Genomic DNA, 143,316 nt, shown 5'->3' with positions numbered 1-143,316 from the left:
CCTAATGTGGTAGGACTTAAGAGAACATAAGAACACAAGAGAAGCTATGTTGGATCAGGCCAATGGGCGATCCAGTCCAACACTCTGTGTCACACGGCCAAAAAAACCAAAGTGCCATCAGGAGATCCAGCAGTGGGGCCAGGACTCTAGAAGCCCTCCCACTGTGCCCCCCCAAGCACCCAGAATACCGATCATCACTTCCCCCAGACAGAGAGTTCCAACAATACACTGTGGCTAAAAATGATAAGCTGTGTCTTAAAGATGCCTCTGGACTCAACCTTAGTTCCCACATCTGTTTGCTAATCTTTTATATGTATGCTGATTTGCTGTTATTAACAAGTCTTACCAACTGCTTTAATCTAATCTCAGCTATACTTATTGCTCAGTTATTTATGCATCTTGAATCTCACTAGCCCAGGCGTGTCAAATGTGCAGTCTGAGGGCCGGATCAGGCTCCTGGATAGCTCCTTTCTGGCCCGCGAGCAACTCACTGTCATCTGCTTCCTTCTCTCTCTCTCTCGCTTCCTTCTGCATCACAGTTTGCTTTGCCAGGCTTGCTCAATCACACAGGCGCTACAGAGCAAACCTCTGTTCTCCATTGGCTGTGGCTCCTCCCTTGGGGAGGAAGGGGGGGGGATGCAGAGCTCGCTTTGCCAGGCTCTCTCAATCGCACAGCAGAATTACTGAGCCAAGGCTCTCTTCCTTCTATTTGCTGAGGCTTGTCCCCCTCCTGGGGAAGGAAAGAAAGTGCCAGAGCTATAGAGCGAACCCTCCTATTTTCTCCATTGGCTGACCAGCACATGAAGCAACTTATGTACAAACGCTCACAATGCCCATCTAAACTAGCAGCTTTCCCTTTGTCTCAGCAGGCACCGGCTTTTCTAAATGAATTATGAATTGTGCAAAGGAAAATACTTCCTACGTGTGTTTGTATCCTTGACTCACTGGTAATAAATTTAATTAGATGATGACCCCTCTCCCCCGCCCACCAGCTTGAATTGCCAGAGAAAGAAAAAAGTGTTCCATACATGCCTTGGCTTTATTTGCTAGAAAAGAAAGAAAACAGAACAGTAAGACATTATAAGCCTCTTTGAATCCCAGCTGAGAACACACGAAGCTGCCTTATACTGAATCAATCCGCTGTTCCATCAATGTCAGAACTGTCTATTCAGACTGGTAATGGCTCTCCGAGATCTCAGGAAAAATATAAGAACCTAAGAAGTTCCCTGCTGGATCAGACCAGTGGTCCATCTAGTCCAGCATCCTGTCTCACACAGTGGCCAGCCAGTTCCTCTGGAGGGCAAACAACATTGCATAGAGGCTGATCCTTCCCCTGATAAGAACATAAGAAGAGCCCTGCTGGATCAGACCAGTGTTCCCTCTAGTCCAGCATCCTGTCTTCCACAGTGGCCAACCAGTTCCTTTGGAGGGCCAACAACAGGGCATGGAGGCCGAGGCCTTCCTAAGAACATCAGAAGAGCCCTGCTGGATCAGACCAGTGGTCCATCTAGTCCAGCCTCCTGTCTCACACAGTGGCCAGCCAGTTCCTCTGGAGGGCCAACAACAGGGCAGAGAGGCCGAGGCCTTCCCCTGAGGAGAACATCAGAAGAGCTCTGCTGGATCAGACCCGTGAGGGTCCATCTACTCCAGCATCCTGTCTCACACAGTGGCCAACCAGTTCCTTTGGAGGGCCAACAACAGGGCATGGAGGCCGAGGCCTTCCTAAGAACATCAGAAGAGCCCTGCTGGATCAGACCAGTGGTCCATCTAGTCCAGCATCCTGTCTCACACAGTGGCCAACCAGTTCCTTTGGAGGGCCAACAACAGGGCATGGAGGCCGAGGCCTTCCTAAGAACATCAGAAGAGCCCTGCTGGATCAGACCAGTGGTCCATCTAGTCCAGCATCCTGTCTCATGCAGTGGCCAACAGGTTCATCTGGCAGGCCAACAACAGGGACATAGAGGCAGGGGCTTTCCCCTAACATTGCCTCCCGGCTCTGGGATTCAAAGGTTTATAAGAATCTAAGAAGAGCCCTGCTGGATCAGACCAGTGGCCCACTTAGTCCAGCATCCTGCCTCACACAGTGGCCAACCAGTTCCTCTGGAGAGCCAACAACGGCATAGAGGCCAAGACTTTCCTCTAACATTGCCTCTTGGCTCTGGGATTCAAAGGTTTATAGGAACCTAAGAAGAGCCCTGCTGGATGAGACCAGTGGTCCATCTAGTTCAGCCTCCTATCTCACACAGTGGCCAACCAGTTCCTCTGGAGGTCCAGCAACAGGGGCGTAGAGGCTGAGGCCTTTTCTCGATGTTGCCTCTCGGTGCAGGGATTCAGTGGTTGACTGCCTCTCAATGTGGAGCATTCAAGTCTTTCCCATAACTTCCCCTTCCCCACTTCCCAAATTGCAACTGACTTAAGGTAACCCTGTACGGTGTTCAAGATACGAGAAGTTCAGAGGTTTACCAAACTAGCTAAGCGGCGGTTGGATTTGTCTTGTACAAACTAGCATCCTCTCGCACCCGGGCTGCATATAATTCCTTTTGCGGCACACGTAGTTCTTTCACGGTGACCTTCTTGTGTCTCAGCTGACTCCTGTAGATCTTGATTCCTGCTTTCTAGAATAGCAGCCATTGTTTCATAGGTTGTATTTCGTGCAAGGCTTTTGAAGGATTTCTTTAATGTGGAATACCGCACTCTTTGGAACATCGTTAATGAACCAGCTCAACTTGGGGGGGTGGGGGGAAGAGTCCAACTCCCCCCCCCCTCCGTTTTACATCCAAACTGGGACAAAGAGGCAATTAGCAAAAATTAAGACGGGGATGAGGCACGCTGGAGATGCCGATTTGCAATGGTTTGCTCTCGAGGCCGCCACATGGCATGAAGTTAGTTCCGTGTAGATCAGATCAAATATTTCGCTGATGAGAGCAGCGAAGATATAACGCAGTTTTTGTGAAGGAGCAGTTCAGAAGGGTTTGTTCAGACTTTGTCTATTATATTTCCATCTTTGTATGCTATTTGTCCTTAAAATCTGTTTATCTGGACTGAATTTCTGTGGGGAAAAGGTGTGTGGGTGGGGGAACCTTGTGGACAATGAAATTGCTGAGCAGTCGGGTTAGAACGGATAAAAGGAAGTACTTCTTCACCCAAAAGGAGATTAACACATGGAATTCACTGCCAAAGGAGGTGGTGGCAGCTACAAGCATGGCCAGCTTCAAGAGGGGATTGGATAAACATCTGGAGCAGAGGTTCACCAGTGGCTATTAGCCACAGCATATTGTTGGAACTCCCTGTCTGGAGCAGTAATGCTCTGTATTCCTGGTGCTTGGGGGGGGGGGGTGGCACAGTGGGAAGTCTTCTGGTGCCCTGGCCTTACTGACGGACTTCCTGATGGCACTTGGGGTTTTTTTGGCCACTGTGAGACACAGAGTGGACGGGCCTCTGGCCTAATCCGACATGGCTTCTCTTATGTTCTTATGTCTGAGGCAGTGATGCTCTGTCTTATAGGTGCTTGGGGGGCAACAGTGGGAGGGCTTCTGGAGTTCTGGCCCCTCTAGTGGACCTTCTGATGGCATCAATGATTGCACATTTTTTTTTCTCACCTCCTCAGTGAGATGTAGGAGTTTCTGTAAATGTGAGGGCTGCCAGGTCTCCCACTATGTTGCCCCAGGAGCATCAAGCAAAAATTTCTGAAAAACCCATTTGGCGGTTTACCACAGAGTTTCCAGTGATTCCTAGAGTCACCCCACATCACTTCTGTGTTTCCTCCGGAAGTGATGTAGCTGCAGAGAGGATGTCACACACCCTCCCCGTGTCCCCGCCCACAGCCCTCTTGTCAGTTGCCAGGCAACCCTAGTAAATGCCCAGGAGGGAAATCTCATATCTGGTTAAAACCTTTGGAGTAGACAGTACTGAGTCAATGGACAAAGTTTTCCTGGCTTTTAAGCCTTCAGTTTGTTTTACAGGTAATAATAATAATAATAATAATAATAATAATAATAATAATAATAATAATAATAATAATAATAATAATAATTTTATTTTTATATCCCGCCCTCCCCTGCCAAAGGCAGGCTTTAAAATATATATATACACATACATATATAAAATATATATATACACATACATATATCCTGGATCCTAGGTCTCCAAAGACATTTTAGGCACTCAAGCAGAAAAGAAATTACGTAGCTGGTCCATGCCAAAGCAAGACTCATCTTCTCAGAGTAACGCTAAAGGTAAAGGTAGTCCCCTGTACAAGCACCAGTTATTTCCAACTCTGGGGTGATGTCAGACTTTTTATGGGGTGGTTTGCGATTGCCTTCCCCACAGAGTAACGCTAGGGTGGGGCAAAAAGGTTGCCTATTCTACTCCATTCGCTATAGTGACAACTTGACAATTAGTGCCTGTTTGAGAGTGACTAACGGATCATATGCCTTTAGAGTTGCTGATCCCCAGATAAGGGCAGGGGATCCCCTGGTTTGGAGGCCCTTCCCCCACTTCAGGGTAATCAGAAAGTGTGGAGGCGGAGGAAAATGACTGCTGGACACTCCATTATTCCCTATGGAGACCGATTCCCATAGGGTATAATGGTGAATTGATCTACGAGTATCTGGGGCCCGGGGGGGCTGTTTTTTGAGGTAGAGGCACCAAATTTTTAACATAGCATCTAGTGCCTCTCTTAAAAACACCCCCTAAGTTAAAAAAGATTGGACCGAGAAGTCCAGTTCTATGAGCCCCAAAAGCAGGTGCCCCCATCCTTCATGATTTCCAATGAAGGGAAGGCATTTAAAAGGTGTGCCGTCCCTTTAAATGTGATGGCCAGAACTCCCTTTGGAGTTCAGTCATGCTTGTCACAGCCTTGTTCCTGGCTCCACCTCCAAAGTCTCCTGGCTCCACCCCCAAAGTCCCCAGATATTTCTTGAATTGGACTTGGCAACCCTAGATGCCTTCTCTGTTAGTGAGGCTGTGAATACAGTACTCTGCAATTTTTTAAAAAAACATATTTTTTCCACCAAAATTCTGAGAATACATTATCAGGGATCTCCAGTGTTGTGCTTGTAGTTGCTATGTCGCCTGCCAAAATCTTTCCTGCTCCTTGCCTTGTGTGGTTTAGGGTTGCCAAGTCCAATTCAAGAAATATCGGGGGACTTTGGGGGTGGAGCCAGGAGACTTTGGGGGTGGAGCCAGGAGACATTAGGGGTGGAGCCAATATCAAGGCTTTGACAAGCATAATTGAACTTCAAGGGAGTTCTGGCCATCACATTTAAAGGGACGGCACACCTTTTCAATTCCTTCCTTCCATAGGAAATAATGAAGGATAGGGGCACCTTCTTTTGGGGCTCTTAGAATTGGACCCCCTGGTCCAATCTTTTTGAAACTTGGGGGGTATTTTGGGGAGAGGCACTAGATGCTATACTGAAAATGTGGTGCCTCTAACCCAAAAAACAGCCCCCCCCCAGAGCCCCAGATAACCACGGATCAATTCTCCATGATTTTCTATGGGAATAAATCCCCATAGGGAATAACAGAGTTCCCAGCAGACATTTCCCTCCCCTCCCCCCGCTTTCTGACTACCCTGAAGCGGGGGGAGGGCCTCCAAACCGGGAGATCCCCTGCCCCCACCTGGGGATTGGCAACCCTAGTGTGGTTAGAAAGTGGGTGGGACCATGTGGAACGTTTGCCCAACAAGGTTTCTGAATGTCTGTTGAAGATTTGATTGGCTGTTGAGATTTTTAAAAATGTTGCTCTGGCCAGCCGTTACCACCAGCAGTGTTCCCTCTAAGCTGAGTTAGTGTGAGCTAGCTCACAGTTTTTTAGCCTCTGGCTAAAAACTCTTAACTCAGGAAGGATGGTCCCAGAGCACACTAATTTATGCAGCAGCCCAATCGCTCGCTCACAGCTTTAATGCCAGTAGCTCACAAAGTAGAATTTTTGCCCGCAAGGTTCCACAGCTTAGAGGGAACACTCACTGCAAGGAACTTCTACGTAACACAAGCACAAGGAACTTACATGTAACTGAAGGTAAGCTGTGGCAGCCATTTTGTGGCCGGCCCCTCCTGCTATGGCAGCCATTTTGTGGTGGTGGCCAAAACATTGTATCAGAATTCCAAAGATGCCCACAAGCTCAAAAAGAGCTTTAGATCTAACCGTGTTGTTTTATTCCAGTTACCCTCTCTAGAGGAAGAAAAGAATCAAACCCAGATGAGAACTGGAAATGAAGGAGCGGCCCTTTCCTGCCCACTTGCGGGCATTCGCTGGAATGTGAGCTCTGCCCCAAGATCCAGAACTGCTTTTTCAAACATTTGAGGGTGATATAGGGTGGTGGGTGCAACCAGGGCTATTTCTGTAGCGGGAACTCCTTTGCATATTAGGCCACACCCTTCTTATGTAGCCAATCATTCAAGAGCTTACAGGGCTCTTGGTACAGGGGCTGCTTTAAGCTCCAGGAGGATTGGCTACATCAGGGGGGGTGGCCTTATATGCAAAGGAGTTTCTGCGACAAAAAAAGCCCTGGGTGCAATCACAAAATGGCTGCTGCAGAAAGCGGGGCCAACTATAAAATGGCCGCCACAGGACGTGGAGTCAACCACACAATGTTACAGAGGGAGCTTATGTGTAACTCTAGTAATAACTCTTCAACAGATCTCCAGTGTCCAATCAGAAGCCCTGCTGGGCAGAAACCCCCTCTGGCAACGCCCACTTTCTAAAATACTTGACGAGCAACAGGAAAAGTGTGAGTGTGCACCAAGACATCCACAGTCACCATGTTGGGGACCCCTGATCTAAAGAGCAATTAACTAATTAATATTTTTATCGCTGAAGTCTTCAGTTTCATGCTCGGGCTCTTTTCAACCAGTGGGAATTATTAGGAAGCGAATTGAAAACAAATCAGCCAGTATCATAATGCCCTTGTATAAATCGATGGCGCGGCCTCATTTGCTGCGTACAGTTCTGGTCACTGGACCTCAAAAAAGATATTATAGGATTGGAGAAAGTGCAGAAAAGGGTAAGTAGAATGATTAAAGGGTTGAAACACTTTCCCCATGAAGAAAGGTTAAAACGCTTGGGGCTCTTTAGCTTGGAGGAACGTCGACTGAGGGGTGACACGACAGAGGTTTGCAAGATTATGCACAGTATACAGAAGGTAGAGAAAGAAGTACTTTTTTCCCCTTTCTCACAATACGAGAACTTGTGTGCGCTCAATGAAATTGCTGCGCAGTCGGGTTCGGACTGATAAAAGGAAGGGTGATTAACACGTGGAATTCACTGCCACAGGAAGTGGTGGCGGCTGCCAGCACAGAAAGCTTCAAGAGGGGACTGGATAAACATACGGAGCAGAGGTCCATCAGTGGCTATTAGCCACAGCGTATTGATGGGACTCTGTCTGGGGCAGTGATGCTCTGTCTTGGTGCTTGGGAGGAGGGGCAACAGTGGGGGGGGGGCTTCTAGTGTCCTGGCCCCCTTGATGGACCTTCTGATAGCACCTGGGTTTTTTGGCCACTGTGTGATAGAGTGTTTGACTGGATGAGCCGTTGGCCCGGTCCAACATGGCTTCTCTTATGTTCTTACGTTCAGTTGGCCTGTCCAGCACACTGCTTGCCTGCTTGTTTTAGGGCCATCTGCTATGGAAATGGCAGTGGGTTCGAGGTCCACCCGCATCTTCGTCCTTTCTCCAGCTGTCTGTTAGGTTGCCAAGACCAGTCCAATCCTCGTCAGCCTCTCCCTGACTTTCAAAGGTCAGCTTAAAGAGGAGGCGGATCCACCCCCCGATTCCTGGCTCTCCGCTGAGTTCTGGTGAGCTAATCAGTTGGTGGTTCCAGCTTCATACTTCCCTGTTTTGATGTCTTTTCAGCCCGTACGAACATGAAGCTCCCTTCTGCTGAATGAGGCCATCGGTTTATCAAGGTCAATATTGTTTACCAGAGACTAGCACTTCCTATTCGATCCTTTTAACCAAGGCTTTTTTTGTAGCAGGGATTCCTTTGCATATTAGGCCACACCCTCCTGATGTAGCCAATCCTCCAAGAGCTTACAGGACTCCTCTTACAGGACCTACTGTAAACTCTTGGAGGATTGGCTACGTCAGGGATGTGTGGCCTATTATGCAAAGGAGTACCTGCTACAAAAAAAAGCTCTGCTTTTAACTGGAGATGCCAGGGATTGAACCTGGGACCTTCTGCATGCAAAGCAGACGCTCTTCTATTGAGCTGTAGTCCTTTCTCTGTTTTGGTGTAAAACAATTTTATTATACTGTAATATATTGCAATAGCACTTATCATTTGTTATTAAAAATTAATACATATGCATTGCATTTTCTCCCCCCTCCCCTCCTTTTGTTGACCCCCGGCAGTGTATTTTAATTAAATTGCTAAAAAAAAAAAAGGTAATCAATTTTATCTATTAAAGAATCTTCACAAAAAAGAAAACATCATAAAGCAAAAAGAGAAAAGGAAAGAAAAAACCATCTGTTATAACTGTAATCCATCTTCATAGTAGTCCTTTAGTCATTATCAAAAGAATGAAAAATATATTCCAATAGTCTCAATTTTTTACTATAATCCATTTAACGTTCATTTAGAATTTAATCATTGTCAAAGATCGCCAAATATCCTTTAACATTCCATTGTCTTTCAACATATTTTTGAAATTTCCCCCACTCGTTTTTGAACTTCTCTAAATCATGTTCTTTTAAGATTCTTGTAAGCTTGTCCATTTCACTCCAACGCATAACTTTTAAAGTCCATTCCCACTTCTCTGGTATTTTGTCTTGCTTCCACATCTGCGCATATAATGTCCGAGCAGATGAAAGCATATATCAAATTGTCGTTCTATCTTGTTTTGGAAATATCTCCATTTGTAATCCCAACAGAAAAACGTCTGCTACCTGTCCCTTCTCTGTCTTGACCTGTTTTAATCCCATAAATGGCCAAAATTGCCCTCTAGATCAGGGGTGTCAAACATGCAGTTCAGGGGCCAAATTAGGCCCCTGGAGGGCTCCTATCAGGCCCCCGAGCAACTGGCTGTCATCTACTTCCTTCTCCCTCTCTCTTAGAATCATAGAATCATAGCGTTGCAAGGGACCTCCAGGGTCATCTAGTCCAACCCCCTGGGGGCACAATCCAGGAAACCCACAAATACCTACCCCAAATTCACAGGATCTTCATCGCTATCAGATGGCCATCTAGCCTCTGTTTAAAAACCTCCAAAGAAGGAGAGCCCACCACCTCCCAAGGAAGCCTGTTCCACTGAGGAATCTCTCTAATGGTCAGGAAGTTAGAGCGATTCCTCAGTAGAACAGGCTTCCTTGCTTCCTTCTGCATTACAGCTTGCTTTGCAAGGCTTGCTCAATTGTACGGGAGCTACAAAGCAAAACCTCTATTTTCTCCATTGGCTGAGGCTCCTCCCTTTGGGAGGAAAGAGGAGGAATAGCTGAGTTTGCCAGGCTCTCTCAATTGCACAGCAGAGCTACTGAGCCAAGCCTCTTCCTTCTATTGGCTGAGGCTCCTCCCCCTCCTGGTCTCCTGGGAAAGGAAGGAAAGAGCCAGCGCTTCCTTTGCCCAGTTCCCTGGATCCCATGGGAGAAATGAAAAGAAAGCATCTTTAAAACCAATGATTGCTTATGTTTTAAGTTTTTTTTAAATATATATTTTGTGTTTGTCTGTGTCCTTTATCAGTTTATATCTCTGCTACCTAATCTTAAATAGGTACACATATGGCCCGGCATAGCTTGGCCCAACCCAACATGGCCCAGCCCAACAAGGTCTCATTAATCAATCAATCAATCAATCAATCACCTTTTATTTATATCCCGCCCTCCCCGCCGAAGCAGGCTCAGGACGGCTAACAACAAAATTCAATATACATTGTACAAACAACATTTTAAACTAAAATTAATTAAAATCTATTAAAATTCTATTAAAATTCTAAAACAATAAAACAATAAAATTAACATTTGTGCTATTACCTAGATGGCGAACTTACTTAGCACTTCTAGTCAGTGAAGGCCATTCGAAACAAGGTGGTCTTGCAGGCCCTGCGGAATTGTTCAAAGTCCCGCAGGGCCCGCATTTCTTCTGGAAGTTGGTTCCATAACTGTGGGGCCATAACAGAGAAAGCCCGGGTACGGGTACTTTGAAGTTTTACCTCTTTTGGCCCGGGGATAGTCAGCAGGTTCTTCCCTGCTGACCTCAGTGCTCTCTGGGGTTCATGTGGGGAGAGACGGTCCTTAAGGTAGGCAGGTCAGATCCGGCCCTCATAACAAATGAATTCGACACCCCTGATCTAAATGCTGGCCCATGTCTCTATTAGTGGCCACTTGCTGAGTGGCTGGTGGGGTTTCTGCCAACTAGGGGACCCCCCACCTGACCCCCCAGCAATTCAGCTCTGCCCCTGGCTGAATTCCACACAAAAATCGATCAGTCCATCGACATTGTGACCCAGTCAGTACCGAAAAAGAAAGGAGGAAACTTTTGAAATTGCCAAGACAAAAGGACAAGAAGGGATATAACGTGTAGGTGGGAAGACATCCAAGGGACAGTAGTATTTTGAGAAGCCGAAAAAACAGAGAACATGTTTCCCAGCGGACTACATCAAACAAGCAATCACTATGACGGATCTCATTTTCAATACCCCAACTGTTGAAGCTGTGATAATTGCTACTAACTAGGAATGCTCCTAACCATCCAATCCCAATAGTGGACATTTTTATCAGGTTTTTTTTTTAAGAACCCAGAAGAGGACACACACTCACACAACAAAGGACATTTGGTAATCCCAGCATTCATACACGGACTGCAACCTTAAATTATGGTCAGGGCAAAAGAAAACTAGTGATTTTTGAAAGCTCCCTTCTTTAACGGTGGCATTTTGTAAGAAAATGCCATCATTATCTGAAGAAGATTACTCAAAATGGAATCTGCTAGCAAACCATAATTCTTTCTGGGCTTTTGCCCTTTTTGGACTCCAGACAGATTTGTATAGGATTTATTCCTTAGATCAAGCATACAGTTAATTCTTTGTTTGCTTTTCTCATGTGTTTACGTTGGATGTAGCAATTCAGTGCCCAGTCATACTCGTTGTGATTTGCGGTATTGTTACCAGTATGTATGGCTGGAATACATTTGTTGTGTTTAATCAGAGGGCTCATGGTGGATTCGCTGTGGAACAGTGAGAACCAAAGGTGGTTTCAGAGGGTAGCTGTGTTGGTCTTGAGTAGAGTGACCAGATTAGAGTCCAATAGAGGAGGAGGAGGAGATGATGATATTGGATTCAAGCCCACCCTATACTCTGAATCTCAGAGTCTCAGGGGGGTCACAATCTCCTTTATCTCCCCACCCCACAACAGACACCCTATGAGGGTAGGTGGGGTTGAGAGAGCTCTCCCAGAAGCTGCCCTTTCAAGGACATTTCCTGCAAAAGCTATGGCTGACCCAAGGCCATTCCAGCAGGTGCAAGCGGAGGAGTGGTTAATCAAACCCGGTTCTCCCAGATAAGAGAGTTGCGGCTGACCCAAGGTCATTCCAGCAGCTGCAAGTGGAGGAGTGGGGAATCAAACCCGGTTCTCTGAGATAAGAGAGCTATGGCTGACCCAAGGCCATTCCAGCAGCTGCAAGTGGAGGAGTGGGGAATCAAATCCGGTTCTCCCAGATAAGAGAGCTCTGGCTGACCCAAGGCCATTCCAGCAGCTGCAAGTGGAGGAGTGGGGAATCAAATCCGGTTCTCCCAGATAAGAGAGCTCTGGCTGACCCAGGGCCATTCCAGCAGCTGCAAGTGGAGGAGTGGGGAATCAAATCCGGTTCTCCCAGATAAGAGAGCTCTGGCTGACCCAAGGCCATTCCAGCAGCTGCAAGTGGAGGAATGGGGAATCCAACCCGGTTCTCCCAGATAAGAGTCTGCGGACTTAACCATTACACCAAACTGGCTCTCTCCTTGTGAGAGTCAGCGAAAGATCTGTTGAGGGAGGGGCCATGCTTCAGTAGGAGAACATCTGCTTGACATGCAGAAGGTACCAAGTCCAATCCCAGCCATCTCCATTGAAAGGATTAGGTAATAGGTGATGTATGTGGAATGGTATAGTACAGGGGTGGCCAACGGTAGCTCTCCAGATGTTTTTGCCTACAACTCCCATCAGCCCCAGTCAGCATGGCTGATGGCTGGGGCTTATGGGAGTTGTAGGCAAAAAACACCTGGAGAGATACTGTTGGCCACCCCTGGTATAGTAGACCTCTCTCTCATCAGAAGCTAAGCAGGGTCGGTACTTGAATGGGAGACCACTAAGGAAGACCAACCACCTCTGTTTCATCACTTGCCTTGTGGGGTCACTATGGGTGATAACAGACGGGCAGTTTGGGGCGGTTGGGAGACGTCCTGAATTGGGGCAGCTCAAAAAGAGCCATCCCGAAGCCGCCACATGCTCCCAAGCGAAGCGCCTGCATTCCGTCTGCCAGGCAGCCGGGCACCTCCAGACGCGGAGGCGCCTCAGAAGCCGCACAGCACTTTCCTCCCCCAAGGAGTTAAGCGCTCAAGCGCTCCCAACAGTTTTTAAGGTGGGGGAGGGAAGGCAGAAGTGGTTTGGGGAAGAAGACGACTGCAGATTTATACCCCGCCCTTCTCTCTGAATCAGAGACTCAGAACGGCTTACAATCTACTATATCTTCTCCCCCCACCACAGACACCCTGTGAGGTGGGTGGGGCTGAGAGGGCTCTCACAGCAGCTGCCCTTTCAAGGACAGAGTCTCAGAGTGGCCTACAATCTCCTTTCCTTTCCTCTCCCCACAACAGACACCCTGTGAGGTGGGTGGGGCTGAGAGGGCTCTCACAGCAGCTACCTTTTCAAGGACAGAGTCTCAGAGCGGCCTACAATCTCCTTTACCTTCCTCCCCCCACCAACAGACACCCTGTGAGGTGGGTGGGGCTGAGGGGGCTCTCACAGCAGCTGCCCTTTTAAGGACAGAGTCTCAGCGCGGCTCACAATCTCCTTTACCTTCCTCCCCACAACAGACACCCTGTGAGGTGGGTGGGGCTAGAGGACTCTCACAGCAGCTGCCCTTTGGAAGTGGTAGCTTTTTGAGCCAGCCTGCAGAGGCTGGAGGACAGGGTGGACGTAGGATGGGGACAGGAGGCAGATATATCTGTGTGGAAGGATTTTTGGGGTCGATTTCAGAGCCGTAATCACCCTATAAGTTGGCTTCGACTAGACCTCACTTTACACCCCAACAACAGATGATGTGAAAGACCCCTGCCTGAGACCATGGAGAGCTACTGCCAGTCTGAGGAGATAACTCTGACCTCGACGCCTGCTTCAGTATATCCAGGGGTTGTTTTGTATAAAAATACGTGGCGGAGTTCATTAGCATAACTCAGCATATGGTGCCCCCCCCCAGCCAAAAGCAACCTGATGCAAGAAAGGAGAGCCCCAGGCGAGCGAGGCCTGCTTGGGCTGGCTAGAAATCCAGCTAGCCCAGCAGCCCTCGCTCGTTTGGGGCTCTCCTGGGTCGTTCTCCTCCCCCCAGTCAAAAGGCCAGCAAGCCACCCGCTGCCCAAAATCACATAAGAAGTGGAGAAAGGGTGCGTTGGCTTCTCCGAGGGTTAATGAGGGCTGCTGGGGGCGTGGCAAAGCTCCTGAGAGCCAATTTGGTGTAGTGGTTAAGTGAGCAGACTCTTATCTGGGAGAACCGGGTTTGATTCCCCACTCCTCCACTTGCACCTGCTAGCATGGCCTTGGGTTAGCCATAGCTCTGGCAGAGGTTGTCCTTGAAAGGGCAGCTGCTGTGAGAGTCCTCTCAGACACCCACCTCACAGGGTGTCTGTTGTGGGGGAGGAAGATAAAGGAGATTGTGAGCCGCTCTGAGACTCTTGAGATTCGGCGTGGAGGGCAGGATATAAATCCAATATCTTCTTCTTTCTGGGGGCTGGCCAGCTGCCTGCTCTCCTAATCCAGGGATTGTTCTGCAGCTGCACCTCCTATTAAGCGGACAAGGTAGGTGGGGAGGAAGAGGGGGAGCCATCAGAAAGGTTCAGGAGCTGTGCTCCTGTGAGCTCCTGCTGAATCTGAGGCCTGCGTATAAGGCATATCATTTCAGCAGGCCCGTGTAATGTGCTATCACATACTTGGGACCGGCACACTGTGAGTTGTTGGCGTGCAGACCGGACTGGACAACGTCTTTGTACATTCTGTGCCTCTTCATTCTCCCAGTAGACGGAACACAAAGTTCTTTTACGTGGGCTGCATGTGGTCCCATCGTAGGGGTAAAAATTAAGCAGCTGGAACAAGAACTGTCACTGATGTCTGATGGAGCATTGGTCTGAAGCGCTGTGAAGCCTGAGGGAGCTTAAAGATAGCCTCTGACCTTCAGAAATGGCACATCTTGACAGCACACGTATTCTTCATGCCCACCCCAGAGCAGGTGTCCTGCCCACTGTGGGAATTTGCTAGCAATTGTCTGGACAGTCCAAGAACCCATAACTGTTTTGATATAAGTGATCTATACAGGCCTCATTTTGGGTAGGAGCTCACAGAAACGGAGCTCCAAAACCTCTACATTTTATTGTTCTTTCTTTCTTTCTTTCTTTCTTTCTTTCTTTCTTTCTTTCTTTCTTTCTTTCTTTCTTTCTTTCTTTCTTTCTTTCTTTCTTTCTTTCTTTCTTTCTTTCTTTCTTTCTTTCTTTTTCTTTCTTTCTCTCTCTCTCTCTCTTTCCTTCCTTCCTTCCTTCCTTCCTTCCTTCCTCCCCCACCCCCATACTTGCTTCTGGGCTCCGTTGTTCAAACCCTCTGTGAGAATTTGACTGAACTCTTAAGATTTCTAATATTTCCCCCACAAAAAATGGGGAAATAACCAAAAGATATAAAGCAGACAGATGGAAATCTTCATCATGCCACTGTGGCCACATAGCAGAAAGTAATTTAAAAAGTATGATGGGAGTTAGGTTTTATTATGACAGTTATAATTAAGGAAGCATTTTAAGGTAGATGCTGAGCTGATATAATTTAGTGCACCTTCTGGTGACGTCAGGGGTGTGTGGGGTATGCAAATGTGTTAATGAGCTCCGGTGCCTCTTTTCTACAAAATGACCCCTGGATCTACATATCTATTTTTCAGGTCTGGTCCTCATCTGTGGATATCGAAATTTGTGGATCTGGGCCACACTGTCAGATTTAGTAATGTTTAACTAAGTATTGATTGTTTTTAAAATGTTAATTTTAATGTTTTATTTATTGTATTGTTTATTTATGGATACTGTTAGCCGGCCTGAGCCTGCTTCGGGGGGGGAGGGCGGGAAACAAATAAAATTTTACTTACTTACTACTTACTTACACTGAGTCGAAACATGTTTCTGCAAACTTCAGGGACCCCCAGGTTTCCAGGAAACATCCTTAAAAATATTTTTTGGGGTTATATGGCCTCCGAAAATAAAAAGCTTTGTCCGGGGGGTGGGAAAGAAGAAAGAGGAAGAAGATTGTTAGAGAAGAGGAAAGAGAGAAGGAAGAAGAAGACTGTAGATTTATATCCCGCCCTCCTCTCTGAATCAGAGTCTCAGAGCGGCTTGCAATCTCCTTTATCTTCCTCCCCCACAGCAGACACCCTGTGAGGTGGGTGAGGTTGAGAGAGCTCTCCCAGCAGTTGCCCTTTCAAGGACAACTCCTGCAAGAGCTCTGGCTGACCCAAGGCCATTCCAGCAGCTGCAAGTGGAGGAGTGGGGAATCAAACCCGGTTCTCCCAGATAAGAGTCCGCACACTTCACCACTACACCAAGCTCTCCCAGGAAACAAAGGGGGGAAGTCCCCATGCATGTTCCTAAGGCTGTCAGCAGTAGGTTGGGAAATTTGTGGAGATTTTGGGGTGGAGCCTGGGGAGGGCAACCCTCGCTTGATGGTGGTGGGCAATAGGCAAGCATAGGAGAAGCTGGAACCAAACAGCAGTTGGTCCAAAGAATGCCTCATATATGGACATATGAAGCTGCTTTCTACTGAACTGGTCCATCAAAGTCAGTCTTGTTTGCTCAGGCTGGCAGCAGCTCTTCCGGGTTTCAGGCAAAGGTCTTTCCGATCACCTCCTGCCTGGTCCTTTTAACGGAGATGCCAGGGATTGAACCTGGGACCTTCTGCATGACAAGCAGATGCTGCACTTATACTGAAAACAGGCCATTGGTCCCTCAAGGCCAATGTTGTCTGCTCATACTGGCAGCAGCTCTCCCGGGTCTCAGGCAGAGGTCTTTCCTATCGCCTCCTGCCTACTCCTTTTAACTGGAGAGGCCGGGGATTGAACCTGTGACCCTCTGCATGCCAAACATATGCTCTACCACTGAGCCACAGCCCCTTGCTCTGAAGAAACTGAGAACATTTACTCATCCCTAAAATAGATACCTGCATAAAGCTCACGTGCCAAAAAAACACCAGTTTCCAGGAGGGTTTTAGTATTGTTCAGCCATGCATTGTCTGATCAAGTGGGGGAAGAGAAACCTCCACCTGCCACGAACTTGAAAACTCGTCTGTTTTGCTTCCTGGATGTTCCTCTACATGCCAAGCTGTTCTCTGTTGCCATAACTCTTGTGGATGGGAGCCAACAAATCCACCTGTTCGGTAAAGTATAACAGTGGATTTAAACGGTGCTCTAGCTGTGCAAACAGGTGTTGGCAAAAGGTAAGCTAGCTTACGTTGCGACGGGAGCCTCCATGGAGACGGGCTGGAGACGCAGTCTTAGTTGCTGCTGGTTGCTTGCAAGGCTTATGAAGACTTGGGGGTCTTTTGGTGTTGTGGTTAAGAGCAGTGGACTCTGATCTTGGAGAACCGAGTTCGATCCCCCATGCCGCTCACATGCAGCCAGCTGGGTGTCCTTGGGTCAATCATAGTTCTCTCAGACCTCTCTTAGCCCCACCTACCTCACATGCAATGTTCCCTCTAAGCTGTGGAGTCTTGTGAGCAAAAATTCTGCTTGGTGAGCTACTGGCATGAAAGTTGTCATCTCCTGCATCAATTATTTTGCTCTGGGGCCTTCCTTCCTTAAGCTGAGGCAAAAATATGTGAGCCAGAGGCTAAAAAAACTGAGCTAGCTCACACTAACTCAGCTTGGAGGGAACACGGCTTACAGGGTGTCTGTTGTGGGGAGTGGAAGGAAAAGGAAATTGTAAGCCACTCTGAGACTCCCCTGGGGTTGTAAAATGCAGGGTTTAAAAACCAACTCTCCTCCTTCCTCTTCCTCTACCTCCCTTGAAAACCCTACAGAGTTGCCACAAAAAAAGCTGCAACAACAGGAAAATTATACAAAAAACAAACAAACCCTAAAATGGTTCCAGAAACCATCTTTATGGAGAATCAAACTCAGGGAATCAGTTTGGTGTAGTGGTTAAGTGTGTGGATTCTTATCTGAGAGAACCAGGTTTGATTCCCCACTCCTCCACTTGCACCTGCTGGAATGGCCTTGGGTCAGCCATAGCTCTCTTATCTGGGAGAACCGGGTTTGATTCCCCACTCTCCACTTGCACCTGCTGGAATGGCCTTGGGTCAGCCATAGCTCTCTTATCTGGGAGAACCAGGTTTGATTCCCCACTCCTCCACTTGCACCTGCTGGAATGGCCTTGGGTCAGCCAGAGCTCTCTTATCTGGGAGAACCGGGTTTGATTCCCCACTCTCCACTTGCACCTGCTGGAATGGCCTTGGGTCAGCCATAGCTCTCTTATCTGGGAGAACCGGGTTTGATTCCCCACTCTTCCACTTGCAGCTGCTGGAATGGCCTTGGGTCAGCCAGAGCTCTGGCAGAGGTTGTCCTTGAAAGGACAGCTGCTGTGAGAGTCCTCTCCAGCCCCACCCACCTCACAGGGTGTCTGTTGTGGGGGAGGGAGATAAAAGAGATTGTGAGCTGCTCTGAGACGCTTGAGTGGAGGGCGGAATATAATCCAATGTCATCTTCTTCTTTTTCTATTTTCTACTGCCAGCTGCTTAGATCCAAATCTATTCCCCCCCCCCCCCGCAGGCTTTTTTTGTAGCAGGAACTTCTTTGCATATTAGGCCACACAGCCCTGATGTAGTCAATCCTCCTGGAGCTTACAGTAGGCCCTGTAATAAGAGCCCTGTAAGCTCTTGGAAGATGGGCTACATCAGGGAGGTGTGGCCTAATATTCAAAGGAGTTCCTGCTACAAAAAAAGCCCTGCCCCCCCCTTCATTTTCCTCATCGTCACCTAGAATGTCCCCTGCCAGCGTGGTGTGGTGATTGGAGTGTCAGACTGGGCTCTGGGAACCCAGGTTTGAATCCCCAGTCTGCCATGGAAGCTTGTCAAATGACCTTGGGCCAGTCACACTCTCTCAACCTCATGGTTGTTGTGAAAGAAAATAGGGAGGGGTCACATAATGATGATGTATTTTAAGTTTCTAGTGTTCTGGCCCCACTGGTGGACCTCCTGATGGCGCCTGAGCTTTTTGGTCACTGTGTGACAGAGAGTGTTGGACTGGATGGGCCATTGGCCTGATCCAACATGGCTTCTCTTATGTTCTTATGTGACACAGAGTGTTGGACTGGATGGGCCATTGGACTGATCCAACATGGCTTCTCTTATGTTCTTATGTGACACAGAGTGTTGGGCTGGATGGGCTATTGGTCTGATCCAACATGGCTTCTCTTATGTTCTTATGGGACACAGAGTGTTGGACTGGATGGGCCATTGGCCTGATCCCACATGTTCTTATGTTCTTAAGCTGTTCTAGGTCCCATGGGGGAGAGAAATGGGGTGTAAGTACCTCATTAAGTAAATAAGTGGTCCAATTCTTGGTAGTGATGACCCCAGGAATAAACGTGGGAGTGGGATTAGATAGATCCATGGAGGATGTCTATCAGTGGCTGCTAGAAATTGTGACTGAGGAGAATCCCCACGTTGAGAGGCGGTCAACCTCTGGACCCCAGAGCCAGGAGGCAATATCAGGGGAAGGCCTCGGCCTCTATGCCTTATTGTTCGCCCTCCAGAGGAACTGGTTGAGGTTCTCTGTGCTCTTTTGTTGACCCTTCAGAGGAACTGGTTGAGGGGAACCTAAGCCTCAGAATTCCAGAGTCAGGAGGCAATATTAGGGGAAGACCTTGGCCTCTATCCCCTATTGTTGGTCCTCCAGAGGAACTGGTTGAGGTTCTCTGTGCTCTTTTGTTGACGCTCCAGAGGAAATGGTTGAGGGGAACCTAAGGCTCAGAATCCCAGAGCCAGGAGGCAACATCAGGGGAAGGCCTTGGCCTCTATCCCCTATTGTTGGTCCTCCAGAGGAACTGGTTGAGGTTCTCTGTGCTCTTTTGTTGACGCTCCAGAGGAACTGGTTGAGGGGAACCTAAGCCTCAGAATTCCAGAGTCAGGAGGCAATATTAGGGGAAGGCCTTGGCCTCTATCCCCTATTGTTGGTCCTCCAGAGGAACTGGTTGAGGTTCTCTGTGCTCTTTTGTTGACGCTCCAGAGGAAATGGTTGAGGGGAACCTAAGGCTCAGAATCCCAGAGCCAGGACGCAATATCAGGGGAAGGCCTTGGCCTCTATCCCCTATTGTTGGTCCTCCAGAGGAACTGGTTGAGGTTCTCTGTGCTCTTTTGTTGACCCTCCAGAGGAAATGGTTGAGGGGAACCTAAGCCTCAGAATCCCAGAGCCAGGGCAATATCAGGGGAAGGCCTTGGCATCTATCCCCTATTGTTGGTCCTCCAGAGGAACTGGTTGAGGTTCTCTGTGCTCTTTTGTTGACGCTCCAGAGGAACTGGTTGAGGGGAACCTAAGCCTCAGAATTCCAGAGTCAGGAGGCAATATTAGGGGAAGGCCTTGGCCTCTATCCCCTATTGTTGGTCCTCCAGAGGAACTGGTTGAGGTTCTCTGTGCTCTTTTGTTGACGGTCCAGAGGAAATGGTTGAGGGGAACCTAAGGCTCAGAATCCCAGAGCCAGGACGCAATATCAGGGGAAGGCCTTGGCCTCTATCCCCTATTGTTGGTCCTCCAGAGGAACTGGTTGAGGTTCTCTGTGCTCTTTTGTTGACCCTCCAGAGGAAATGGTTGAGGGGAACCTAAGCCTCAGAATCCCAGAGCCAGGGCAATATCAGGGGAAGGCCTTGGCATCTATCCCCTATTGTTGGTCCTCCAGAGGAACTGGTTGAGGTTCTCTGTGCTCTTTTGTTGACTCTCCAGAGGAAATGGTTGAGGGGAACCTAAGCCTCAGAATCCTAGAGCCAGAAGGCAATGTCAGAGGAAGGCCTCGGCTTCTGTGCCCTATCGTTGGCTCTCCAGAGGGACTGGTTGGCCACTGTGTGAGACAAGATGCTGGACTAGATGGACCACTGGTCTGATCGGCTCTTCTTATGTTCTCTGTAACAAAAGGAATAGCAGATTTGAACCTGGGTTTGATCGGCTTGATCCTCACATCGCTTGCTACTGTGTGCTGTTGTGCTGCCGCAATCGTTCCCCTCTTGCGTATCTCGTGTGCGCAGGAGAATCCAAGAAGCGGCAGATTACAATAGCGCAATACTCAACAGAGTGCAGATCCAGCCTCAGAGATTTGTGCTTAGCACAGGGTACAAATTAGACTGCAGCTGAAGAAACCGGTGGAGGGAGGAGGTGCATTTCTGCTAAGAGCAGTCTCCGAAGCCGGTTCCTGACTGAAAACCACATTTCTTCCCGAGAGTCGCCAGACCCTTCCGCAAAAGCCGCAGGCTTGACGTCCCTCCGACCCCCTGGCTCCGCCACCTCCTCTCCTCTCCTCACCTGCCAGCTTTTCTCCCATCTCCCTCATTAAAATGTCAAGGCGTTTTTCAAGCTTCGATTGCCCTCTCTGCCAATCTGATGGATGCCCCAGGCCAGGAGTGGAACGTGTTTAATGGGCCAGGCTCTTAATGGGGCGCATTTCGTCCTTTACGCCAGGGTGGCTGTCAGGAAAGGAGGCTCCGCTCCAGGAGGAGGGCAAAGGATGCCCCCGCCTTCCCTGGACCGATGCCAAAGGTGTCACTGATGGTTCTTTCCTTGCACAGGCGATTAAATCATAGGCCTTTTGTTAAATGGCACATTGCGATGGGGTTTGCATTGTCCCTCCTTCTTAAAGGTGGATTCTTGGTGTACTTGAACTCCAGATCAAGGTAGCTAGCATCTAGATTCCTAACCGAATGAATTTATTTACTCTCGTTTATTATGAACCTATGAAACTGCTTTATACTGAATCAGACCCTCGGTCCATCAAAGTCAGTCTTGTCTGCTCAGACTGGCAGTGGCTCTCCAGGTTCTCAAGCTGAGGTTTTTCACACCTATTTGCCTGGAACCTTTTTAGTTGGAGATGCCAGGGATTGAACCTTCTGCTTACCAAGCAGATGCTCTACCACTGAGCTACAGCCCCACTGTATGTCTCTCCAGCGTCTCAGGCTGAGGTCTTTGCCATCGCCTACTGCCTGGTCCTTTTAACTAGAAATGCCGGGGATTGAACCTGGGACCTTCTGCTTACCAAGCAGTTGCTCTACCACTGAGCCACAGCCCCATTCATGGCTCTCCGGAGTCTCAAGCTGAGGTTCTTCACGCCTACTTGCCTGGACCTTTTTTAGTTAGAGATGCCGAGGACTGAACCTGGGATCTTCTGCTTAACAAGCAGATGCTCTACCATTGAGCCACAGCCCCTCCCTGTGTCTCTCCAGGGTCTCAGGCTGAGGTTTTTCACGGCCACTTGCCCTGACCCTTTTTAGTTGGAGATGCCGGGGATTAAACCTGGGACCTTCTGCTTACCAAGCAGATGCTCTACCATTGAGCCACCATTCCTCCCCAATGTCACCCAGCAGTGAGTTCCATAAGTAACTTTTCCAGTTGCATTTCCCGTATTTTAGAACCTCTTTCCTCTGGAATTGAGAGTGATCTGTATCTATTCTGGATGACATGTAGGGATGAGTGGACTCCAGAAGAAGAAGAGGAGGAGGAAGAGGAGGTTGAATTTATACCTGCCCTTCACCACCCAACCCTAATTACTCATTTTAGAGGGAGGCAGTGTGCCATTTCTAGAGGGCAGGAGAATATTGACCCTCTATGTCAGAATGTCGCCTCTCCCTTTCAGATCTCATGTGACGTGCTTTTTAAAGAGCGCCTGTACTTTGGACTCTTCTCGCCGAGTATTTACAGGTGTAAACAATGAAGTGAGCTTGTGTATCCTAGGAGTGCAGCAATCATCGCTCGTTTTATGGGGAGGCTGTATGCTGTTTCAGGTGGGCAGAATATCGCCTCTCCCTCTGTGTTTCAGATCGGACGCGATGCGCTTCTCAACAGCACCTGTACTTTGGATTTTTCTCACCAACACTATCGCCGTCGAGTCACAGCTGATTTACGGTGACTCCAAAGGATTTTTCAAGGCAAGGCATAGAAGCATAGAGTTGGAAGGGACCTCCGGGGTCATCTAGTCCAACCCCCTGACAATGCAGGAAAATCAGAAACGCCTCCCCCTAAATTCACAGGATCCGCATTGCTGTCAGATGGCCATCTAGCCTCTGTTGAAAAACCTCCAAGGAAGTAGAGCCCACCACCTCCCAAGGGAGCCTGTTCCACTGAGGAACCGCTCTAAATTCACAAATATCTGCCCCTAAATCCACAGGATCTTCATTGCTGTCAGATGGCCATCTAGCCTCTGTTTCAAAACCTCCAAGGAAGGAGAGCCCACCACCTCCCAAGGAAGCCTGTTCCACTGAGGAACCGCTCTAAATTCACAAACACCTCCCCCTAAATTCACAGGATCTTCCTTGCTGTCAGATGGCCATCTAGCCTCTGTTTAAAAACCTCCAAGGAAGGAGAGCCCACCACCTCCAGAGGAAGCCTGTTCCACTGAGGAAGCGCTCTAAACTCACAAATACCTGCCCCTAAATTCACAGGATCTTCATTGCTGTCAGATGGCCATCTAGCCTCTGTTGAAAAACCTCCAAGGAAGCCCACCACCTCCCGAGGAAGCCTGTTCCACTGAGGGATCACTCTAACGGTCAGGAAGTTCTTCCTAATGTTCAGAGATGGTTTGCCATCGCCTGCCCCTGTGTAGCAACCTTGGTATTCCTTCATGGTTTACCATCCAGATACTAAACCAGAGATAGCCTTGCTTAGCTTCCAAGATCTGATGAAATTGGGCAAGCCCAGGCCATCCAGGTCATGGCAAGAGATGTTGAGAGGTGGTTTGCCATTGCCTGCCTCTGCGTAGCAACCCTGGACTTCCTTGGTGGTCTCCCATCCAAGAACTAACCAGGGCCAAGTCTGCTTCGCTTCTGAGATCTGATGAAATTGGGATAGCCTGGGCCTTCGAGGTCAAGACTAAAAGACCTATAGAGATGGTTTGCTGTTGCATGCCTCTACATAGCAACCCCAGACTTCTCCGTGGTCTCCTATCCAAGAACTAACCAGGGCTGAGTCTGCTTAGCTTCTGAGATCTGATGAAATTGGGCTAGCCTGGGCCTTCCAGGTCAGGACTAAAAGACCTATAGAGATGGTTTGCTCTTGCCCGCCTCTACATAGCAACCCCAGACTTCTCTGTGGTCTCCTATCCAAGAACTAACCAGAGCTGAGTCTGCTTAGCTTCCGAGATCTGACAAAATTGGGCTAGCCTGGGCCATTCAGTTCAGGGCTAAAGACCTATACGGGTGGTTTGCTTGCTGTTGCCTGCCTCTGCATAGCAACCCCAGACTTCTCTGTGGTCTCCCATCCAAGAACTAACCAGGGCCGAGTCTGCTTAGCTTCCAAGATTTGACAAAATTGGGCTAGCCTGGGCTATCCATGTCAGGGTTAAAGACCTATAGAGATGGTTTGCTATTGCCTGCCTCTGCGTAGCAACCCCGGACTTCCTTGGTGGTCTCCCATCCAAGAACTAACCAGGGCAGAGTCTGCTTAGCTTCCAAAATCTGATGAATGTAAGCTAGCACAGGCCTTCCAGGTCAGGGCTAAAGACCTATAGAGGTGGTTTGCTATTGCCTGCCTCTGCATAGCAACCCCAGACTTTTCTGTGGTCTCCTATCCAAGAACTAGCCAGGGCCGAGCCTGCTTAACTTCCGAGATCTGATGCAATTGGGCTAGCCTGGGCCATCCAGGTCAGAGCTAAAGACCTGTAGATGTGGTTTGCTGTTGCCTGCCTCTGCATAGCAACGCCAGGTTTCCCTGTAGTCTCCCATCCAAGAACTAACCAGGGCTGAGTCTGCTTAGCTCTCAAGATCTGATGAACGTGAGCTAGCACAGGCCTTCCAGGTCAGGGCTAAAGAGGTAGTTTGTTATTGCCTACCTCTGCATAGCAACCCCAGACTTCTCTGTGGTCTCCCATCCAAGAACTAACCAGGGCCGAGTCTGCTTAGCTTCTGAGATCTGACGAAATTGGGCTAGTGTGAGCTTTCCATGTCAGGGCTAAAGACCTATAGAGATGCTTTGCTATTGCCTGCCTCTGCATAGCAACCCCAGGCTTCTCTGTGGTCTCCTATCCAAGAAGTAATCAGCGCTGTGACTGCTTAGCTTCCGAGATCTGACGAAATTGGGCTAGCGTGGGCCTTGCAGGTCAGGGCAAGTATTCATGGTTATATATACAATTAAGTGGCCTCGTGTACCAAGACCGCTTATCAAAAGCTCAAATAGTTATCCGGGGAGGGGGGGGACTCTTTGACATGTGCTGATATACTGCTGCAATTTTCAGGCAGTGTCCAAAACAATGGAAGTCCTTGCAAAACGCCCGGTTTGTTTGCGGTTTAATCTCGGATATATCGGAGAGATGAGCCTTTAAGAAACGCCTCCCCCCCCCCCCTTTCGGACGCTTGCACAATGAAATCCCAAGCAGTTCCCTCCAGGGGGAAGGTGTGCCTTCAGCCTTGTTTGCCAAACCTACCTCTCTCCCAACACCCCCCCCCCTCCACAAACCTCCTTCTGTTCTTTATTGACTGTCAGAGCTGCAACCGAGGGTCTCTTATCAGCGGCGGCTGCGATTTAATAAGGCGCGCAGCCTTGACTATCAAAAAGGTGTTTTGAAATCTCCGGCAAAAGCGTTATGACCCCTCCACCGCGGCTCTGCCTCCCCTATCCCCTTATCTATGGCAGCAATATCAGGGAAGCTATTGTGGGGCTATATCATATGGCTATTATCGGAGAGTCTTTGGTACCGAGAAGGCAAGTCAAACTAAAGATCAGCACGCGAATTCTTTCCTCCCCGCGCCCCCTTCTAATTAACTTGGAACTTCTCAATGGCTTTCTACAGAAACGCAGGGCTTTTTTGGGGTGGGGGGGTTTGAGGCTCAATGGCTAGAGAGTTGCATGGGGTCAGGAGGTCAGGTTGGTCAAGGGCATAACCCCATGGCAGAATTAAACAGAATTTCTCGTTTTTTCCCACGTTGCAAGGAACTCTGGGAACTATAATTCTTTTGGGGGGGGGAGGTATGGGATGTGCATTAAAACTGTTATTCAGGATGCCTGCCAAAAAATATAAATCCCAGAATTCTTGTCAGGGAGGGAGGGAGGGAGTCATGCTAATCGATGTCCTATAAATAGTCCAGGGGTGGAATTCTAGCAGGAGCTCGTTTACATATTAGGCCACACACCCCTGATATAGCCAATCCTGCAAGAGCTTACAAGGCTCTTTCTTGTAAGCTCTTGGGGGATTGGCTACATCAGGGGTACGTGGCCTAATATGCAAAAGAGCTCCTGCTAGAATTCCACCCATGTATAAACTTACTAGAGCTGCCAGTCCCCAGTTGGGGACAGGTGATCCCCTGGTGTGGAGGCTCTCCCCCCGCTTCAGGGTTATCAGAAAGCAGTAGGGTTGCCAGCCTCCAGGTGGGGCCTGGAGATCTCCCACTTTTACAACTGGCGGAGATCAGCTCCCCTGGAGAAAATGGCTGCTTTGAAGGGCAGACTCTGTGGCATTGTCCCATGCTGAGGCCCAGTGCTTTTTTGGTAGCAGGATCTCCTTTGCATATTAGGCCACACACACCTGATGTAGCTAGTCCTCCAAGAGCTTAAAGGGGCGGCACTCCTTTTAAAGGCATTCTGACAGCAAAGAAGATCCTGTGAATTTAGGGGGAGGTGTTTGTGTTTCCTGCATTGTGCAGCAGGTTGGACTAGATGACCCTGGAGATCCCTTCCAACTCTAGGATTCTATGCTCTATTGGAAATAATGGTGGATGGGGGCACCTTCTTTGGGGGCTCATGGAATTGGACCTCCTAGTCCAATCTCTTTGAAACTTGAGGGGGGGTTGAGGAGAGGCACCAGGAGCTATGCTGAAAATCTGGTGCCTCTGATTAAAAAAAACAGCCCTTCCTGAGCCCCACATAACCACAGATTGATTCTCCATTACACCCTATGGAGTGCCCAGTGGATATTTCCCTCTCCCCCTGTTGGTTTCTGAAGCTGGGGGAGGGCCCCCAAACCGGGGGATCTCCTGCCCCTAACGGGGGATTGGCAACCCTAGTGTGTCTTTTTGCAGGGGACAGTTTCCAGAGTGTGGAGATGTGTCATTTGGGGTGGTCCATGGATTGTTCCAGGGTGTGGCCTGGCCCCAGTGTCTGCCTATGCTATTGTCCTGGGGGCACTCCACTTTGGAGCAGCTAGCACGAGAACCGCTCTTTGGACCAGGCACCAGCATATGTCTCCTAGAAGGGGAGAGTCCCCTGAACGCAGGGGTGTATGATATATGGTGGTCCACCAGACATTAATTGGGGGTTCAGAACTTTCAAACTCTCTTCCGTGTTTTTGGTTGAATTCATGAATAAGTCTCAAATAAAGAACGGAATAAGGAACCAACTTCAGCCTCCTCTCTGTTCCTCTCTTGCCCTGAAGCTCATGTTGGGTCTCCGCAGGGCTTTTTTGTAGAAAAAGCCCAGCAGGAACTCATTTGCATATTAGGGCACACCTCTGATATCACCATTGTTTTGTAGGAAAAGCCCAGCATGAACTAATTTGTGTATTAGGCCACACCCCCTGACATCACCATTGTTTCACACCAGGCTTTTTTGTAGGAGAAAGCCCAGCAGGAACTCATTTGCATATTAGGCCACATCCCCTGACATTACCATTGTTTCTACAAAAAGCCCAGCAGGAACTCATTTGCATCTTAGGGCACACCCCTGATATACCATTGTTTTGTAGAAAAAGCCCAACAGGAACTCATTTGTATATTAGGTCATACCTCCTGACATTTGTATATTAGGTCATACCTCCTGTATATTAGGTCATACCTCCTGAACTAATTTGTGTATTAGGCCACACCCCCTGACATCACCATTGTTTCACACCAGGCTTTTTTGCAGAAAAACCCAGCAGGGGGCACATATGCATATTAGGCCACACCCCTGACACCAAGCCAGCCAGAACCGCATTCCTGTGCGTTCCTGCTCAAAAAAAGCCCTGGGTCTCTTAAGTTGGCTGCAATTTTAAGGCAATCTTCACCGCCATAGACAGCAGGTATTGTATCTGGGGTTTGATTTTGTACATCTCAAATTGATTTTATTTGTTTGTTTTATTTTATTGCATTTATATCCCACCCTCCCCTAACTGGCTTAGGGCGGCTAACGGCAGTTAAAACAACATAATGTTAAAATAAAATCACAATGAAAACATTAAAACAGTCCATACAAGTTCAAAATTTAATATCAACATAGTTGGCAGCAGAGGCGTCACTAGGGTGGGTTGCACCCTGGGGTGTAACTGATTCAAGTCACCCCCCCCCCATTGGGCATCACCCCTTTTGGAGGGCTGCGTCACCCCCTCCGCACACAACCCCGCCCACTTCACATGGCCCCTCCCTCATCCGTAATCCAAGATACCAGTTTTGCAGCATTTAAGTTTCCCCCACTCACCCACACGCTTTTAGCTGAGCCGGCGGCTGCGCGGCCCCGGTTTCAGAATCCCGGCCAGCCCACACACAGCAGCAGCGTTCTAGTCCCAGGGCCAGCCCCTTCCTGTTGGGGGGGACCATGGGTCAGTGCCTGGGGCCAATGAGAATGCTCCGGGGGAGGGCCGATGGCCCCCTTGGCCCCGCCCTAGTGACGCCGCTGGTTGGCAGTATCTGCCATCTTTAACACACCGTTATATTTTAATATGAGATCAATAGCACTATTTTATGTTGTTTTATTTTGTTTTATTATGATGCACTTATGCTTTATCTTGTTTTAATGTCGGCCTTGTGGCCTCCCAAGTGTAAGCCGCCCTGAGCCTGCTTCAGTGGGGAGGGCGGGATATAAATCAAATAAAGAAATAAATATCGTTCAAGTATGTCATACAGCTTCAAGCGGGCAGCCGTGTTGGTCTGAAGCAGTTGAACAAAGCAGGAGTCAAGTCTCACCTTTAAGCCCAACCGAGTTCTATTCAGAATGTAAGCTTTCGCGTGCTAAAAGCACACTTCTTCAGACGAGGGGATAAGGTACAGTGGGCTACATTTTCTTCCAGCCCGCAGTACCTTATCCCCTCATCTGAAGGAAGTGTGCTTTTAGCATGTGAAAGCATACGTTCTGAATAAAACTTGGTTGGTCTTAAAGGTGCGACTTGACTCCTCCTTCGTTCATACAGCTTCAACTTCATTCCCTAGGATCCAAGATGGTGTGATTTTTTGTTGTTATTGAGCGGTGCTGTTTTCGAATCGCAATCTGTATGCCACCATAAGGAAAGGCCACGCGTAAGTATTTCAGAAAATAAATCAAATCAAATCAACAACAACCACAAAAACCACTCAAGGGGCGGGGGGGACGGGATCAGAAAGCGCAATCGCCCCAAGCTGTTTCTGCTGGGGAAGAAGTCCGTGTACAGCTCTGCCATTTGCCAGCTCTCTGAATCCCACCAACCTCATTTGCATGCAAAGTTAATTATGCAAATTGAGCACGTTAATTAAACAAGCATTGTCTGCCTAGGGCTTGAGGTTCGGCTTCTGGCAGCGAGCAAAAAAGTTGAGGAAGGATCAGTGGAAATGCCTTGACCCCTGCAGGATTTGCTTCAGCTCGCTTATCAGAAGAGAGAAACGCTGGCGAGGAGGAAGCGTGATTCGACTCACTGGATAGAACAAAGGAAGGCTGGAGCGGGCTCTGTCTCCTGCACCATTGGGCAGAAGCCTGCCTCAATGGCCTATCTCTAGACCAGGGGTGGCCAAACTTGTTTAATGTAAGAGCCAGCTAGAATAAACCATCAGATGCTTGAGAGCTGCAAGACAGGAAGGAAGGAAGGAAGGAAGGAAGGAAGGAAGGAAGGAAGGAAGGAAGGAAGGAAGGAAGGAAGGAAGGAAGGAAGGAAGGAAGGAAGGAATCATAGAGTTGGAAGGGACTTCCAGGGGCATCTAGTCCAACCCCCTGCACAATGCAAGAAACTCACAAACACCTTCCCCTAAATTCACAGGATCTGCATTGCTGTCAGATGGCCATCTAGCCTCTGTTTAAAAACCTCCAAGGAAGGAGAGCCCACCACCGCCTGAGGAAGCCTGTTCCACTGAGGAAGCGCTCTAAACTCACAACCTCCCCCTAAATTCACAGGATCCTCATTGCTGTCAGATGGCCATCTAGCCTCTGTTTAAAAACCTCCAAGGAAGGAGAGCCCACCACCTCCCAAGGAAGCCTGTTCCACTGAGGAAGCGCTCTAAACTCACAAACACCTCCCCCTAAATTCACAGGATCCACATTGCTGTCAGATGGCCATCTAGCCTCTGTTTAAAAACCTCCAAGGAAGGAGAGCCCACCACCTCCCGAGGAAGCCTGTTCCACTGAGGAACCGCTCTAACGGTCAGGAAGTTCTTCCTGATGTTGAGCTGGAAACTCTTTTGGTTTAATTTCAACTCAATGGTTCTGGTCCTGCCTTCTGGGGCCACAGAAAACAATTCCACACCCTCCTCTATAGGGCAGCCCTTCAAGTTCTGGAAGTAAGGAAGGAAGAAAGATGGGAGCAGGGAGGCAGTGGAGAGAAAAAGGGGCCAGCACGGCAACCAACGCTGTCCTTATGCAAAGGCTTGGCGGAACATCTCTGCTTTGCAGGCCCTGCGGAACGGAAAAGATCCCACAGGGCCCTGGTGTCTTCCGGCAGAGAGTACCATCAGGTTGGGGCAGGACTGAAAAAGTCCTGGCCCTTATTGAGGACAGCTGGACCTCTTTAGCCGGGGATCTCCAGTAGATTTCAACCAGTAGAGCGTAGTGCTCTTCCAGGGACACAGTGGAGGAGGCGGTCCCATAGATATGTCGGTCCCAGACCACTCAAGGCCTTAAAGGTCATAACCAGAACCTTGAATCTAACTCAGTACTCAGTCAGAAGCCAGCGTAGCTGATGCAGCACAGGTAGAATTTGTGCTGTCCGTGGCGTTCCCGTCAGGACTCACGCCGCCGCATTGTGGACCTGTTGGAGTTTCCGGGTTAAAGTCAAGGGTAGGCCAGCATAGAGCGAGTTACAGTAGTCTAGCCTGGAGGGGACCGTCGCATGGATTACCGTGGCTAGGTCTGAATGAGGCAGGAGGGGAGCCAGTTGCCTGGTTTGGCCGAGATGGAAAAATGCCGTTTTAGCAATACGTGTGACCTGGGCCTCCATAGAAAGGGAGTTCTCTTGCAAAAACATTCCAAAGGGAGATTAGAAAGAGAGACTGCTGAATGGCAACTGATAATGAAGCTCAGGACAATGCATCCACCTGGGCTGAATTAGGATTCCCAGATCCTAAACTGATACTTTGACTGGAACAAACAACAGCAACGTCACTGATACAGCTACATCACTTCCCGGTGAAACCCAGAACTGATGTTGTGTAGCTCTAGGAATCATCAGAAACTCTATGATATGGTCGTAGAATTTCTGGTGGTTCCTAGAGCTACCCTTTGTCACTTCAGGGTTTCACCTGGATGTGACGTAGAAACATCGAGACCTGGCCAGAAGTGGGATGTACGGCAACCAGGAAGCTTCTTCTTTGTTCCAGTCTTCCACACAGACTGTAGCTTAACAATATGGAAATGTCAGAGAGAATCGGCAGGCTGTGCCTCTGTCATTCAGGCCTAAGCCCAGGGGAATCTCCGCATTCAGAGGGGACTGAGGGGAACCTCCACATTCAGAGGTGCTAAAACCAGGATTCAGCAGGATCTCCCAGGAGCACAGCTCCTGAACCTTTCTGAGGGTTTCCCCTCCTCCTTCCCCCCACCTTGTCCAATGAATAGTAGGTGCAGCTGCATAACAATCCCTGGATGAGCTCCACCACCTGTTTTTCTACAAAGCAACCCCTAGCTAAAACTCTGAATCCCAGAGCCAGGAGGCAACCTCAGGGGAAGGCCTCTCTGCCCTGTTGTTGGCCCTCCAGAGGAACTGATTGGCCACTGTGTGAGACAGGAGGCTGGACTAGGTAGACCACTGGTCTGATCCCTCAGGGCTCTTCTGAGGTTCTTCACAGGGAAAGGCCTCTCTGCCCTGTTGTTGGCCTCCAGAGGAACTGATTGGCCACTGTATGAGACAGGATGCTGGACTAGGTGGACCACTGGTCTGATCCAGCAGGGCTCTTCTGAGGTTCTTCACAGGGAAAGGCCTCTCAGCTTCTCTGCCCTGTTTTTGGTCCTCCAGAGGAACTAGTTGGCCACTGTGTGAGACAGGAGGCTGGATTAGGTGAACCACTGGTCTGATCCAGCAGGGCTCTTCTGAGGTTCTTCACAGGGAAAGGCCTCTCGGCCCTGTTGTTGGCCCTCCAGAGGAACTAGTTGGCCACTTTGTGAAACAGGATGCTGGACTAGGTGGACCACTGGTCTGATCCAGTAGGGCTCTTCTGAGGTTCTTCACAGCGAAAGGCCTCTCAGCCTCTCTGCCCTGTTTTTGGTCCTCCAGAGGAACTAGTTGGCCACTGTATGAGACAGGATGCTGGACTAGGTGGACCACTGGTCTGATCCAGTAGGGCTCTTCTGAGGTTCTTCACAGGGAAAGGCCTCTCGGCCTCTCTGCCCTGTGGTTGGCCCTCCAGAGGAACTAGCTGGCCACTTTGTGAAACAGGATGCTCGACTAGGTGGACCACTGGTCTGATCCAGCAGGGCTCTTCTGAGGTTCTTCACAGGGAAAGGCCTCTTGGCCTCTCTGCCCTGTTGTTGGCCCTCCAGAGGAACTAGTTGACCACTGTGTGAGACAGGATGCTGGACTAGATGGACGACTGGTCTGATTCAGTAGGGCTTTTCTGAGGTTCTTCACAGGGAAAGGCCTCTCTGCCCTGTTTTTGGCCCTCCAGAGGAACTGGCTGGCCATTGTGTGAGACAGGATGCTGGACTAGATGGACCACTGGTCTGCTCCAGCAGGGCTCTTCTTTTGTTCTTATTTGGTAAAGGCTACTGTGAACCCTCTGTTCTCCCTGAGGACAGGGAGCAATAGATTATATTTCTCAGTGCCTCCCCCCACCCCTATTTCATTCTCCGCTGAAGAAGATTCATATGTGTGTGTTCTTTAATCCCCCAGTGATGGGTGCCGCAAGAAGGCTGTATGTCTATATTTAGCTCCGCTATTAGCAGGCATGTCAAAGGGGAAATTGCATTTAGTTCTCCAACTAAATTGAAATCTGCAAGGCAGCCCCTCTGTGCGTGTGAGTGTGTGGAGATACATATATATTTTATCGCCCCACAATTTGCAGCTCGACTGCCTTTGTTCAAATCGTCCCTTCAGTCGGCTTCCCGGCTATTCCACAGCCGGTTGGAGGTTCAGTGCAAAACTAATTAGGGTTACAAATCTTGCAGTGACAACACAAAGAGGAAGCGTTGAGGAAGTCTTTCCCTCTCTGCTGAGATCAGCCTGGAAAAGAGACAACTAAAGGGGACACGATAGGAGGGTTGCCAGCCTCCAGGTGGGACCTGGAGATCCCCCACTTTTACAACTCATCTCCAGCTGGCAGAGATCAGATCCCCTGGAGAAAATGGCTGCTTGGAAGGGTGGACTCTAGGGCATTGGATCATACGGAGACCCCTCCCCTCCCCAAACCCCGCCCTCTCCCGGATCCACCCCCGGAGTCTCCAGGTGTTTCCCAACACAGATCTGGCAACCCTGCATGATAGAACGGGGGTAGCCAAACTGTGGCTCTTTCACACATATTGTGTGGTTCTCAAAACCCCTACCGCCCAGTTGGCTTGGAGAAGGCATTTGTCTCTTTAAATCGTTTCTCCAAGCCCAGCCGGTGGCTTGGAGAACGCATTTAAAGTTAAAGCTGCTTTCTTTCCACCTCCCCATCTATTTCCCTCCCTCCCTCCCTCAAACATCTGGTGTTCATGTCTCTCAAACATCTGACATTTATTCTATGTGGCTCTTACACTGAGCGAGTTTGGCCACCTCTGTGATAGAGGTCGATACAATTCTGCATGAGGTGGAGAGAGTTTGCTCCCTCTCCCAAAACACTAGCACTTGAGGACATCTCATGAAGGTGATGGGCACCAGCTTCATGATGGACAAAAAGAAACTTGTTTTTGCTCTTTAACTTGTTCATAAATGATTTAGAGTTGGGAGCGAGCAGTGAAGTGGCCAAGTTTGCGGATGACACTAAATTGTTCAGGGTGGTGAGAACCAGAGAGGATTGTGAGGAACTCCAAAGGGATCTGTTGAGGCTGGGTGAGTGGGCGTCAACGTGGCAGATGCGGTTCAATGTGGCCAAGTGCAAAGTAATGCACATTGGGGCCAAGAATCCCAGCCACAAATACAAGTTGATGGGGTGTGAACTGGCAGAGACTGACCAAGAGAGAGATCTTGGGGTCGTGGTAGATAACTCACTGAAAATGTCAAGACAGTGTGCGTCTGCAATAAAAAAGGCCAACGCCATGCTGGGAATTATTAGGAAGGGAATTGAAAACAAATCAGCCAGTATCATAATGCCCCTGTATAAATCGATGGTGCGGTCTCATTTGGAGTACTGTATGCAGTTCTGGTCGCCGCACCTCAAAAAGGATATTATAGTATTGGAGAAAGTCCGGAAAAGGGCAACTAGAATGATTAAAGGGCTGGAACACTTTCCCTATGAAGAAAGGTTGAAACGCTTGGGGCTCTTTAGCTTGGAGAAACGTCGACTGTGGGGTGACATGATAGAGGTTACAAGATAATGCATGGGATGGAGAAAGTAGAGAAAGAGGTACTTTTCTCCCTTTCTCACAATACAAGAACTCGTGGGCATTCGATGAAATTGCTGAGCAGACAGGTTAAAACAGATAAAAGGAAGTACTTCTTCACCCAAAGGGTGATTAACATGTGGAATTCACTGCCACAGGAGGTGGCGGCGGCCACAAGCATGGCCACCTTCAAGAGGGGTTTAAATAAAAATATGGAGCAGAGGTCCATCAGTGGCTATTAGCCACAATGTGTGTGTATATATATATATATATATATATAAAAAAAAAATTTTGGCCACTGTGTGACACAGAGTGTTGGACTGAATGGGCCATTGGCCTGATCCAACATGGCTTCTCTTATGTTCTTAAACACTACTTCACACAGAGAGGATTTAAAATGTGGGATTCGCAGCCAGAGGTTGTGGTGGTGGCCACAGGGATGACCAGCTTTCAAAGGGGATTAGAGAGATTCTCTTTGTTGTGCTCAGGATCGGTTGGCATTGTTTTTCTTCTCAGCGCGAAGGAATATTTGAAGCTGGAAGTCTCCCGTTTTCGGCCTGAATCGGCGCAGTGTGTTCTATCGCCTCTGAGGTCCCACCACCTTATTTTCCTACATGTGTGATTGTCACACAGCAGGGGCCTAGGAGGGCCTTCTGCTGGCTGCCACCACTTTGGTCAGGGTCTACGTGAAAGGGCTCGGAGCACCCAACTACCTTTGTCTTTCTTATTAGTAAATATTTAACTGTGACCAAGGAGTCATGAGGACCCAAGCAGTATAACAACCACCGTTTATTTACAGTGCTCAAATAATAAGTGGGTAAAACCAGTGAAATATATATAGGGTTGCCAATCCCCAGCTGGGGGCAGGGGATCCCCCGGTTTGGAGGCCCTCCCCTGCCTCAGGGTTATCAGAAAGCGGGGGGAGGGGAGGGAAATGTCTGCTGGAAACTCTATTATTCCCTATGGAGATTTATTCCCATAGAAAATCATGGAGAATTGATCCGCAGGTATCTGGGGATCTGGAGGGGCTGTTTTTTGGGGTAAGGGCACCAAATTTTCAGCATAGCATCTAGTGCCTCTCCCCAAAATACCCCCCAAGTTTCAAAAAGATTGGATCAGGGGGTCCAATTCTATGAGCCCCAAAAGAAGGTGCCCCTATCCTTCATTATTTCCTATGGAAGGAAGGCATTGAAAAGGTGTGCCGTCCCTTTAAATGTGTTGGCCAGAACTCCCTTTGGAGTTCAGTTATGCTTGTCACAGCCTTGATCTTGGCTCCACCCCAATGTCTCCTGGCTCCACCCCCAAAGTCCCCAGATATTTCTTGAATTGGACTTGGCAACCCTAAATATATATACAGTAAAGGTTGGTGCAAATAAACAGAAGCCCTGAGGCAACTAACTAGACATTTCCTGCTCTAATACCACAACTCACCTCCTCGAGTAAGGGATTTCTCCTGCTGCCTTCTCTCCTGCAGCTTTGAGAGAGAACATGCCTGTCTCTGGGCTAGTTTTCCCTCCAAAACCTTTCCACCCAATCGGAGGGACAGAGGGGACCCTGGGAAATGTAGGCGTTCTGCAGCAACTCCTAGGCAGGCTTCTCTGGAGCCTGTAGGCCTCACGAGGCCCAGGTGTGGGGAAGCCTCCCTCAAGAAAAAAAGGGTCAGTCATCCTAAAGAGCCAGACACTTTGTACCCAAAAGGTGACCTCCCGAGACAATTCGTCTCTCTAAACAGCCGTTTCCATTAAGCCGTATGTACTTTGGCTTGGTTCGCCGGCTCCCTCACTCGATGCTGTTCGTATCATCTGAGCCTCTCAGCCGACAGGCGCATGAGAGAACGGTGCACCTCTTTGCGCACACATGAAAGAAAGCGGACCTGTTTGCCCAAGATAAAGCCAGCGTCAAGCTTGAAAAGCCGGCTGATGGATGGTGTGGGGCCAGCGATAGCTCGCTGGGGGGTTGCCAAGCCAAGCGGGGCTCTCTCGTCTTCTCTCCTTTTTTTCTTCGTTTGTTGTTATAGCGCTTGCGTCCTTTGTGGGATGAAATGCCACTTTATCTACTGAAAATCCCCGGGGCCAAAGGAGGCCAAACTGGAAGTAACAAGGGAGCGGGCCTTCTCTGGCACCCCGGTGGTGGAACCAGCTGCCAGAGGAGGTGCGGGCCCTGCGGGACCTTAACCAGTTCCGTAGGGCTTGCAAAATCGTCCTTTTCCAGCTGGCATATTAAGATAGAACCATTGCATCAATAAGCTCCGTTCACATGTATATTAAGAATGTAGCACCATTAATTTATACTGTAATTTAAATTTTAAATTTTAATCTAATCGCTGGTTTAAGAAATGTATTTTAATGGTTATGTTGTGTTTATTGTTACATCACGGTGTGACCCGCCATGTCCGGTAAGCCGCCCTGAGCCCGCTTCGGCGGGGATGGCGGGGTATAAATAAAAATGTATTATTATTATTATCTTAAATTGAAAAGAACAGGTGGGCCAAACTTGACCTCAGCGACAGGCAGTCTCTCTTTCACACACACACGATTTATATTCAGGAGATGCAACTAATTTCTAAGAGGGGTCGAGTCTGGAAGGGCTGGCGACGTTGGCTTGCTCCTGCCTCGGGTTGCCAACCTCCAGGAGGGAAATACTGGAGGTTGAAAGCTGATGGGTGGTAGATTCAGGAAATACTACTTTACACAGAGAGGGATTAAAAGGTGGAATTCTCCGCCAGAGAATGTAGTGATGATAGCCACGGGAATAAACAGCTTGAAAAGGGGATTAGATTCAATGGAGGATAGGTCTGTCAGTGGCTAGCAGCCATGGTGGCTCAGTAGGAGGGACGGTGGTTCAGTGGCAGAGCATCTGCTTGGTAAGTAGAAGGTCCCAGGTTCAATCCCCGGCATCTCCAACTAAAAAGGGTCCAGGCAAATAGGCGTGAAAAACCTCAGCTTGAGACCCTGGAGAGCCGCTGCCAGTCTGAGTAGACAATACTGATTTTGATGGACCAAGAGTCTGATTCAGTATAAGGCAGCTTCATATGTTCATGGTGATTGTTGGGGAACCTCTACATTCAGAGACACTAACCCTCTGAATCCTAGAGCCGGGAGGCAACATCTGGGGAAGGCCTTGGCCTCTAAGCCCTTGGTATCCGGCATCACACATACACAACATCTGGCATCACACGTGTGGGAGTAAGAGGGCATTGTCTCTTCAAGAGAGACCTGCAGAAACGTGTCTCTGTGGAAGGCCATGTGGATATGAGAGAGAGGACAAAGGGAAGAGGGATCAGAGGGATGCTCTCAGGTGAAGACCGAGAGAGGCATCAATTCAAGGAGAAAACACCTATACACAGGGCCGGCCTGCCCACTAGGCAAACTGGACAATTGCCTAGGACACTGGCAGGGTGGGGGTGCCAAATTTGGCCCTCCCCCCCATGCCCTAGACAAATCACTACTTTGCCTCTTCCTCCACCCGTTCGTTCCCCTCCTCTGTAGCTTGCCTACTCCCTGTGGCTTCTTGTCCTCTGCTCGCCCGTCCCACCTCCTCCCCGCCGATTCACATCACGGGAAGGTGGACACAATTATATCAGCTCAGCATCTACCTTCAAATGCTTCTTGAATTAGAATTGTCATCAGAAAACCTTCCTCCCAGCCTAATATTTAAATGACTTTCTCCTATGTGGCCATAGTGGAGTGATGAAGATTTTCAGCTGTCTGCTTGATATGTTTTGGTTATTTCCCCATTTTTGTGGGGAGAAATATTAGAACGTTTGCCAAACCTTGGCGTTCAGCAAAATTCTCACTGGGGGGTTTGAACAGTGGAGCCCAGAAGCAAGTAGTTTGAGGGTGGGGGTAAAAAAGAAAGAGCACAATAAAATTTAGAAGTTCTGGAGCTCCGCTCACGTGCGCTCCTGCCGAATATGAGGCCTGATCATGGAATCACAGAGTTGGAAGGATCCATGCAGGCAATCTAGTTAACACCCTTCTCTGTGTAGGATCAGCCTAGAGCAGGGTGTCAAACGCATTTGTTATTTGAAGCTGGAAGTCTCCCATTTTCGGCCTGAATCGGCGCAGTGTGTTCTATCACCTCTGAGGTCAGTTTGGTGTAGTGGTTAAGTGCGTGGACTCTTATCTGGGAGAACCGGGTTTGATTCCCCCACTCCTCCACTTGCAGCTGCTGGAATGGCCTTGGGTCAGCCATAGCTCTCGCTGAGTTCATGAAAGGGCAGCTGCTGTGAGAGCTCTCTCAGCCCCACCCACCTCATAGGATGTCTGTCTTGGGGGAGAAGATATGGGAGATTGTAAGCCGCTCTGAGTCTCTGATTCAGAGAGAAGGGAGGGGTATAAATCTGCAATTCTTCTGCAATTCTTCTTCTTATGAGGGCCAGATCTGACATAAATGAGACCTTGCAGGGCTGGGGCATGTCAGGTTGGGCTGGACCATATATAGAGTCCAGATCACATCAAGTGATGGTATCACTTTATTCTGCTCTGGTAAGACCTCACCTGGAGTCTTGTGTTCAGTTTTGGGCACCACATTTTAAGAAGAATATAAACAAGCTGGAACGGTTCCAGAGGAGGGCGACAAAGATGGTGAGGGGTCTGGAGACCAAGTCCTATGAAGAAAGGTTGTAGGAGCTGAGGATGTTTAGCCTGGAGACGAGGCAGCTGAGAGGTGATATGATCACCATCTTCAAGTACTTGAAGGGCTGTCCTATAGTATAGAGGATGGTGTGGAATTGTTTTCTGTGGCCGCAGAAGGCAGGACCAGAACCAATGGGTTGAAATTAAATCAAAAGAGTTTCCAGCTCAACATTAGGAAGAATTTCCTGACCATTGGAGCGATTCCTCAGTGGAACAGGCTCCCTCGGGAGGGGTGGGCTCTCCTTCCTTGGAGGTTTTTAAACAGAGGCTAGATGGTCACCTGACAGCGATGAAGATCCTGTGAATTTAGGGGGAGATTAGGTAGCAAAGATATAAACTTTATAAAGGACTGCTTTGAAGGGTGGACTCTATGGCAGACAAACACAATTTTTTAAAAAACTTAAAACATGCTTAAAACGTTATCTCTCAGTCTTAAAGGCGCTTTCTTTGTATTTCTCCCATGGGATCCAGGGAACTGGGCAAAGGAAGCTTGGCTCTTTCCTTCCTTCCCCAGGGGACCAGGAGGGGGAGGAGCCTCAGCCAACAGAAGGAAGAAAGGCTTGCCTCAGTAGCTCTGCTGTGCGATTGAGAGAGCCTGGAAAAACAAGCTCTGCCTTCTCTCCTTCCTCCCCAAGGGAGGAGCCTCAGCTAACGAAGAAAACAGAGTTTTTGCTCTGTAGCTCCTGTGCAATTGAGCAAGCCTTGCAAAGCAAGCTGTGATGCAGAAGGAAGCAAGAGAGAGGGAGAAGCAAGCAGATGACAGCCGGTTGCTCGGGGGCCTGATAGGAGCCCTCAGGGGGCCTGATTCGGCCCCTGGGCTGCATGTTTGATACCCCTGACTTAGAGCATCCCTGACAAGCTGTTTGTCCAGCTGCTGCTGAAAGACTGCCAGTGTGGGGGAGCTCCCAACTTCCCTAGGGAGCTGATACTACACTTGCTGTTAAAAAAGTTTTTCCTTATATCCAGCCAGTACCTTCCCACCCTTGATTCAAACCCATTCTTGTGAGCCGTCTCCTCTGCTGCCAAGAGGAACGGCTCCCTGCCCTCCTCTAAGGCGCAGCCCTTCAAATACTTCAAGAGAGCCATCCTGTCAGGAGGTTTCTTCAACCGTTGAACCCAGACCTGTCCTCCTGTGACTTAAGCCCGTTAGATGTCCTCTGGAGCGACAGAGAAGGGTTCTTTCCATGGAACAACACTTCAGTCTTCCCTCAGTCCAGCTCTCCTTCCAAATCCAGTTTTCCTGAGGAATGACGGGGGCAAACCCTGGCAGAAGCTCTTCTTCTGCTGCTCACACGGGGTGGGGTAGGTGACTTCAGAGATGTTTGGCCCGCGTTTCAGCTTGTGTGGGAGGAAGTGATCAAGAAAGCACTGTAGCAGGGGGGGGGTTCTTGGCATAAGGAGGTAGGTCGTGAGCCCTCAGGGCCTCTGAAAACCAGTGCTTTTTGTGGTTCAGTTGCACAGTCGAGTCCGACTCTTTGCGACCCCGTGGACCAACTCACGCCAGGCCCTCCTGCCTTCCACCATCCTCTAAAGTCCACTCAAATTCATGTCAGTCACATCAGTAATGCTGTCCAGCCATCTCATCTATTGCCATCGCCTTCTTTGCCTTCTGTCTTTCCTGGCATCAGGGCCTTCTCCGGTGAGTGCTCCCTTCTCATTTGGTGGCCAAAGTCTTTCAGCTTCAGCATCTGACCAAGGCAACGTCTGGAGAAGGCCATGTTCTCTGTGACTTATTTGCTGGCCAAAGAGGGCAGCTGGCTGGTCCCTCTGTGAATCAGGATGCTGGATGAAGTGAACTACTGGTCTGATCCATCTGGGCTCATTGGGCTTGCAGTTGCCTATCCCTAAATTGACTTCTCCAAGCTAAGGGAGATGAAATGGACTGACAAAGAGGAGTAGAGAGGGGGGGGGATCACCAACAGACAATGGGGAACAAGCAAGGAAAGGTTACCATCAATAATATGTTGTGGTTCTGGCTCTAAGTGGATGTTTTAAAAGGACTGGTCAAACATCCCAAAGACATCAGTCTATAAATAGAAAAAGAAGACAGCAGATCTATACCCTGCCCTTCTCTCTGAATCAGAGTCTCAGAGCGGCTTACAATCTCCTTTGTCTTCTCCCCCCACAATCTCCTTTATCTTCTCCCCCTGTGAGGTGGGTGGAGCTGAGAGAGTTCTCACAGCAGCTGCCCTTTCAAGGACAACTCTGCCAGAGCTATGGCTGACCCAAGGCCATTCCAGCAGGTGCAAGTCGAGGAGCGGGGAATCAAACCCGGTTCTCCCAGATAAGAGAGCTCTGGCTGACCCAAGGCCATTCCAGCAGGTGCAAGAGGAGGAGTGGGGAATCAAACCCGGTTCTCCCAGATAAGAGAGCTATGGCTGACCCAAGGCCAATCCAGCAGGTGAAAGTGGAGGAGTGGGGAATCAAACCTGGTTCTCCCAGATAAGAGAGCTATGGCTGACCCAAGGCCAATCCAGCAGGTGCAAGTGGAGGAGTGGGGAATCAAACCCGGTTCTCCCAGATAAGAGAGCTATGGCTGACCCAAGGCCATTCCAGCAGGTGCAAGTGGAGGAGTGGGAATCAGACCCGGTTCTCCCAGATAAGAGAGCTCTGGCTGACCCCAGGCCATTCCAACAGGTGCAAGTGGAGGAGGGGGGAATCAAACTCGGTTCTCCCAGATAAGAGAGCTATGGCTGACCCAAGGCCATTCCAGCAGGTGCAAGTGGAGGAGGGGGGAATCAGACCCGGTTCTCTCAGATAAGAGTCCGCGCACTTAACCAGTACACCAAACTGGCTCTTGGTCTGATCCAGTCCAGTACATGGACTCTTGATCTGATCCAGGGTTTCTAGCCTTCAGGCGGGGCCTGGAGATCTCTCGCTTTGACAACTGATCTCCAGCTGGCAGAGATTAACTCCCCTGGAGAAAATGGCTACGTAGAAGGGTGGACCATGATCAGGCCCCTCCCCAGACCCCGCCCTCTTCCAGATCTACCCCCAAAGTCTCCAGGTATTTCCCAACTCAAACCCGGCAAGCCTGGTCTGATCCCAGAAGGCAAATTAAACCATCCTGAAAGACTTTATTTTAAAATGTATCTATTTATTACAACCTTTCTATCCCACATTCCCCCATGGATCCAGGCAGTTTCAGCACATAATTAAATAATCAAACAACAACCCCCCCCCCCCCCAGACACACGAACACACTAACAAATAAAGCCTAATAAAATCTATGACATCAACATTCCCTCTAAGCTGTGTCTTGTGAGCAAAAATTCTACATTAAATTAAATTAAAATTGTGTGCCTCTACTCCAAAAAACAGCCCCCCCCCAGAGCCCCAGATACCCACAGATCAATTCTCCATTATACCCTATGGGAATCGGTCTCCATAGGAGAGCTGGTTTGGTGTAGTGGTTAAGTGTGCGGACTCTTATCTGGGAGAACCGGGTTTGATTCCCCACTCTTCCACTTGCACCTGCTAGCATGGCCTTGGGTCAGCCATAGCTCTGGCAGAGGTTGTCCTTGAGAGGGCAGCTGCTGTGAGAGTCCTCTCAGCCCCACCCACCTCACAGGGTGTCTGTTGTGGGGGAGGAAGGGAAAGGAGATTGTGAGCCGCTCTGAGACTCTTCGGAGTGGAGGGCGGGATATAAATCCAGTGTCTTCATCTACCTCACAGGGTGTCTGTTGTGGGGGAGGAAGGTAAAGGAGATTGTGAGCCGCTCTGAGACTCTTCGGAGTGGAGGGCAGGATATAAATCCAATATCTTCATCTACCTCACAGGGTGTCTGTTGTGGGGGAGGAAGGGAAAGGAGATTGTGAGCCACTCTGAGACTCTTCGGAGTGGAGGGCGGGATATAAATCCAGTGTCTTCATCTACCTCACAGGGTGTCTGTTGTGGGGGGGAAGGGAAAGGAGATTGTGAGCCGCTCTGAGACACTTCGGAGTGGAGGGCGGGATATAAATCCAGTGTCTTCATCTACCTCACAGGGTGTCTGTTGTGGGGGAGGAAGGTAAAGGAGATTGTGAGCCACTCTGAGACTCTTCGGAGTGGAGGGCAGGATATAAATCCAATATCTTCATCTACCTCACAGGGTGTCTGTTGTGGGGGAGGAAGGGAAAGGAGATTGTGAGCCGCTCTGAGACTCTTCGGAGTGGAGGGCGGGATATAAATCCAGTGTCTTCATCTACCTCACAGGGTGTCTGTTGTGGGGGAGGAAGGTAAAGGAGATTGTGAGCCGCTCTGAGACTCTTCGGAGTGGAGGGCAGGATATAAATCCAATATCTTCATCTACCTCACAGGGTGTCTGTTGTGGGGGAGGAAGGGAAAGGAGATTGTGAGCCGCTCTGAGACTCTTCGGAGCGGAGGGCGGGATATAAATCCAATATCTTCATCTACCTCACAGAGTGTCTGTTGTGGGGGAGGAAGGGAAAGGAGATTGTGAGCCGCTCTGAGACTCTTCGGAGTGGAGGGCGGGATATAAATCCAGTGTCTTCATCTACCTCACAGGGTGTCTGTTGTGGGGGAGGAAGGTAAAGGAGATTGTGAGCCGCTCTGAGACTCTTCGGAGTGGAGGGCAGGATATAAATCCAATATCTTCATCTACCTCACAGGGTGTCTGTTGTGGGGGAGGAAGGGAAAGGAGATTGTGAGCCGCTCTGAGACTCTTCGGAGCGGAGGGCGGGATATAAATCCAATATCTTCATCTACCTCACAGGGTGTCTGTTGTGGGGGAGGGAGGTAAAGGAGATTGTGAGCCGCTCTGAGACTCTTTGGAGTGGAGGGCGGGATATAAATCCAATATCTTCATCTACCTCACAGGGTGTCTGTTGTGGGGGGGGAGGAAGGGAAAGGAGATTGTGAGCCGCTCTGAGACTCTTCGGAGTGGAGGGCGGGATATAAATCCAGTGTCTTCATCTACCTCACAGGGTGTCTGTTGTGGGGGAGGAAGGTAAAGGAGATTGTGAGCCGCTCTGAGACTCTTCGGAGTGGAGGGCGGGATATAAATCCAATGTCTTCATCTACCTCACAGGGTGTCTGTTGTGGGGGAGGAAGGTAAAGGAGATTGTGAGCCGCTCTGAGACTCTTCGGAGTGGAGGGCGGGATATAAATCCAATATCTTCATCTACCTCACAGGGTGTCTGTTGTGGGGGGGGAAGGGAAAGGAGATTGTGAGCCGCTCTGAGACTCTTCGGAGTGGAGGGCGGGATATAAATCCAATATCTTCATCTACCTCACAGGGTGTCTGTTGTGGGGGAGGAAGGGAAAGGAGATTGTGAGCCGCTCTGAGACTCTTCGGAGTGGAGGGCAGGATATAAATCCAATATCTTCATCTACCTCACAGGGTGTCTGTTGTGGGGGAGGAAGGGAAAGGAGATTGTGAGCCGCTCTGAGACTCTTCGGAGTGGAGGGCAGGATATAAATCCAATATCTTCATCTACCTCACAGGGTGTCTGTTGTGGGGGAGGAAGGGAAAGGAGATTGTGAGCCGCTCTGAGACTCTTCGGAGTGGAGGGCAGGATATAAATCCAATATCTTCATCTACCTTACAGGGTGTCTGTTGTGGGGGAGGAAGGGAAAGGAGATTGTGAGCCGCTCTGAGACTCTTCGGAGTGGAGGGCAGGATATAAATCCAATATCTTCATCTACCTCACAGGGTGTCTGTTGTGGGGGAGGAAGGGAAAGGAGATTGTGAGCCGCTCTGAGACTCTTCAGAGTGGAGGGCGGGATATAAATCCAATATCTTCATCTACCTCACAGGGAGTCTGTTGTGGGGGAGGAAGGGAAAGGAGATTGTGAGCCGCTCTGAGACTCTTCAGAGTGGAGGGCGGGATATAAATCCAATATCTTCATCTACCTCACAGGGTGTCTGTTGTGGGGGAGGAAGGTAAAGGAGATTGTGAGCCACTCTGAGACTCTTCAGAGTGGAGGGCGGGATATAAATCCAATATCTTCATCTACCTCACAGGGAGTCTGTTGTGGGGGAGGAAGGTAAAGGAGATTGTGAGCCGCTCTGAGACTCTTCAGAGTGGAGGGCGGGATATAAATCCAATATCTTCATCTACCTCACAGGGTGTCTGTTGTGGGGGAGGAAGGTAAAGGAGATTGTGAGCCGCTCTGAGACTCTTCGGAGTGGAGGGCAGGATATAAATCCAATATCTTCATCTACCTCACAGGGTGTCTGTTGTGGGGGAGGAAGGGAAAGGAGATTGTGAGCCGCTCTGAGACTCTTCGGAGTGGAGGGCGGGATATAAATCCAATATCTTCTTCTTCTTCATAGGGAAGAATGGAGTGCCCAGCAGACATTAAATTTGTGAGCTGCTGCATAAATCAGTTTGGTCTGGGGCAATTTTCCCTGAGTGAAGAGAAAAATGTTTGAGCCGGTGGCTTAAAAACTGTGAGCTGGCTCACGAGGATTGCCAAGCCTGCCTCAAGAAGTATCCAGAGACTATGGGGGTGGAGCCAGGAGACTATGGGGGTGGAGCCAGGAGACTATGGGGGTGGAGCCAGGAGACTTTGGGGGTGGAGCCAGGAGACTTTGGGGGTGGAGCCAGGAGCAAGGTTGTGACAAGCACAATTGAGCTCCGAAGGGAGTTCTGGCCATCACATTTAAAGGGACCGCACACCTTTTAAAATGCCTTCCCTCCATTGGAAATAATGAAGGATAGGGGCACCTTCTTTGGGGGCTCATAGAATTGAGCCCCCTGGTCCAATCTTTTTGAAACTTGGAGGATTTTTTGGGAGGAGAGGCACCAGATGCTGTGCTGAAAGGATGGTGCCTCTACCTCAGAAATCACTCCCCCCCCCAGAGCCCCAGATACCCCCAGATCAATTCTCCATTATTCCCTATGGGAATCGGTCTCCGTAGGGAAGAACGGAGTGCCCAGCAGACATATTCCTCCCCCCACACACACTTTCTGATGACCCTGATGTGGGGGGAGGGCCTCCAAACCAGGGGATCCCCTGTCCCCCACCTGGGGATTGGCAACCCTATGGCTCACCCTAACTCAGCTTAGCGGGGACACTGATGACAACATAATAGAGCACCTTTCTCGGCCAAAAACCGCTCGCTACAATCTGTTAATGTTGCGTGAAGAGGGAGCCGCTGTCCGCTTCCAGCCAGGACAGCTGTGCTCCAAGGGCCCAGGGATATATCAGGGCTCCCTTGACAAGTTATGATTAAAAGCCAGCGCTCAGTTTGCGCTTTTAAAATGCTCGCTCCGGTCCCTGCTGTCGGCCTCAGGCAGCTGGGCCAGTATGTATCCGACAAATACACGCACGGCCTTCTTGGCACCGAAGACGGCATGATCTGAGAAACAGCCCTGGAAGCGAGGGCTCTTGCCTACACACAAAACAGATGTTTGCTCGGGAGAGGAAGACGTCGTTCGTGGGAGAAGCAGGAAGCTCGGCCTGCGAGAGGCTTATAAAATCGCCCACTGCGAGCAGAACTTGGGAGAGGCTTCCAGAGCATCCGCATGTGATTTTGGGGGTCTTGCATGGAGACTTTTGGACGCGGGCGCGTCCTAAGCCAGTGGTTTGCCGCTCATGCGTAGGGATCCTTGGGTGGATGGAAGAAGAAGCAGCATTTTATTTTATTCACATGTTTTAATTGTTATTCACAGGGGTCGTTTTGTAGAAAAATAGGTGGTGGAGCTCATCTGGGGATTGTTATGCAGCTGCGCCTACTATTCAATGAACAAGGAGGTGGAACTCTCAGAAAGGTTCAGAAGCTGCGCTTCTGTGAGCTCCCACTGAATCCGAGGCCTGGTTATTCATATTGTTTTTATAATGTTGCTATCCACCCTGGGATAGGGTGGACTATAAATTACCTAAAAGAAATAAATAAGGGAGGGAGGAAGAAGAGGAAATTGGATTTGTATCCCACCCTTCACTCTGAAACTGAGCCTCAGAGCAGCTACAATCTCCTTTATCTTCTTCCCCCACAACAGACACCCTATGAGGTGGGTGGGGGCTGAGAGAGCTCTCCCAGCAGCTGCCCTTTCAAGGACAACTCCTACATCTATGGCTGACCCAAGGCCATTCCAGCAGCTGCAAGTGGAGGAGTGGGGAATGAAACCCTGTTCTCCCAGTTAAGAGTCCATGCACTTAACCACTACACCAAACTGGCTCTGTCAATGGAAAGTTCACCTCTGCAAATCAATTGCCTTGAAAACCCTCAGAGGTCTCCACAAGTCAACTGTGACTTGACAAAAATAAAAAAATAATAATGGATTTCTGGCAGTGGGGTTTTCGGAAGAGACCCACCCCAGAGAGTCAATGCCAGTCAGAATGGATAGTGCTGAACTAAATGGAGCAAGGATCACACTCGCGATAAAAGAACTCCGTATGTTCAAAGCGCACTCGCTTGGCACAAACACCTCTTTTCTTTTCAGTTCAGATCCAGCCCATCTCCAGCTTGAGTACAATCTCGCATGTAGGGAAAAATTAAATGTTTCCTCAGAATGCATACTGGCCCCTGTTTTCTCAGTCGTTAGTCAGTGTTTCCTAACAGGGCTCATAAATCACGCCTGTTGTCCGTTCAAGGTTGCTTCCAGCTCTAGCAGCGAGGCCGGCCGGAGACATTTGGCTGCCTGAGGCAGAAAATCCAACTTAAAACACTTCCTTGCATAATAATTAGCACATCCCCTTCTGCTGCTTCTGTTCCATTTCAGCGGGGTTGGCTGAGGAGAATTTCTCTGTGGATCAGGGCCCAGTGGGGGCAGGGAGCTGAAGGCTCAGACTGTTATCTGTAGGCTCAAACAACGTGAGATACAGGAAACATTTGACTTGGCTCCTGGTTGCTTTTTTATTTATTTATTTTACTTTAATGTAGCTGTGGGGACTCAATCTGATCAGGGTGCCAGACGGGGAGGGGGGCGATTAATTTTTCCTTAAAGGTAGTTTTCCACATCAGTAATCACATCCCCAGAGCAAATTTCCCTCCCTCCGGGATTTTATGAACCCTGTTATTTCATTTCATTTCAATGGCCCCACTGGTGGACCTTCTGATGGCACCTGTTTTTTTCTGGCCCCTGTGTGACACAGAGTGTTGGACTGGATGGGCCGTTGGCCTGATCCAACATGGCTTCTCTTACGTTCTTATGTGACACAGAGTGTTGGACTGGATGGGCCGTTGGCCTGATCCAACATGGCTTCTCTTATGTTCTTATGTGACACAGAGTGTTGGACTGGATGGGCCATTGGCCTGATCCAACATGGCTTCTATTATGTTCTTATGTGACACAGAGTGTTGGACTGGATGGGCCATTGGCCTGATCCAACATGGCTTCTCTTATGTTCTTATGTGACACAGAGTGTTGGACTGGATGGGCCATTGGCCTGATCCAACATGGCTTCTATTATGTTCTTATGTGACACAGAGTGTTGGACTGGATGGGCCATTGGCCTGATCCAACAGGGCTTCTCTCATGTTTTTATGTGACAAAGAGTGTTGGACTGGATGGGCCGTTGGCCTGATCCAACATGGCTTCTATTATGTTCTTATGTGACACAGAGTGTTAGACTGGATGGGCTGTTGGCCTGATCCAACATGGCTTCTCTTATGTGACACAGAGTGTTGGACTGGATGGGCCATTGGCCTGATCCAACATGGCTTCTATTATGTTCTTATGTGACACAGAGTGTTGGACTGGATGGGCCACTGGCCTGATCCAACAGGGCTTCTCTTAAGTTCTTCTGTGACACAGAGTGTTGGACTGGATGGGCCACTGGCCTGATCCAACATGGCTTCTCTCATGTTCTTATGTGACACAGAGTGTTGGACTGGATGGGCCATTGGCCTGATCCAACATGGCTTCTCTTATTTTCTTATGTGACACAGAGTGTTGGCCTGGAGGGGCCATTGGCTTGATCCAACAGGGCTTCTCTTATGTTCTTATGTGACACAGAGTGTTGGACTGGATGGGCCACTGGCCTGATCCAACATGGCTTCTCTTACGTTCTTATGTGACACAGAGTGTTGGACTGGATGGGCCGTTGGCCTGATCCAACATGGCTTCTCTTACGTTCTTATGTGACACAGAGTGTTGGACTGGATGGGCCGTTGGCCTGATCCAACATGGCTTCTCTTATGTTCTTATGTGACACAGAGTGTTGGACTGGATGGGCCATTGGCCTGATCCAACATGGCTTCTATTATGTTCTTATGTGACACAGAGTGTTGGACTGGATGGGCCATTGGCCTGATCCAACATGGCTTCTCTTATGTTCTTATGTGACACAGAGTGTTGGACTGGATGGGCCATTGGCCTGATCCAACATGGCTTCTATTATGTTCTTATGTGACACAGAGTGTTGGACTGGATGGGCCATTGGCCTGATCCAACAGGGCTTCTCTCATGTTCTTATGTGACAAAGAGTGTTGGACTGGATGGGCCGTTGGCCTGATCCAACATGGCTTCTATTATGTTCTTATGTGACACAGAGTGTTAGACTGGATGGGCTGTTGGCCTGATCCAACATGGCTTCTCTTATGTTCTTATGTGACACAGAGTGTTGGACTGGATGGGCCATTGGCCTGATCCAACATGGCTTCTATTATGTTCTTATGTGACACAGAGTGTTGGACTGGATGGGCCATTGGCCTGATCCAACAGGGCTTCTCTTAAGTTCTTCTGTGACACAGAGTGTTGGACTGGATGGGCCACTGGCCTGATCCAACATGGCTTCTCTCATGTTCTTATGTGACACAGAGTGTTGGACTGGATGGGCCATTGGCCTGATCCAACATGGCTTCTCTTATTTTCTTATGTGACACAGAGTGTTGGACTGGAGGGGCCATTGGCCTGATCCAACAGGGCTTCTCTTATGTTCTTATGTGACACAGAGTGTTGGACTGGATGGGCCACTGGCCTGATCCAACATGGCTTCTCTGATGTTTTTATGTGACACAGAGTGTTGGACTGGATGGATGGGCCATTGGCCTGATCCAACATGGCTTCTCTTATTTTCTTATGTGACACAGAGTGTTGGACTGGAGGGGCCATTGGCCTGATCCAACATGGCTTCTCTTATGTTCTTATGTGACACAGAGTGTTGGACTGGATGGGCTACTGGCCTGATCCAACATGGCTTCTCTTATGTTCTTATGTGACACAGAGTGTTGGACTGGAGGGGCCATTGGCCTGATCCAACAGGGCTTCTCTTATGTTCTTATGTGACATAGAGTGTTGGACTGGATGGGCCATTGGCCTGATCCAACAGGGCTTCTCTTACGTGACACAGAGCGTTGGACTGGATGGGCCATTGGGGAGCGAATTTCTAGTTTCTGGTTTGCATATTCTCGCAACAGTTGTTGGAGTTGAGCTATCTTGGAACTGCCTCTTTAACTGGCATTGCAAAGGGCTTGTCGTTCGAAACAGTCCCTTGAAACTATATCGTGTCTGTGAGCCCTTGGGGATTGTACGTTGAGAAGAACAGAAGCTGGTGCCAAGGGCTTCTTGGATTGTAAGAATTTTTTAAACTTGAGATTGGAATAACTACACTGAGATTGCTTAGATACTTTGCTGTTTATTTGAGTATACACATTATAAACACTCTAGAGTTGATAAAAAAAGGTCAGTCCTTCTAAGACTGTAGAGTCTTGTGAGCAAAAATTCTACTTCGTGAGCTACTGGCATTAAAGTTGTGAGCGACTGATTCAGCTGCTGAATAAATTCGTTTGCTCTGGGGCCATCCTTCCTGAGCGAAGACAAAAATGTGCGAGCCTGAGGCTAAAAAACTGTGAGCTAGCTCACACTAACCCAGTTTAGAGGGAGTCTTGTTGTTCAGTCGCACAGTCGAGTCCGACTCTTTGCAACCCCATGGACCAAGTCACGCCAGGCCCTCCTGTCTTCCACCATCCTTGGAAGTCCGCTCAAATTCATGTTTGAGGGACAGTGGCTCAGTGGTAGAGCATCTGCTTGGGAAGCAGAAGGTCCCAGGTTCAATCCCCGGCATCTCAAAAAAAGGGTCCAGGCAAATAGGTGTGAAAAACCTCAGCTCGAGACCCTGGAGAGCCGCTGCCAGTCTGAGAAGACAATACTGACTTTGATGGACCAAGGGTCTGATTCAGAATAAGGCAGCTTCATATGTTCATATGTTAGTTACATTGGTAACGCTGTCCGGCCATCTCATCTTTTGCCATCCCCTTCTTTGGCCTTCTGTCTTTCCCAGCATCAGGATCTTCTCCAGTGAGTGCTCCCTTCTCATTTGGTGGCCAAAGTATTGGAGCTTCAGCTTCAGCATCTGACCTTCCAGGGAACAGTCAGGGTTGATTTCCCTTAGGACTGACTGATTGGATCTTCTTGCAGTCCAAGGGACTCTCGAGAGTCTTCTCCAGTGAGTGCTCCCTTCTCATTTGGTGGCCAAAGTCTTTGAGCTTCAGCTTCAGCAGCTGACCTTCCAGGCAACAGTCAGGGTTGATTTCCCTTAGGACTGACTGACTGGATCTTCTTGCAGTCCAAGGGACTCTCAAGAGTCTTCTCCAGGGAGTGTTCCCTTCTCATTTGGTGGCCAAAGGATTTGAGCTTCAGCTTCAGCATCTGACCTTCCAGGGAACAGTCAGGGACCGATTTTGCACTCACCTTACACCGCTCTCACGTTCATCTTCTCAGCACAGCTTTCTTCCGATTTCCCACTCTCTGCCCTGGGACTGCAGCAAGGATCGGCATTTTCGTGCAGCAAACACAAACCGCTAAAAACCAGTTTCTTTTTGCTGCACGAAAACGCCATTCCTTGCTGCGGCCCCGGGACAGAGAGTGGGAAAACAGAAGAAAGCCGCGCTGAGAAGACGAACGTAAGAGTGGCGTCAGGTGAGTGTGAAATCAGTCAAGGTTGATTTTCCTTAGGACTACTGGTCTGGAAACTCTAAATCAGTTGTTGGCTAATGTTCGTCATGTCCAGTGGCAGACTGGCCAGGACGTCCACTTGCCTGGTGACTAGTGGACTCCTGATGAAGTGGACCCCCTTAAACATTAAACCATATGTTAAAAATTTTTAATGTCCTTTTAGTAGCTTGGAAATATAATAGAAGTTTCAATATTATTACTGTAATTCAACTAAAAGTTGCATTGTCTTTAGTGTTGCCAGCCTCCAGGTGGGGCCCGGGGATCTCCCGCTTTTACAACTGATCTCCAGCTGGCAGAGATCAGCTCCCCTGGAGAAAATGCCATCTGGATTTACATTTAGTATCTGCTGTAAGCTGCCAGTAATATGTCCAATATTCCTCGTCTGAAGAAGAGTGCTTAGAGCACACGAAAGCTTACGTTCTGAATAAAACTAAGTTGGTCTTAAAGGTGCAATTGACTCCTATTTTGTTCTACTACTTCAGACCGACACGGCTGTCTATTTGGATCTATGTACAATATATGTACACTGTAATGACTAAGTACATGTTAACCTTATTATGCATAAAAGTACTTTCAAAAAATACAAGCCTACATCTGCGATACTTTCTTAAAATACGTAAGTTGTCACATATTATCTCGAGGCTAAGCATCATCAGCCTTTTAATATTTTATATTATGAATCTTTTTGTTAGAATAGCTATTAGTTTTGACAATCCCAATAAAGGCAATCTTGTAATACAAAATACAGGGGGGGAAAGGAGGTATAAGTTCACACCAGAGAATCTTAAGGCAGCCAATATTTTTAGACCTAGTCCGCCACTGGTGATGTCCTCATCTCCAGTGACAGTCCTTTCTGTTCCTCCACCAGGCAGGGGAAAAGGAGATATAAGTTCACACCACAGAATCTTAAGGCAACCAATATGTTTAGACCTAGTCCGCCACTGGTGATGTCCTCATCTCCAGTTGACAGTGTTTTCTGTTTCTCCACCAGGCATGGAAGAAGCGCTGGTTTATCCTCCGCAGTGGCCGCATGAGCGGGGACCCGGACGTGCTGGAGTATTACAAGAACGACCATTCCAAGAAGCCGCTGCGCGTCATCAACCTCAACTTCTGCGAGCAGGTGGACGCTGGCCTCACCTTCAACAAGAAGGAGCTGCAGGACAGTTACGTCTTCGACATCAAGACCAGCGAAAGGACCTTCTACCTCGTTGCCGAAACGGAGGATGACATGAACAAGTGGGTGCGGAGCATCTGCCAGATCTGCGGCTTCAACCAATCGGAAGAGAATGCAGGTACGGCGAAAGTTTCGCGTCCGGGGCAAGCGATGACATTTCCAAAAGGAACAAGGTCGTAAATCAAAAGCTGGCAAGTGCAGGAGAAAAAGGTTGCTTGTTCCGTGCGCAAAATTTTAAAAAGCTCGCAGTCCTTCCAGGGGGAGGATCTTTGAAAGGCGAGAGGGAGGGGCTGTGGCTGAACTGAAGAGCCTCTGCTTGGCATGCAGAAGGCCACAGGTTCAATCCCCGGGATCTCCAGTAAGGAAAAAGTGATGTGAAAGAGTTTCTGGCTAAACATTAGCAAGAACTTGCTGACAGAGTGCTTCCTCGGCGGAACAGGCTTCCTCAGGAGGTGGTGGGCTCTCCTTTTTAAAAAGAGGCTAGATGGCCATCTGACGGCAATGCTGATTCTGTGAATTAGGCATTTCTGACACGCCCAGGGAAATGCTGATTGCCACTTTGGGATCAGGCAGCCAGTTTTGCCAGGGATCCTGAAGGTTTGATTTGCCATCTTCTGGGCACAGAGCAGGGGTTGCTGGGGATACGTGTTAAAAGGGAGTTATTTGTGAATTTCCTGCATTGTGCATGGGGTTGGACTAGATGACTCCGGGAGGTTGCTTCCAACTGTAGGATTCTACCTGAAGAAGATATTGGATTTATATCCCGCCCTCCACTCCAAAGAGTCTCAGAGCGGCTCACAATCTCCTTTACCTTCCTCCCCCACAGCAGACACCCTGTGAGGTGGGTGGGGCTGGAGAGGGCTCTCACAGCAGCTGCCCTTTCAAGGACAACAACTGCCAACTTCTGCAAGGCCATTCCAGCAGGTGCAAGTGGAGGAGTGGGGGAATCAAACCCGGTTCTCCCAGATAAGAGTCCGCACACTTAACCACTACACCAAACTGGCTCTCTGAGACCCTGGAGAGTGATTGCAGGTCTGAGTAGACAGTAGGGTTGCCAATCACCAGGTGGGGGCAGGGGATCCCCCGGTTTAGAGGCCCTCCCCCCTCTTCAGGGTCAGCAGAAAGCCGGGGGGGGGGGAATGTCTTCTAGGCACTCCATTATACCCTATGGAGACCTATTCCCATAGGGTATATTGAAAAATTGATCTGTGGGTAACTGGGGCTCTGGGGGGGCTTTTTTCTGAGGTAGCGGCACCAAATTTTCAGCATAGCATCTGGTGCCTCTCCTTAAAACACCCCCCAAGTTTCAAAAAGATTGGACCAGGGGGTTCAATTCTACGAGTCCCAAAAGAAGGCACACTGCCTCTGATCTGGCACTGACTTTGATCAATTCTGGACCGTTTGGGCATACAATAGACCCATTATGCATCACGTATGTCCTTGACCAGGACATAAGGCTGCGTTATAAGAGACCTCAATCACATCTCTTAACCTTTGTCACTTTATTAAATTACTTTCTTTTTTTTGGTCCAGCTTTGATTTATGGATTTGTTTGTATTTTGTAATATGAGCCTGTATGTGTGTATATTTGTTTGACCTCTAAAGAAGACCATTTTAAGACGAAAGGCATCAAATCAAGTGGTTTCCCATTACTGTTGTATGCTTTTACTAAGTAAGTAAGCTAATGATGGGTTCCTAAATGCTTTTAATTTTCTGTAATAAATACACATATTTTTGGTTACGATTTTGTTTTACATTCTGCATTTTGGCCCTTAAGTTGTATATTAACCTTATCGGTTCTTGATTCCAGGTTTAGGGTTAGGGTTTTCCCCCCCTTTAGGCCAAGAATGTGTGACCGGAGGGGGGAGCCTCACCAGGAGGCCCTTTGCCCATTGAACCCCACTTCCCATCTAAAGGTTGACGAGGGCAAAGTCATAGAATCATAGAGTTGGAAGGGACCTCTAGGGTCATCTAGTCCAACCCCCTGCACAATGCAGGAAACTCACAAACACCTCCCCCTAAATTCATAGGATCTTCATTGCTGTCAGATGGCCATCTAGCCTCTATTTAAAAACCTCCAAGGAAGGAGAGCCCACACCACCTCCCGAGGAAGCCTGTTCCACTGAGGAATCGCTCTAATGGTCAGGAAATTCTTCCTAATGTTGAGCCGGAAACTCTTTTGATTTAATTTCAACCCATTGCTTCTGGTCCTACCTTCCAGGGCCACAGAAAACAATTCCACACCATTCTGTATATGACAGCCCTTCAAGTACTTGAAGTTGGTGATCATATCACCTCTCAGCCGCCTCCTCTCCAGGCTAAACATCCCCAGCTCTTTCAGCCTTTCCTCATAGGACTCCGTCTCCAGACCTCTCACCATCTTCGTCGCCCTGCTCTGGACCCCTTCCAGCTTGTCTATATCCTTCTTAAAATGTGGTGCCCAAAACTGAACACAGTACTCCAGATGAGATCTTACCAAAGCAGAGTAAAGTGATACCATCAACATCACGATATACTTGTTAGTCACGTACTTCATCTAGCATTCACTGGGCCGAATGCCACATTGTAATCACGGTGTTGCATAATTCATAATTATAACATCCATTTCCCATGGGAGGGGGTTAGAATAGCTGTATGCCTTTTCACATCATCATTATCATTATTATCTATTATTATTATCATCATTAGGGCTCTTTTTTGTAGCAGGACCTCATTTGCATATTAGGCCCCACCCCCTGATGTAGCCAATCCTCCTGGAGCTTACAGTTGGCCCTGTACTAAGAGCCCTGTACGCTCTTGGAGGATCGGCTACCTCAGGGGTGTGTGGCCCAGGGGTGGAATTCTAGCAGAAGCTCCTTTGCCTGTTAGGCCATGCCCCCTGATGTAGCCAGTCCTCCAAGAGCTTACAGGGTTCTTCATACAGGGCCTACGGGAAGCTCCAGGAGGCTTGGCTACTTCAGGGAGGTGTGGCCTAATATGCAAAGGAGCTCCTGCTACAAAAAAAGCCATCATCATCAAATGTATGGATCTCCCAGTCCCTGCAGTTGCAGGGCTCCGAACGACGTACATCATTTAATAAAAACGTCAGAAAGCATAAATAATAACCCAAAGACTGTCTTGTTGGCAGACAGTCCAAAGAGGCAGAGAGTGGCCTCACGCTTAGGGCCCGTTTTGACCCATTGGCAGGGCTTTTTTTTTTGTAGCAGGAACGCCTTTGCATATTAGGCCACACACCCCTGACGTGGCCACTCCTCCAAGAGCTTACAGGGCTCCTCTTACAGGGCCTAGTGTAAGCTATTAGAGGATTGGCTACATCGGGGAGGTGTGGCCTAATAGGCAAAGGAATTCCTGCTACAAAAAAAGCCCCGCCCATTGGGTTGCTGTGCTTATCAGTTTGAGGGCCGGATTCCAGCACACTTTCTTTCACAATCCTTTCGCAATTGACGCAGGGCTTCCGAATGCCAAAAGTCTTCTTGGCTGTCGTCTTTCCAAAGCACTGTGGAAAACAAGCTGTAGTCGAGCTGGTCCCCAAGAGACGAGAGAGATTCTTTCAAATGGAAAAGAAAAAGGGCTGAGACTTGACCCGAGAAGAAGTGCTCTGTCCCCTCCCTCCCCACCCCTGCCCTGCATAGACACCCCCTCCTCGGAGTGACCTGGGCAGCCGGCAAGTAGAGGAGAGGGTGGAGAGGCTCTTGAGATGAACTTGCTTAATGCTCAAAGAAAGGAAGCGCTTCCACCTGCCAAGTCCGATTTCTGACCCTGCCTCACGATATCTGTAATGCTTCCAGGCAGCAAACTCAGCAGACAGCACGCCCAGATGCATTGGAAAGGGGAAGTCTCTCAGTCTAGAGTGGGGGTGGCCAAACTTGCTTGACGTAAAGCCAGATAGAATAAACGTCAGATATCTGAGATCTGCAAGACATGAATGACAGATGTTGGAGGGAAGGAAGGAAGGAAGGAGAAGAAGACTGCAAATTTATAACCTGCCCTTCTCTCTGAATCAGAGACTCAGAGCGGCTTACAATCTCCTATATCTTCTCCCCCCACAACAGACACCCTGTGAGGTGGGTGGGGCTGCCCTTTCAAGGACAACTCCTGTTAGAGCTATGGCTGACCCAAGGCCATTCCAGCAGCTGTAAGTGGAGGAGTGGGGAATCAAACCCAATTCTCCCAAATAAGAGTCCGTATAAACCACTACACCAAACTGGTGTAGGTAGGTAAGCAGGCAGGCAGGCAGGAAGGAAGGAAGAGGGAGAGGTGGAAAGAAAGTAACTTTAACTTTGAATGCATTCTCCAAGCCACCATTCCTCCACTTGCAGCTGCTGGAATGGCCTTGGGTCAGCCATAGCTCTGGCAGAATTGTCCTTGAAAGGGCGGCGCCTGTGAGAGCTCTCTCAGCCCCACCCACCTCACAGGGTGTCTGTTGTGGGGGAGGAAGGTAAAGGAGATTGTGAGCCGCTCTGAGACTCTGATTCAGAGAGAAGAACGGGAGATAAATCTTCTGTCTTCTTCTTCAGTGTGCAGTGAGGCTCCAAAGTGAGCAGGGACTCACAGAAGCTCCTCCCCTGCCAAAAATCGTGATGATCTTTAAGGTGCTTCTGGACTCTTGCTCCTTTCTCCAGAGGAACTGATCTCTGTAGCCCGGTGATGAGCTGGAATTCCGGAGTGTCCCCAGGTCCCACCTGGAGGCTGAAGAATAACAAAGTAATGCAGACCAGAGAGTCCACATCCTAAATAGATCATTTGTTGTTGCTCAGTCGCACAGTCGAGTCCGACTCTTTGCGACCCCATGGACAAAGCCACGCCAGGCCCTCCTGTCTTCCACCATCCTCCAAAGTCTGCTCAATTTCGTGTTTGTTACACCAGTAACGCTGTCCAGCAATCTCCTCTTTTGCCGTCCCCTTCTTCTTTTGCCTTCTGTCCTTCCCAGCATCAGGGTTTTCTCCAGTGAGTGCTCATTTGGTGGCCAAAGTATTTGAGCTTCAGCTTCAGCATCTGACCTTCCAGGGAAAAGTCTGGGTTGATTTCCCTTAAGACTGATATATTGGATCTTCTTGCAGTCCAAGGGACTCTCAAGATTCTTCTCCACTGAGTGCTCCCTTCTCATTTGGTGGCCAAAGCATTTGAGCTTCAGCTTCAGCATCTGACCTTCCAGGAAATAGTCAAGGTTGATTTCCCTTAGGACTGACTGATTGGATCTTCTTGCAGTCCAAGGGACTCTCAAGATTCTTCTCCAGCACCACAGCTCGAAAGCATCTATTCTTCTGCGCTCGGCCTTCCTTATGGTCCAACTCTCACAGCCATACATTACTACTGGGAATACCATCGCTTTGACTAAACGGACTTTTGTTGGCAGGTTGATGTCTCTACTTTTTATTATACTGCCCAGGTTTGCCATAGCTGTCCTCCCAAGGAGCAAACGTCTTTTAATTTCATGGCTACAGTCACCATCTGCAGTGATCTTGGATCCCAAAATAGGCACGGCTTTTTTTTTAGCAAGAACTCCTTTGCACAGCTTCAAGTACTCGAAGGGCTGTCATATAGAAGATGGTGCAGAACTGTTTTCTGTGGCCCCAGAAGGTACGACCAGAATCAACAGGTTGAAATTAAATCAGAAGAGTTTCCGGCTCAACATTAGGAAGAATCTCCTGACCGCTAGAGCGATTTCTCAGTGGAACAGGCTTCCTCGGGAGGTGATGGGCTCTCCTTCCTTGGAGGTTTTTAAACAGAGGCTAGATGGCCATCTGACAGCAATGAGGATACTGTGAATACAGGGGGAGGAGGAGGCGGAGGAGAAGAAGAAGGAGAAGACGATGACGACATTGGATTTATATTCCGCCCTCCACTCAGAGTCTCAGAGCAGCTCACAATCTCCTTTATCTTCCTCCCCCACAACAGACACCCTGTGAGGTGGGTGGGGCTGAGAGAACTCTCACAGCAGCTGCCCTTTCAAGAACAACCTCTGCCAGAGCTATGGCTGACCCAAGGCCATTCCAGCAGCTGAGAGTGGAGGAGTGGGGAATCAAACCCGGTTTTCCCAGATAAGAGTCCGCACGCTAAACCCCTACACCAAACTGGCTCTCTTCAGCCTCCAGGCGTTTATGAGTTTCCTGCATTGTGCAAGGGGTTGGACTAAATGACCCTGGGGGTCCCTTCCAACTCTATGATTCTGTATTAGGCCACTAGCCAATCCTCCAAAAGCTTACAGTAGGCCCTGTAAGAAGAGCCCTGTAAGCTCTTGGAGGATTGGCTACATCAGGAGTGTGCGGCCTAATATGCAAAGGAGTTCCCACTACAAAAAAAAGCCCTGATCGTAGGGACAGACAGTAAGCACAATCCTGCAATAGGATGGGAAACGGAGCTACTTTCCTCAGTTTGGCCGGCAAATTGACAGCGCAATATTTGCATGGATGTTTGCCTAAGGATTGGATCTGGGAGGCAGGAAAACTGTGCCGGCGGTTACAGAGGCCAACTGCTTCCTTGCCATTGTGTGCTGCACACTCCCGTTTCCTCTCTTGCAGCTGTGTGCAAGAGGCGCCTTGTATCAGAAGTGGCAGGGGAGAGAGAGATCATGAGCGGATTAACAATGACTCAAGCTTGCTAGCGAATGCCGGTTCGATAGCTCTGGATACAGGACTCCTTTTCCTTTGATGAGGCTATTGGGAAGGAAAGCTGTGGAGATGCTCACCCTTTTTGGCAAGAGACCAGGTTGCTTCTGTGTGATGCGAACCGGCCCGATTCTGCTTTCAGACCCAGTCCCGTCAGCTCCCTTTTGAGTTGCCAACTCCTGAAGGGAGCTTATCCTCTTCCCGCCCACTAGGGCACGCTGCCCCCACCTGTTCAATTTAGGGGTTCGTGACTGAGAGGAACAGGACTCCCAATCCCCCTTCCTGCCGGTTCTGTGGCCTCAAGGTCCTCTGCCAACCCAGCACCTGGTTAACACAGAGACCACAGTCCTCCTTTGGGAGACCCCTGGAGGATTGGCACCCTTGCCAACTGTTTGCCTTCTCTGGACTCCCCTCTAGAAGTAGTGTGGTCTAAGGTGGTTGGGGAGCCTTGGTGGTACAGAGAGACTACCTTTTCAACAAATAAAACATTTGTTTAAAACATGCAACTATTTACAGGCATTTTTAAATGCAGGGTGAACCGAAGTAATAAATGAAAGTAGGGATAAAACGCTCCTTCTTTCCCTAATATATAACTGGCCCTGACCATACCATCCAGAACTGACTCACCAGTCTCCAAGACTCAAATCAAACCCTCAACTGTCATCTTCCCCTGACAACTTTTAACTCCCCGTTTCCCTCCAAAAACCTCTAATATAAAACCCACTTCCAGCCCAGGAACCCATGTTCCCTCCTGCAGCCTTCTGGGAGACCAGCCTAAAAGACTTCCTGTCACTCTAGGAGGCCTCCTCAGAATTGCTGTTCCCAGACAGGAGGGGAGCGGGGAGGAGGAAGAGACTAGGCCCAAAGCCTGTCTAGAGTTTGAGAGACTCCTCCAACCACTCCCAGACAAACATAGGCCCAAAATGGTGTTTCTCTACACTTCTGTGTGATGCGCAGCACCTGGCACGCTGTTGGAGCTATGTAGAGGGGATTGGGGCACTCAAGAGTGGACCTCTCGATGGCCCCTGAGTTTTGGCTACTGTGTGACACAGAGTGTTGGACTAGGTGGGTCATTGGCCTGATCCAATATGACTTCTCTAATGTTCTTATGTGACACAGAGTGTTGGACTGGATGGGCAATTGGCCTGATCCAACAGGCTCCTCTTATGTTCTTATGTGACACAGAGTGTTGGACTGGATGGGCCATTGGCCTGATCCAACATGGCTTCTCTGATGTTCTTATGTGACACATAGAGTGTTGGACTGGAGGGGCCACTAGCCTGATCCAACATGGCTTCTCTGATGTTCTTATGTGACACATAGAGTGTTGGACTGGAGGGGCCACTAGCCTGTTCCAACATGGCTTCTCTAATGTTCTTATGTGACACAGAGTGTTGGACTGGATGGGCAATTGGCCTGATCCAACAGGCTCCTCTTATGTTCTTATGTGACACAGAGTGTTGGACTGGATGGGCCATTGGCCTGATCCAACATGGCTTCTCTGATGTTCTTATGTGACACATAGAGTGTTGGACTGGAGGGGCCACTAGCCTGATCCAACATGGCTTCTCTTATGTTCTTATGTGACACAGAGTGTTGGACTGGATGGGCCATTGGCCTGATCCAACATGGCTTCTCTTATGTTCTTATGTGACTCAGAGTGTTGGAGTGGAGGGGCCACTGGCCTGATCCAAAATGGCTTCTCTTATGTAACTCAGAGTGTTGGACTGAATGTGCCACTAGCCTGATCCAACATGGCTTCTCTTATGTTCTTATGTGACTCAGAGTGTTGGAGTGGAGGGGCCACTGGCCTGATCCAAAATGGCTTCTCTTATGTAACTCAGAGTGTTGGACTGGATGGGCCACTGGCCTGATCCAACAAGGCTTCTCTTATGTTGTTATGTGACACAGAGTGTTGGACTGGGTGGGTCATTGGCCTGATCCAACATGGCTTCTCTTATGTTGTTATGTGACACAGAGTGTTGGACTGCATGGGCCATTGGCCTGATCCAACATGGCTTCTCTTATGTTCTTATGTGACACAGAGTGTTGGACTGGATGGGCCATTGGCCTGATCCAGCATGGCTTCTCTTATGTTCTTATGTCTGGGGCAGTGATGATCTGTATTCTTTGTTCTTGGAGGGTTACAGTGGGAGGGCTTCTGGAGTTCTGGAGCTGCTAGTGGACCTCCTGATTGTCCCTGGGTTTTGGCCACTGTGTGACAAGGACTGGATGGGCCATTGGCCTGATGCAACATGGCTTCTCTTATGTTCTAGAGCAGAACATTCTTTGTGCTTGGGGTGCTACAGTAGGAGGGCTTCTGGAGTTCTGGCCCTGCTTGGGGACCTCCTGATGGTCCTTGGGTTTTGGCCGCTGTGTGACAAAGACTGGATGGGCCATTGGCCTGATCCAACATGGCTTCTCTCATGTTCTTATGTCTGGGGCAGTGATGCTCTGTATTCTTGGTGCTTGGGGAATGTAACAATGGGAGGACTCCAGTTCTGGCCCTGCTGGTGGACTGCTTGATGGCCCCTGGTTTTTGGCCACTGTGTGATACAGAATGTTGGACTAGATGGGCCATTGGCCTGATCCAACATGGCTTCTCTTCTGTTCTTATGTCCGTGACAGTGGAGCTCAGTGGGAGGGCTTCTGGAGTCTCTGGCCCCACTGGTGGACCTCCTGATGGCCCCTGGGTTCTGGACACTGTGTGACACAGAGTGTTGGACTGGATGGGGCATTGGCCTGATCCAACATGGCTTCTCTTCTGTTCTTACTGTTTCTGACCCAGTGTCATTTCAGTACCTGAACGATGGACAAAAAGAAATCAGAAGTATAGCTTTCTCCATCTCCTCTTCCCAGTCTCTATAACAAAGCTTTCCCAGTTGAATTTCTGTCGGTTATTTAATACAATTGCCAGAAAATACATGAACCAAATCACCGAGGTTCTCAGGACTATGCATCTTGTTCAAAATATTTTTTTGAATGCTTCTTATCTCTGGAGCCTTGCAGCCACTGTAGCATCCACGACACAATGGTGGCACTCTTCCACTGGGCTAGGAACTCTGTTATTTAATAGCACAGGACTTCACACTCAGGGAGACGGCACAGCAGTGCAACTGTATTTGCAGATCAAATGTCCCTCAGCTTCTGCCTCTAACTTTGCAAACTTTAGGGCTTTAATGTAGTCTCTGTGCACGTGCAAACTTCACATTTCAGAGAGAAGGCGATTTTAATTCTATAGCCATGTGCTTTGAAAAGCTTCACCTGCTTGCGGGGATATGGGTGAGTCCATCATCATCTGTGCCATGATATCACTTCCAGGGAAACCCAGAAGTGACATCAGGTCGGTCGAGGAATTGCAATTCTGTGGTAAAACCATAGAGTTGTCTATGATTCCTAGAGCGACCTAATGTCACGGTCTCCACATAAATACGCTGGCAAAAATAACAGCTGTTTCTGTTTGTCTTCTGGGCTGCTGGTGACATCTCCTGGTGGCCACAACCTGAATGCTCATAGCACTGAAATGCTCCTGTATGCATGCAGAAGAGGGGGAAAAAAACCCAGCCTGCATTTGAAGCAATAACTTCGTCGGCAGCTACGCTTCTCTGGCGCTCGTTATTTTTCTCTCGTGAATGTCTTTGACCCTAAGTTTCCTGAGCCACAAACAGCCAGTTATTTTAAGAATGCAGCACTATTTGGCTTGCTTTTTAGACAGTAAACAATCCCAGAGAAGGAACGTATTTGGCACCGGTCAGTTACTGGAGAGAGTTTGAGGAGCCCTGCTCTCCGCCCTCCCCCCAATCAGCTGACAGATAGAACATATGACACTTTCCACTGGATGAGGCCAAGAAAGCCGATGCATTCTGTTTTCCAGCATGCTGTCATAGGGTTGCCAGTCTCCAGGTGGGGCCTGGAGGTCTCCTGCTTTTATAACTGATCTTAGGGTTGCCAAGTCCAATTTAAGAAATATCTGGGGACTTTGGGGGTGGAGCCAGGAGACTTTGGGGGTGGAGCCAGGAGACATTAGGGGTGGAGCCAAGATCAAGGCTGTGACAAGCATAATTGAACTCCAAAGGGAGTGCTGGCCATCACATTTAAAGGGACAGCACACCTTTTCAATGCCTTCCTTCCTTAGGAAATAATGGATAGAGGCACCTTCTTTTGGGGCTCGCAGAATTGGACCCCCTGGTCCAATCGTTTTGAAACTTGGGGGATATTTTGGGGAGAGGCACTAGATGCTGTACTGAAAATTTGGTGCCTCTACCTCAAAAAATAGCCCCCCCAGAGCCCCAGATACCCGTGTATCAATTCTCTATTATTTTCTATGGGAATAATAGAGTTCCCAGCAGACATTTCCCTCCCCTCGCTTTCTGACAACCCTGAAGCGGGGGGAGGGCCTCCAAACCGGGGGATCCCCTGCCCCCACCTGGGGATTGGCAACCCTAACTGATCTCCAGCTGGCAGAGATCAGCTCCCCTGGAGAAAATGGCTGCTTTGAAGGGTGGACTCTATGGTATTGTATCCTGCTGAGGCCCCAAACCCCACCCTCTCATGGAGCCACTCCCAAAGTCTCCACGTGTTTTCCAACACAGACCTGGCAACCCTAACTCTGTGGCTGACCAGATACCCCTTCTGAGCACAGCAGCAAGGCAAGCGTGCGCCTAGTGTTCAAATGTACACTGCTGCTGAACATGGAGGTTCTATTTTTTATTGGGGCTAAAACCCACGCATATCCATGAATTCCCCTGCATTCGTTGGGCATTGAGAGAAGCATATATGCAAGACATGCAGAAACCCTAAAAGAGATCATTGCAATATTCACAGCCTATGTAGTATCGTAGATAAAATGTCAAGCTAGGACATGTGAGATCTGGGTTCCAATCCCTACCTGTCCCACGAAGCTTGCTGTGTGACGCATGAGACCGGTTACAGACTCTCAGCTGACACTACCTCACAGGGCTCTTTAGCTTGGAGAAACGTCGACTGCGGGGTGACATGATAGAGGTTTACAAGATTATGCATGGGATGGAGATAGTAGAGAAAGAAGTCCTTTTTTCCCTTTCTCACAATACAAGAACTAGTGGGCATTCAATGAAATTGCTGAGCAGTCAGGTTAAAACGGATAGGAAGGTACTTCTTCGCCCAAAGGGTGATTAACATGTGGAATTCACTGCCACAGGAGGTGGTGGCGGCTACAAGCATAGCCAGCTTCAAGAGGGAGTTAGATAAAAATATGGAGCAGAGGTCCATCAGTGGCTATTAGCCACAGTGTGTATATATTTGGCCACTGTGTGACGCAGAGTGTTGGACTGGATAGGCTATTGGCCTGATCCAAGATGGCTTCTCTTATGTTCTTATGTGACACAGAGTGTTAGGTAAGGTAAGGTAAGGTAAAATTTTATTTGTATCCCGCCCTCCCCCCGCCGAAGCAGGCTCAGGGCGGCTAACAACATTTAACAGTGAACAATACAATAATAAGACATTAAAATCACATTAAAACCAATCAATAATTAATTAAAACATTTCTAAATCTAACACTATTAAGTCTGGCAGTAAACATTATTGTTTGACGCTATGTCTGTCAGATGGTGTAGTGGTGGTGGATCCCTAGACCAGACCATTTTGGCGTTTCCTTTGTTGTGCACCCATAATTCAGTCATTGATAAACGCCTGTTTAAAGAGGGTAGTCTTGCAGGCCCTGCGGAACTGGTCTAAGTTCCACAGGGCCCGTACTTCCTCTGGGAGCTGATTCCAGAGGTGTGGGGCCGCGGCGGAAAAGGCCCGAGTGCGGGTGTTTTGAAGTTTAACTTCTTTTGGCCCAGGGATAGTCAGTCTGTTTTTTCCTACTGACCTCAGTGCTCTCTGGGGCTCGTATGGGGAGAGACGGTCCCTCAGGTAAGTCGGTCCTTGGCCATATAGGGCTTTAAAGGTAATGACCAGCACTTTGTACTGGATCCGGTATACAATCGGCAGCCAGTGCAGTCTGCGCAGCCCCGGCCGTATATGCTCCCATCTTGGGAGACCAAGTAGCAGCCTGGCCGCCGCATTCTGCACTAGCTGTAACTTCCGGGTCCGGCACAGAGGCAGCCCCATGTAGTCCAGTCTTGAGGTGACCGTCGCATGGATCACCATTGCTAGGTCCTGACGCTCTAGGAAAGGAGCCAACTGCCTCGCCCACCTCAGATGGAAAAATGCTGACTTGGCAGTGGCTGTTATCTGGGCCTCCATTGATAGTGAAGGCTCCAGTAAAACACCCAGGCTCTTTACCCGCTGCGCCGCGCCGTCTTCAGCGGCGCACCGTCAAAGGCCAGAAGAGATATTTCCTTCCCCAGAGTGCCACGACCCACATAGAGAACCTCTGTCTTCGCTGGGTTCAACTTCAGCCCGCTCAGTCTAAGCCACGTTGCAACAGCCTGCAGAGCCCGGTCTAGGTTCTCCGGGGCGGAGGCGGGCCGGCCGTCCATTAGTAGATAAAGCTGGGTGTCATCTGCATATTGATGGCAACCCAGCCCAAATCTCCGGGCAAGGGGGCGCATATAGATGTTGAATAACATCGAGGAGAGAACTGCCCCCTGAGGCACCCCACAATCTAGTGTGCGCCTCTGGGATCGCTCACCCCCAATCGCCACCCTCTGTCCCCGACCCATGAGGAAGGAGGAGAGCCATTGTTGGACTAGATGGGCTATTGGCCTGATCCAACATGGCTTCTCTTATGTTCTTAGGGCTGCTGGGAAGGCGAAATGGGGGAGAGGACTATATACCCCACCCTGAGCTCCTTGGAGAAAGTCATTTATAGTTGCCAGGTCCAACTCAGGAAATATCTGGGGACTTTGGGAGTGAAGCCAGGAGCAAGGTTGCAACACGCATGATTGAACTGAACTCCCAAGGGAGTTCTGGCAGTCACATTTAAAGGGACCGCATGCCTTTAAAATGCCTTCCGTTCACTGGAAATAATGGAGAATGGGGGCACCTTCGTTTTGGCGCTCATCGAATTGGACTACCTTTGAAACTAGAATTGAGCCCTTTGTTTTGAAACTCGGGATGTTTTTTGAGGAGAGGCACCAGGTGCTATGCTGAAAATTTGGTTCCTCTCCCTCAAAAAACAGCCCCTCCAGATCCTCAGATAACTACAGATTGATTCTCCATAATACCCTATGGGGACTAGTCTCCATAGGGAATAATGGAGTGCCTCCAAACCCGGGGATCCCCCGCCCCCAACCCTAACGGCCATTCTGAATGGCATACTCCTCATTTGGCCCTCACAAGAACTCCATGAGGTAGATTAAGCTGAGGGAAAATGGTGAGATTTATGGCATATGTAGGGATTTGAATCCGTCCCCACATCCTAACTTGATTTTCTGACCATTGTGGCGGCTGTTTGCTGTCTTTTCCCTCCCCATCTTCCTCCAGCCCCTCCCCCCACCCCCGGTAATCTATATGGAAGGGGGTTAGAAATTGGATTTAAAAGGCTTCTAATCCCTTGAATATAGCCATCTTGCCCAATATAGTCCCCTGACCTATAGGAATTTATTCAAAACTTCCACTGTATCACCCTGGGGCTCTATTTTTTTTTCCCACATTATAAAAACAAAAGGAAGTAATTTGTGCCTTTATAACCTGACTTTTCTGAAGACTACCAGGTAATTCCATGGAGGTAATTGTCCCTTTAAAGGTTAAGACCGAGAGTAAACATTACATTAATGGATCTCCCCGGCTTACGGTTCCACATTATCGTCCAACAAAGTAGCTAATTGCCTGCAAACGCTCAATACTATGATTTCAGCAAGTCCTTAACGGTGCAACCGGACTCTATTAATAAGTATATTATTATAGCAATTCCTTCTCTCTGACTGACGGCCAGCTGACGTACGAAGAGGCGTTAATGGCCGGTTGCCCGATCATAAATTAGCCGAGAACACGTCACCGATTCCACAGGTCACCAATTCTGTCAACACCTACGTTGCCAGCTGGTAAATACCGTGATGACGGTTGCCACTTGCCAGTCGGGTGAGGGCCCATTCAAACGCCCCAAGCTCATCCAGCACGGCTCTTCTTCTTATCTGCACAAATAGCGCATGACGCATGAACCTGCCTCATATAGTGCTAGAATTGCTATATTGTCAACACTGTCTACTTTGACAGTGGCTCCCCCAAGTTCTCAGGCGGTAGTCTGTCACATCACCCACTAGCTGGTCCTTTGAGCTGAAAGTGCCAGAGATTGAATCTGGGATCCGCAACAGATGCTGTACCACTGATCCGTGATGCTACCCTGTGCATGAGTACATTCTTTCTACCTAGAGTTGCCAAGTACCTTGCAGCCTTCAGCGAGGATCTTTTTTTTAGCACGCTTAAAGACACTCTAGCCCAGGGGTGGCCAACGGTAGCTCTCCAGGTGTTTTTTGCCTACAACTCCCATCAGCCCCAGCCATTGGCCATGCTGGCTGGGGCTGATGGGAGTTGTAGGCAAAAAACATCTGGAGAGCTACCGTTGGCCACCCCTGCTCTAGCCATTTGGGAGGGGAAAACTCTATGGAGTTTTCCTGGAAATGCCTAGAGTGGCTACCGCGCGATGTCGCCGGTACGATGACGTCACTTCTGGGTGACGTGATTGCGCCAGCAATGTCGGGCGAGTTTCCCCCCCCTGCCGACTTGAAGGATTGTCATATAGAGGATGGTGCGGAATTATTTTCTGTGGCCCCGGAAGGTAGGACCAGAACCAATGGGTTGCAATTAAATCAAAAGAGTTTCCGGCTCAACATTAGGAAGAACTTCCTGACCGTTAGAGCGGTTCCTCAGTGGAACAGTAATTTTAAAAGTATGATGGGATGGGAGTAAGGTTTTATTATGACAATTATAATTCAAAAAGCATTTTAAGGTAAATGCTGAACTGATATAATTTAATACACCTTCCAAAGATGTCAGGGGTGTGTGGCATTTGCAAATGAGTTATGCTAATGAGCTCTGGTGCCTCTTTTTCTATGAAATGACCCCTACCTAAAACAGATAGAAACCTCAAATATGAATTGTGGTCTTAAGTGCAGAGGAGACTGCTTTGAGGGGTCATATAGTTTCATCTGTATGAATAGCGTCAGGAACATCAGAGTTACTGTCAGATTAAGTTGAATTTTAATTAAGTATTGACTGGTTTTTAAATAATGTTAATTTAATGTTTTTATCTACTGTAGTGTTTGCCTATAAATGTTGTTAGCCGCCCTGAGCCTACCTTGGTGGGGGAGGGCGGGATATAAATAAAATTTTATTATTATTATTATTATATTATTATCTTCCTGCTCCACCCATCCACACACAACCGAGTTAAGTGCCTGGACCTGGGTGGGAAAATGAGAACGGCCCGTTTACTTAGCCAAGTTTTTAGCAATCTTCCAAGACACTGGGAAAGACTGCAAAACGTGGCTGATTTTTTTGGCCAGCTTCTCCCTCAAGAGTGTATGAGCTGTAGGCCGCGCGACTGAAGAGATGTTTTCTTCTACGAGGGAGTTTACCACCCAATACGAGCATTGTTTGAAAGAGGAAGGCTAGGGTGGGGGATTATTTTTCTTATCCTTAGGACACTTCATGTGGGAGTGGGACTGAATTCCAGAAGCTGAGATGGTTTACTTTGGTACAGAGACAATGTGGGATGTTTTCTTGACTGGATCACGTAATCCCCTCAAGAAGAGCTTAGGTCTGAAGGAAGGTGCTGTTTTGAAATGGTGGGCCTAAAGGTGGAATTTTCCCTCTGGGGGTGTGCGATCTCATACTCCCAGTGGGCCCTTCCTATCACAGCTTAGTTGGGCAGCTGGAGAAATATAAAGGGGGCAAGAATAGGAGGGTGCAATTGTCAGTGTGCCGACATCACTTCCTGGACAACTGGAAGTGGCATCAGCATGTCACCGCTGACACTCTAGCATTTGGTCAAAACTCTGTGGTAAACCATAGATTTTTTTTTTTTTTTACTGAATGCTAGAGGGTTGCTGGTGACACGCTGTCACTTCCAGGTATTCTGGAAATGACGTCAGAGCACAAGTGATGTCATTATATTACGTCTCCCCAGTCCTGTCCTCCAGTGGTGTAGTGTTGTGCCGTGCTAAGACTGTTGGACTTAAGGTTGCCAACCCCCAGGTTTGGAGGCCCCAGTGTGGAGGCCCTCCCTCCCCCCCCCCGCTTCAGGATCATCAGAAAGCAAGAGTAGGGTAGGGAAATGTCTGCCGGGAACTCTATTATGCCCTATGGAGACATATTCCCATAGGAAATCATGGAGAATTGATCCGTGGGTATCTGTGGCTCTGGGAGGGCTGTTATTTGATGCAGAGGCACCAAACTTTCAGTATAGCATCTGGTGTCTCTCCCCAAAATACCCCCCAAGTTTCAAAAAAGATTGGACCAGGGGGTCCAATTCTATGAGCCCCAAAGGAAGGTGTCCCTATCCTTCATTATTTCCTATGGAAGGAAGGCATTTAAAAAGGTGTGCGGTCCCTTTCAATGTGGTGGCCAGAACTCCCTTTGGAGTGCAATTATGCTTGTCACACCCTTACTTCTGGCTCCACCCCCAGTGTCTCCTGGCTCCACCCCCAAAGTCTCCTGGCTCCACCCCCAAAGTCCCCAGATATTTCTTGAATTTGGACTTGGCAACCCTAGTTGGGCTAGATTTTGGGGGGACCCAGTTTTGAATCCCCCATTCTGCCATGGAAGCTTACTGGGTAACTTTGGACTAGTTGCTCTTTCTCTCACCCTAATTGCCGGTGTGGTGTCAAGGCAATGATCTCGTATTTGGACAAAACTCTATGGTAAACCGTAGAATTCTGCCCAAATCCTACAGCCCAAATGCAAAGCAGCCATTTTCTTCAGAACTGATCTCTGCCATGTAGAGAGATCCGTTGCAATACTGGAAAACTGTCAGGCGGCCTCCCCAGGAGGCAGGCAACCCTATCCCCCATGCAAAAAGGAAAAAAAAACAAACCCCCAAATCCTTGCTAGAAACTGAGGGCTGCAGGAAGATGGTTAGAAGCTTTATCCCAGTGTTTGACACACTTCTTACCAGTGTTTTTTTAAAGCAGGAACGCACATCCAGCAGGCTTGGTGTCGGGGTGTGTGGCCTAATATGCGAATGAGTCCCTGCTGGACTTTTTCCACAAAAAATGCCCTATGTGAAACAATGGAGCTCTCAGAGGATGTGGCCTAATAGGCAAATGAGTTCCTGCTGGGCTTTTTCCACAAAAAAAACTGTGTGAAACAATGGAGCTGTCAGAGGGTGTGGCCTAATATGCAAATAAGTTCCTGCTGGGCTTTTTCTGCAAAAAAAATGAGACCTGCCTAAGACTTTTAACACAGTCCAACCTATCTGATGGCAAAAAGCTTGCAGGAGCTGCCACAGCCTCATAGGAGAGGGAGGCTGGAAAAGAAGAAGAAGATATTGGATTAATATCCCGCCCTCCACTCCAAAGAGAGCGGCTCACAATCTCCTTTCCCTTCCTCCCCCACAACAGACACCCTGTGAGTTAGATGAAGATATTGGATTTATATCTCGCCCTCCACTCCGAAGAGTCTCAGAGAGGCTCACAATCTCCTTTACCTTCCTCCCCCACAACAGACACCCTGTGAGGTAGGTGAAGATATTGGATTTATATCCCGCCCTCCACTCCGAAGAGTCTCAGAGCGGCTCACAATCTCCTTTCCCTTCCTCCCCCACAACAGACACCCTGTGTGGTAGGTGAAGATATTGGATTTATATCCTGCCCTCCACTCCGAAGAGTCTCAGAGCGTCTCACAATCTCCTTTACCCCATAACAGACTCCCTATGAGGTGGAGGGGCTGGAGAGGGCTCTCACAGCAGCTGCCCTTTCAAGGACAACCTCTGCCGGAACTCTGGCTGACCCAAGGCCCTGCTAGCAGGTGCAAGTGGAGGAGTGGGGAATCAAACTCGGTTCTCCCAGATAAGAGTCCACACACTTAACCACTACACCAAACTGGCTCTCCTGGAGGAGATGGGAAGAAGAGAGCACCAGGCTATGTTATCACTGTCGCTGTTTTTGTTTCTTCTTGCAGTCCCACAATGGGCAATGGAAGGCCTTTTTTATATTTTAAATTCTGGGTTCTTAACTGTAATTTATAAATCCCATTGGAATTTTATTGTGCCGTATGCCACCCTGAGCCCTGTTTTTCAGGGATGGGCGGCTTAAAAGTCTTAATTTATTTCTTAAACAGGAGTGTCAAAACCCAGGGGGGTCTTATCAATTGCTGCCACCACTCTGGGTTAAGGGTTCCCCTTGAGAAGACCCAGAGTCCCGTCTCCCCCCCCCCCCCCCCAGCCCTTCAGGCCTCGTATAGCTTAGGCTAAATAATAGGCGTGAGGCCCAGGCAGAGTGAACAACCACAAAAAAGGTTTATTTTAAAGTCAGCGCAATATCAACAAAAAGGTGCATAAAACAGTAAAAGGGTGATGGGAAAAATAATCCAATGCCCTAATGGATCTGAACTTATTGTCCCTAACTGTCTCAGTCAGACCTGGGCCTATTCACCCTACCTCACAGGTCTCTCCCTGGCAGCAGCTCTCCCTCAGCTCTGCCTCCTAGGAAAAAGAAAAAATCACTTCCTGGACTAAGAACATAGGAGAAGCCATGTTGGATCAGGCCAGTGGCCCATCCAGTCCAACACTCTGTGTCACATAAGAACATAAGAGAAGCCATGTTGTATCAGGCCAGTGGCCCATCCAGTCCAACACTCTGTGTCACATAAGAACATAAGAGAAGCCATGTTGTATCAGGCCAATGGCCCATCCAGTCCAACACTCTGTGTCACATAAGAACATAAGAGAAGCCATGTTGTATCAGGCCAATGGCCCATCCAGTCCAACACTCTGTGTCATATAAGAACATAAGAGAAGCCATGTTGGATCAGGCCAGTGGCCCATCAAGTCCAACACTCTGTATCACACAGTGGCCGATACACACACACACACACACACACACACACAGTGGCTAATAGCCACTGATGGACCTCTGCTCCATATTTTTATCCAATCCCCTCTTGAAGCTGGCTATGCTTGTAACTGCCACCACCTCCTTTGACAGTAAATTCCACGTTAATCACCCTTTGGGTGAAGAAGTACTTCCTTTTATCCGTTTTAACCAGACTGCTCAGCAATTTCATTGAATGCCCACGAGTTCTTGTATTGTGAGAAAGGGAGAAAAGTACCTCTTTCTCTACTTTCTCCATCCCATGCATTATCTTGTAAACCTCTATCATGTCATCCCGCAGTCAACGTTTCTCCAAGCTAAAGAGCCCCAAGCGTTTTAACCTTTCTTCATAGGGAAAGTGTTCCAAACCTTTAATCATTCTAGTTGCCCTTTTCTGGACTTTTCCCGATGCTATAATATCCTTTTGGGGCTTGGCCTTTATATATTCTCTTCCCAAGCCCTACCCCTCTCTGGGCCTGTTTTCCCTCAAAAACCCTCGCTACCCAACCAGAGGGACAGAGGGGATCCTGGGAGATGTAGACTCTTCCCAGTACTCCTAAGCAGGCTTCCCTGGGGCCTGCAGGCCTCACTAGGCCCAGGATCATGACAAGGAGGGTTGGCTGGCTGAAAGTAGATTGACCTCTGGCTAGTAGCCTCGCTAATAGCTTTGCAGCAGCTGTCCCGGCTGTGTTTATTACCAGGCTTATCAAGCTAACACTTTTCTGCTTTTCTCGGCAGGCCTTCTTTCATCCTTGGCCCGCATTCGCTTTACCCAGACCTCACTCTCAGATTCCTTCCAAACCAATACAGATGTTTCAATGCCTGCCAGATTTCCCCTTCCCATGACAATTACGAGCAGAGCTGAGGGAACAGCTAGAACGGCTTTCCCTTTTGTCGGCTGTTGAAGTCACGTTAAAGCCGCGCTTAGCAGGAAGCCAGAAAGCTAGGTTTGTACAACTCTAGTCAGTACTATATGAGGAGGGGACATGCCTCTGTTGTGAGAATTAGGGATTTCGGCTTTTAAAGGTCAACTTTAGGGGAATGGACCTAGGTCTAGTCACTCTGGGTCTGCAAAGGGGTTGACGGTTTGATTGAATTTCCCCTGCACATCAAATGAATCCTCTTCAATCCGATCAATGTCTTCAAAAACATGTGAGACCAGGGGCACTAAAGGGGTGTCTGGGGTAGTCTCTTGCCCTCCTGCCGTCCCTTTTCCTGCCACTGTTATGGGGGAAAGCTGCAAGGGCTTGTGCTGTACAGCCTGAGGAGTGTTTCATGGCTCCCCTCCCATTCTGCCCACAGCCTCAGTGGTAGAGCATCTGCTTGGCATGCAGAAGGTCCCAAGTCCAAGCCCCAGAATCTCTAGAAGAAGAAGAAGACCATAGATTTATACCCCACCTTTCTCTCTGAATCAGAGTCTCAGAGCACCTTACAATCTCCTTTATATTCTTCCCCCACAACAGGGGGTGGGTGGGGCTGAGAGAGCTCTCCCAGAAGCTGCCCTTTCATAGCGAGAGCTATGGCTGACCCAAGGCCATTCCAGCAGCTGCAAGTGGAGAAGAAGACATTGGATTTATATTCCACCCTCCACTCAAGAGTCTCAGAGCGGCTCACAATCTCCTTTATCTCCCTCCCCCACAACAGACACCCTGTGAGGTGGATGGGGCTGAGAGGACCGTCACAGCAGCTGCCCTTTCAAGGACAACCTCTGCCAGAGCTATGGCTGACCCAAGCAGCTGCAAGTGGAGGAGTAGGGAATCAGCAGCTGCAAGTGGAGGAGTAGGAAATCAAACTCGGTACTACCAGGTAAAAGTCTACACACTTAACCACTACACTGGTCCGCTTTCCAAAGCCATCATTTTCTCCAGGGGAATTGATCTCTGTTGCCTGGAGAACAGTCGCAATGTCAAGAGATCTCCAGCCACCACCTGGAGGTTGGCAACCTTCATAGAATCATAGAGTTGGAAGGGGCCTCCAAGATCATCTAGTCCAACCCCCCGCACAATGCAGGAAACTCACAAACACCTCCCCCTAAATTCACAGGATCTGCGTTGCTGTCAGATGGCCATCTAGCCTCTGTTTAATAGCCTCCAAGGGACGAGAGCCCGCCTCCTGAGGAAGCCCGTTCCACTGTCATTCCACCTCCGCCTGCCCCTAGTGTTCACGTGATATCCACCGCTAATTGCCTCTGCCATCAGGCAATCAGAGATACGCTGCGTTTGAACGCTGCTATTTTTAACAGGATCCTTCCAAATACTCGCGTGTAATTATGGTTCTGATCAACAGGAAGATGCAAGGATACGTCTGACGTTACCGCGAGACAGGAAATAAAGGAGAAATCTTGGCATATCCCTAACTGAAAGCAATGTATTTATTTAGTGCATTTAAATCTAATCACATTTCCATAATGATTTGGTGTGTGTGTGAAGTGCTGTTAAGTGGCAGCTGATTTAGGACAACCCCGGCGAGGGGCTTTCGAGGCAAGGTAGAAGCAGAGGTGGTTTCACATTACCTGTCTCTGCAGAGTCTCCCTCCGTCGTCTCCCATCCAAGAACGGACCCTCCTTCGCTTCCAACTTACGGTGACCGCAGCAAGGGGCTTTCAAGGAAAGAGAGAAGTAGGGTTGCCAATCCCCAGGTGGAGGCAGGGGATCCCCCGGTTGGGAGGCCCTCCCCCCGCTTCAGGGTCATCAGAAAACGGGGGGAGGGGAGGGAAATGTCTGCTGGGAACTCTTATTATTCCCTGTGGAGATTTATCCCTATAGAAAATAATACAGAATTGATCCGTGGGTATCTGGGGCTCTGGGGGGGTGCTGTTTTTTGAGGTAGAGGCACCAAATTTTCAGTATAGCATCTAGTGCTTCTCCCCAAAATATCCCCCAAGTTTCAAAAAGATTGGACCAGGGGGTCCAATTCTATGAGCCTCAAAAGAAGGTGCCTCTATCCTTCATTATTTCCTATGGAAGGAAGGTATTGAAAAGGTGTGCCGTCCCTTTAAATGTGATGGCCAGAACTCCCTTTGGAGTTCAATTATGCTTGTCACAGCCTTGATCTTGGCCCCACCCCTAATGTCTCCTGGCTCCACCCCCAAAGTCTCCTGGCTCCACCCCCAAAGTCCCCAGATATTTCTTAAATTGGACTTGGCAACCCTAGGGAGAAGCAGAGGTGGTTGGCCGTTGCCTTCCTCTGCAGAGTCTTCCTTGGTGGTCTCCAGTGTTCCCTCTAAGCTGAGTTAGTGTGAGTTAGCTCACAGTTTTTTAGCCTCCAGCTCATACATTTTTGTCTTAGCTCAGGAAGGATGACCTCAGAGCGCACTAATTTATGCAGCTCACAGCTTTAATGCCGGTAGTTCACATAGTAGAATTTTACAGGTTCTAGAGCTCGCTTCTCTTGCAGACCAGTTTAAACCACCAAGCCACCCCCATGATCAGACTGGCTTTTAAAAAAAAAAATCAGGTATTTTTCTTCTTAGTTCTATTGCCCCCCTCAAAATTGAGGATTTCTGAAATATCCCAGATAACAAATACCATAGCAGTATCGGAATTCTGGATTTTTTTTTTCAGAAATTCCCCCCCCCCCCCCCCCGGGTCTTATAGACCCAAATTCAAACATACCAATTTTTTTTAAAAAATGCATACCCCTACAAGTCGCTTAGGAGCCCCATGGGGCTGAGTGTTAAAGCTACAGTACTGCAGTCCAAGCTCTGCTCATGACCTGAGTTCGAGCCTGGCGGAAGCTAGGTTCAGGTAGTTGGCTCAAGGTTGACTCAGCCTTCCATCCTTCCGAGGTCGGTAAAATGAGTACCCAGCTTGCTGGGGGGGAAGTGTAGATGACTGGGGAAGGCAATGGCAAACCACCCTGTGTAAAGTCCGCCATGAAAATATGATACGATGTCACCACAGAGTCGGAATCAACTGGTGCTTGCACAGGGGACTACCTTTACCTTTTTTTTACAAGTCACCTAATGATTTTGTAGCTTTTGTTTCCGGCAGTCCTGATCAGTTGCTTTTTTCTAATCGTAGCTTTTTATGGGTTTCATAATAGTTGTTTTTATAGGGTTTTTGCATGTTATTTCTATAGTAAGCTACCCGGAGTTCTGCAAGGGACAAAGACAGCTCGTAAATATTTCAAATAATTAAATAATAAATAGAGGTGAGATTCGAACCAGAAACCTCCTGGGCCCCACTTCTGTTTCTTAGCTGTTCTGCTACACCGGCTTCTGTTCTTGCAAAACAGTACTCTTGACGCGCAGGTATACATTTCTGTTCCGAAGTGCAGCATCCAGCGTTCCAAGAACGTTGCCGTAAATCTTACATCGCTGCCCTTTTCCCTTGTTTATTTTCAATATTTATGAAGCACGTTTCCGCTAGTTAGGACGCTCGAGGCAGCGTACGGCTTAATAATACGTACGAAATGAGATAATAGCAGCGGCTAGATCACTCGGGGGAATCAATAATATCTGAAGGCCTAAAGAACATTAAAACGAGAAAAAAACAACCTCCCCTGCAATCGATAGATGTGAATAATAAGGCCATAAAAGAGTAAAAACAAAGTCCAAAAGTCTCCCATCCTTGTAGCAGCAGAGATAAGCATTAAAGCTGGTGTCAAGGGTAAGTCAGATCTCAAAAGCTCAGTGTGGGGGGGGGGAGGGAGTAGGGTTTGCAGTTCCAAATTGGGAAATTGCTAGAGATTTGGGGCTGGAACCTGGGGAGGGCTTGGTTTGGGGTGGAGAGAGACCCCACTGGGGTACAATTCCGTTAGGGTTGCCAAGTCCAATTCAAGAAATATCTGGGAATTTGGGGGTGGAGCCAGGAGAATTTGGGGGTGGGGCCAGGAGACATGGGGGTGGAGCCAGGAGCAAGGGTGTGACAAGCATAACTGAACTCCAAGGGAGTTTTGGCCATCACATTTAAACGAACAGCACACCTTTTAAAATGCCTTCCTTCCTTAGAAAATAATGAAGGATAGGGGCACCTTCTTTTGGGGCTCATAGAATTGGACCCCCAGGCCCAATCCTTTTGAAACTTGGGAGGCATTTTGGGGAGAGGCACTAGATGCTATACTGAACATTTGGCGCCTCTACCTCCAAAAACAGCCCCCCCCCAGAGCCCCCAATACCCGCAGATCAATTCCCCATCATTCCCTATGGGACTCGTTCATGGAGGTGCATAATGGCTTTGGGGGCGGGGCTTCCCCCGCCGGCCAGCTGGCTGGGGGAGGGGGGAAGCCTGTAAAACCGGGGGATCCCCCGCTGGGCCCTGGGGATTGGGAAGCCTAAATTCCGTAGAGTCCACCCTTCAAAACAGCCATTTTGTCCAGGAGAACTGATCTCTGTAGTCTGGAGATCAGTTTTAATCAATGTTCTCTCTAAGCTGTGGAGTCGTGTGAGCAGCGTTCCCTCTAAGCTGCGGTAGTGTGAGCTAGCTCGCAGATTTTTAGCTTCTAACTCGCACGTTTTTTGTCTTAGCTCAGGAAAAATGGCCCCAGAGCACAATAATTTATGCAGTAGTTCACGATTTTAATGCCAGTAGCTTCCAACATTAATGCCGGTAACTCACAAAGTAGAATTTTTGCTCACAAGACTCTGCAACTTAGAGGGAACGTTGCATTGTGGGCAGATATTTTGCCTTGTGAGCTACTAGCATTAAAGTTTTGAGCTACTAGTATTAAAGTGGTGAGCGACTGCATAAATTAGTTTGCTCTGGGGCCATTTTTCATGAGCCAAGACAAATATGTGTGAGCCAGAGACTAAAAAACTATGAGCTAGCTCACACTAACTCAGCTTAGAGGGAACACTGGTTGTAATTAATCTCCACATACCACCTGGAGGTTGAAAACTGGAGAAAAAAGTAACACGCAGTTAGTCTAAAGTTGCCAGTTTGGAGGTGGCATCCTGAGATCTCTTACTGCTATAGTTGATCTCTAGATGACCCAGATGGCTGCTTTGGAGGGTGGACTCTATGGCATTATAGGCTGCTGAGGTCCTTCCCCTTCTCAAACCCCGCCCTCTTCAGGCTCCACCCTCAAAATCTCCAGGTATTTTCCACCCCAGAGCTGACAATCCTAAATTAGTCTGAGGTCATTAGGTTTTGTTTGACAGTTCTCTCCTCAAGTCTGAGGGGAATGGAGACACTACAACATCATTTTCCAGTTGTGTATTTAAACCAGAAGTGATGTCACTGTGTTACAGGACGCTTCAAGATTCCCCTGAGACTCTTTGGTAAATATCATAGAGTTTGACCAAAATCCTAGAGAGTCCCACAACCTTGTGGCATCACTTTTGGCTATGCGCTAATCTTCGATGTGTCAGTTTTTCCACTGAAAGTATATCCTGGACTGTAAGTAAATCACTGAGCCTCAGAAAATACGTTATTAACATTTACTAGGCAGGACTTGCCTTGACAGTTACTAGTTAAATAACAAGATCAGTTATACCCTTGAGCACATTAAAGAGCGCTCGTCTGCTTACAGATGCATACACAATGCTCTCAATTTCTCTTCTGATCCACTCCATGGAAATATCGAAGAAATGAACGAAATGAGTTCATTCATTACTATCACATAATCCACAGGATAATGCATGTCAGGACTGGCTAGAGATCTTGATAAACAGCAATTGGGGAGGGGCAAGCTCTGCCAAACCGGAAGTGATGTCATCACATTGGTTTTAAACACGGAGTTTAGGGGCGAATCCTAGAGCGTTCTCATCTGACGTGACGACGACACTTCCAGTTGGTGCTGGAAGTATGAGCAATGCTAGCACACTTCTCCTGTCCCCCAATTCCTCCCTGGTGACCCCAACTCGTTCCCACCCATCCCCATATCTTCTGGCTTAGGATATCGAACCTCCAGATGGGATCTGGAGATCTCCTGGGATTACAGCTGATCTCCAGATGAAAGAGATCAGTTCCCCTGGAGCAGGGGTGCCCTGAGGAAACAGCTGCTTTGGAGGGTGGGACTCTTATAACCTTGCTGAAGTCCTTCCAGGACTCTACCCCCAAATCTTCAAGAGTTTCCCAACATAGAATAGCAATCATGCCCTAGTCCTATAGAGTACTGAATTGGAAAGAGGCACTATAGAGTACTAGCCAGTTTGGTGTAGTGGTTAAGTGCACGGACTCTTATCTGGGAGAACCGGGTTTGATTCCCCACTCCTCCACTTGGCAGCTTGCTGGATTGGCCTTGGGTCAGCCATAGCTCTCTTCTCTGGGAGAACCGGGTTTGATTCCCCACTCCTCCACTTGCAGCTGCTGGATTGGCCTTGGGTCAGCCAGAGCTCTCTTATCTGGGAGAACTGGGTTTGATTCCCCCACTCCTCCACTCGCAGCTGCTGGAATGGCCTTGGGTCAGCCATGGCTCTCATATCTGGGAGAACTGGGTTTGATTCCCCACTCCTCCACTTGCAGCTGCTGGAATGGTCTTGGGTCAGCCATGGCTCTCATATCTGGGAGAACCGGGTTTGATTCCCCACTCCTCCACTTGCACCTGCTGGAATGGCCTTGGGTCAGCCAGAGCTCTTATCTGGGAAAACCGGGTTTGATTCCCCCACTCCTGCACTTGCACCTGCTGGAATGGCCTTGGGTCAGCCATAGCACTCACAGGAGTTGTCCTTGAAAGGGCAGCTGCTGTAAAAGCTCTCTCAGTCCCATCTACCTCACAGGGTGTCTGTTGGGGGACGGGGAAGGTAGAGGAGATTGTGAGCCGCTCTGAGACTCTGAGTTTAGGGCAGGATATAAATCCAATATCTTCTTGAATGACTTCTGGGCAGTCTCCTTGCTGCCAGGGAAACATGGCAGCCTGAAACGTACCCAGAATCCACTGCAGGCATGGGAGCTCTGTGGCAGGGCTTCGAATATTCCACAAGCTGTCGAAAATAGTTCCTCAAAGCCAGAAAATTCGTGAAAGCAAAGGGATAAATCCCAATTGTAAAATACCAGGTGTGCAATCACCGCATCGGAAACTGAATCGTAATTATGCCTCTTTCCATATTCATTGATAAGGAAAGGCAATTTGTTCCTGACACGAAACGTACCATCGGAAGAAAACCGCGCCGCCCAGGAAGACTCAAGTGAAAGCGATTGAAATATTTCTTTCCTCTTTCCCCAAAGATCATCGGAGTCAGGAAAATGTTTTTCATCCCCTCTAATGCAAGATAAATAGCTAGCAGTGGTATTAATTAAAGCGGAGAAAAGCCCTTGGTGGAATTGGGCTCTTAATCACCAGCTCCCCTGCTGGGCCTACTCCACCGTGGTGTTTGATTAAGAGAGGAGAGCCCTCGGCAATTCCTTCCAGTGACTTTGCGCTACTCTGTGCCAACCTTGTGAAATCTTATTGGCTCATCTGAGGGCAAAGCTACCTTATTGTCCAGATTGATTTCTTATTTTGGGGCCCGCTTTCCGGGCGAGGGGAAAAAAGAAAGAAATCCTCTCACAAAAGCTGCTCGTAGCGATTAAAATTCGAAGCACAAGCGTAGCAGACGCCGAAAGGAAGTCACTGACCCTGCTCTCCGGCTGGCCAACTGGCAGATCAGAAATTGGGGCTGGCACTACCATGGTTGAGGCCTATTTCAGTGCTACCAGAGGTAGGGGTGCCAACCTCCAAGTGGGGCTTGGAGATCTCCCCGAATTACTACCGGTTTCCTGATGCCAGAGATCAGTTCCCCTTAAGAATATAGCTGCCTCGGAGGGTGGACTCTGTGGTATTATACTCCACTGAGGTCCTTCCCCTTCCCAGACCCCAACCATTGGCTCTGACCCAAATTTCCAGAACTTTTGGAGTAGTGGTTAAGTGTAGTGGTTAAGTGTCCAGTTTGGTGTAGTGGTTAAGTACGCGGACTCTTATCTGGGAGAACCGGGTTTGATTCCCCACTCCTCCACTTGCACCTGCTGGAATGGCCTTGGGTCAGGCAGAGCTCTCACAGGAGTTGTCCTTGAAAGGGCAGCTGCTGCAAGAGCTCTCTCAGCCCCACTTACCTCACAGGGTGTCTGTTGTAGGGAGGGGGAAGGTAAAGGAGATTGTGACTGCTCTGAGATTCAGAGTGTACCGCAGGATATAAATCCAATATCACCTCTTCTTCTTCTCCTCCTCCTCCTCCTCCTGCTCCTCCTCCTTCTTCTTCTCAACTTAGAGGTAGCATTGCATCATATTCCCCTCAGTTTCTGCCTTAACTCTGGCTGCCTTGAACATTCTCACGGGCTTCATGGACTAGTGTCACCAGCTCTGGGGTGGAAGAGGCCATTACCAAGGGAGTGTTGTGGGGAGCTACTTAATCCTTCCTTGCCTATGTTGGCAGAGCAATTAAGACTGCAGTGGTGCATAACCTGATTAAAAAGAAGATAAAGGCTTATTTAAGAACTAACATACTTGATATGAACAGGGAGAGACAGAGAGTTTCCTAAGTACACCTCTTGCTGATGGAATAAAACTTGAGTGTGGAACTTCTGAGAAGAAGGAGGATTTGTCCTAAAAGTAGCAACCTGGAGACAGACAAGGAATGACACTTAACAGGAGAGAGAAGGTGTGTCCTCACTATCCTACCTAATTGTCTTCTTGCAGCCCTCTTCAGGGTCTTCTCTTCTTCTTTGTACACCAGACATTGGCTTTTCCAGCAGCTCACCAATTCCCTCCTGCGGATTACCTTCCTAGTAGGCTTACCAATCAGGCTGTTCACTGCTAGAAGTTCTTACTGGAAGGGGGTTGGATTAGAGGGCCTGTATGACCCCTTCCAACTCTATGATTCTATAACTGGGTAGCTCTAGGAATCACCCGAAAATCTATGGTTTCTATGGTTTTACCGTAGAGATTCCAGTGATTCCTAGAACTACCCATGGTCACTTCTGGTGAGCAGATGAGGTTGTTTCTCTCCCCCCCCCCCCCGCCCAATTTTCCCCCTCTATCATTCAGGACAATGGGTTTTGGGAGCATGGGATCCCCCGCTTCTACCAGGGGCCTGGTAGCACTAGCAAAAGTGGAGTTCCTGGGTGATATTGTCCTGCCGGTGGGGGAATTTGGGATGAAAGTCCAGGAGTGGGTGAGGATGTCCCCGATGCAATGACATCATGCGGAAGTGACACTGTGTCAGCAATGTCAGACCGGTGCTCTGCTTTTGAGGCAAACTCTATGGTCAAAATTGGGCTCCAACCATAGAGTTTCGCTCGAAAAGCAGAGCATCTCCACACGACATCACTGTTCAGGGCCCGGGCTTCCCCTCCCAGCAAACTGGCAGCAGCTGGGAAAAGCCCTGAAAATCAGGGCATCCCCCACCCAGACCAGGGGAACCCTGAGCAGAAGTGAATCTCTAGATGAAATCCAGGGCTCTTCTTCTAGCAGGAGCTCCTCTGCATATTAGGCCACTCTCCCCTGATATAGCCAATCCTCCAGGAGCTTAGAGGGCTCTTAGTACGGGGCCTCCTGTAAGCTCTAGGAGAGTTGGCCACATCAGGGGGGCGTGGCCTTATATGCAGAGGAGCTCCAGCTAGGAAAAGAGCCCTGATGGAATCCAAATAGTTGGCCCTTGGCCACCTCATATGTTTGTCCTTGCCGTAAGCACAAAAGCGCCTAGAAGAGCTCTCAGAGCAAAGTACGCTCCCAAAGCGCTAAGCAGAAACTTCCAGCACATCAGAGTTTGCCGAGCAGCCTCCTATTTATTTGTTTATTGTAATTTCAGATGACTAGAAAAGCAGTCAGCATTCAGAAGTTCTCATGGGAACTGCAGAAAGAAGGCTGTGGGCCGGGCTAAGGCAGAAAGAGACGGGTAGCTGTTGCCTTTCTCCGTGGCAGTCTCTCTCTCCCCATCCCACCCCCCTTTGCCCTTCAAAGAATTGATTTCAATTAGGAAAAAAACCCAAAAAACGCCAAGATATATAATGCTTTGAGTTCAGGGTGATACGGCTCTCCCCTCCCTTCTCCTCTTTTGTTCCTGCTTTTGCAGCTCTCATCCTCCCATTCCCTTGTCGAGCCTCCAAAGAGAGGGTTGCCTTTTTGGAAAGGCTTCTGAATTCTTTAAAAAAACAAACAAACAAGAAATAGCGGTTACACGATTGATGTCACTTCTGGATGTGATGTTTGTACTGATCCCCTCCCCTTCCTGCCTCTCAGTACATTCGTATTGGCCAACACATATCCGGAAGCAGGGATGGAATTCTGGCAGGAGCTCCTTTGCATATTAGGCCACGCACCCCTGATGCAGCCTCTTGGAAGATTGGCTGCATCGGGGGGGGTGTGGCCTAATATGCAAAGGAGCTCCTGCTAGAATTCCACCCTTGTGTGCGTGGACTTGTCGGAGGCAGGCCCGTAGCCATGGGGGCCCCGGCGGGGGGCACAGCCCCTCCATCAAACCGCCTCTTTTACCAGTATGGCCGCTCCTGGCAGTCCCGCTCTGTGGCTCTCACAGCCACCGATCTCCCTGCCTCTCTGGTGGCCCCTGCTCCCCTCCGTGCTGCGCCTCCCCCTCCCTTCCTCCCTCCCACCCCATGAAGCGCCAGCTCCTCCAGGAGCTCTTTAAGGGCCCCCCCCCGCTGATCTTGTGAGCTGCTGAAAAAGCCACGGGGAGAGAAGTAGGAGCAATCCGGGGAGGGAAGTAGGGAGGAAGCATCGGAGACGGCGGGTGCTTTCCCAGGGCTCGCTGGTCCTTCCTTTTGCTGCCGCCCCAATGCTAAAGCTCCAGGGAGTGCTGAAAGGCCAGCAGAGGAGCACCGGCCTCCCCATGGCTTTTCTGGCTGCTCACATGATCGGGGGGGGGGGCCTTGAAAGAGCCCCTGGAGGACCTGGCACTTCCCGGAGCTTTGCGGTGTGGGAGGAAGGGAGAGGGAGGCGCCGTGGAGGGGGGCAGGGGCTGCCAGAGTGGCAGGGAGATCAGTGGCCGCGAGAAAAGCAGTGATGGAGAGACTGGGGGCTGCAAGAGCGGGAGGGCCCCTCCATACGAAATTTGTGGCCCCCCCACCGAAAATTTTCTGGCTACAGGCCTGGCCGGAGGTGAAGGGGATATAAATCGCCAGACCGAGCAGGGTGGGGATAGGGTCGGCATTTTGACAACCGGCTCACCGCATTCCTATCGCATCTTGTTGTTTCCTGCCTTTGTCACGTTTGGTTGTGAAACGTCCAGACATCCCCCATAATCTGCATCACTGTTCCGCCCTTGAATGTCTACAGGCTTGGCATGCCATGCACACGCACACCTGACATGGAGCGTGCATTACTGTTTCCTTTTGTTGTTGTTGTTGTTCATGTCACTCATGCATGCACATGACCACACAATGAAGCCTGACAATGGACTATTTTCTCAGGGCACATGTCAAGAATAAACTCAGAAAGGCACACTTCTTCCCCGCTAAAAATCAAGAATCATAGAGTAAGAAGAAGGAGACTGCAGATTTATACTTCACCGTTCTCACTGAATCAGAGTCTCAGAGCAGCTTACAATCTCCTTTATCTTCTCCCCCCACAACAGACATCCTGTGAGGTGGGTGGGGCTGAGAGAGCTCTCCCAGAAGCCGCCCTTTCTAGGACAACTCCTACGAGAGCTCTGGCTGACCCAAGACCATTCCAGTGGGTGCAAGTGGAGGAGTGGGGAATCAAAGCCGCTTCTCCCAGAGAAGACTCTGCACACTTAACCATTACACCAAACTGGAAGGGATCCCCAGGGTCATCTAGTCCAGCCCCCTGCACAAGACAGGAAATTCACAAATACGTCCCCACACACACACTCCAGTGACACTTGCTCCATGCCCAGAAGTTGACCCTCAAAAAAGCCTCCAAGATCCCTGGCCAAATTGGCCTGGAGACAAACTGCTTTCTGACCCCAAAGTGGCGATCAGCATTTCCCTGGGCGTGTAGGAAAGGGCCAGGAGAATTAAGCACTGATGCAACCTTTCTTGCCCTCATAATCTGCCTAATTCACAGGATCAGCCCTAGTCCAGGGCAACCCTCTGGATTAATGACCTCCAAAGTGTCCTCTCGTTAACAGCCTTGCTCAGGTCTTGCAAACTGAGGATCATGGCTTCCTTGAGTGGGTCAATCCAACTCATGTTCTGGTCTTCTCTTTTCCTGCTGCCTTTGACTTTTCGTAACATGACTGTCTTTTCCAGTAACTCTTATCTCGGAGGTGTCAAACGTGTCCCGGGGGCCAAATCAGGCCCTTGAGCAATTGGCTGTCATCTGCTTTCTTCTCCCTCTCTCTCTTACTTTCTTCTTCATCACAGCTTACTTTGCCAGGCTTGCTCAATTGCACAGGAGCTACAGAGCAAAGCCTCTATTTTCTCCATTGGCTGAGGCTCCTCCCTTGGGGAGGAAGGGGGGGAGGGATAGCTTGCTTGAAAGGAAGCTCTGGCTCTTTCCTTCATTCCCCAGAAGGCCAGGAAGGGGAGGAGCCTCAGCCAATAGAAGGAAGAGAGGCTTGGCTCAATAGTTCTGCTGTGCGATTGAGACAGCCTGGATTGCACAGGAGAGATACAAAGAAAGCACCTTTAGGACCAACAAGTGCTAATGTTTTAAGCATGTTTTATTTTTAAGTTTTTAAAAACTCTGTGTTTGTGTCCTTTATAAAGTTTACATGTCCACTACTGGGCATGACATTTCATGACAGACATTTATGTCAGATCTGGCCCTCATAACAAATGAGGTCGACATCCCTTCCTTATCTTTACATAATGCAATAAAGTTATGAGAAGCCTCTCCTCTTTGGGCTATTCCTCATCCTTAGCTGAACATTTCCTCCATGCCCCGCCCTCAAGACACAGCTTTGAGTTCAAGTTTCAGTACCGCTGTTAGCTCCGGCTTAACGTTACCATCAGCTAATGGCTGTACAGGCGTTAAGAGTCCCGGGAGGCTGGGGAAGATGAAAGGATCTCGGCGTTAATGGAAATTTCAGAGGTCACGGAGGTGGGGGGGGGGGAAAGAGAGAGCGTGCAGGTGGGAGGGGGAGAGGAAAAGACAGTGAAATTAAATAGCGGGAAGAGAGCCGAATGTGAGAAACGAGAAGGGAAGCCGCTCTTCGGTTCCAGTCCGACCGTGTTCTTTTCTCAACTGCTGGCTGCATTTATTGGAAGACGCTGATCAATTCCACAACCTCTTCACCAAGATTCTTTGGTATTGACTACGATAAAGGCTGGATTGTTTCTTGGCGATCACGCTCCTGATTCCTTCAAAGACCAAGTGTACGGTTATCAAAAGATTTCAGGTTTTCACGGCTGGCATCATCATTAGGGTTTGTAGAATCTTTCGGGCTCAAGTGCCGTGTTCTACTGGAACCAGTAGAACACGGCACTTGAGCCCGGAAGATTCTACAAACCCTAACAAGTATTTACAAGATAATGCATGGGATGGAGAAAGTAGAGAAAGAAGTACTTTTCTCCCTTTCTCACAATTCAAGAACTCGTGGGCATTCGATGAAATTGCTGAGCAGACAGGTTAAAATGGATAAAAGGAAGTACTTCTTCACCCAAAGGGTGATTAACATGTGGAATTCACTGCCACAGGAGGTGGTGGCGGCCACGAGTATAGCCACCTTCAAGAGGGGTTTAGATAAAACTATGGAGCACAGGTCCATCAGTGGCTATTAGCCACAGTGTGTGTGTATATATAATTTTTTTTGCCACTGTGTGACACAGAGTGTTGGACTGGATGGGCCGTTGGCCTGATCCAACATGGCTTCTCTTATGTTCTTATGTTCTTATATGTTTTTGTAATTGCTGAATCGTTTGGTGAATTTATCAGTCGTACGGAGGCTGGTTATCACGGAAAGCCTTGTGCTTTGGATTTCTTTGTCTACAACTGCCGTGAGTCCCTTTGCTGGTTGCACAATCCCCAGGTGGGGACAGGGGATCCCCCAGTTTGGAGACCCTCCCCCTGCTTCAGGGTCATCAGAAAGCGGGGAGGGGGGGGACGACTGCCTGCAGAACACTTAATTGTTTCCTATGGAGACCGACTCGCACATAGGGTATAATGGAGAATTGAACTGTGAATATCTGGGGCTCAGGGGAGTGGGGGGGAGGACTGTATTTTGAAGTAGAGGCACCGAATTTGCAGCATAGGATCCAATGCCACTCCTCAAATGATCCTCTAAGTTTCAAACAGATTGGACCAGGGGCTGCAATTCTATGAGCCCCAGAAGATGGTGCCTCTACCCTTCATTATTTCCAATGAACATATGAACATATGAAGCTGCCTTATACTGAATCAGACCTCTCTTGGTCCATCAAAGTCAGTATTGTCTTCTCTGACTGGCAGCGGCTCTCCAGGGTCTCCAGCTGAGGTTTTTCACCCCTATTTGCCTGGACCCTTTTTAGTTGGAGATGCCGGGGATTGAACCTGGGACCTTCTGCTTACCATGCAGATGCTCTACCACTGAGCCACCATCCCTCCCCTTAGACACATGAACATATATGAACATATGAAGCTGCCTTCTACTGAATCAGACCCTCGGTCCATCAAAGTCAGTCTTGTCTACTCAGACTGGCAGCGGCTCTCCAGGGTCTCCAGCTGAGGTTTTTCCCGCCTCCTTGTCTGGACCTTTTTAGTTGGAGATGTCGGGGATTGAACCTGGGACCTTCTGTTTCCCAAGCAGATGCTCTACCACTGAGCCACCGTCCCTCCCCAAGGAAGGAAGAAGACGTTTAAAAGGTGTGCGGTCCCTTTAAATGTGATGGCCAGAACTCCCTTAGGAGTTCAGTCATGCTTGCCACAGCCTTGCTCCTGGCTCCACCCCCCAAAGTCTCCTGACTCCACCCTCAAAATCCCCAGATATTTCTTGACTTGGACTTGGCAACCCTACCATTATTATTATTACTATTAGTAGTAGTAGTAGTGGTAGTAGTAGTATTCTGCCTATTTCCCTATGGGTACTCAGAGCGGAGTACATCATAATAAAAACAAAATCACAGTAGCATCATAATAAAAGACAGTTACAATATTTAGTAAAAGTACAATGCTTTTAAACAGTTAAAACGCTTGGGGCTCTTTAGCTTGGAGAAACGTCGACTGCAGGGTGACATGATAGAGGTTTACAAGATTATGCATGGGATGGAGAAAGTAGAGAAAGAAGTCCTTTTCTCCCAATACAAGAACTCGTGGGCACTCCATGAAGTTGCTGAGCAGTTGGGTTAAAACGGATAAAAGGAAGTCCTTCTTCACCCAAAGGGTAATTAACATGTGGAATTCACTGCCACAGGAGGTGGTGGTGGCTACAAGCATAGCCAGCTTTAAGAGGGATTTAGATAAAATATATATATATATATATAATTTTTTTTGGCTATATATATATATATACATATATAATTTTTTTTTTGTGACAGAGAGTGCTGGACTGGATGGGCCAGTGGCTTGATCCAACATGGCTTCTCTTATGTTCTTATGTGACACAGAATGTTGGACTGGATGGGCCACTGGCCTGATCCAACATGGCTTCTCTTCTGTTCTTATGTGACACAGACTGAAAGGGCCATTGGCCTGATCCAACATGGCTTCTCTAATGTGACACAGAGTGTTGGACTGGATGGGCCATTGGCCTGATCCAACATGGCTTCTCTTATGTTCTTATGTGACACAGAGTGTTGGACTGGATGGGGCACTGGCCTGATCCAACATGGCTTCTCTTATGTTCTTATGTTACAACAGGATGGTCCAGCGAGATGGTATAACTCAGTAGGGGAGGCCAACCAATCTAATAGATACCCGCCGCCTCATCCAAAAGCCTGGCGGAACAGCTCCGTTTTACAGGCCCTACGAAAGGCTAATAAGCCAGGTAACCAGGTAGCCACACAGCTGACCCCTGAGCTAGGGCATCCAGCACCATACTGAATTTCACACAGTCATGCACAAGCTGAGAAGAAAATGTATGTTGGCATTCTGCGTACGCATGTATTGGCACACTGATTAAATAACTCAATAGCCAAACACTGGGGAAAGAAGGACTTGCAATTTGGGGGAAGCAGCGTTTTCAATAAATAGAAGATAGAAAAAGATATTGGATTTATATCCCACCCTCCACTCCGAAGAGTCTCAGAGCGGCTCACAATCTCCTTTGCCTTCCTCCCCCACAACAGACTCCCTGTGAGGTGGGTGGGGCTGAGAGGGCTCTCACAGCAGCTGTCCTTTCAAGGACAACTCCTACGAGAGTTATGGCTGACCCAAGGCCATGCTAGCAGGTGCAAGTGGAGGAGGGGGGAATCAAACCCGGTTCTCCCAGAACCCGCACACTTAACCACTACACCAAACTGGCTCTCCAGTTTGGGAAACGTTCAATACTGGTGCAGTACGTATAGTCAAAATTCCTGTTGTGCGGTAGTTTCCGAGTGAGATGTGGTTGGGTTATTTAGATAAGCAAAGGGAATGTTGTATTTAAAAGTATGTATGCAGTAGTAGTCTTGCGTTCGAAGCGAGGAAATGCACAGCTGTTTAGAAGGATGGAGAAAAGACATCTTTTAAGATTAAAAACAAAGGCCATCTATATCCAGTTTCTTAACTCCCCCCATATTTCTTAGACAAGGTTTACTAATTCCCCCCCCCCCTTCCATGGCATGCAGTCAGCAATACGTGTGTTCCACAACCATAAGCTTGCTGTACAAACTTTTTATTTCAGTGTTCATCACCACTCAACTGAAAACAGGGATAAGAGCCAGTGAATTTCAGTCCAATACATTGTAAATCTGCCTCGGCCAGCGAAGAAGCACTTAAGAAAACCTATGGGGATCTGGTTGCTTTGAGTGGAAAGAGAGGCTAGATAGCACCCACCAACCCCAGTTCACACAATTCAATCCCAGATGTTGTCAGAAGGGGTTCCAGAATTGTCTAGAGCAGGGGCCCAAACATGCAGTTCAGGAGCTGAATCAGGCCCCCGGAGAGCTCCTATCAGGCCTCTGAGCAACTGGCTGTCATCTGCTTCCTTCTCCCTATCTCTTGCTTCCTTCTGCATCACAGCTTGCTTTGCAAGGCTTGCTCAATTGCACAAGAGCTACAGAGCAAAAACTCAGTTTTCTCCATTGGCTGAGGCTCCTCCCTTGGGGAGGAATAGCTTGCTTTGCCAGGCTTTCTCAATCACACAGCAGAGCTACTGAGCCAAGCCTCTCTTCCTTCTATTGGCTGAGGCTCCCCCCTCCCAGGCCCCTGGGGAAAGAAGGAAAGAGCCAGAGTTTCCTTTGCCCAGATTCCCTGGTTCCCATGGGAGGAATTCAAAGAAAGCATCTTTAAGACCAATGAGCGCTAATGTTTTAATCATGTTTTAAGGTTTTTAAAATATATATATTTGACATGGCCCAGCCGAGCGCAGCAAGGTCTCATTTATGTCAGATCTGGCCCTCATAAGTTCGACACCCTGCTCTAGAATACTCAGGAAGGGCCCCAGAGTTAACTGAGAGCCAATCTTACAATGCTCAGAGAGTAGCTTAAAAAAAATGTACAAGAGGGACAGGCAAGACTTGCAGTACAGCGGAATCCCCAACACTGCTCTGAATTTAATTTTTCATGCCTTTGCTTCGTATCCCCTGCGCAAAAACACTCTCCCCACTCAGTTTTCATGCCTGCCTCCTTCTCTTCCCCTCCACTGACCATCTTTCAGGTTGGTGGAGTTGTTAAGTGCATGGACTCTTATCTGGGAGAACCAGGTTTGATTCCCCACTCCTCCTCTTGCAGCTGCTGCTGGAATGGCCTTGGGTCAGCCAGAGCTCTCTTATCTAGGAGAACCGGGTTTGATTCCTCACTCCTCCTCTTGCAGCTGCTGCTGGAATGGCCTTGGGTCAGCCATAGCTCTGGCAGAGGTTGTCCTTGAAAGGGCAGCTGCTATGAGAGCCCTCTCCAGCCCTACCCACCTCACAGGGTGTTTGTTGTGGGGGAGGAAGATAAAGGCGATTGTGAGCCGCTCTGAGACTCTGAGTGGAGGGCGGAACATAAATCCATTGTGTTTTTCTTCTTCTTCTTCCTTCTTCAAACTGGAGTAGATGACTCCAGAAATCTCATGAGACTAACTCATAAAATTGCAGCAGCCATTTTGGGTTACCTAGGTGACCAGAGACATCCTCCATGTTTTGTCTGCGGTTGCCTGGACAATCCAAAATGGCTGTCAAAATCTCAAAAGTTTTTACAAGAACTCAGCGCTTAATTTTATGCTTATTTTCTTCTCCTTTTTATTAAAATAAAGCTCGTCCAGGTTTGTAGGGGCGGGAGGAATCTCCCCTTTTGGAACATCGTCCCATTGTGTAGATGTTTTGATTCACATTCTGGAGCCAAGTTGATAGGGTTGCCAAACTCCAGGTGGTGGTTGGATTAGAACTGCTCTGCAGGCTACATAAGAACATAAGAGAAGCCATGTTGGATCAGGCCAATGGCCCATCAAGTCCAACACTCTGTGTCACACAGTGGCAAAAAATTTTATATACACACATACACTGTGGCTAATAGCCACTGATGGACCTGTGCTCCATATTTTTATTTAAACCCTTCTTGAAGGTGGCTATACTTGTGGCCGCCACCACCTCCTGTGGCAGTGAATTCCACAGAGATCAGATCAGTCCATCTGGAGAAAATGGCGGCTTTGGAAGGTACTCTAGGGCATTATGCCCCGATGATGTCCCTCCTGTCCCCAAATCCCACTCTCTTCAGGCTCCACCCCCAACATTTCCAGATACTTCCTAACTCTTCAGGCTCCGCCCCCAAAATCTCCAGGTATTTCCTAAACCGTATTCAAACATCATGCACTCAAGACAGTTTCTTTGGTGTCCCCTTCTGATGACATCACCAGCAGGTTTCTTGTTTCTTATATCCTGAGGACCTCCCTGCCTTCCTACCACGTGCCGATCTGGTATACGTTTGTGTTGGGGTGTTCTGAAACTGGGGGCTACTGTGATATGTGCCCTTCTCTAGTGGATTATGGGTCAGGGAAGATGCCGCCACTAATTTTGACAGAGCCATTTTTTTTTTTTTTTGCTTCCAATGTGGGCTGCCAAGTCCAATTCGAGAAATAGCTGGGGACTTTGGGAGTGGAGCCAGGAGTAAGCTGTGACAAGCATAATTGAACTCCAAAGGGAATTCTGGCCATCACATTTAAAGGGACCGCACACCTTTTGTCAAGTCGGCAGATTCAATAACGAGTCGTTGTTGATATAAAGAAACTACTTTATTGATACTGATACTTGAGGCTAGGCCAGCATTGAAAAGACTAAAGAATAACCTGTAGATACATTGCATATAAAGGACACTTCAAAGGGATTCCTAAGGGGGGAGGATTATGCAGGGAACATTCACACATTGATGTTACCAGTTCGTTCTCAGGCTTGCATGGCCTTGATCGTAGCGGGCTCCTGACTCCCTTCCGAGAGCCAGGCCTGAGAAGGCACAGATAAGACTTTCACATCTTTCCATTTCAAAGCAAGGACACTCACTACAGGAAGGGAGGGGTAGGAAAGACATGAGCTAGCAGCATTTGAATGTACTTTGGTTCTACCCAGAATGCTCTTTGACTGAGCCAGAGTTACAGACAGACTTTGACACCTTTTAGATGCCTTCCCTGCATTGGAACTAATGAAGGATAGGGGCACCTTCTTTGGGGGCTCGTAGAATTGGACCCCCTGATCCAATCCTTTTGAAACTTGGAAGGTGTTTTGAGGAGAGGCACCGGATGCTATGCTGCAAATTTGGTGCCTCTAACTCAAACAGCCCCCCCCCACAGAGCCTTAGATACCCACAGATCAATTCTTCATTATACCCTATAGGAATCGGTCTTCATGGGGAATAATGGAGTGCCCAGCAGGCATTTCCCTCTCCTTCCCCTGTTTCTGATGAACCTGAAGCGGGGGGAGGGCTTCCAAACCAGGGGATCCCCTGCCCCCGCCTTGGAATTGGCAGCCCTATTCCAATGCCCTCTTTTCCCTCCAACACGTTCTCGCCGCTCATAGGCTTTCTGATCTCCCTCCCGTTCAGCAAAGATGGAACAAAACAAGACTCTGTCTTCGCTTTTTTATATATATGACAGATAGAATTTCCTTCTCACGTTAAAGCAGAGTGAATACTGATCACAGATAATCCCTGGCCTTGATTTATTGCATGTCAGGAGAATCTCTTAATACCCTGCTAGATCTTTCCCCCTCCTTTTTAAAGAAAGAGTTTTGCATGTGAGGGAATGTTTCCCACTGTAACAGAAGCAAAAAGGAGTCACCCAAGGAACAGTCTCGTGGCGCTGATACTATTAGGTTCTCCTTTCATAATTTCCCCCCTGTTGTATAGAATTACAACTCTTTATAGCCTATGAAACTCAAATAAACTACACAGCTTCCAATGTTTGGCAGAGTCCAATATTTCCTGTTCCAAAAAATTCACAGAAAGAACTCATCTTTCCAAGAAACTCATTTTCCACCTCTCACATTAATATAACCTTTTAAAAATTACATTCATTTAGATATTTACACCTCACTTTTCTACCTTGTAGGGCCCAGAAGCTGTTGACAACCCTGTTCTCCGTTTCATTTTATTTTCACAACAACCCTGTAAGAAGAAGAAGACTGCAGATTTATACCCCGTCCTTCTCTCTGGATCAGAGACTCAGAGCGGCTTACAATCTCCTATATCTTCTCCCCCCCACAACAGACACCCTGTGAGGTGGGTGTGAGGCTGAGAGGGCTCTCACAGCAGCTGCCATTTCAAGGACAACTCCTGCCAGAGCTATGGCTAACCCAAGGCCATTCCAGCAGCTGCACGTGGAGGAGTGGGGAATCAAATCCGGTTCTCCCAGATAAGAGAGCTCTGGCTGACCCAAGGCCATTCCAGCAGCTGCAAGTGGAGGAGTGGGGAATCAAACCCGGTTCTCCCAGATAAGAGAGCTCTGGCTGACCCAAGGCCATTCCAGCAGCTGCAAGTGGAGGAATGGGGAATCAAACCCGGTTCTCTCAGATAAGAGAGCTATGGCTGACCCAAGGCCATTCCAGTAGCTGCAAGTGGAGGAGTGGGGAATCAAACCTGGTTCTCTCAGATAAGAGTCCGCACACTTAACCACTACACCATAGGTTAGGCTGAGAGAGAGGGTCGCCTGGACCCCAGTCTCTCAGCAAGCTTGCGTGGCAGAGTATGGATTCGAACTGGGTTCTCTTGGATCCGAGTTTTATACTGTGACCACTCTATCACACTGGCTGCCTATGACATTATACAATTATATTTTTTTGTTTGATAAGCACAGCAGCTGTTTGCAGATTCTGTCAATACTCAGAATACCCAAGTCCAAGGCACCATCTCTTGTGAGGGCATCTGAAGTATTCTTGTCTGATAAATATGACAAGGGACCAAGTTCTCGAGCTAATTGACTCATTAAAAATTAACAAATGTTAAGGGCCGGATGGCTGATTCCCAAGAGTTCTTCAAAGAACTCCAATGTGAAATCATCTTCCAGCAAAACATACAACTTCCCCTGGAGATCTCCCACCTTACTGGAGAACTGGGAAGCAGCTAATAGAACATCACCTTTGAGGAAGCAGTCAAAGGATATGGAACCGTAGAACCATGATTCCTTGCAGGGTTTTGCATGGGATAAAGAAGGTCGAGAAAGAAGTCCTTTTCTCCCGTTCTCACAATATGAGAACTCGTGGGCATTCAATGAAATTGCTGAGCAGTCAGGTTAGAACGGATAAAAGGAAGTCCTTCTTCACCCAAAGGGTGATTAACACATGGAATTCACTGCCACAGGCGGTGGTGGCGGCTACAAGCATAGATAGCTTCAAGAGGGGATTGGATAAACATCTGGAGCAGAGGTCCATCAGTGGCTATTAGCCACAGGGTATTTTTGGAACTCTCGGTCTGGAGCAATGATGCTCTGCATTCTTGTTGCTTGTTGGTGCACAGTGGCATGGCTTCTGGTGTCCTCGTTCCAGTGATAGACCTCCTGATGGCACCTGGGCTTTTTGGCCACTGTATGACTTAGAGAGTTGGCCTGGATGGACCATTGGCCTGATCCAACATGGCTTCTCTTATGTTCTTAAGAGTTTGGGAGTTTGGATTCTCGAAATCTCATACTCCCAAAGATCTTGTTGGTTTGGTGTCATAGTTAAGTATGCAGACTCTTACCTGGGAGAACCAGGTTTGATTCTCTACTCCTCCACCTGCAGCTGCTGAAATGGCCTTGGGTCAGCCATAGCTCTGGCAGAGGTTGTCCTTGAAAGGACAGCTGCTGTGAGAGTCCTCTCAGCCCCACCCACCTCACAGGGTGTCTCTTGTGGGGGAGGAAGATAAAGGAGATTGTGAGATTTGAAGAGGAGGGCGGGATATAAATCCAATATCATCTTCATCATCATCTTCTTCTTCTCTAAGGCATTACTGGACTCAAATCGATTCTAGCCGTTCTTTGGCAGACCAATACAGCTGCCCTCTCAAACAAATCACATCACCCCCCCCATTTCTATGGCACACGACAACTCCAGTTTCTTTCTGTCTTTTTTTTCTCCTGGTGCTGAGTTGTAGAGCTCCCTTCCCGATACCAGCTTTCGCCTCTCTTGTTTGGGGGTTGGTCATTTGGTTCCCAATCCACTTCAACCGCTCACTTAGTGGCCAGGTCACTGTGGGCAGCATAATGGGAATACATTGTTGAAAATCAATGCCTGTGACAGCGAAATGGGCTCCCTCGGGGAGGAGGAGTGTGTGTGGGGGGGTGGCAACACATTTTTCCTGGCGTTTGATGAAAGGGGGGGCCGTCCTCACAATCCCTCCCTGTCTCCCACCCCCACCTTTTCTTTTTATGACTTCCCGTAATGGAGACAAGTGTCGAGTTCCGTTTCTTTTTATTTCAGGCACCTACTGACAGTTGAGTTCCAAATTAAATAGTGCAGTCCTCAATTCCGAGCCGTCAGAAAGAAATAATAATTCTACCCCAACCCTCAGGTTCACCATATATCTCCATCTCTCCCCTTCATGCTATTAGGATCTTTGGTTAATATAGTAGAATTTGCTCAGTCATAGAAGCGTGACTGTGAGTGCAGTGACTCAATCTCCCAAGACGTATATTGGGGAAAAAGGTAAACTTACATTTATTCAAATAGATCCCGTTCACATTCGGGTTGCAGTCAAAAGAGGAAAAAGCCGAATATTGTCAAGAGTCTATCCCACACCATATCCTCTTGCCATAAACTACCCAGACGATGTATATCAGTAATCCTGAAGACTTTGTAACTGATGAGTGAAACCATCTGCATTCCAATCTGAAATATATAATTGCTGCTTCGCTTTGCTTAGACGCATCCCCAAATTGTTATCTTAGAAGCTCGTTAACATGGCAACCAAGGTTGCGTTGGAGGAGACGGAGAAGCTAGTAGATAGAGCACCTGGACTAAGGGGGGAGTAGAAAGCCCGCCAAATGTACCCGCTATTATTTGCCGTGCTTTGCTTGAATTGGTAATGGCCCACCGAAGGTATATAGGTGGTGCCTTCAGGTTGGAACCCCAGTTTCAGCAACCTCTTGTACTGCCTTAACTTCCAAACTTGTACTGCCCTAATTCCAAACTTCAGACGCTTGGAATGAACGTCTGAAGTTACCCTCTGCGTGTTCTTTGACTCTGAGGTCTGACAAATATAAAGAACACTTTCCCGAGAGCCAATTTGGTGTAGTGGTTAAGTGCGCAGACACTTATCTGGGAGAACCAGGTTTGATTCCTCATTCCTCCGCTTGCAGCTGCTGGAATGGCCTTGGGTCAGCCACAGCTCTCACAGAGGTTGTCCTTGAAATGGCAGCTTCTGTTAGAGCTCTCTCAACCCCACCTACCTCACAGGGTGTCTGGTGTGGAGGAAGAAGGTAAAGGAGATTGTGAGCTGCTCTGAGACTGATTCAGAGAGAAGGGCAGGGTATAAATCTGCAGTTGTCTTCTTCTTTTTCCATAACGGCCAGCCCTGTATGTGGTCTGATGGCCTGAGATTGAGAACTCTGTGAAATCCAGGGCTTTTTTGTAGCAGGAACTCCTTTGCATATTGGGCCACACGCCTCTGATGTAGCCAATCGTCCAAGAGCTTACAGGTCTCGTCTTACAGGGCCTATTGTAAGCTTCAGGAAGATTGGCTACACCAGAGGTGTGTGTGGCCTAATATGCAAAGGAGTCCCTGCGACAAAAAAAGCCCTGAGGGAAGCCATTTTGAACTCCAAAGCAGGATGAAAAAAAATGAGCTGTAAATAGGTACAGTCAGGCCTCATTTTGGTCCGGAACCTCTACATCTTATTGTGCTCTTTCTTTCTTACCTCACCCTCCCCACCCCCCACCCACAAAAATACTTGCTTCTGAGCTCCCTTGTTCAAACCCCCTGTATGAATTTTGCTGAATTCTTAAGATGTGACAAACTTTCTAATATTTTTCCTCACAAAAAATGGAGAAACAACCAAAACATATACAGCAGACAGATGGAAATCTTCCTCAAGCCACTGTGGCCACATAAAAGAAAATAATTTTAAAAGTATGATGAGACTGAGCAGGTGTCATTTTGTAGAAAAAGAGGTGCTGGAACTCATTAGCACAACTCATTTGCTTATGCCACACACCCTTGACATCACTGGAAGGTGTACTAAATTATATCAGCTCAGCATCTACCTTAAAACGCTTCTTGAATTAAAATTGTCATCATAAAACTTGGCTCCCATCATACTTTTTAAATTACTTTCTCCTATGTGGCCACAGTGGCATGAGGAAGATTTCCATCTGCCTGTTTTTAAGTTTTGGTTATTTCCACATTTTTTGTGAGGAAAAATATTAATACAGTTTGTCAAATCTTAAAGAGTTCAGCAAAATTCTCACAGGGGGGTTTGAACAATGGAGCCCAGAAGCAAATATTTGGGGGAAAGAAAGAGCGCAATAAAATTTAGAGGTTCTGGAGCTCCGCTTCTGTGAGCTCCTGCCCAAAATGAGGCCTGGGACTGAGTAAGGTTTTCTTATGACAATTCTAATTCAAGAAGCATTTTAAGGTAGATGCTGAGCTGACAGAATGTGTTACACCTTCCAGTGATGTCAGGGGTGTGTGACGTATGCAAATGAGTTGTGCTAATGAGCTCCGGCCCCTCTTTTTCTATGAAATGACGCCTGGGTACAGTTTAGGGCTTTGTGGAGCTGCAGAATTTTCTGGAATGGTTTCCCCACCTGGCAAATGTAGCCGGCATCAGTGCCAGCATTGCACTCTCCCTTGAGGGCCGGCCAGGGCGCTCAATGCCCTGTGTGGTTGACTCATCTGGAAAGCCAGCCCAGATGTTGACACAGTCGCATTGACCCCCAGCCTCGCAGTAGAGACTTTCAGCGGCAAATGTCATTTTTCCTTCCCAGTCCTCTGGGAGACAGAGAGGCCGCTTCAGTGAGGCTTTGTGATATGTACATTTAAATAATGGATTGAATAATTGATTCAGCATTTGTAGCTGCAGGGTTTAGCATTGGGCGACGGCTTTGAACTTGGCCAGTTTGATAGTTGGGGGTTAACACAGAAGTGACGCATCTCAGCGAATGTACGAAGCGACAGAATCAGAACAGACACAAGAAAAATGCTTCCTTTAGTCAATGAGCAACTGAATGATGATGGGATGGAAAGCGGCGTAGTGCAGCCCGGGGGGTGGCCAAACTGTAGCTCAGGAGCCAAATGTGGCTCTTTCACACATATTGTGTGGCTCTCGAAACTAGGGTTGCCAATCCCCAGGTGGGGGCAGGGGATCCCCCGGTTTGGAGGCCCTCTCCCCACTTCAGGGTTGTCAGAAAGCGGGGGGAGGGGAGAGAAATGTCTGCTGGGAAGTCTGTTATTCCCTATGGAAATTTATTCCCATAGAAAATAATGGAGAATTGATCCGCGGGTATCTGGGGCTCTGGGGGGGGGCGCTGTTTTTTGAGGTAGAGGCACCAAAGTTTCAGTACAGCACCTAGTGCCTCTCCCCAAAATATCCCCCAAGTTTCAAAACGATTGGACCAGGGGGTCCGATTCTATGAGTCCCAAAAGAAGGTGCCCCTATCCTTCGTTATTTCCTATGGAAGGAAGGCATTGAAAAGGTGTGCCATCCCTTTAAATGTGATGGCCAGAACTCCCTTTGGAGTTCAATTATGCTTGTCACAGCCTTGATCTTGGCTCCACCCCCCAAAGTCTCCTGGCTCCACCTCCAAAGTCTCCTGGCTCCACCCCCAAAGTCCCCAGGTATTTCTTAAATTGGACTTGGCAATCCTACTCGAAACCCCCACTGCCCTGTTGGCTGGCTTGGAAAAGGCATCGGTCTCTTTAAAGCAAAAGCTGTACAGCGGCTTGGAGAGTTCAATTTAAGTTAAAGTTGCTTTCTTTCCACCTCTCCCTCTCTATTTTCCTTCCTTCCTTCCTTCCTTCCTTCCTTCCTTCCTTCCTTCCTTCCTTCCTTCCTTCCTTCCTTCCTTCCTTCCTTCCTTCCTTCCTTTAATGTTCATGTCTTGCGGCTTAGAGAAGGCATTTCTGTCTTTAAATCACTCCTCCAAGCCAAGCCAGCCAGCAATTTAGAGAATGCATTTAAAGTTAATGTTGTTTTCTTTCCACCTCTCCCTCACTCCATTTGCCAACCTGCCTCCCTCTCTTTTAAACATCTGACATTCATTCTATGTGGCTCTTACGTTACGCAAGTTTGGCCAATACAGACAGTGTTCCTTCTAAGCTGAGTTAGTGTGAGCTAGTTCACCTTTTTTTTTGGCCTCCAGCTCACACATTTTTTGTCTTAGTTCAGGAAGGATGGCCCCAGAGCAAACTAACATGCAGTCGCTCATAACTTTAATGCCAGTAGCTCAGGAAGTAGAATTTTTGCTCACAAGACTCCGCAGCTTAAAGGGAACATCGCATTCTGTTGACATGGTAGGATGCTAAATACGTTTTCTTGCCTCCCCCACCCCACCCCCCCGGGCGTGGATTTTGAGGCTGCTACATGTGAAGAGCGCTTCTGTTCTTAATCCCACTTGGAAATCATTAAAGCTAATGTTAAATATTGATCAGTGATGCGCTTCGGCAGAAACCAGCGAAGCCAACCCCACATATCGGCTTATATTAATGTCCCTTTTTCGATCTTGACAGAAACTTGTGGTTTGTGGAGGGGAGGAAACCCAGCAGACACATCAGTTTTTTATACTTTGACTTTGTATAGGAGGCCGATGAATCACCTCATGTGAAGGAAATGAGTTTTTTTAAAAAAATCTATATGTGAAGTGCTGGCCCATATTTCTTTCAGGACTCAGCCACCACCTGGGGCGGGGGCAGTATTCTCTCTGAGCCAAGTTAGTGTGAGCTAGCTCACAGTTTTTTAGCCTTCGGCTCTCAAATTTTATCTTAGCTCAAGAAAGATGTCACCAGAGCACACTGATTTATACAGTAGCGAAATCCCTCACCATAACTTTAATGCCGGTAGCCAGGCCTCATTTTGGACAGGAGCGCGCAGGAGCAGTGCTCTGGAATATCTAAATTTTATTGTGCTCTTTCTTTCTTATCCCCGCCCCCGGAAAAAAAAATACTTGCTTCTCGGCTCCATTGTTCAAACCCCCTGTGAAAATTTTGCTGAACTCGAAGATTTGACAAACTTTCTAATATTTTTTTCCCCACAAAAAATTGGGAGAATAACGAAAATATGTAAAGCAGACATGGAAATCTTCCTCATGCCACTGTGACCACATAGGAGAAAGTAATTTACAAAGTATGATGAACATAAGAACATAAGAGAAGCCATGTTGGATAGGGTTCCCAAATCCCCCGCTAGGCCTGGAGACTCCAGATTTGGAGCCTCCTCCCCCCGCTGGCCATAAAAGGGAAAGCGGGGGGAGGGGAGGGAGGAGAACGGCAGCCAGAGCTCTTCCGTTTTCTCAGGCTGCTTCCCGCCCCCAGTCAGCTGGCCGGTGAAGGGAGGGGAGCCCAGCCACGCCCCCAAAGGACCATGTTCCTTTGCACCTCCGGAGGTGAGTGAGTTCTGTCCCCTGCATCAGATTTCCCAGAAACGGGGGGGGTGGTGGTGGAGGGGGGGGTGGAGAGGGAAACGTCTTCTCATAGGGTATAATGGGGAATTGATCTGCAGGTTTCGGGGGCTCTGGGGGAGCTGTTTTTTGAGGTAGAGGCACCAAATTTTCAATATAGTATCTAGTCCTCTCCCCAAAGTATCCCCCAAATTTCAAAACGATTGGACCAGGGGGTCCAATTCTATGAGCCCCAAAAGAAGGTGCCCTTATCCTTCATTATTTCCTATGGAAGGAAGACATTTAAAAAGGTGTGCTGTCCCTTTAAATGTGATGGCCAGAACTCTCTTGGAGTTCAGTTATGCTTGTCACACTCTTGTTCCTGGCTCCGCCCCAATGTCTCCTGGTCCACCCCCAAAGTCTCCTGGCTCCACCCCCAAAGTCCCCAGATATTTCTTGAATTGGACTTGGCAACCCTAATGTTGGATCAGGCCAATGGCCCATCCAGTCCAATACTCTGTGTCACAGTGGCCAATATATGTGTGTGTGTGTGTGTGTGTGTGTATACACACACACATATACATACACACACACACACCCATACATATATACATACATACATACATACATATATATATATATACTGTGGCTAATAGCCACTGATAGACCTCTGCTCCATATTTTTATTCAATGAGTTGTGCTAATGAGCTCCGGCACCTCTTTTCCTACAAAATGACCCCTGCTTATGAAGTAAAAATCTTTCTCACAAGACTCCACAGCTTAGAGGGAGTATTGTTGGTGGTAAAAGAGGGGAGGGAAACTCTGGGAACTTTCTGTCCGTGGCCCCTCAAAACCTGGAAATGGCCCTGACTGATCAGATGAAAAACTGTTACTAGGGTTGCCAAGTCCAATCCAAAAAAATCTCTGGGGACTTTGGGGGCGGAGCCAGGAGACTTTGGGGCGGAGCCAGGAACAAGGGTGTGACCAGCATCATTGAACTCCCAAGGGAGTGCTGGCCATTCCATTGAAAGGGTCCACACACCTTTTTAAATGCCTTCCTTCCATAGGAAATAATGATGGGTAGGGGCACCTTCTTTGGGGGCTCATAGAATTGGACCCCCTGGTCCAATCGTTTTGAAACTTGGGGGGTATGTTGGGGAGAGGCACTGGATGCTATGCTGAAAATCTGGTGCCTTCACCTCAAAAAACAGCCCCCCCAGAGCCCCCGATACCTCCACATCAATCCCCCATTGGAATCGATCTCCACATAGGGAATAACGAAGAGCCCAGCAGACATTTCCCTTCTCCCCCCCCCCCGCCACCATTTCTGGAAACTCTAAAGCAAAGGATTGGGAGGGGGAAAGGTACATGGGGGCTGTGGGGGCAGGGCTTCCCCCCCCCCCCCGCCGGCCAGCTGACTGGGGGCGGGAAGGCGCCTGGGACCTGGGGATTGGCAAACCTAACTGTTCCCCATTCATCAGGCAACAGACTATTAATTTTTTAAAAGCAGTAATCTTCAAACTACAAGTATTAACAAAAATAGCCAATGGTGGGCACTTTCCTTTCTCACTTCTGACTGAAATAGTTTCCGGAACGTCATAGGGATGCCAGCCTGGATTTCCCAGCCTGGAGTTTCCCTGCCTGGATTTGGCAACCTTACCCGTCCCCTGCCTGCAACCCAACAGGGTGATGTCTGTGAGCAGCGTTCCCTCTAAGCTGAGTGAGCGTGAGCTAGCTTGCAGGTTTTTAGCCTCCAGCTCACACATTTTTGTCTTAGCTCAGGAAGGATGACCCCAGACACAATAATCTATGCAGTAGCTCACCACTTTAACGCCAGTATCTCACCACTTTAATACCGGCAGGGCCCATTTTGTAGCAGGAGCTCCTTTGCATATTAGGCCACACACCCCAAGATGTAGCCAATCCTCCTGGAGTTTACAGTAGGCCTTGTAAGAAGAGCCCTGTAAGCTCTTGGAGGATTGGCTACATCAGGGGTGTGTGGCCGAATATGCAAAGGAGCTCCTGCTACAAAATGAGCCCTGCCAGTAGCTCACAAAGCAGAATTTTTGCTCACAAGACTCTGCAGCTTAGAGGGATCGTTGGCCCTTACTGAATAACATACAAATGCATGCTGAGTTCACTGGCAGATTAATTGATCGATTATACCCCCCACAGGATCAGTCAGCTTTGATTTCTTCAACTAGGTAACTGATCCACCCAAAAAGCATTTAGGATTATGAAAATTGAGTTCCTTTCTTAAATATCTTACCAATTAAGACCTTTTAGGACAGAGGGTAGGGGGGTATATCTATACGGCTTTTGATTTTGGACTTCAATGTAACCATGTATATTCTGTCATTTTTCTGCAAAGAATTATGAAAGTTTACATTAGAATAAATGTTATTTGACTTTCAGGTGCCCCTGGACTTCTCATAGAGTTGCCAGCCTCCAGGTGGGGCCTGGAGATCTCCCGCTTGTACAACTGGCCTCCAGCTGGCAGAGATCAGCTCCCCTGGAGAAAATGGCTGCATCAAAGGCATTGTGCCATGCTGAGGCCCCTCCCCTCTCCAAACTCCGCCCTCTCCCAGCTCCACTGAAAGTCTCCAGGTGTTTTCCAACACAGACCCGGTAACCCTATTCTTAGGGTTGGGAAATACTTGGTTTTGGAGGGTAGAGCCTTGGAAGGGCGGGGTTTGGAGATGGGAGGAGCTTCAGTGGGGCGTAATGCCACAGAGTCCACCCTCCAAAGTGGCCATTTTCTCCAGGGGAACTGATCTCTGTTGCTTGGAAATCTGTTTAAATTCTGAGAGATCTCCAGCCACCACCTGAAATCTGCCAGCCCAAAGACTTCTGTTTAATTTTTCTAGCATTGTGTAACATTTGGAGCAGGGGGGTCAAACATGCAGCCCAGGGGCCGAATCAGGCCCCCAGAGGGCTTCTATCAGGACCCCGAGCAACTGGCTGTCATCTACTTCCTTCTCCCTCTCTCTTGCTCCCTCTCTCTTGCTTTGCAAGGCTTGCTCAATTGCACAGGAGCTACAGATCAAAACCTCTATTTGCTCCATTGGCTGAGGCTCCTGGGGAGGAAGGGGTGGAGGAGGCAGAACTTGCTTTGCCAGGCTTTCTTAGTTGCACAGCAGAGCCACTGAACCAAGCCTCTCTTCTTTCTATTGGCTGAGGCTCCTCCCGCTCCTCTAGGTTTATTTATTTATTTATTTTATTACTTATATCCCGCCCTCCCCAACAAGTGGCTCAGGGCGGCTCACAACACAAAAATCTGACATAAATACATTTTAAGCATAAAAACATTTAAATTTTAAACATTAAACCATTTAAAACATTTAAAACATTTAGAACATTGGGGACAGCAGACATCTAGCGTAACTACGCTCAGTTTCTTGTATCAGCTAGTTTACCAATCCCCATGTCCCAGCAGGGGTTCTTCCACTTTCCCAGGCTCCTTCCCGCCCCCAGTCAGCTGGCCAACGGGGGAAAGCCCTGCCCCCAAAGCCACCATGTGACTTTCCCCCTCCGGAGGCTCCAGTCTCCGATTGGAAAGGCTTCCTCTTGGGATGGGGTGTCTGTGTTACTTGGAAGAAGTTGGCTGCAACTCATGAGCAGAGAGGCCAATCCCTCACTTCAGAGTTGCCAGAAACGGGTAGGGGGGGAACGTCTGCTGAGCACTTCATTATTCCCTATTTGGAGATCAGTTCTCATAGGGTATAATGGGGAATTGATCTGGAGGTTTCGGGAGCTCTGGGGAAACTGTTTTTTGAGGTAGAGGCATCAAATTTTCAGTATAGCATCTAGTGCCTCTCCTCAAAGTACCCCCCCCCCCCAAGTTTCAAAACGATTGGACCAGGGGGTCCAATTCTATGAGCCCCAAACGAAGGTGCCCCTATCCTTCATTATTTCCTACGGAAGGAAGACATTTAAAAAGGTGCGCTGTTCCTTTAAATGTGATGGCCAGAACTCCCTTGGAGTTCAATTATGCTTGTTACAGCCTTCTTCCTGGCTCCGCCCCAATGTCTCCTAGCTCCACCCCCAAAGTCTCCTGGCTCCACCCCCAAAGTCCCCAGATATTTCTTGAATTGGTCTTGGCAACCCTACCCTCCTGGTCCCCTGGGGAAGGAAGGAAAGAGCCAGAGCTTCCTTTGCCCAGTTCCCTGGAATCCCATGGGAGGGATACAAAGAAAGCACCTTTAGGACCAAGTGGGACTGGAGAGCCAGTTTGGTGTGGAGAGCCAGTTTGGTGTAGTGGTTAAGTGTGCAGACTCTTATCTGGGGGAACCGGGTTTGATTCCCCACTCCTCCGCTTGCAGCTGCTGGAATGGCCTTGGGCCAGCCATAGCTTTGGCAGAGGTTGTCCTTGAAAGGGCAGCTGCTGTGAGAGCCCTCTCAGCCCCACCCACCTCACAGGGTGTTTGTTGTGGGGGAGGAAGGTAAAGGAGATTGTGAGCCGCTCTGAGACTCTTTGGAGTGAGGGCGGGATATAAATCCAATTTCTTCTTCTTCTTCTTCTTCTTCTTCTTCTTCTTCTTCTTCTTCTTCTTCTTCTTCTTCTTCTTCTTCTTCTTCTTCATGTTTTAAGTTTTCTTTTTAAAAAATCTATCTTTAATTGTGTGTGTTTGTGTCTTTTATAAAGTTCATATCTCTGCTATTTTATGACACACCCGGCCCGGCCCAACAAGGTCTCATTTATGTCAGATCTGGCCCTCATAACAAATGAGTTCGACGCCCCGATTTAGATTGCAACGTGGGAAATCCAAATCAAATCCTTTGCCTGCCGTGAAACTCACTGAGTCAGCCTCGGCCGGTTGCTTTCTCTCCGCCTGCCCCGCCTCACAGGGTCGTTGCAGAGATAGCATTCAAGGAGAACCATGTGTGCTATTCTGAGCTCTCTGGAGGGAGGGTGGGATAAAAATAGAGAGGTGGAAACGCGTAGCTAGATAAGTCAGCTCCTGGTGGTTCATGAATAAAACAACCTCCCCGTTGGATGGTTGAATTAGAATTCCCGGACGGACGGTTCTCGTACATGAGCTTTCAAACCACAAATGAACTTCAGCGTGCTATTAAAATTACTTTATTCCATGTGAACATTAAACAATCCATTTCTGGGCTGGATAATCTCCTGCTTTACGCGTGTTCTCGTGGCGCTTGTTTTTTTGTAGATGGGAGCACATTCAGCCAGTGCTGAAAGAGCTGCACTGGCTGCCTATTGTGTTCCGAGTCTGTTTCAAGGTGTTGGTTATAACCTTTAAAGCCCTTTATGGTCAGGGGCCTGCCTATCTACGGCACCGCCTTTCTCCACATGTTCCCCAGAGGGCACTGCATTCAGGGACACAAAATCTATTGTCCATCCCCGGACCAAAGGAAGCCAGGCTACGCTCCACACGGGCTAGGGCTTTTTCGGTGGCGGCACCAGAAATGTGGAATGCTCTCCCGGAAGCCATAAGGACCCTGCGGGATCTTTCACAAGTCCGCTGGGCCTGTAAAACTGAATTGTTTCGACCGGCCTTCAATACCTGAATCCGGGAGAGAGCCACCACCTCTCACCGCTGAGGAGCTACGAATATCATGGGATCACTAACAGAAAAAATGAAAGATCCTGCCATAAAGTTGTATAGCGCCACACAATGTCTTAAATGCCTGTTATTGGTTTTAAATTGTATTACATAATAGATTAGGGTTCGTAGAATCTTTCAGGCTCGAGTGCCGTGTTCTACTGGAGAAAGTTTTTCTTCCAGACGTTTCGTTATCAGCTGCGGAGAACATCCTCAGTGGCGTGGCAGCCGGAGCAGGCATTCTGACCTTCTTGGCTGCTGTGCATTGAGTGAGCAATCTTTGATATAATAGATTGTTAGCCACCCTGAGTCCGCTTGCGGAGAAGGCGGGATATAAATTTAAAGTGATAAATAATAATAAATAATACTGTGCATGTGTCAGAATTTGCTAATGATGGTCAGCATAACTTGTCCCCCTATTATTTTTTGTAAAAAAATAAGATATTGCCATTGTCGATCTTGCCAATCTTGATAGAGCTGTATTTTTAATTCTATATTTTTTTGCTGTCAACACAGTTGGCTTAGGGCGACCCTGTTGAGCAGAGCTGGCCAAACTTGCCGGACAAAACAGCGGCATAGAATAAATGTCAGATGACTGAAAATGAAGGAGGGAGGGAGGCAGGCAAATGGAGGGAGGGAGAGGTGGAAAGAAAGAGGTGTGTGTATATTTTGGCCACTGTGTGATACAGAATGTTGAACTGGATGAGCCATTGGCCTGATCCAACATGGCTTCTCTTATGTTTTTATGTGACACAGAGTGTTGGACTGGAGGGGCCATTGGCCTGATCCAACATGGCTTCTCTTATGTTCTTATGTGACACAGAGAGTTGGACTGGATGGCCATTGCCTGATCCAACAGGGCTTCTCTTAGGTTCTTATGTGACACAGAGTGTTGGACTGGATGGGCCACTGGCCTGATCCAACATGGCTTCTCTTATGTTCTTATGTGACACAGAGTGTTGGACTGGATGGGCCACTGGCCTGATCCAACATGGCTTCTCTTATGTTCTTATGTGACACAGAGTATTGGACTGGATGGGCCACTGGCCTGATCCAACAGGGCTTCTCTTATGTTCTTATGTGACACAGAGTGTTGGACTGGATGGGCCACTGGCCTGATCCAACAGGGCTTCTCTTATGTGACACAGAGTGTTGGACTGGATGGGCCACTGGCCTGATCCAACATGGCTTCTCTTATGTGACACAGAGTGTTGGACTGGATGGGCCATTGGCCTGATCCAACATGGCTTCTCTTATGTTCTTATGTGACACAGAGTGTTGGACTGGATGGGCCACTGGCCTGATCCAACAGGGCTTCTCTTATGTTCTTAGTGAGCAGTAACTCATGATAGCTCCTCCCCTGCTATAAATTTTAAAGTGTTCCCGGTGTATTCAATGATGTACATAATATGCATTAGTCAGGAAATCATACAATAAAGTATCCATCCACAGCACATGCTATCCCTACTGTTCTTTCTGTGACCGTTGTCCAAAATAATTATATATAATAATGAAAGTTCGACAACTGGAGAACCGGTCCAAAATCATTTCGGGTCCAATAGCCCTTCTTCCAGGGACCGCCTTCTCAAATAATGAAGTGCAGTAGGTATGTAGTGCCAAAAATCAGTTGCCACATTTCAATATGTCTCATTTGTCCTCGCTTTTTCAAATATGTTTACAAATCGTCACAGGACGTTTCTGCAAATTACCTTCATGTCAGCTTTTCAAAAGTTTTGAAACGTTTTGAAGAGCTGACATGAAGGTACCTAATTTGCAGAAACGTTCTGTGCTGATTTGTAAACATATTTGAGAAATGAGACATATAGAAATGTAGCAATTGATTGTCGGACTGTGATTTGGATTTGCTAGTAAACATAGATATTTGTTATATTTCGGCTTTCCACGGCGAGGAGTTCAGTGTTTTTCCTCCTACTTGTTCCTCCGTGGTCCCGGTAACTTGTGACACCCCTGGATGAAATAGCTGCTTCCATGGGTGGACTCAGTAGCATTCTACCACACTAAGGTTCCTCCCACTGACAAGCCCCACCCTCCCACAGCTCCGCCCCCTCACAAATTTTGCCACTGGAGTTGGCAACTGTCGCAGTGATGTACCCTCACTGATAAAAACGGACCCTCTTAGGGCACTGACACAATTTTTACCTCACAACCAGGGGCGGAATTCTAGTAGGAGCTCCTTTGCATATTAGGCCACACACCCCAATGTAGCGAATCCTCCAAGAGCTGACAAGGCTCTTTTTTGTAAGCTCTTGGAGGATTGGCTACATCAGGGGGTGTGGCCTAATATGCAGAGGAGCTTCTGCTAGAATTCCACCCCTGCTCACGACCCATACATTGCAGAGACAATGCCATCTTTTCCTAAAGCCTCAATGCTTAATCGGAGCAAGGGAAGGGGGTCTTTCTGGGATGCCCATTTAGAGCACTTTAAATGTTCGAATGTGGCTTGCGGTGCTTGGTACGAGGCCTTTTACCATAGTCCATTCTCTGAGCCTCCCACAAAGCAGTCTAGGCTAATGTTCTTCCAACAGCTTTAGAATGCTTTTAGCAAGTGGCGGGCACAGAAGTTTTCCCTGGTGTCCTCAGCAGGAGGGCAGCTGAGAATAGCCTGCAATCCAGCAAAAGGGTGACCTCTGTGCCTGCTAAAGATAACTTGAAGAAGAATACATTGGATTTATATTCCGCCCTCCACTCAGAGTCCCAGAGCAGCTCACAATCTCCTTTATCTTCCTCCTCCACAGCAGTCACCCTGTGAGGTGGGTGGGGCTGAGGAAGCTCTCCCAGCAGCTGCCCTTTCAAGGACAACCTCTGCCAGAGCTATGGCTGACCCAAGGCCATTCCAGCAGGTGCAAGTGGAGGAGCAGGGAATCAAACCCAGTCTTCCCAGATAAGAACATAAGACATAAGAACATAAGGGAAGCCATGTTGGAACAGGCCAGTGGCCCATCCAGTCCAACACTGTGTCACATAAGAACATCAGAGAAGCCATGTTGGATCAGGCCAATGGCCCATCCAGTCCAACACTCTGTGTCACATAAGAACCTAAAAGAAGCCATGTTGGATCAGGCCAATGGCCCATCCAGTCCAACACTCTGTGTCACATAAGAACATAAGAGAAGCCATGTTGGATCAGGCCAATGGCCCATCCAGTCCAACACTCTGTGTCACATAAGAACATAAGAGAAGCCATGTTGGATCAGGCCAATGGCCCATCCAGTCCAACACTCTGTGTCACATAAGAACATAAGAGAAGCCATGTTGGATCAGGCCAATGGCCCATCCAGTCCAACACTCTGTGTCACATAAGAACATAAGAGAAGCCATGTTGGATCAGGCCAATGGCTCATCCAGTTCAACACTCTGTATCACACAGTGGCCAAAATACACACACACACACACACACTTTGGCCTAAGATAAAAGTCCGCGCACTTACCCACTACACCATCTGTCTCTTGGTGCATATTGATTGATCAAGATGGGTAGCTGTGTTAGTCTGTCTGTGGCAGTAGAGAATAGCAAGAGTCCCATGGTACAACATTTGCGGCAGGGTATGAACTTTTTGTGAGCATTGGCTTGCAGATTTTGTTAGCCTTTAAGGCGCTCATGGACTCCTTTTTAATTGATGCCCATTGGTGACCTCTGAATGTACTTTAAGCGGAATCCCTCTACTTGTTTGGTGCAGATAAAAAGGGTAATTAAGTGGGATAAATTGGCTGGTTCCAGACCAGCAGTTTAGGGCGACCCAGGGATGCCTTGGAAACCAATCAGAAAAGCGCATCCAAACGCGCACATCTGCTGCCCGCCCCAGTTCTGTACTCACTCTGTCCTCCAGCATCCTCAAAGTGGCTCAGAAATCTACCACTTTAGTTGTTGTTGTTCAGTCGCACAGTCGAGTCCGACACTTTGCGACCCCATGGACAAAATCACACCCGGCCCTCCTGTAAGAACATAAGAACATAAGAGAAGCCATGTTAGATCAGGCCAATGGCCCATCCAGTCCAACATTCTGTGTCACACAGCGGCCAAATATATACACACACACACACACACACACACACACACACACACTGTGGCTAATAGCCACTGATGGACCTCTGCTCCATATTTTTATCTAACCCCCTCTTGAAGGTGGCCATGCTTGTGGCCGCCACCACCTCCTGTGGCAGTGAATTCCACATGTTAATCACCCTTTGGGTGAAGAAGTACTTCCTTTTATCCGTTTTAACCTGTCTGCTCAGCAATTTCATCGAATGCCCACGAGTTCTTATATTGTGAGAAAGGGAGAAAAGTACTTCTTTCTCTACTTTCTCCATCCCATGCATTATCTTGTAAACCTCTATCATGTCACCCCTCGGTCGACGTTTCTCCAAGCTAAAGAGTCCCAAGCGTTTCAACCTTTCTTCATAGGGAAGGTGTTCCAGCCCTTTAATCATTCTAGTTGCCCTTTTCTGAACTTCCACCATCCTCCGAAGTCTGCTCAAATTCATGTTAGTTACATCAGTAACACTGTCCAGCCATCTCCTCTTTTGCCGTCCCATTCTTCTTTTGCCTTCTGTCTTTCCCAGCATCAGGATCTTCTCCAGTGAGTGCTCCTTCTCAGTCTGGGTTGATTTCCCTTAGGACTGACTGATTTGATCTTACAGTCCAAGGGACTCTCAAGGTTCTTCTCCAGCACCACATCTCAAAAGCATCTATTCTCCTGCGCTCAGCCTTCCTTATGGTCCAGCTCTCACAGCCATACATTACTACTGGGAATACCATCGCTTTGACTACACGGACTTTTGTTGGGCGAGTGATGTCTCTACTTTTTATTATACTGCCCAGGTTCGCCATAGCTGTCCTCCCAAGGAGCAAACGTCTTTTAATTTCATGGCTACAGTCACCATCTGCAGTGATCTTGGATCCCAGAAATGTGAAGTCTGTCACTGCTTCCATGTCCTCCCCTTCTATTTGCCAAGGTGTGAAGCAAATTTCTGAGCCACACACCAGTCACCTCTGGATGCATAAGTGTGCAAGTGAGGTGGATTGGAGGTATTAAAAAACTGACCAGAGCGCATGAGCACATACGCACACGACCACTAAAAATGTATGGGGGGGGGGGAAACCCCAAACTGCGCCAATATTAAACTACCTCTTTACTGTGCCAAATTCTTAATCTATATAACGTGCCCAAATGAGCCACCACCTATAACTGTTTATGATTAAGTTGTATTGTTTTATTGCTATGGTATGTTTTAATTGTTAGTTACATTGTTTTTAGAATGTTGTTACCTGCCCTGAGCCCTTTCCAGGATAGGGCAGAATATAAATAGTCTAAAGAAATAAGGGAATGGTGCGCTACAGCTTTCTGACCGCACCAAGGCACCCCGCAGGATAGGGACGCCTTGCTCTGGAATGTGTGGGGAGCATTTGGCCATTGCTTTTTTGAGCCAGCTGGTTTTCAGACGCCTCCCATGCACCCCAAGCTGCCGGTCTGGAACCAACCATTGAGTTGCTAGATCCTGGAGATTCCGGGTGGAGCCTGGGGGAGGAACAGAGGCCTCAGTGGGGTAGAAGGCCGTAGAACCCACCCTCCAAAACCACCATCTTCTCCAGGGGAACTGATCTCCGTCGTCTGGAGATGAAGCCTTCTCCTTCAAAGTTATATGGGACCTCTCTTATCTCTCTTTACCTGGGCTTGGAGTTGTAGCAAGTTAACCTTGCCAGGCACCTCCCCACCGCCCCGTTGCCAATAAGAACATAAGAGAAGCCTTGTTCGATCAGGCCAATGGCCCATCCAGTCCAACACTCTGTGTCACATAAGAACATAAGAGAAGCCATGTTGGATCAAGCCAATGGCCCATCCAGTCCAACACTCTGTGTCACATAAGAACATAAGAGAAGCCATGTTGGATCAGGCCAGTGGCCCATCCAGTCCAACACTCTGTGTCACATAAGAACATAAGAGAAGCCATGTTGGATCAACCAGTGGCCCATCCAGTCCAACACTCTGTGTCACATAAGAACATAAGAGAAGCCATGTTGGATCAAGCCAATGGCCCATCCAGTCCAACACTCTGTGTCACATAAGAACAGAAGAGAAGCCCTGTTGGATCAGGCCAATGGCCCATCCAGTCCAACACTCTGTGTCACATAAGAACATAAGAGAAGCCATGTTGGATCAGGCGAATGGCCCATTCAGTCCAACACTCTGTGTCACATAAGAACATAAGGGAAGCCATGTTGGATCAGGCCAAGGGCCCATCCAATACAAGACTCTGTGTCACATAAGAACATAAGAGAAGCCATGTTGGATCAGGCCAATGGCCCATCCAGTCCAACACTCTTTGTCACATAAGAGAAGCCATGTTGGATAAGGCCAATGGCCCATCCAGTCCAACACTCTGTGTCACATAAGAACATAAGAGAAGCCATGCTGGATCAGGCCAATGGCCCATCCAGTCCAACACTCTGTGTCACATAAGAACATAAGAGAAGCCTTATTGGATCAGGCCAGTGGCCCATCCAGTCCAACACTCTGTGTCACATAAGAACATAAGAGAAGCCATGCTGGATCAGGCCAATGGCCCATCCAGTCCAACACTCTGTGTCACATAAGAACATAAGAGAAGCCATGCTGGATCAGGCCAATGGCCCATCCAGTCCAACACTCTGTGTCACATAAGAACATAAGAGAAGCCTTGTTGGATCAGGCCAGTGGCCCATCCAGTCCAACACTCTGTGTCACATAAGAACATAAGAGAAGCCATGCTGGATCAGGCCAATGGCCCATCCAGTCCAACACTCTGTGTCACATAAGAACATAAGAGAAGCCATGTTGGATCAGGCCAGTGGCCCATCCAGTCCAACACTCTGTGTCACATAAGAATGTAAGAGAAGCCATGCTGGATTAGGCCAATGGCCCATCCAGTCCAACACTCTGTGTCACATAAGAACATAAGAGAAGCCATGTTGGATTAGGCCAGTGGCCCATCCAGTCCAACACTCTGTGTCACATAAGAATGTAAGAGAAGCCATGCTGGATCAGGCCAATGGCCCATCCAGTCCAACACTCTGTGTCACATAAGAACATAAGAGAAGCCCTGTTGGATCATGCCAATGGCCCACCCAGTCCAACACTCTGTGTCACATAAGAACATAAGAGAGGCCATGTTGGATCAGGCCAGTGGCCCATCCAGTCCAACACTCTGTGTCACATAAGAACATAAGAGAAGCCATGTTGGATCAGGCCAATGGCCCACCCAGTCCAACACTCTGTTTCACATAAGAACATAAGAGAAGCCATGCTGGATCAGGCCAATGGCCCATCCAGTCCAACACTCTGTGTCACATAAGAATGTAAGAGAAGCCATGTTGGATCAGGCCAGTGGCCCACCCAGTCCAACACTCTGTGTCACATAAGAACATAAGAGAAGCCATGTTGGATCAGGCCAATGACCCACCCAGTCCAACACTCTGTGTCACATAAGAACATAAGAGAAGCCATGTTGGATCAGGCCAATGGCCCATCCAGTCCAACACTCTGTGTCACATAAGAACATAAGAGAAGCCCTGTTGGATCAGGCCAGTGGCCCACCCAGTCCAACACTCTGTGTCACACACAGCTGACTTGGAGCTGTAGCAAGTTCACCTTTTGGGAAGTTAATTTGTTCACAGTAAGTTAAATGTACCCACCTGAATACATCGTGTAAGATGTGCTTCTACCTTTGTAAGTTAAAATTTCTTGCTCTGGTTACCGTTGGAGTCAGATGATCTTTGTAAATGGTTTGAACAGCGTTTTCCTTTAGCTGGGAAATGTGGAGGATTGAGGATACTGTGAAAATTTCTGTGCTTTTTAAACATTTAACCCAATATAAGCAGCCAAAGAGGGAAGACCGAACCACTTCCTGTTGGCGCTGTGATCCTGATCTGAACTGAGCACGCCCTGTGCAGGAGTTGAGGAAAACCGCCTTCCCTCCGGCCGGTCTTGAGGGCGACGCTGGAGCAACAGGAAGGGTGATGAACTGTAAGGAACCATCGTAAAGAACTCTCTCTTATTCTTCCTCTGCAGACTCCGTAAGAAACATTCCTATCGCCAGCCACGGCCCGCGTTCTTCCCCGGCCGAACTGAGCGGTTCCAACCACCGGCTGCTGAGGGAGCGGAAGTCGTCGGCTCCCTCCCACTCCAGCCAGCCCACCCTCTTCACGTTTGATTCGCCCACGAACCACATCCGGACCACCCTTTCCACCAGCGCCCCGCAAGACTATCTCTTCCTACACCAGTGCATGAGCAGGAAATCAGAAACCAGGTAGGCCGTGCAAGTTTTCCTAAGACGTTGGCATTCAGGGGTTGTTTTGTAGGAAAATAGGTGGTGGGGCTCGTTATCACAACTCATTAGCATATGCCACCCCCCCCCAGCTAAAAGCAACCTGAAACAAGAAAAGAGAGCCCCTGGCAAGCGAGGCCTGCTTGGGCTGGCTAGAGATCCAGCCAGCCCAAGCAGGCCTCACTCACCCAGGGCTCTCCTTGGCTGGCTGCCCCCCACAGTCAAAAGGTCAGCAAGCCACCCTCCACCCAAAATCACATCAGAAGTGGAGAAAGGGTGTTGGGGGCTTCTCCGGGGGTTAATGAGGGCTGCTGGGGGGTGTGGCAAAGCCCCTGGGGGCTGGCTGGCTGCCCGCTCTCCTAATCCAGGGATTGTTATGCAGCTGCACCTACTACCCAATGGACAAGGTAAGTGGGGAGGAAGAGGTGGAACCCTCAGAAAAGTTCAGGAGCTGCGCTTCTGTGAGTTCCGGCTGAATTCAAGGCCTGTTGGCGTCTGAGATCAGCGTATCCTACCTCAGAGAGGCTGGTCCCTAGAACGCGGCATAAGGGCCGGAAAGAACTTTTATTCGTAGCATCTGCATGCGTTTGGAGGAGTTCATTTGTATACTAGGCCACACCCCCCCTGACATCATTGTTATGTACAGGGCTTTTTTGTAGAGAAAGCCCAGCAGGAGCTCATTTGCACATTAGGCCACACCCCCTGACACCAAGCCAGCCGGGACTGCGTTCCTGTGTGTTCCGGCTCAGAAGAAAAGCCCAGTGTTTAGAGGAGAGGGTGGCAACGCCCCCAGTGGAGGCGGGAGTCCCCTGTTGCCAGGCACCCCACCCCCTACTGCCAATCAGCTGGCCAGCGGGGGAGACTTGCCAGGAGCAAGAGGGGGACCCAGGCTGCATCGCTAGTGACCCAGCAGTGTTATTTCCAGCATGTACCACAAGCAGGAGCAGATCTACTATGAAACTAGCAAATATTAAGCTTCAAGGTCCCTAATCCTGGAGGGGCTCCGACACAACTTCCTTTTTTTTTTTTAAATGAGTGTATTTTTCAACAAAACGGATGGAGCGTTTGTCATTGGAATAAGCTAGGGTTGCCAAGTCCGACTCAAGAAATATCTGGGGACTTTGGGGGTGGAGCCAGGAGACTTTGGGGGCGGAGCCAGGAGCAAGGTTGTGACAAGCACGATCGAGCTCCAAAGGGAGTTCCGGCCATCGCATTGAAAGGACCGTGCTCCTTTTAAATGCCTTCCTTCCATAGGAGATAACGAAGGATAGGGGGACCTTCTATCGGGGCTCATAGAATTGGACCCGCTGGTCCAATCTTTTTGAAACTCGGCAGGCGTTTAGAGGAGAGGCGCCGGATGCTACGCTGAAATTTTGGTGCCTCTACCTCAAAAGGCAGCCCATACCCACGGATCAATTCTCCCATTATTCCCTAAGGGAATTAATCTCCATTGGGAGTAATAATTCAGTGCTCTCATTTTGGCCCAGACTTACTAGCAGTAGAATAATTCTCACATTCTGGCATGTTACTGTTTTATTGGTTTCCCACGCTAATGCTATCCAAATCAAAGGTTTTCTTCGTTTGCTAATTTTACTACTCTGCCATTGGATTCTAACTTTGCACCACTTTGCATTCTACACCACTGCCCAGCAGCTATATGTAGCTCTGCGCACTGTACCCCATTCCTTCGTCTGATGAAGTGTGCGTGCATGAGAAAACTCACACGCTGAATAAAACCTGGACTCCTCCTTTGTTCTATAAATTAATGCATTTGGACATAGGGGTGGATCTTACGACACACACATATGCACATATATACAGGGCCGGCTCTTCAACTAGGCGCTTGCCTAGGGCGCCGGCTCTGGAGGGGTGCCAAATTGGGCACCCCCACCTTTTGCTTAAAAAAATTCCTTTCCCTCCCTCTCCAAATCACTATTGTCTTTCCCCCTTGCCTTGCCACTGCTACTCCCCGCCTCCTTCCTTACCCTCCCTGCCCATATTGCTGCTTCTTCCCCCCCATTGCCGCTTCTCCCTGTCTCCTTCCCTGCCCCGATCGCTGCTTCTTCCCCCCTCGTTGCTGCCACTTCTCCCCACCTCCTTCCCCTCCCTTCCCTGCCCCTATTGCTGCTTCTTCCCCCCCATTGCCGCTTCTCCCCAGCTCCTTCCCCTCCCTTCCCTGCCCGGATCACTGCTTCTTCCCTCCCCCATTAGAACAAAGCAGCAGACAAGTGTCACCTTTAAGACCAACTAAGTTTTATTCAGAATGGAAGCTTTCATATGCTCTTAAGCAGACTTCATCAGACAAAACGGAGTGGCAAGCCATCTTTAAATATAGAGAAAGTGGGCAGTGAGTTGGTGTGTAGAGTCATGGGAATGCTCTACACACCAGCAGTGGAGGGTGATAAAAAAGCAGACATGTCATGGGTGTGAAGTGCCATAAATCTGGGGGTCATTCCGGCTTCTTAGTTGCGGGTTTAATTGGAGGGCGTCAGTATCTCAAGAAGTTATAGCAACGTTATAGTTTGCCATTAGAAGAAAAGAACACATTAGAATATAGTGGAAGATGGGTTAGGATACGTAATAAGATAAACAGCCAATAACCCTATTTGAGTATGTCAATACAAAAACCCCAAATTTATCTTCCCCCCCATTGCCGCTTCTCCCCGCCTCCTTCCCTGCCCCGATCGCGGCTTCTTTCCCCCCCCATTGCCGCCACTTCTCTCTGCCCCCTTCCCCTCCCCGATCGCTGCTGTCTTCCCCTTTACCGCCGCTGGGCTGCGAAGCGGCAGCAGGGAGAGTGGGGAGTATATATATATATATATACTGAATCAGACCCTTGATCCTTCAAGATTTGTATTGTCTACTCAGACTGGCAGTGGCTCTCCATGTCCTCAAGCAGAGGTCTTTCCCATCACCTTCAACCTGGTCTTATTAACTGGAGACACCAGGGATTGAACCTGGGACCTTCCGCGTGCCAAAAAGATGTTCTGCCGCTGACCCACCATCTCTCCCCATCGAGTCTTCCTCCAGCAGAGGGCTTCAGTTGGAAGAGGGAGGCAGGGAAGTACAGTTCCACAGAAGGAACCGCTTTGTACCAGCAAAGCATGACCCTTGGCTCTAACCCAGTGAAAATTATACTATGTCTCTTGCCTGGAATACCTTCTCCTGCCGGTTCTTTCTCTGGCTCTTGCCAGAATACTTGACGCGCTTTGTGAGTGCAAACAATGAGGGGCAGTCGCTGCCCTTCAACACAGCATACATATTTTCCTGTTCGGTTGTTCTGCAAAAGGTTGTGCATAAAAGAAGATTCTCTGCCGGATAGGTACGGTGCTCGGTGATAGTTGTAAACAGAGCTCCACCTATTGATGAAGAAGGGTAGTGCAGATAAAGTTGTCTGTTAGATCTAAATCGGTGTCGAACTCTTTTGTTATAAGGGCCGGGTCTGACATAAACAAGACTTTATTGGGCCGGACCATGTTGGGTTGGGCCAAGCCATATCGAGCCGGGCCATGTGTGTACCTGTTTAAGATTAGGTAGCAGAGATACAAACTTTATAAAGGACACAAACACAATTAAATGTCTTTTTTAAAAAAAACTTAAAACATGCTTAAAACGTTAGCGCTCGTTGGTCTTAAAGGTGCTTTCTTTGTATTTCTCCCATGGGATCCAGGGAGCTGGGCAAAGGAAGCTCTGGCTCATTCCTTCCTTCCACAGAGGATGCAGCAGCCTCAGCCAATAGAAGGGAGAGAGGCTTGGCTCAGTAGCTCTGCTGTGCGATTGAGAGAGCCTGGAAAAACAAGCTCTTCCTCCCCTCTACCTCCCTGATTGAGAAAACTGAAGTTTTGCTGTGTAGTTCCTGTGCAATTGAGCATGCCTTGCAAAGCAAACTGTTATGCAGAAGGAAGCAAGAGAGAGGGAGAAGGAAGCTGACAGCTAGTTCCTCAGGGGCCTGATAGGAGCCTTCTGGGGGCCTGATTTGGCCCCCGGGCTGCATGCTTTACACCTCTGATCTAGATGGGTAGCCGTGTTTGTCTGTAAGCAGCAGAACAAAGCAAGAGTCCTTATACTGATTCAGTATAAGGCACCTTAAAGACTATCAAAATATGTGGATGAGCTTTCACGAGTCCCTGCTCAAGCGGTGACTCACGAAAGCTCATCCCCTGCCACAAATTTTGGTAGTCCTTAAGTTGCTCCTGGAAAGTGGTCTGTTGAATTTCATTGGGGGGGGGGGAATGGTATTTCCCATGGCTTCTGAAAAAGGCCAGTTTGTTTCAGTGAATCCTGGCATCCTTGAAAGCTTACGGATTCCTCAGTGGGAAGACAAGTCATATCAAATGTAACACGGAAGGAGGCACCCGACCTTCTCTGGCATCTGGCTTGTTAACTGGTTGCATGCAGAAGGGAGGGACGGTGGCTCAGTGGTAGAGCATCTGCTTGGGAAGCAGAAGGTCCCAGGTTCAATCCCCGGCATCTCCAAAAAAGGGTCCAGGCAAATAGATGTGAAAAACCTCAGCTTGGGACCCTGGAGAACCACTGCCAGTCTGAGAAGACAATACTGACTTTGATGGACCAAAGGTCTGATTCAGTATAAGGCAGCTTCATATGTTCATATGTTCATGTTCATCCCCAGCATCTCCAGTGAAAAGGACCATGTTGTATGTGATGGGAAAGACTTCTGGCTGAGACCCTGGAGAGCAGCTGCCAGTCTGAGTAGACAATACAGACCTTGATGGGCCAAAGGTCTGATTCAGTGCTGCTTCATCCATGGTCATGTATGCCTAAAGAGAAAGTTAAGCTAATATCTGTGGAAAGGGGGCGTCGTGGCACCTTTAAGACCAACGACATTTAATTCAGGGGTATAAGCTTTCATGGGCATGCACACTTCTTCAGATACATTGAAACAGACTTTGCCAACCATTGCATATAGGTAGAGAGAGGACGGAGGAGTTAGTTGCTACGAAGGCAAGAGCTAATTGGAGTAAGTAACAGAGCCATAAGCAGGCCTCGGATTCAGTGGGAGTTCACAGGAGCACAGCTTTCTGAGAGTTCCACCTCCTCCTTCTGAGAGTTCCACCTCCTTGTCCGTTGAATAGTAGGTGCAGCTGCATAACAACCCCTGGATGAGCTCCACCACCCATTTTTCTACAAAACGACCTCTGGCTATAAGTATAGCTAAGGCTGAATTAAAGCAGTTGGTAAAACTTGTGGATAGCAGCAAATTAGTATATAGATAATAAAAGAGTTAACGAACAAATGCAGAAAATCAGAGACTTAGCGTGTGTCATGAGACGAGAACCCAATATCTCTGTTAAGCCCTGGGGGTTCCAGTGTCCTGAGTGTTGTAATAACTTGTAATTCAACAGTCTCCTGTTCTAGTCTGTTTCTGAAATGCCTTTGCAATAAAACAGCTACTTTGAGGAGACCGCCCCCTCCATGAATGTCATGGGAGGCTGAAATATTCTCCTACATGTTTCTTTATTTTGTGACTCTTGATATCAGATTTGTGTTCGTTTATCCTTTGGCATAGGGCTTGACCTGTTTGTCCTGTGTACTGGTCTCTAAGGATCACTTCTACTGTCCCCTTTCCCTCCGCTTCCTTTCAGGAGCGCTAGTTTCTCTCAAGCCACGAGGTCCTCGTTCTTCATGAGAAGCGACCCGTCCGTTCAGAAACTCTCTCAGGGGAACGGTCACTGCGTGAACGGCATGGGCGGACAAGTCCACGGCTTCTATAGTTTACCCAAGCCCAGCAGGCACAACTCAGAGCTCCAGGACAGCGCCTACGACCTCCCCAGGAGCTTCGGATGCTACGCCCACACGAAATCGAGCCTCACGGGCTCCGAAACGGATAGCGAGGAAGTCTATACCTTTAAGACGCCCAATAATACCCTCTGCAAGGACTTTGGAGAGCTGAGCACGGATTCGTACGACGTCCCCGGTACCCCCTTGTCCATTTATCAGATCCCAAGGACATTCACTCTGGACAAGAACCACAATGCCCTGGCGGTGGCTGGCAACGAAATGCCGGCCGCTCCGCCCCCTCGGCCTCCAAAGCCCGGGCAGGCAGAGACGCGGTGGGGCAGCCCTCAGCAGCGACTGCTGGACGGCGAAGGCCTCGGCATGGGGCCCGTGGCTGCCACCATTCCCAGGAGGAACACGCTTCCAGCGATGGAGAACTGCAGGCTGCATCGAGGTAAGGACGGGTTCTGGAGGTAGGTCTTGGCCTACTAGGGCTGCTGAAGCTTGAGTAGGGGTGGAGGATTCCCCCGTTCCCCTGAGCCAGTTTGATGTAGCGCAGAGGTGGCCAACAGTAGCTCTCCAGATTTTTTTTGCCTACAACTCCCATCAGCCCCAGCCATTGGCCATGCTGGCTGGGGCTGATGAGAGTTGTAGGCAAAAAAACTTCTGGAGAGCTACTGTTGGCCACCTTGGTGTAGCGGTTAAGTGCACAGACTCTTATCTGGGAGACCCGGGTTTGGTTCCCCACTCCTCCACTTGCACCTGCTGGAATGGCCTTGGGTCAACCATAGCTCTCACAGAGCTGTCCTTGAAAGGGCAGCTTCTGTCAGAGCTCTCTCAGCCTCACAGGGTGTCTGTTGTGGGGTAGGAAGATAAAGGAGATTGTGAGCCGCTCTGAGACTCTGAAATTTGGAGTGGAGGGCGGGATATAAATCCAATATCTTCCTCTTCTTCCCCTCTGCTCCCACTCTGAGCAGTGGGAGGAGGGGGAAAAAGATTAAAAATGCTAGCTGCAGTATCACATCTGGGGCTCTGGGGGGGCTGTTTTTTGAGGTAGAGGCAGCAAATTTTCACCATAGCATCCAATACATCTCCTCAAAATACGCCCTGAATTTCAAAAAGATTAGACCAGGCGGTCCAATTCTCTGAGCCCCAAAAGAAGATGCCCCTATCCCTCATTATTTCCAGATGGAGGGAAGGCATTTAAAAGGCGTGCAGTCCCTTTAAATGTGATGGCCAGAGCTTCCTTCAGAATCCAGTCGTGCTTGTCACATCTTTGGTCCTGGCTCCACCCCCAAAGTCTCCTGACTCCACCCTCAAAGTCCTCAGATATTTCTTGAGTCGGAGCAGGCAACCCTACAGCTCCCCCAGGAGGCAAGGGCTGGGGTTCAACAAGGCAGGTCACAGCTAAGGTTGCAGAGAATAACCAAAGTCCAGTCCAAAAGTCAGGGACTCCAGAGAGCAGGCTTGCCAAAGTCCAGTCTAGGGTCAAGGAGTTCCAGAAAAGCCAGTGGTCAGATCCAGTTCAAGGTTGCAGAGGTCCAGCAGCAGCAAAGTTGGTGACTCAGTAGCGAAATATACTTGTTGCATCCACAAACTGCTGCTTCTCCTGGCTGAATTTATAGCCGAGTCTTAATGATACAAACTCCCAGCCAGGTCCTTGGCAGCCGTCCTCTTGGAGGATTGGGTACATCAGAGGTGTGTTGCCTAGTATGCAAAGAAACTCCTGCTAGAATTCCACCCCTGGGCCACACACCCCTAATGCAGCCAATCCTCTTGGAGCTTACAGGGCTCTTAGTACAGGGCCTACTGTAAGTTCCAGGAGGATTGGCTGCATCGGGGTGTGTGGCCTAATATGCAAAGGAGCTTCTGCTAGAATTCCACCCCTGGGCCACACACCCCTGAGGTAGCCAATCCTCTTGGAGCTTACAGGGCTCTTAGTACAGGGCCTACTGTAAGTTCCAGGAGGATTGGCTACATCAGGGGGTGTGGCCTGATATGCAAAGGAGCTTCTGCTAGAATTCCACCCCTGGGCCACACACCCCTGAGGTAGCCAATCCTCTTGGAGCTTACAGGGCTCTTAGTACAGGGCCTACTGTAAGTTCCAGGAGGATTGGCTACATCAGAGGTGTGTTGCCTAATATGCAAAGGAGTTCCTGCTAGAATTCCACTCCTGCATATGACATATGAAAGCAACATGTCTGTGCAAAACTGTCCTTCATAGAGACTTCAGTCTATCAGAAGCTGCAGCAATTCCACCGGTAAAGACACTAAGGGCGTTTTCGCACTCACCTTCAGCCGGCGCGACCCCCCTCTTCACCGCGCAGGATCTGCACGGATTTCGCACTAAACGCCGCGGAGCAGCCGGAAGAGCCGGAAACTCCCGGCGCTTTTGCGGCGCAAACGGAAACCGCCAAAAAGCAGTTTCCGTTTGCGCAGCTTTTGCGCTGGGAGTTTCCGGCTCTTCCGGCTGCTCCGCGGCGTTTAGTGCGAAATCCGCGCAGATCCTGCGCGGTGAAGAGGGGGGTCGCGCCGGCTGAAGGTGAGTGCGAAAACGCCCTAAATGTTCAGGATTCCCAATGACCTAGTCACCGTCTCTATGTCTTCCTGTTGGCCTTCTTCACTCCAGTCTGTCCTCTTGAAAATTGTTGTGTGAAAACTCACGCTGGCCTGTCTTCCAGAATCATCAGGGTCACTGACGGAACTGATGGCCCAGGAAAGTCCTCTCACTGTTCACTCATTGTTGTTTCCACATTATTGATTTCAGCCTCCTCTTGCGAGACCTACGAATATCCCCAGCACGTCAAGAGCAGCAACGTCCAGTCAGCGGAGTCTGTGAATGTTGGGCTCAGCTCGTACCTGGTAAGTCTCTGGGGCTTGAGGAGACGGTCCCAGGTGGGTTGGAGGACATGGTCACTATCTCACCAGTTTAAAAGAAAAACCAAAACACTTGCATGACATTATGTAGGGGCTTCCGGGGGGCAGCGGAAGGGAAGGCTGCATGGTATTTCCTGATCTCATCGGATCTCAGATGCTAAGCAGGGTTGCTACTTGGAAGGCAGACCACTAAGGATAACTCTGCAGAGGAAGGCAAAGGCCAACCACCTCTGCTTCTCACTTGCCTTGGAAGCCCCTTGCTGAGGTCACCATAAGTTGGAAGCGAAGCTGGGAGGGTACTCCAATGGGAGGCTACCAAGGAAGACTCTGTAGAGGAAGGCAATGGTCAACCACCTCCACTTCTCACTTGCCTTGTAAGCCCCTTGCTGGGGTCACTCTAAGCTGAAAGCATCTTGAAGTGGGGATTTACACTCAGTTCTGGAGATTCCACTGGCCTAAGGAACAAAGTCTGGGTTCTTTGAGACTTTTCACCAGCCCCTACTATGATTTAGTTTCACTCCCGGGGGGTGGCACCCTCACTAAGAACATAAGAGAAGCTGTGCTGGATCAGCCCAATGACCCATCCAGTCCAGCACTCTGTGTCACTCAGTGGTCAAAAAAACCAAGTGCCCTCAGGAGGTCCATCAGTGGGGCCATGACAATAGAAGCCCTCCCACTGTTGCCCCCCAAGCACCAAGAATACAGAGCATCACTGCCCCAGACAGAGAGTTCCATAAATACCCTGTAGCTAATAGCCACTGAAGGACCTCTGCTCCAGATTTTGATCCAATTCCCTCTTTGCTTGTAGCCGCCGCCACCTCCTGTGGCAGTGAATTCCATGTGTTAATCACCAGTTGCCAGGCACTGCCAAATCGAAGCTTGCTGTGATGCTCTGTCTTCTTGGCACTTGGAAGGCAACCATGGGAGAGCTTCTGGATATCTGGCCCCGCTGGTGGACGTCCTGATGGCACCTGGGTTTTTGACCACTGTGTGACACAGAGTGTTGGACTGGATGGGCTATTGGCTTGGTCCAACATGGCTTCTTTTACATTCTTATGTCTGGGGCAGCGATGCTTTGTATTCTTAATGCTTGGCGGGCCACAGTGGGAGGGCTTCTGGAGTTCTGGCCCTGCTGATGGACTTCGTGGTGACACCTGGGTTTTGGCCACTGTGCGACTGTTGTGTATGTGACTCTATGTTTCATGGCAGGTTGTTAGTTCCTGCCTGGCTCATTGGAATCTTTAGGACAGAGCTTGGGGACATAGGAACAATGGGAAGCAAGATCCAAATCTCTGCCTCTCTGGACCAATCGCTGCCCCCCTGCTGGTTCAAATGACCCAATGATGCTCAACGCGGGGACTTTGGGAGTGTATATAGTTGGCCCCATTGGCCCAGTGCAGTAGTCTTAGTTTAACTGTTACCATGCTCTAACCGCAATAAAGAGCTTTGATCATGCAACCCATCCTCTTCACGTAGCGAACCCCCTATTTAACAGTGACACAGAGTGTTGGACTGGATGGGCCTGATCCAATGTTCTCTCTAAGCTGCAAAGTCTTGTGAGCAAAAATTCTACTTTGTGAGCTACTGGCATTACAGTTGCGAGCTACTCCCTAAATTAGTGTGCTCTGGGGTCATCCTTCCTGAGCTAAGCCAAAAATGTGTGAGCTGGAGGCTAAAAATCTGTGAGCTATCTCACGCTAACTCAGCTTAGAGGGAACACTGGTCAGGCGCCATCCTTCCTGAGGTAAAACAAAAATGTGTGAGCTGGAGGCTAAAAATCTGTGAGGTAGCTCACGCTAACTCAGCTTAGAGGGAACACTGGTCAGGGGCCATCCTTCCTGAGGTAAAACAAAAATGTGTGAGCTGGAGGCTAAAAATCTGTGAGGTAGCTCACGCTAACTCAGCTTAGAGGGAACACTGGTCAGGGGCCATCCTTCCTGAGGTAAAACAAAAATGTGTGAGCTGGAGGCTAAAAATCTGTGAGCTAGCTCACACTTACTCAGCTTAGAGGGAACACTGGTGAGGGGCCATCCTTCCTGAGGTAAAACAAAAATGTGTGAGCTGGAGGCTAAAAATCTGTGAGCTAGTTCACGCTGACTCAGCTTAGAGGGAACCCTGATGCAATACAGCTTCTCTTATGTTCTTACGATTTAAAATTTTCATTTCCTCCTCCCCTCCCAGCAAAACAAAGCTACAGTGGCTCGCTCCCACAGCGCCGACTCTGAGGACAATTACGTCCACATGAACCCGGGCTCCTCGGTCCTGCTGAGCACCGAGGGATCCAACGACAACTCCTACATCCCCATGAGCCCTGGGCCACATCACCTCGACTTCATGGGGCTGTCCTCGTCGACCTTCCCGGTTCACAAAGGGAGCGCCAGTTCCCAGCCTCTCCGGCGCATGAGCGAGATCCAGCCCCCGCCAGTCAACCGCAACCTCAAACCTGACCGCAAAGGTAAGGCCCCACCAGCCTCCCACTAGCATATGGAGCAGAGGTCTATCAGTGGCTATTAGCCACAGCGCATTGTTGGAACTCTCTTTCTGAGGCAAGGGATGCTCTGCAACAGTGCTTGGGAGGGGCAACAGTACTTGGGAGGCGAAACAGTGGGAGGGCTACTAGTGTCTTGGCCCCACTGGTGGACATCCTGACGGCACCTGGGTTTTTTGGCCACTGTGGGACCCAGAATGTTGGACTGGATGAACCATTGGCCTGATTCAACAGGGCTTCTCTTATCCTCACCAATCCTCACGTCCAGATTGTGCAGAAGGGGTCACTCACTTCCACAGCGGCTTTAATCCTGGGAGGATGCTGTGACTGCAGTCACACATGCTAAATCAGAGGTGGCCAAACGGTGGCTCTTTCACACATTTGGTGTGGCTCTCAAAGCCCCCCCCCCCCATCCCATCAGCCAGCTTGCAGAAGGTATTTCTCTCTTTAAATCACTTCTCCAAGTCAAGGCAGCCAGAGGCCTTCAACAGTTAGGGGGAGGTGGCTATTACCTTACAGTACCCTCAATCTCACTGGACTGATACAATGGAAATTAGAAACTTGCCACCTTGGATTTTTCATATGTATGGAAATGTTTTTATATATTTTGTTTTTAATAGGGTGTTTGTAAATGGCTACTGTTTTTAAACTGTTGCTAGCCACCCTGAGCCTGTCAGGGGAGGGCGGTGTATAAATTTGATAAATAAAGTTGCTTTCTTTCCACCTCTCTCTATCAATCTATCTCTCTGTCCATCCATCTTCCTTCCATCCTTCTCTCAAACATATGACATCCATGTCTCATGGCTCTCAAACATCTGACATTTATTCTATGTGGCGCTTACGTTAAGCAAGTTTAGCCACCCTCGTGCTAAAGAATGCCATTTCAATCTGTTTTCAAAGCACTTTCAAACTGGATTTTGCCAATTCACACAGTAAAATCCAGCTGGAAAGTGCATTGAAAGCGGATTGAAGCAGCCTTCTTTAGCATGTGTGATTGCAGCCTGAGCGATGGTTTGGCTAATATGTGCCACCAGGTACCAGTTGGTGGTGGGTGGGCACAATGTGAAGGCCCTTTATTCACCACTGAGGAGCTTCCTGGAAACAGCTGGCTGGTTGCTGAAGAACGGAATGCTGGACTACAGATGGACTTCTGGTCCAATCCAACAGCCTCTTCTGATGTTCTTAAACAAGGCCACTGTGTGACACAGAGTATTGGACTGGATGGGCCATTGGCCTGATCCAACATGGTTTCTCTATTGTTCTTATGTGACCCAGAGTGTTGGACTGGATGGACCATTGGCCTGATCCAACACGGCTTCTCTTATGTTCTTATGTGACTCAGAGTGTTGGACTGGATGGGCCATTGGCCTGATCCAACATGGTTTCTCTATTGTTCTTATGTGACACAGAGTGTTGGACTGGATGGACCATTGGCCTGATCCAACACGGCTTCTCTTATGTTCTTATGTGACTCAGAGTGTTGGACTGGATGGGCCATTGGCCTGATCCAACATGGCTTCTCTTATGTTCTTATGTGACACAGAGTGTTGGAGCGGATGGGCCATTAGCCTGATCCAACATGGCTTCTCTTATGTTCTTATGTGACACAGAGTGTTGGACTGGATGGGCCACTGGCCTGATCCAACATGGCTTCTCTTATGTTCTTATGTGACACAGAGTGTTGGACTGGATGGGCCATTGGCCTGATCCAACATGGCTTCTCTTATGTTCTTATGTGACACAGAGTGTTGGACTGGATGGGCCACTGGCCTGATCCAACATGGCTTCTCTTACGTTCTTCTGTGACACAGAGTGTTGGACTGGATGGGCCACTGGCCTGATCCAACATGGCTTCTCTTATGTGACACAGAGTGTTGGACTGGATGGGCCATTGGCCTGATCCAACATGGCTTCTCTTATGTTCTTATGTGACACAGAGTGTTGGACTGGATGGGCCATTGGCCTGATCCAGTATGGCTTCTCTTATGTTCTTATGCCTGGGGCAGTGATGCTGTGTCTTCTTAATGCTTGAGGGGGCACATTGGGAAGGCTTTTAGAGTTCTGGCCCTGCTGGTGGACCTCCTGATGGCCCCTGGGTTTTGGCCACTGTGTGACACAGTGTTGGACTGGATGGGCCACTGGCCAGATCCAGCATGTCTTCCCTTATGCTCTTATGTAAGGTGAAGACAATATATTTTAACATTTAGTTTTTATATGTGTGCGTTTTCTCTCAGTAATCCATCTGCTTTAACGGCTCACAATCCCTATCCTTATTCTTACGCACCTCCAAATTCTCAAGCAAGACGTGGAGGTTTCGTACAATGCCTGGTAAGAAACACTGTGAAGCAATAGCTCGTCCTGCCCTGACTCTGATCTCTTTCTATCCCCAGCAAAGCCAACGCCACTGGACTTGAGAAACAACACTGTCATTGATGAGCTTCCTTTCAAATCGCCTGTCACAAAATCCTGGTCCAGGCCTGGGTAAGTGTGATTTTAAAAGAGAAGAAAATGAGACCAGAAAAACCACCAAGACTCTGGATCCCAGATCCAGGAGGCAACCTCAGGGGAAGGCCTCGGCCTCTATACCCCATTGCTGACCCTCCAGAGGAACTGGTTGGCCACTGTGTGAGGCAGGATGCTGGACTAGATGAGGAACACTGGTCTGATCCAGCAGGGCTCTTCTTATGTTCTTATGAAGGCCTTGGCCTCTCTGTCCTATTGTTGGCCCTCTAGAGGAATTGGTTGGCCACCGTGTGAGATAGGATGCTGGACTAGATGAGGAACACTGGTCTGATCTAGCAGGACTGTTCTTATGTTCACCTTTGCATCAGCTTCTTGCTTCTACATGGACTTGTTGCTCCATTTTGGCACCCATGTAGGGAATATCGACACACAATGTTTAGCTTGAAGAAATATCAACTGAGGGGTGAAATGATAGAGGTTTACAAGATTATGCACGGGACAGAAAAGGTAGAGAAAGAAGTACTTTCCTCCCTTTCTCAAAATACAAGAACTCATGGGCACTCAATGAAATTGCTGAGAAGTCAGGTTAGAATGAATAAAAGGAAGTCCTTCTTCATCCAAAGGGTGATTAACACATGGAATTCACTGCTACAGGAGGTGGCGGCGGCTACAAGCACAGCCAGCTTCAAGAAGCGATTGGATAAACAAATGGAGCAGAAGTCCATCAGTGGCTCTTAGCCACATTGTATTGATGGAACTCTCTGTCTGGGGCAGTGATGCTCTGTATTCTTGGTGCTTAGGGGGAGGCAACAGTGGGAGGGCTTCTAGAGTCCTGGCTCCACTGATGGACCTCCTGATGACACCTGGGTTTTTGGCCACTGTGTGACACAGAGTGTTGGACTAGATGGACCACTGGCCTGATCCAACATGGCTTCTCTTATGTTCTTATGTGACACAGAGTGTTGGATGGGCCACTGGCCTGATCCAACATGGCTTCTCTTATGTTCTTATCATGAGACCAAAGTACAATAGCCTGGATTGAGTCATCTTACCTTCTAGGGGGAGTTCAGGCTTGATTTTATTGGCATCTAGATGGGATGTCCCAAAAACTGTCACCTTACTTGAGACCATTAAGTCCCAAGTGTCAGATTCTCTCACTGCACAATGATCCAGGCCTCTCCTCTTTGGGACTAGGAAATGGGGGCCTTATCTGCAAAGGGCTCTGCCCCCCCCCCAAGCTTGGTTGGATTGTCCTCGGCAAAAGGATGTGTGTTGTCCGGGTCTTCTTTTGCAGCAGGAACTCCTTGGAATTTTAACAGGGATAAATGTAAAGTTCTGTATTTTGGTAGGAAAAATCCAATGCATGGTTATAGGGTGGGGGAGACTTGTCTTAGCAGTAGTATGTGCAGAAAGGATCCAGGGGTCTTAGTGGATCATACGCGGAACATGAGTCAACAGTGTGATGCGGTGGCTAAAAAGGCAAATGCAATTTTGGGCTGTATCAACAGAAGTATAGTGTCCAGATTGCGTGATGTGATAGTATCGCTTTACTTTGCTCTGGTAATTCCTCACTTGGAGTCTTGTGTTCAGTTTGGGGCACCACATTTTAAGAAGGATATAGACAAGCTGGAACGGGTCCAGAGGAGGGCGACGAAGATGTTGAGGGGTCTGAAGACCAAGTCCTATGAGGAAAGGTTGAAGGAGCTGGGGATGTTTAGCCTGGAGAGGAGGCGGAGAGGTGATATGATCACCATCTTCAAGTACTTGAAGGCCTGTCATATAGAGGATGAATTGTTTTCTGTGGGCCCCAGAAAGTAGGACCAGAACCAATGGGTTTAAATTAAATCAAAAGAGTTTCCGGCTCAACATTAGGAAGAACTTCCTGACTATTAGAGCGGTTCCTCAGTGGAACAGGCTTCCTTGGGAGGTGGGAGGTTCTCCTTCCTTGGAGGTTTTTAAACAGAGGCTATATGACCATCTGACAGCAATGAAGATCCTGTGAATTTAGGGGGAAGTGTTTGTGAGTTTCCTGCATTGTGCAGGGGGTTGGACTAGATGACCCTAGAGATCCCTTCCAACTCTATGATTCCTTTGCATATTAGGTGTCACACTCCTGAAGGTGTAGCCCTGAAGGTGTAGCCCTGAAGCTTACAGTAGGCCCTGTACTGAGAGCCCCGTAAGCTCTTGGAAGATTGGCTACATCAGGGGTGTGTGGCCTAATATGCAGAGGAGTTCCTGCTACAAAAGAAAAGCTCTGGTGTTGTCCACAGCCCAATGTGGAGGTGATTGTCGTTCAGCATGTGCTTCCACCCAGCCATGTTTCCTGATTGGAAGTCCAGCTTTGCAAATCCCTCTTAGCCTCAAAACTATCTGGCGGCTCTCAGTAATCCCAGCACTGTTCTGTCTTTCAACCTCTCCTTCCAGCCAGGCGTTCAACTCCAACTTCTCGCCGTACTGTCGCCCCATCTCCTCCCAGAGCATCACCAGCACAGACTCAGGAGACAGCGAGGAGAACTACGTCGCCATGGTAGGGTCCCAACTGCACTCATGTTTTGGTCCTGAGTCCGTTCATTTCACTTGTACTGATAATATTTGTTCAGGTCCATCTCTGACCACTGGCCACAAGGTATAGACACAACACTCTGTCTTGGGGCAGTGATGCTCTGTCTTCTTAGTGCTGGGGGGACAACCATGGGAGGGGGCTTCCGGAGTTCTGGCCTCGCTGATGGACCTCCTGATACTACCTGCTTTTTGGCTGCTATGTAACAGAGTTAGAACGGAAAAAAGGAAGTATTTCTTCACCCAAAGGGTGATTAACATGTGGAATTCACTGCCACAGGAGGTGGCGGTGGCTACAAGCATAGCCAGCTTCAAGAGGGGATTGGATCAACATCTGGAGCAGAGGTCCATCAGTGGCTCTTAACCACAGCGTATTGTTGGAACTCTCTTTCTGGGGCAAGTGATGCTCTGTATTCTTGGTGCTTGGGGGGGGCACAGTGGGAGGGCTTCTGGTGTCCTGGCCCCACTGACGGACCTCCTGATGGCAGCTGGGTTGTTTTTTGGCCCCTGTGTGACACAGAGTGTTGGACTGGATGGGCCACTGGCCTGATCCAACATGGCTTCTCTTATGTTCTTATAGCCAGAGTTAAAATGTGGTTGGTCTTAAAGATGCCGCTCAAACTTTGTTCTGTCGCTTCAGACCAACAAGGCTGACCACCCGAATTTATCCCCAAAATCTGATAAGTCTTTTAAGGCTGCTGCTGTGCTCGAATCTAGCTGTTGTCCTGCAGACCAGTACGGCCACCTTCTGAAACGAAGGCTGGCTAGATCACATTGTAAGGAGACGGTATCAATCTGTGGAGTGGAGCGGTCTGGCTGGGTGCATGAGCTCCAAGGACTGTGCGGAACCTCCATGTTCAAAGGCAGCGTACACTGCGTTCCAGACAAGGGGGGAGTGTGGTTGCCTTCATCCTGTGTTTGTGCCCCTCCTCCCCCCCCCCAAAAAAAAATTTGGCTGCCCAATGTTGGAAACAGGATACAGGGCTCTTCCGTTTGATCCTTCGTTCTTACCTTTAAGATGCATCTTTGAGCAAATCATTTGTCATTTCCTCCCTCGCCCTGTCCCGTTTACTAATTCCGGCTCGGCCTTTCTCACCTCCGCAGCAAAACCCAGTCTCCGCTTCCCCCGTTCCCAGCGGCACGAACAGCCCCGCCATGAAGAAGAGCGCAGGAAGCGTGGATTACCTGGCTCTAGACTTCCAGCCGAGCTCACCTGGCCCTCACAGAAAGGTACGCTACACCACGGCTTTGGAATCTATAATATAGTCGCTTCGACGCAAGGAAGAGGCGAGGCGGTAGCAATCATAGCTCTTTATTTCTGTACAGCATAGTATAGGGCTGCACTCAAAGACCAGAGAACTGGGCCAACAGCGCCATCTATATATACATTCCAGGTTCCCGTGCTAGCATCCTATTGGACCATTCAAACCGGCAGGGGGCCCGTGATTGGAGCAGGGCAGCAGGGATTTGGATCCTCCTGCCCATTGTTCCCAAGTTCCCAAGCTCAGTCCTACAAGCTACAATGAGTCAGGCAGGAACGCTGCCCTCTCCACAGCCGGGGCTTGCAAAGCGCTGGGTTTGCGGAGGGGGCGGGTGCTTCCTCCGTGCCTTTCTGCCTGGCTTCAGCTCTGATGCTTACAGCAAGCGCCGGGATCGCAGGGCAGAGGGAGCGATCCTGGCGCTTGCTGTAAGCGTCAGAGCTGGAGCCAGGCAGGCAGGCACGGAGGAAGCACCGGGATCGGGGGCAGCGGATCGCCCCCCCACTGAAGGTAGGTACCGGTACCTTCGCTCCATAAGACGCACACACTTTCCCCCCCACTTTTTTTGGGGGGGGGGAGTGCGTCTTATGGTGTGAAAAATACGGTATATACATTACAGTTCACATACAAAACAGAATCAAACAGGTGGAAACAAATCTCCAGGGTGCCCCCTGCACTCACTGCACTCACAGTTCAGGCCTCTCTTTTGCCATTGTTGATTTCCCAGAAGTTGAGCGGGTTAGGGACCAAGCTTAACGATACAGCACCCTCGAGTCCTCCATAGAGACGTGGCACCGTTTCATTGGTGAGACGTGTCATCAAGCCATAGCTGACTTATGGTGACCCCGTAAAGTTCTGAAGGACTTCAGAAAGTTCTGAAGGGATGGTGGCTTAGTGGAAGAGCATCTGCTTGGTAAGCAGAAGGTCCCAGGTTCAATCCCCAGCATCTCCAGTTAAAGGACCAGGCAGTAGGTGATGGGAAAGACCTCTGCTGAGGCCCTGAAGAGCCATTGAAGAGGGGCCATGGCTCAGTGGTAGAGCATCTGCTTGGTAAGCAAAAAGTCCCAGGTTCAATCCCTGACATCTTCAGTTAAAAGGACCAGGCAGTAGGCGATGGGAAAGACCTCAGCCTGAGACCCTGGAGAGACATACAGTGGGGCTGTAGCTCAGTGGCAGAGCATCTGCTTGGGAAGCAGAAGGTTCCAGGTTCAGTCCCCGGCATCTCCAGTTAAAAGGACCAGGTAGTAGGCGATGGGAAAGACCTCAGCCTGAGACCCTGGAGAGACATACAGTGGGGCTGTAGCTCAGTGGCAGAGCATCTGCTTGGTAAGCAGAAGGTCCCAGGTTCAGTCCCCGGCATCTCCAGTTAAAGGACCAGGCAGTAGGCGATGGGAAAGACCTCAGCCTGAGACCCTGGAGAGACATACAGTGGGGCTGTAGCTCAGTGGTAGAGCATCTGCTTGGTAAGCAGAAGGTCCCAGGTTCAATTCAGTTAAAAGGACCAGGCAGTAGGCGATGGGAAAGACCTCAGCCTGAGACCCTGGAGAGACATACAGTGGGGCTGTAGCTCAGTGGTAGAGCATCTGCTTGGTAAGCAGAAGGTCCCAGGTTCAGTCCCCGGCATCTCCAGTTAAAGGACCAGGCAGTAGGTGATGGGAAAGACCTCTGTTGAGGCCCTGAAGAGCCATTGAAGAGGGGCCATGGCTCAGTGGTAGAGCATCTGCATGGTAAGCAAAAAGTCCCAGGTTCAATCCCCGACATCTTCAGTTAAAAAGACCAGGCAGTAGGCGATGGGAAAGACCTCAGCCTGAGACCCTGGAGAGACATACAGTGGGGCTGTAGCTCAGTGGTAGAGCATCTTCTTGGTAAGCAGAAGGTCCCAGGTTCAATCCCCGGCATCTCCAGTTAAAGGACCAGGCAGTAAGCGATGGGAAAGACCTCAGCCTGAGACCCTGGAGAGACATACAGTGGGGCTGTAGCTCAGTGGTAGAGCATCTGCTTGGTAAGCAGAAGGTCCCAGGTTCAATCCCCGGCATCTCCAGTTAAAGGACCAGGCAGTAGGCGATGGAAAAGACCTCAGCCTGAGACCCTGGAGAGACATACAGTGGGGCTGTAGCTCAGCGGCAGAGCATCTGCTTGTTAAGCAGAAGGTCCCAGGTTCAATCCCCGGCATCTCCAGTTAAAGGACCAGGCAGTAGGCTATGGGAAAGACCTCAGCCTGAGACCCTGCCACTGAGCCACAGCGCATCTCCATCTGTAGTTTGAGACCTGCTCTATGCTTGAGTTGGCTCCATCAGGGGGGTGTGGCCTAATGGGGTCGGAGGCTGGGAAACAAAAGAGGCAGGGTTTCACGCATTGTTTTGAAACAGCCCTACCTTTGGCTGGAAATCTTTAGGGCAGGGGTCTCCAACTTTCCTGAGCCCAGAGTCAGCTTTAGAACTCTGACACGGGGGGCGGGGGGGCAATTCCTGATCCAGGGTGTGGGATTCTGACCCAGGGTGGAGGAAGGCCTAGTGCAGGGGAGAAGAAGAAGAATTTAAAAAAATATACTGGGAAACTGGAGTAAAAGAGAAATTGAAACCATTATTGCAGTGGTAGCTGCCGCTGAAACGTTTTTAAAAATATGCACAGGCATTCAGATCTCCAATGGCCAGACGAGTGCATCAGTGGCCAATCAGATGCCCTGTTAGAGAAAAGTCCCATCTGGCCCCACACACTTTCTGAAAACATTTGAAAGGCACTAAGAAAGGTGTGGCACCCAGGGCTTCTTTTGTAGCAGGATGGTGTGGAATTGTTTTCTGTGGCCCCAGAAGGTCAGACCAGAACCAATGGGTTGAAATTAAATCAGAAAAGTTTCCGGCTCAACATTAGGAAGAACTTGCTGACCGTTAGAGTGGTTCCTCAGTGGAACAGGCTTCCTCGGGAGGTGGTGGGCTCTCCTTCCGTGGAGGTTTTGAAACAGAGGCTAGATGGCCATCTGGCAGCAATGGGGATCCTGTGAATTTAGGGGGAGGTATCTGTTAGTTTAGAGTGGTTCCTCAGTGGAACAGGCTTCCTCGGGAGGTGGTGGGCTCTCCTTCCTTGGAGGTTTTTAAACAGAGACTAGATGGCCATCTGACAGCAATGAAGATCCTGTGAATTTAGGGGGAGGTATTTGTGAGTTTCCTGCATTGTGCAGGATCCTGTGAATTTAGGGGGAGGTATTTGTGAGTTTCCTGCATTGTGGCTGAATCACCCAGTCCTTTGCTTTCCCTCCATCCTGAACAGCCCTCCACGTCATCGGTGGCCTCCGACGAGAAGGTCGATTACGTGCAAGTCGACAAGGAGAAGACCCAAGCGCTGCAAAGCACCATGCAAGAATGGACGGACGTCCGGCAGTCTTCTGAACCTGCCAAAGCGGCCAAGTAGGAACAGCCCAGAGGTTGATGCTTGGCCAGAGCGTGTAGAGAAAGCCTTCCGGAAAGGCAAAAGGAAACATTTCCTAGGGCTTCCACCACTGTTCTACAAGCGGTGGGGGATTTTGTTTTGCAAACATCTTCAGGGGAAGACATGGCCAGTACTGTTCCCCGAAGCCCACGGCGCCGGGGCTCCGGTTGTGTTTTGGGTTATGTCATCTGGGAAACGCAACGTAGCAATACCTGGATTCGTGACACGCCCGCATGCTGTCTACTTCCAGTTTCCCCTGAAGCCTTCCACTAATTTGCTGGATGCGCCTTTCTCTTTCAGCGCACACTGGTTCGGAGCAAAACGATACCACTTTGGTGGAATTCCAGCCTTCCATCGCAAACAGAACGACAATTTCAGCATAGCGAAATTCTTTGCTCCTCCCCCACTCCCTTAAGGCCAAGCTGGCCCGTCGACAACTCTACGTTCAATTCTAGCAATTGTCTAGCCAGGTTTTTTTTTTTCCTTTCCGAATTACTGACATACTTACCCCCCTAAAGCCCCTTAAAAGTATTCCATGTGGGGTAAGGCTGAAGTGGGGGGGGGGGGGGAGGGAAACGATCATTGCTCATTTTCATACATCAGTGTCTGGAAAATGTATCGGCGCTCGAGCTGAAACGAATTTTCCCTTTCGATGTGGAATATTCTCCGGATATTCGCCGAACGCCCCTCCGCAGATTTCCTGAGATCCCCGAATATTTGATATCTGCTATCGGATATCCTGTGGTATTTGAATGTGATATTTGATAGTTGGTTGTACTTAGTGCAGTTGTACTTCGTCGTTGACGGGAATTGACGTCCTGCCCACAGATGCATTGTCTAATTTGAGAATTTAAACAGAAGCCCGGAAGGATTGGTGCAGACAATCCACTTAGACCGGTGTGGTCATTCGGTAGGGTTGCCGGGTCTTTGTTGGAAAATACCTGGAGACTTTGGGGGTGGGTCCGGGAGAGGGTGGGGTTTGGAGAGGGGAGGGGCCTCAGCAATGGTCCAATGCCTTAGAGCCCACCCTTCCAAGCAGCCATTTTCTCCAGGGGAAAGAACAGAAAAACCACCGGAAGCAATGAAATTTACATGGAAACGTGTATACGTTTTAGTGCAAGCTTAGATGAAACTTAAAAAAAAACTAAGGAACACTGAGCTTTCATCATATGAATTTTCCCACACAGTCTTTCAGTAGCCCTGTAAATCGGCTTCTAGTAGTAGTGGCCTACAGGGCTACTGAAAGACTGTGTGGGAAAATTCATATCTTAAAAGCTCAGCGTTCCTTAGTTTTGTTTTGTTGAGTTTCATTTAAGCTTGCACTAAAACGTATTCGTGCACGTTTCTGTGTAATTTTCATTGCTTCCGGTGGTTTTTCTGCTCTTTCCATTGATTACACTGTTTCCAGCTGTTTTGATCATTTTCTCCAAGGGAGCTGATCTCCGCCGGCTGGAGATCAGTTGTCAAAGCGGGAGATCTCCAGGCCCCACCTGGAGGCTGGCAACCCTGGGATACTGGCTGCCTCTCTAAACCATCGAGAAGTAATGCAAATTCTGAAATGCTCACCCATTTAAGTAAGATTTCACAGCATGGATTGGCATTCGCCTTTAAAATCTCACTGGCAAAACTGAAACAATTGATGCAATTAGAATATTTGCAGATACTCATTTCAGCTCTGGTAAGTATTTGACATTGCCTCATTGGTATAGTGGTTAAGTCTGTGAACTCTTATCTGAAAGAACCGAGTTTGATTCCCCACTCCTCCACTTGTAGCTGCTGGAATGGCCTTGGGTCAGCCATAGCTCTCTTATCTGGGAGAACCAGGTTTGATTCCCCCCTCCTCCACTTGTAGCTGCTGGAATGGCCTTGGGTCAGCCATAGCTCTCTTATCTGGGAGAACCGGGTTTGATTCCCCCCTCCTCCACTTGTAGCTGCTGGAATGGCCTTGGGTCAGCCATAGCTCTCTTATCTGGGAGAACCAGGTTTGATTCCCCCCTCCTCCACTTGTAGCTGCTGGAATGGCCTTGGGTCAGCCATAGCTCTCTTATCTGGGAGAACCGAGTTTGATTCCCCACTCCTCCACTTGTAGCTGCTGGAATGGCCTTGGGTCAGCCATAGCTCTCTTATCTGGGAGATCCAGGTTTGATTCCTCCCTCCTCCACTTGTAGCTGCTGGAATGGCCTTGGGTCAGCCATAGCTCTCTTATCTGGGAGAACCAGGTTTGATTCCCCCCTCCTCCACTTGTAGCTGCTGGAATGGCCTTGGGTCAGCCATAGCTCTCTTATCTGGGAGAACCAGGTTTGATTCCCCCCTCCTCCACTTGTAGCTGCTGGAATGGCCTTGGGTCAGCCATAGCTCTCTTATCTGGGAGAACCAGGTTTGATTCCCCCCTCCTCCACTTGTAGCTGCTGGAATGGCCTTGGGTCAGCCATAGCTCTCTTATCTGGGAGAACCAGGTTTGATTCCCCACTCCTCCACTTGCAGCTGCTGGAATGGTCTTGGGTCAGCCATAGCTCTTTTATCTGGGAGAACCGGGTTTGATTCCCCACTCCTCCACTTGCAGCTGCTGGAATGGCCTTGGGTCAGCCATAGCTCTCTTATCTGGGAGAACCAGGTTTGATTCCCCACTCCTCCACTTGTAGCTGCTGGAATGGCCTTGGGTCAGCCAGAGCTCTCTTATCTGGGAGAACCGGGTTGGATTCCCCACTCTTCCACTTGCAGCTGCTGGAATGGCCTTGGGTCAGCCAGAGCTCTCTCGGGAGTTGTCCTGGAAAGGGCAACTTGTGTGAGAGCTCTCTCAGCTCCACCCACCTCACAGGGTGTATATTGTGAAGGAAGAAGGTAAAGGAAATTGCGAGCCGCTCTGAGACTCTGATCCAGAGAGAAGGGCGGAATATAAATCTGCAGTCTTCTTCTTCTTGTCTTGATAAGTTTTTTTAAAGGTTTAGTTTCATCAGATGTCAGCAGAAGGGCCCTGGCTAATTCACCACCGGTCTGGTAATGCCCTTAAAGGTTTACTCAGTTAGTTTCTGGATGAGAAGGGCTGATCGCTTGCATTCAAAGCTGCTCCAGCAGCACCTTACACAGAAGCTCTAGAATTGCTGGTCTCGTGTGAATATCACAGGCCGATGTGTCAGCCTTTTGGCAGCTCGTATCAACTCAAAAGATACTGCAGCAGAGGATTAGTGGGAAGTCATGAAACAGCAAGTATGCGTAAAAGACCACTGGAGATCTGATTGTTTGTATCTCCACACCACTTAGAATCATAAAATCATAGAATCATGGAAGGGATCTCCAGAGTCCGCTAGTCTAACCCCCTGCACAATGCAGGAAACTCACAAATACTGCCCCCCCCCCCAAATTCACAGGATCCTCATTGCTGTCAGATGGCCATCTAGCCTCTGTTTAAAATCCTCCAAGGAAGGAGAGCCCACCACCTCCCGAGGAAGCCTGTTCTACTGAAGAACCGCTCTTAACAGTCAGGAAGTTCTTCCTAATGTTGAGCTGGAAATTCTTCTGCTGAAATTTCAACCCATCGGTTCTGGTCCTACCTTCTGGGGCCACAGAAAACAATTCCACCCCATCCTCTATAGGACAGCCCTTCAAGTCCTTGAAGATGGTGATCCTATCACCTCTCAGCCGCCTCCTCTCCAGGCTGAACATCCCCAGCTCCTTCAACCTTCCTTCATAGGACTTGGTCTCCAGACCCCTCACCATCTTCGTCGCCCTCCTCTGGACCAGTTCCAGTTTGTCTTCATCCTTCTTAAAAGGTGGTGCCCAAAACTGAGCACAATGCGCCAGGTGAGGTCTTACCAGAGCCTCCGTTCGTAGTATGAAGCAGGGCCTTTTTTGTAGAAAAAGCCCAGCAGGAACTCATTTGCACATTAGGCCACACCCCCTGACATCACCATTGTTTCACACAGCATTTTTGTAGGGAAAGCCCAGCAGGGACTCATTTGCATAAAAGGCCACACCCCCTGGTGCCAAGCCAGCCAGAACTGCGTTCCTGCTCAAAAAAAGCCCTAGTATGCAGTATTAATTGCATGGAGAATTCTAGTAACCCTGGGCTATAGTGACCTTCTGCCTCCCCACTATATGCCACGTCAAATTGCACAGAAAAGCTGTAGTAACACCCTGGTATGGCCCTCGTCCAACTACGTATACGTCTCATGACCCTCTAATCACTTAACCTAGCGAACTACGGTGAAATTGCCCCACAGTTAAGTCAATTACAGGCAAGAGATGGGGGAATCGAGTTATTTGGGCTTGGCGGCTTACTGGTGTGCAGGGGCGGAATTCTAGCAGGAGCTCCTTTGCATATTTGGCCACGCACCCCTGATGCAGCCAGTCCTCCGGGAGCTTACAGAAAAGAGCCTTCTAAGCGACATCAGGGGGGTGTGGGCCTAAAATGCAAAGGAGCTCCTGCTAGAATTCCACCCCAGCTGGTGTGAGTCCGTGAAAAGGGTACAAGGAAGAGGACAAGGGATACCCCTAAGAACAAACTCTTCCCGGTCATCATAAAGTTAATCGTGCAACTTCCTTACACATACTATCTGCCCCCGCCCCTCCTTCATTCCAGATGCATCTGACTTCTTGAAACCGCCTCCTTCCCACAGTGCCGTGTTATAGGAACCAAGAACTCATAAGGTTTGAGCATAAATCTGACCTCTGCCTTTCTCTCAGGTCTCTGAGCCGCCTCAGTAGCTTTCTTGGTCTCTTCCCACCCACTCCCCCCTTTTTTTGCCCTGTTCTGAGTTCAGGTTCTCTTGGATTATCAAGGGAAAGCCACTCTACAATGTCATGCGTTGTGCACTGGCCTTGTGACTGTTAAGTTGGCTGGACTGTTTTGGTTTTTTTAAAGAATTTCTTCCAGAGCCTTAAACAGGATATTTGTCTTTTTTCTAGACGATAGCATTTTATTGTGGGGAATAGGGTTGCCAAATCTCCAGCAGCCTCTGCCGCGATTACGTCCCCCACGAGTGACATCATCGTGCCGGTGACATTGCGCCTCGGCCGCTCTACGTGTTTCTGGGAAAACTCTATGGTTTTCCCGGACGCTCTAGCATTTTGGGAGGTAAAAACTCAATGGCAGCCCTAGTGGGGGAGCAGGTTGAAGCCGATGTTTAGATTGTTCCATGGTGTGGGTGGGCTTTCCTTAAGATCATAGGAAAAGAGTTGCTAGGTCATGTTAAGTAGGGTTGCCAATTCTAGGTTGGGAAATTCCTGGAGATTTGGGGGTGGAGCTCATGGAGGCCAGAGTTTGGGAAGGGGAGGGGCCTCATGCGTACAGTTTGTCCTCCCAAGCAGCCATTTTCTCCAGGGGAACTGACCTGTGTTGCCTGGAAACCAGTTGTAGTTCCGGAAGGTCTCCAGGCCCCACCTGGAAGCTGGCAACTGTTAACTTGTGCATTGTTTCTGCCAGATAGTGGGGCACTGCAACGAAACCACTGGCACAGGGATGAGGTCCAATCACAAAACACTGGGGAATTGCCCCAGAACTTGTGAACATATGATGCTGCCTTCTACTGAATCAGAGCCTGGGTCCGTCAAAGTCAGTCTTGTCTACTCAGACTGGCAGCGGCTCTCCAGGGTCCCAAGCTGAGGTTTTCCACACCTATTTGCCTGGACCCTTTTTAGTTGGAGATGCCGGGGATTGAACCTGGGACCTTCTGCTTACCACGCAGATGCTCTACCACTGAGCCACCATCCCTCCCCAAAATATGAACGTATGAAGCTGCCTTCTTCTGAATCAGACCCTCGGTCCATCAAAGTCAGTCTTGTCTACTCAGACTGGCAGAGGGTCTCCAGCTGAGGTTTTCCATGCCTCTTTGTCTGGACCATTTTTAGTTGGAGATGCCGGGGATTGAACCCGGGACCTTCTGCTTACCAAGCAGACGCTCTACCGCTGAGCCGCCGTCCCTTCCCAGAATGTTGGGACGGCCTAAGTCGAGCATCTTCCCACAGTGGAGGCAGATTTTTTCCAAATGGGTCCTCCCTGCAGACACAAAGGGGAATGCCTCTTACTCCAGTGAAACAGGAAAGCCGGGATTGGCTATTTGATCGGCGGAAGAAGCAAAAGGGCGCACGCTAGACAGTCCCCGGCAGCCAGCAGGAGTGTGGTGGTGGTAGTGGGGGGGCAAAGTCCTGAGAGAAAAATTGAAAAGAAAATCAAGGCCTCATCTTATTTACTGGACGTTGATTGTAGAGCTCCTGGTGATTCCCAGAGATATCTGGAAGTAACAGGGCAGTGCTAGCAAATCGACCACGACGGGTAGCCGTGTTAGCCTCTCTGTAGCAGTAGAAAAGAGCACCTTAAAGACTAGCAAAATTAGTGGCAGAGTCCAGGGCTTGAATTCTAGCAGGGGCTCCTTTGCATATTAGGCCACACACCCCTGATGTAGCCAATCCTCCAAGAGTGTGCGGGGCTCTTTTTTGTAAGCTCTTGGAGGATTGGCTACATCAGGGGTGTGTGGCCTAATATGCAAAGGAGCCCCTGCTAGAATTCCACCCCTGGGCAGGGTAGAAGCTTTTGTGAAGAAGTGAGCGGTGATTCCTGAAAGCTCCTACCCTGCCACAAATTTTGTTAGTCTTGATGGTTCTCGCTCTTTTCGACTATGGTAAGATTAACGTACAGTTTCTGGCAATTGCTAGAGTTCCCCTTGTCACATCCAAGCAGGGCTTTTTTGTAGAAAAAGCCCAGCAGGAACCTATTTGCCTATTAGGCCACACCCCCTGACTGCACCGTTTCACACAGAAGCCCAGCAGGAACTCATTTGCACATTAGGCCACACCCCCTGACACCAAGCCATCCAGAATACATTTCTGCTCAAAAAAAAGCCCGGCTTCCGGGTAACTCCAGGAATTCTGTGCTCAGAACTTCCAGTAAATTGGTGAGGTGTTATTTTTTTCTCTCCTCAGGATGACCCCACCACATCCTTTGGCCTCAGTTTCTGCCCGCCAATCAGCTAGTTTGGTGTAGTGGTTAAGTATGCGGACTCTAATCTGGGAGAACCAGGTTGGATTCCCCACTCCTCCACTTGCAGCTGCTGCTGGAATGGGCTTGGGTCAGCCATAGCTCTGGAAGAGGTTGTCCTTGAAAGCGCAGCTGCTGTGAGAGCCCTCTCCAGCCCCACCCACCTCACAGGGTGTCTGCTGTGGGGGAGGAAGAGAAAGGAGATTGTGAGCCGCTCTGAGACTCTGAGATTCAAAGTATAGGGTGGGATATTAATCCAATATCATCTTCTTCTTCTAAGCATTGTCAGGCGAACGGCTACAGTTGCCCGGAGATCTCCTGCCCTACACAAATGGCATCTTCAGTTTCTGGTATTTAGAGTTAGACAACCCCTGTCAATGGAAGTTCTGTTACCCACTCTTGTGGTTCACCACTGTTCTCGGGGGTGCAGGGAGTGCTGCATGGTTTATCCGGGCCTCTACACCTGTTATTATGGAGTAGAAAAGAGCAAGAGTCCAGTAGCGCCTTAAAGACTAACAAAATTAGTGGCAGAGGAGAAGCTCAATTTAGGTTTTGGAATATGCATTAGAAAAT

General features: G+C 48.9%; 1 protein-coding gene and 1 non-coding gene across 2 annotated transcripts; both read left to right on the top strand.

The window, feature by feature from the left end:
- The first annotated feature begins 52,468 nt into the window (after positions 1 to 52,468).
- GAB2 (GRB2 associated binding protein 2) lies at positions 52,469 to 135,754 on the top strand. The gene is made up of 9 exons (XM_060235010.1): positions 52,469 to 52,763; positions 114,707 to 114,944; positions 120,566 to 121,152; positions 123,466 to 123,560; positions 125,757 to 126,030; positions 128,454 to 128,544; positions 130,951 to 131,053; positions 132,190 to 132,315; positions 135,612 to 135,754. The coding sequence occupies exons 1-9, from the start codon at positions 52,502 to 52,504 to the stop codon at positions 135,750 to 135,752; spliced, it is 1,917 nt and encodes a 638-aa protein (XP_060090993.1). The 5' UTR covers positions 52,469 to 52,501; the 3' UTR covers positions 135,753 to 135,754.
- TRNAN-GUU (transfer RNA asparagine (anticodon GUU)) lies at positions 134,451 to 134,522 on the top strand. Its single transcript has one exon. It is a non-coding gene; the product is annotated as a tRNA-Asn (tRNA).
- Positions 135,755 to 143,316: the final 7,562 nt, after the last annotated feature.

Source organism: Heteronotia binoei, chromosome 3 (assembly GCF_032191835.1).
Source record: "Heteronotia binoei isolate CCM8104 ecotype False Entrance Well chromosome 3, APGP_CSIRO_Hbin_v1, whole genome shotgun sequence".
Classification (NCBI taxonomy): Eukaryota; Metazoa; Chordata; class Lepidosauria; order Squamata; family Gekkonidae; genus Heteronotia; species Heteronotia binoei.
This window is presented reverse-complemented; position numbering and strand designations above follow the sequence as displayed.

Excerpts from the sequence above, each read along its gene's own strand:
- GAB2 (XM_060235010.1), top strand. The coding sequence starts at position 52,502 with ATGAGCGGGGACCCGGACGTGCTGGAGTATTACAAGAACGACCATTCC. Across the intron at positions 52,764-114,706 it reads CCAATCGGAAGAGAATGCAG|ACTCCGTAAGAAACATTCCT; the intron begins GTACGGCGAAAG and ends CTTCCTCTGCAG. Across the intron at positions 131,054-132,189 it reads AGGAGAACTACGTCGCCATG|CAAAACCCAGTCTCCGCTTC; the intron begins GTAGGGTCCCAA and ends TCACCTCCGCAG.